General features: G+C 39.3%; 2 protein-coding genes across 3 annotated transcripts; both read left to right on the top strand.

The window, feature by feature from the left end:
- Positions 1 to 28,487: 28,487 nt before the first annotated feature.
- On the top strand, positions 28,488 to 32,732 carry LOC136716141 (pyrokinin-1 receptor-like). Its single transcript, XM_066693637.1, has 2 exons — positions 28,488 to 29,785; positions 31,458 to 32,732. The coding sequence occupies exons 1-2, from the start codon at positions 28,885 to 28,887 to the stop codon at positions 31,931 to 31,933; spliced, it is 1,377 nt and encodes a 458-aa protein (XP_066549734.1). The 5' UTR covers positions 28,488 to 28,884; the 3' UTR covers positions 31,934 to 32,732.
- A 5,159-nt stretch (positions 32,733 to 37,891) lies between these two features.
- On the top strand, positions 37,892 to 99,945 carry arhgap19 (Rho GTPase activating protein 19). Of its 2 annotated transcripts, XM_066692909.1 has the most exons (12): positions 37,892 to 37,967; positions 65,121 to 65,374; positions 65,670 to 65,750; positions 69,957 to 70,166; positions 86,818 to 87,044; positions 87,174 to 87,260; positions 88,091 to 88,156; positions 88,432 to 88,620; positions 89,037 to 89,135; positions 91,972 to 92,091; positions 92,425 to 92,508; positions 97,750 to 99,945. In XM_066692909.1, exons 1-12 carry the CDS (start codon positions 37,924 to 37,926, stop codon positions 97,798 to 97,800), a joined length of 1,512 nt encoding a protein of 503 aa, XP_066549006.1. In that variant the 5' UTR covers positions 37,892 to 37,923; the 3' UTR covers positions 97,801 to 99,945. The 2 variants fall into 2 exon arrangements, with proteins under 2 accessions (XP_066549006.1, XP_066549007.1); XM_066692910.1 differs by lacking the exon at positions 92,425 to 92,508.
- Positions 99,946 to 122,749: the final 22,804 nt, after the last annotated feature.

The following is a 122,749-nucleotide window of genomic DNA, read 5'->3' as shown; positions in this document are numbered from 1 at the left end:
GGAAAAAATGGAAGTATCTTGGAAAACAAGATGTGGCAAATGTTCTAAATGAGTATTTCTCAGAGGTTTTTACAAAAGAAAAAAAAATAACATGCCACAGGTTAACAATCAGTTCAGTCAAATCCTAAGAGAGATCAGGGTAAATGAGGAGGAGGTACTAAATCAGATGGTATATTTCCAACAGTACTTAAAGAAATGAGGGCAGTTATTTATAGGCCGCTAACTAAAATATTCCAAATGACACTTAGAACAGGGGATGTGCCAACTTACTGGAAGACAGCAAATGTCATACCAATCCACAAGAAAGGGGACAAAACTGAGCCAGGAAATTACAGACCAATCAGTCTCACCTGCATCACTTGTAAAATGTTGGAAAAAATTATTAGACACAAAATAGAGGGGCATCTTAATGAAAACCATATTCTTGGAGATGTCTTACTAATTTATTAGAATTTTTTGAACATGCAACTGCAGCTGTAGATCACGTGAAAGCATATGATATGATATACTTAGATTTTCAAAAAGCTTTTGATAAGGTTCCACACCAAAGACTGATCCTCAAATTGGAAGCTGTAGGCATTCAGGGTAATGTAAGTAGATGGATTATGAACTGGTTGATGTATAGGAAACAGAGGGTGTCGATTAGAGGAGTTGTTTCTAACTGGAGTGAGGTTGTTAGTGGAGTTCCACAGGGATCAGTACTAGGGCCTGTGCTTTTTCTAATCTACATTAATGATCTGGACTCTGGGATAGTTAGCAAACTTGTCAAATTTTCAGATGATACTAAAATAGGTGGCTCAGCAGATACAATCTCGGCAGCACAAGCTATTCAAAGGGACTTAGATGATATTCATTTGTGGGCCGACACCTGGCAGATGAAATCAATGTGGACAAGTGCAAGGTATTACATGCAGGTAACAAAAATCTCCACTATAATTACACTATGGGAGGAATAGAACTAGATGAAGTAACACATGAGAAAGACCTAGAAGTCCATGTGGACTCCTCACTTTCTCCATCCAAACAATGTGGGGAAGCAATAAAAAGGCAAACAGAATGCTAGGGTATATTGTCAAAAGTGTAGAATTTAAAACAAGGGAAGTAATGTTAAGACTGTACAATGCACTAGTTAGACCTCATCTGGAATACTGTGTACAGTTCTGGGCACCACACTTCAAGAAGGATATCACTGCTCTAGAGGCAGCTCAGAGGAGAGCAACCAGACTTATTCCAGGTCTGAAGGGAATGTCCTACTTGGAGAGACTGAGGGAACTGAACCTTTTCACCCTGGAACAGAGGAGACTACATGGGGACTTGATCCTAGTCTTCAAAATCATGAAAGGCATTGACCACATCAAACCAGAGGAGCTTTCCTGATCAGCAGGGACACACAGACCCGGGGACAGAAATAGAAATTGGGCTTCAAGGCATTCAAGTCGGAAAACAGGAGACAGAGAGTTGTCACAAGCTGGAACAAACTACCCAGTGATGTTGTTGAAGCTGAAAATTTGGGAACATTTAAAAATAGACTGGATAGTATCCTTGGATCAGTTAGTTATTAATGGACACCAAACGAGCACGATGGGTAAAATGGCCTCCTCTCGTTTGTAAACTTTCTTATGTTCTTATGTTCTAAAACACCTCTCCTTTGCATCCATCTCTACCTTTGCAACAGCTCCTCTTCTATTTCAGCCGAACCAGTACGAGTCCATTTCCATAAAGACGAGTCAAATAATGTCCTGTCTCTCCTACAGCACTCCTCATCTTCTCCGGACACGGACCACAGCACATTGATCTCCCCTACGATCAGCAGCAGCTCCTGGCCATTAATACTGATGGGGCAGTCCCTGAATCGTTAACCACGCCCACTTTTGAAATCATTATTTGAATAATAACATGAAAACTAAATGGAATTCAGGCAAGCGGATAGTCACCTATGACTGTATTTTAGACTATAATAGAATAAACAGTAAATAGCCTATGACCATTGCAGCTCCCATCTTTACCACATAAACGTGTGGACTGACATAAGAGAACTGGAGGACCCCATACCCTGTTGGTTTTTGTTTTTTGCTCAATTACTTAATTGCAACTTAATTGAAGTAATAATCTGTTTAGATTTGATTTTTTTAATTGTGTAATAAAATATTTGGTTCTTTAATAAGTTATTTATACAATTATATATTGAACTTAAAATCCCTACTGTTTAAAATATTGAAAAGCCTCTGGAGATTCAGGAAATTATTAGTTTAATTAAGGGTTCAATTAAGTAACTGAGACCTCAGTTTCAACAAAACCCAGCAGGTCCTCTAGGACCAGGGTTGGGAACAACTGTCTTACAAGAACACGTAGAACTCTACACTGAATAAAACACAGATAGAGGGGAAGGTAGTGCCAGGCACCTTCTGAACCATCCAGGGTGAGATAGACAAAGTGCACACCAGAGGGGTAAGGGACTCACAGGACAACTCAGATAGGTAATAACATCAACTCAACTAAGTACAAGTCCACCATTTTCTCGTAAATGGTTCAAAATGTGAATAGAACCTTTATTTTTTAAAGACACTGACCCTCACTCGGGGGCTAACTGGCAATCGGGAAGTGTGGGAGAATTCCCGGTAGGCCGGTCTGTTTGGACCTGTGTGGGCTGCTGGTCTATGTTTTATATATATATATAATTTTATGTTTTCTGCCCATTACCCTGCTAACACACAATGTTGTTGCAACATAAATTACGTTATATTACATTGCAATAATGTTGTGGCAACATTGTGTGTTAGCAGAGTACATGGTGAGACTTACACAGTTATTAACTATGGAATGCCGTTTGAGTCAATATTAAATAAATAAATAAATAAGGCTATGAAATAAATAAATAAATTAATTAGGCAATACAAATATATATATAAATGAGTCAATATATAAATAAATAGTATTTTATTTTATTTTGTTTTTCATAATGCCACATTTCTGTATTTCATGGCACTATTTCATAATGGCTCATTTCAGAATTTCATGGCACTATTTCATAATGGCACATTTCAGTATTTCATGGCACTATTTCATAATGACACATTTCCATTTGGTATATTCAAATGAATGGGGCGTAGTTTCTCACAGATTCAGACCAAAGCAACAGCACATTGATATTCAACACACAGACGATATACATTACAACATTATTTGTACTTAGAAATTAAAGAGAATTATGCTGTAGTACCGTGATATTTACGGGAGAGTCTAAAAGGCCTAACGCTGAAAAAAGCTTAATGTGCTTTACACATGACCATTACTTTTCTAACTGTGTATGTTTACATTTGGAAACTTCCTAATGCCATCAATAAAGTATGGAGACATTTAAGTAACATTAACAATACGAGTGAAGAATCCCCTTTTAATTGCTCTCAGAAAAACCAAACCGTGGAGTAGATTGAATCAAACAGTCTTTATTCAAGCTGCTTGGAGAAAAGTAATACACACAGACACGCAGGTCTCTGTCCTTACTTCCCTAAAATCATAGAGCTTACATGATGTTATATACATACTGCGATATCCTGGACAGGGTGAGTTTGAACCAATAAGGGGGAGACAACTCCCTATCTTATGATATCCTCAATATCATCCTGATTAAGCTTAAACACAATGTTTTCTATTTTATGCCCAAATATGGAGACATATGTAGCCATTTCGTTATTTATATTCCACACGTATCTAACGCATGTCTAGATAGTCAAAGGGGGGTTGTGTGCCCACTTCCCCATCTTCTTGTGATTTTACTAGAACGTACGTTCTGTACTAAATTTGTATTGTGTGTCTGCAGAGGGAAGCATCTGATACAAACCGGTAGAAGCTTGTCTCATTATGTGCTCTTTGGTAACCTCATGTATGGGTGAGGTATTTGGGGCATCTTCAACGAGTATGACATTAAGCGCTGCATATACGTGAATATCGCTAAATGTGGAAAGGGCTTAAGGTGGTTAACTGTACTTAAAACGTAACCACGTGTTAATCCCTATTGTAACCAAGGTGAATTGTGCGTAATGTTAAATGCGGTGAATGTGGAAATAGCTTAACGTGCTTTACTCTACTAACCAATTGGATCCTAACTTTTCTTATGACAAGACCCACACCAACAGGTCCTGTACAAAAGAGCAGGCACTTAACTGAACACAAGCAATATCAAATGCACGTTAAATACGCATTACGAAGTGCGCAGAACCTCACAGCACCTCGGAAAATCTGGTTTAATTTTCAAACATATCAGCACTTTATATCCAAGCTTTATATTTGATATAACTTCGCAATACCATTCACATCACCTGTGGTGTTTTTTTCTGACATCTGCAATATCAAAATCTGGTCAAACATTGATGAAAGGGCTACAAGTAAAATTGCTTAACGTGTCTCAGTTCATAAGCTACATGAAAGTGGCTTTAGAATTTTCTCTAACACAGTTATCTACTTATATATGTGTGTTTATGGGTTTTTTGTATTTCAAATCATTTGAAAATTTAAATGTATTTAATTGATAAAAGTACCAAAATAAACTATAAAATGTGAATTGACTGGCTGCTGTCTCACAGCGCAGCTAACGCCCGACTGAGGTCGCGGGGCTACATACTCGTGAGAGCGTTACTATAGGGTGCTGTCCTCCAAATGTGTCAATATGTCAGTTTTTATGGAAAGAGATACCGATTTTTACATACCATATCTGTTGTGTCAATGTATTTTAAAAACAAATAATTGTCTAAGCCATCGGTAGATATTTCCAATGTGTTAGCCATGCGTATACTGCTACATTTAGTTTGTCTTTCTCCACATTAAACAAATGTGAATAACAGTTTCATACAAAACATATTGTCTGCAGGCAAATGGGCAGAAAGATTTTTTTACTTAAAAAGCCTTTAAGTTAATGATATTCGAAAACTCGTGTCTGGTGTATAAATTTGGATGTGTGCAGGACGACTTTATTTTTTCAGTATTCAAATGTAATAAACTAATGTAACACTGTTGTTTTGCTGCTGTACAATTAAGACGATACATATGTTATATGTAGACAGGCTTTCTGTGTTTGTTACTACATTTTGAGTTTTACAAATAGCCAGTCATTACAATGTAATGATTTATGTCATTCATTAATACTGACCAATAGTTACCTCGGGAGACTGATTGCCCTACATGTGGAATTCAAATTGTATTGTCTGTTTTCCATCACACATTTTAACATATATTTTAGGAGACGACCATACTTGTGTGTGCAAAGCATCAGGGGTTCGAGAGTTTGGATTGCAAGCAAGGTGTGTGTGTTGTTTTGTAATACCACAGTGAAGACCGTTTCCATCCTGTGTGTAGTTTGTTTTGTTCACTTTTGTTTTGGCCTTCATGCCAGTTTACTTTGTGTTCCTTCAATAAAAGTGTTTTTGTTACCTGTGGTTTTTTGAGTCTTTGAGCCTCAATTCCCGGCCACCCCATCACTCACACTTTTGTGGGGCTTCTTCTATTAATTCAGCATTGAATACTTTTTCAACAGTAGTTGGTACATCTGTTAGCCTTGTATTTATTATGGAGGTGAACTCATTGGTAGAAGTCACAACTGTATTACCACACTTGCCACAAGTATTGACGTGTCTTGCTTGTACCTGTGTACAGAAGTCGGTAGTATTTACCCATTTTTTTAATTGTAAAATTAAATCAGTAGGATCATTCTCTCCGTTAAACTCAGGTGATGAATCTTGTTTAAAAAGTCTTAACCTTAAATCAGACCAAATCAGAATAACAGGAAGAAAGTAACCAAACAACTTCTCCAAAAGTCATGGACCATAATATGCATTAGGCAATGAAGATGTATAAGTGTCAGCAGTTGCCTTTGTTTTTTGTTTATTATTCTCCCCCGTACTGTGGATAAATTTATTTAATTTTGACTTCTATTTCATATTACAATAATTTCCTTATTTTACAGTCAAAAAGTCAGTTTTTACCGTTTTGCCCTGACACCACTGGCTGCCCAACAACAATTGCAATGACATAAATCTGATGCATCTAACCCCTTGAGCTATTCCATTTGGGTGTGTACATTGCATTTCACCACCCATTGTCTGAGTTACAGTCCTTATTTTTTTTCTGGAATTGCACAAATACACCAGCCAGCAGTGAAAACGTGTATTTTCCCCTATATTTATATATTACATATATAATGGAATACAAATATAACTAAACAGAAAAAGTAGATATGTCCAGAGCACCGCAAATTATGGTTAAAAAGCAACTTAATCCTTAAACTTTTATTTTAATGCGCGTTCGCCGTCGTTCATCCCTCTTCAACTCCCAAAGCGCAGGTCGCGTTGTGTCGCCAGCAGCTCCTGCTCACGTCACACAGCGATCCTGCCCCGGCGCCTGCGCAGTGCCTCCACACCGTCACTCCCGGAGCCAAGAGAATCAGCCGAAATCAAATCAAATGGCATCACCCGCCCCACGCTAATCGGTGTTGTGAAACTACCGAAACATACATTATGAAAATAATAACTGAAGAAAACGTAATTAGATGAATGTTATCAAGGGAGTAGTATATACTATGTATTGTGGATCAAGTTTATGTGTAAAGACTTTGACATTAACGTTTTAGCTACTTTAACTGCTGAAAAACTTTGCTATCCACCTGTCTCCTGTCTTATGCCACCCATGCTCCGTTTCTCCCATCTCTTTGTATATCATATTGCTACACCAGATTGCATGAGTGTTTAATGTCAGTCATGTTAAATTGTGTTTACTGGCCCCTCGCGTCTTAGGCGTTTACTTGTATTATACGTGTTTTTGCCACCAGAGCACGGGCCAAAATAGTATCCGCCGATAAACTATGTTGATCAATTTGATGTGCTAAGAACAGCAGGGCGTGTCGAAGCCTCAGCTATCCTCCGTATTGACCGCACAGCAGCGATACAGACTCAATGTGCTGTTGCTTTGGTCTGAATCTGTGAGAAACCACGCCCCGTTCATTTGAATATACCAAATGGGAATGTGTCATTAATAAATAGTGCCATGAAATACTGAAATGTGCCATTATGAAATAGTGCCATGAAATTCTGAAATCTGGCATTATGAAATAGTGCCATGAAATACAGAAATGTGGCATTATGAAAAACATAATTAAAAAAATACTATTTATTTATATATTAACTAATTTATATATTTATTTTTATATTTATACATTTATTGCCTCATTTATTATTTATTTATTTCATAGCCATATTTATTTATTTATTTATTTATTTAATAATGACTCAAACGGCATTCCATAGTCCTGTTGTGGTTCATTGTGGTCAACAATGGACGGGCTTGTTGAACACACGGAGGGAAAGCATTTTGTTTACCGTTATCTCCTGTATCAAATGGAGAAATGGCCACAATCATTCATATTTAACACTCCAACCATTTAAAAACTTAATCAAGTTTGCAAAAGAAAGCTAAATTCTCAAAAATAAACAAATTATGCCTTTGATTTGTAGAGTCCATTTGTGCACATTCTACTCACGGTAGATTGATAACAATGCATTCTTTTTTATTTTTTACATTTTGTAAAATAAATAAAACGGGTAGATTATTATACACTGTGTGGCACTTATGTCTTAAGAAAAAAATGAAAGTGGCATCAATTTACCGTCAGTACAAATGTGCACAAATGTACTCTACAATTCAAAGGCATAATTTATTTTGATAATTTACAGCTTTCTTTTGCCAACTTTGTGAAGTTTTTAAATTGTCGGAGTGTTAAATATGAATGATTGTGGCCATTTCTCCATTTGACACAGGAGATATGGTTAACAAAATGCTTTCCCCCGCTTGTTCAACAAATGGATAAGGGCGTCTGCTATGTGAAATAAATAATAATAAAATATAGTAATGATACAGGTGTCATGGTTCCCTAGCGCTCCCCCTCTATCTTCACTAGAGGCCGCTATCTCCCTGTCTTTCCTTTCCCCTCATTGTTCTTTTCTCACCTGTCAATCGCCTATTCAATTCCGGTCTCCCATGTGCACTTGTTCACTCTTCCTCGTTTTGCATTGGCTCTGCACCTTCTTCCCAGTTCCTGTTCCCTGTCTTAAACACCTCACTGCCCTTACTCGGGGCGAAGTCTCGTCAGCGCAGCTTACGACTCCGAGCATTGCTCGTGACCACGTCTTCGACCAGCCCTTGTTTGACGGTACCCGACCCACGCCTGTCCGACCCAGCAGGCGATCCAGCACTGCATTTGGGTCACCTGTTCCCGAGCCCCCGATGCACACGTGACAATAGGAAGGGCAAGGACTGCTGAAATATACTTTGAATACCCTAATGTCATTTTGTTTCCGAAACACCTTCCTTCTAAATTAGTGAATTGGATTATTTAATATTCCCCTACATTGTGTGAGCAGTAGGCTATATTTGTGGTATGTGGTCATATACAAAAAAAAAAAAAAGTTCGGAACTGAGCGTTTGCCTGATTTGCTAATCTTTATTTAAAAGTAAAAATAATAATAATAAAATAAAATAAATGTAAGCTAAGTATGCAAGGTAAGGCAACGGAACACTTTTTACTGGGGTAACAGAGCAAAGAGGTTGGTTTTGTTCTCTCTTTGACAAGATTTACTCTTACAGATATTTGAAAATGTACTGAAAAAGACAACTCAAATAATGGAAAGTAGTTTTTTGTGTTCCTGACCAAATAATGTTAAAATAAAATGTAGGCTATAACAGTATAATAGTACGGACGAGGCAGTAGTTGCTCCATGGCTGTATTATTGCGACAGGGGGGTGAGAGGAGATAGAGAGAGCTGTATTGCAGCTGTGACAACCTCTCTTTCTGCCATGCCTGAACACAACTCCCCGTCAGTGATGTATGATATATCGAGCCGCATTCCAGTCCGGTTGATATTCATCGCAGCTAAACGCCGAGGAGGGATGGCTGCTGCTTAATCAGGTACTGCTGTTTTCTATTGAAATAGATTTCAGATTTACGGCATTTTGCCTAATTTACAAAAGCGGATAGTGTAGCATTTAAAAATAACACTATCACCGATGTTAGAAGGCTATATATGTAACTGCCACAAGTTTGCATCCGTTTATTATGTCGTTGTTATTTTGCCACGTTATGTTTTTGTAGCATAAACTTATTTATTTCAAGTGTAAAGACTCTCCCTGGAAGTAATGGAAATTCTGCCAGTCTGCTTGTTCAAATGCTCAATAATAAAGCTCAGAGGAAGTGTATGAGATTACTCCTGTGCTATTATATATTACTTAATTAGGAATTTAAGAGCATTATTTTAACTGTTACCAACTGATTTTGTTTATTAATAACCCTCAATTTAGGGCTACGTTTTCTATGGGGATACGTAATGACTAGGGTTTGGTACTGTGTTAATGTTGCAAGAAAGAAGATATTTATTTTACACGTATAATGCTGAATGTAGCTGTTTACGTAATTGTATACATTGCTTTGTTTAACACGTGTAAAGTCCTTCATGGGTAAACAACTGTAAATAACAGACAATCCACACGTTTTCTTTTAACGTTTATTATTATTATTATTATTATTATTATTAATAATAATAATAGTAGGCATACTAATTTTAGGGGAAATAATGTAATCTATTTTAAGCATGAATAAGATTATTCTATACATATACAGTAATTGCATACATGTCTGATGGTGAGTATGATATTAGATACTCAAAAATAATTGAATGTCAGCTTGATGTAGAAAACAAGGAATATAAAAGATATTTGGGCAGTATCCCAGCTAACCAAATAACGTTGTGACAATATTAGTAAGTGTACACAAGTGAATATAACATGTGACCAAAAAATAAATTATAACAAAAAAGGAATTTTGTTAAAACAAAAATAACATTGTATTACATTTATTTAACTACATTCCATGGTCAAAATATTTACAAATGCTTTGTTTAAAACCAATTATTTTTGTTAAATGTATTTTAAATGATGATGGGGGGGCAACAACAATATTATAACGATCCAGGCTTTTTGTTTGCCGTACCGTCGTGGGAATTCACCACCAACGGCAGGAATGACGGAGAGGACGCAGGGTTAACCACGAACAGGAACTGTATTGAACACAGGCAGTCTTCAGACTTGAGCTACCCTCTGTACACGCTACTGCAACTATCACTACGACTGCTAACCACTAAATTACACCGGGCGCTTGTGCAGCGTGTTGCGGCTCCGACGCGGCCGCCGGAGCTGATCTCAGCAACTCCAGTCAATGCCTGCGATTCCACTAGACGCGCCGCGTCCCAGAAGCGGCTATGCGCTCTGCTTCAATAAAGATACGCGTCTTGTCTATTTTTGACGTCGCGTCCAAGCCGCCCAGTTCAAATACAAAATTCCAGTGTTCACAGGCACTGTATGTGAATATATATATATATATATATATATATATATATATATATCAAAATAATTGAGGATTAATGTATTTTTAACGACTAAAACACAGCTACAAATCTTTTATACATGTCGTTCATAACTGGACTTTTATTAACTTTGTAGGCTACAGCACAACAAAGTAGGACATCATAACAATAAACACAATTAAACCGGACAAAAAAAAAATAGCCAATTTACCCATGGTAGAACCCCAAAAAATCAAGGAAAAAATACAAAATCAAAAGGAAGTCAATGTCGGACAGGCAAAGTAGTGTATTGTTGTTTGTTGATGGTGATCTCCCAGCTCCGCGCCTGAACTGCACCCGGTGGGGTCTGACGCCGCACGGAGAACGGAACAAAACCTCGTCGGAGCCGCACAAGCGCCTGGTGTAATCAAGGGGTTACTCTGCTGTCCCGCGCAGGAACTGGGCACCCCAATTTTATCCTACGGCCCCGTGACTGGCTCCTCCAGTCACTGCGCCTCCCGTGTTCCCGCGCGGGGCCAACCCTGAACCCCCGAACTACCCAGCTAAACTAGCTAAAGCACACACCACGCACGTGCACATCCCACGTGACCCACCAAGCATGCACTCATTCCATAAACCACCCATCCCCCAACACACAGAACCCCAAACACACACAAACACGCACCCCCCCATAGTCCCAGATCACTCCACTGCTCCCCCCTCAGTTCCTCGCCCAAGAGGAAAGGCACATCAAAGTTTCGATCTGGGGAATCTCCAACTGGGGGCTGCACCAGGGGCCCGGAGAAGCGGACAGCAAACATGGGGGCAAAGTCCAGCAAAGCATCCGCTAAACTTGGCTGTACTTACCCTCCGCTTCCAGGCCAGTTCAGTGTCCCCCCCCCGGCACGCCCCCCACCAGGATTTGGGCTTCCTTGGGCAGCAGCCCCTGCCCAAATGTCTGGGTTGAGGCTGGCATACTTATGCTGTAGAAGCACTCTTTGGGCGTGCCTCTATCTGGTAGGGCGTCCCTGTAGTAGCTCCAGCTCCGGCGGACCCCTTTAAGCCCACTCGTGGACCTTGGCTGGACGATTCTCCCTCCATGGGCTAGCCTCACACACACCGCTCCACAGCGTCTGGCTCCCCCTTCTCTCAGGCTCTTTGGGGTCTGCAAATGGGCACCCTGCTGCTTCCGATGCCGCCTCTGCGCTGTATCGCATCCTCGGACGCCTCTTGCATTGCGCCGGGGCGGACCCCCAGCGCAGGTGACCCCTATCGACTACTGGGGTGGTGCTGTTAGTCAGCCACCACCCATCCACCCTCTTTTGGGCACGTAGAATCTGTCGCTGGAGTGAGCCCCCCTCTCGGACGCCACTCTTCTTACACTCGGGCAGACCCCGCGCACGGGCGGCCACCCTCTGCCGCTGGAGTGGTGCTTTTAGTTGGCTACCACCCATCCACTGTCTCGCCGTGCCCCTCTTTTGGGCACGTAGAATCTGCTGCTGGAGTGGGCCCCCCTCTCAGACGCCGCTCTTACACTCAGGCGGACCCCGTGCACGGGCGGCCACCCTCTGCTGCTGGAGTGGTGTTTTTAGTCGGCCACCACCCATCTGCTCCCGACACTTCGGCACGCTGTTGGCATCTTCTGGCGAAGTCTCATCATAGTAACCGGGTTGCTGCGAGTGCCTCGGTCACTGCTCCCCCTCTTGAGTGTCCTCTTCATGGGTGGGGAACTGTATCTGGGGCACGCAAGCTCCGGAGGCCATCTTGTTTACATCCCCAACAAGATGGCTGCACTTCCGCTCTCCGTCTTCCGGTGTTGATTCAGTGACGTCGTCCCGCCACTCTCGGTTGCTGTCATTCTCTCTCTCTGGAGGTCCCGTCGGCTTGGGAGAGGCCTCTTCTGGCGGGGCCTCGCCCGTCGTAGCTGGGTTGCTGCGAGTGCCCCTGGCGCTACTCCCCCACTCGAGTGTCCTCTTCGTGGGTAGGGAGCTGTATCTGGGCCACGCACGCCGGCGCTATCTCTGGCAAAGCTCCAGAGGCCATCTTGTTTACATCTCCGACAAGATGGCTGCACTTCCGCTCTCCGTCTTCCGGCGTTGATTCAGTGACGTCGTCCCACCACTCTCGGTTGCTGTCATTCTCTCTCTCCGGAGGTCCCGTCGGCTTGGGAGAGGCCTCTTCTGGCAGGGCCTCGCCTGTCGTAGCTGGGTTGCTGCGAGTGCCCCTGGCGCTACTCCCCCACTCGAGTGTCCTCTTCGTGGGTAGGGAGCTGTATCTGGGCCACGCACGCCGGCGCTATCTCTGGCAAAGCTCCAGAGGCCATCTTGTTTACATCTCCGACAAGATAGCAGCACTTCTGCTCTCTGTCTTCCAGCGTCACTTCGGTGACATCGTCAAGCCGCTCTCAGTTGCTGTCATTATCTTTCTCCAGAGGTCCCATCTGCTCCGGGGAGGCCTCTTCTGGCAGGGCTTGATGCATGTCATCTAAGCACGCCATTACAGTCCCATATGTCACTGCTTATCCACTCACAGCCTGTTCCACCACCTCCCACTCGTCTTCCCTCAAACATGCTACAAGCTGCATCAGCTTCATCTTGTTGCCCAGCCACTTAATTGTGCAATGTGATCAAAGTCCGTATCAAAGTTCTACCAGTCCGACTCATCTGCACCGTGCGGCTTCTGGGCTTCTCTCTCTGGCACCCCAGCTGCTTGTCTCGGGGGCTCATCATGGCCATCCTGTGGCTTCTGGGCCTTTCTCCGCGATGTGGAAGCTGCCTGTCTTGGGGGCTCGTCACCGCCATTCCGTGGTCCCTGGAGCTTGCTCACTGGCTCGTCACCGTCGTTCCGCAGTCCCTGTAGCTCAGCCTCCAGCTCGTTGCCGCCGCTTTGCGGTCCCTGGAGCTCACCCACTGGCTCGTCACCGCTGTCCCGAGGCTTCCGGGCCTTTCTCCCCATAGTGGAAGCTGCCTTTCTCGGGGGTTTGTCATGGCCAATCCGCCATCCCTGGAGCTTGCTCGCTGGCTCGTCAGCATCGCACCACGGTCCCTGGAGCTCAGCCTCCAGCTCGTCGCTGCCGCTTTGCAGTCCCTGGAGCTCACCCACCAGCTCGTCACCACCGTTCCACGGTCCCTGGAGCTCGGTCTTTGGCTGGGGTTCGTCGCTGGCTCCTTTCTCGAACTGCAACCGGACCAGTCTTGCGGTTTGTTCTGCGCTCGCTGTGGGGAAGGCTTATAGCGTGGCTCTCTAGAGCTCCCCGAAGAACTTCCGAGTTGGATTGTCTGGTATTCTGGTTGAGCCCGCTGAACTTCAGCCTGCGACACCCCAATTAGTCTTTGGGGGTCCCCCCACTGGTCGGGCCCCTGCTGTTCTCTCTTCGCTGCACATGGTGAATCCCTATTGCTTTTTTTTGCGGATGGATGGCTGCGGCATAGGTCCCATCCAGTTCAACAGTGTAATGATATGGGCTTTTTGTTTGCCGTATCGTTATGGGAGTTCACCACCAACGGCAGGAATGAGGGAGAGGATGCAGGGTTAACCACAAACAGGAACTTTATTGAACACAAGCAGTGTTCAGGCTGGAGCAACCCTCTCCCGCGTGGGAACCGGGCACCCCTATTTATGCCCTCCGGCCCCATGACTGGCTCCTTCAATCATGGCGCCTTCCATGTTCCCGCTCAGGGCAAACCCTTAACCCCAGAACTACCCCGCTAATCTAGCTAACACACACCACACAAGTGCACATCCAACATGACCCACCAAGTACACTCAGTCCTTATCCACCCATCCCCCAACACACAGAACCCCAAACACACTGTAGCGTTAAGGGGGGGGTATTTTGATTAGAGCATTCAGAGCCCTTAGCTGGAGCGTTGATCTAAAGAAGACCTCTCCCCCAAAGTTATCAGATTTCCTGAGCTCATTGGCCCATGAACTGTTCTACATCAAAGTGGCAGTCTTGGGAGGATGGCACTGAGAATGGGCCAAATGGCTTGGAATCCCTGTTGTGAAATGTCTGGGGAATAAGGCCTCGAGGTAATAAAAACCTTTGAAGTGGACTAGAGCCGAAATCCCGAAACAGAGCTACGAACCCAGGCAAACCGGCATCCAAAAGATGGTATGGATTGGCATCAACACACATGAACATGAACCCCCCCCCCAAGTCCCAGATCACTACAATATGTACTGTATCCATGTAGGCTATATGTTACAGTAATATGAAATGTGAACACAGTAAATGTATAAACCTACCTATACATTTACCAACTAGGCAAAATTTACCTTTTACCACCTAGTTGGTAAATGTGGAAATATGTATTTTTTACAGATAATCTATACATCATCGGTTGATGTGGACAGAGACACACATTTGAACAGCGCTATGTCAGGTGCGATCACTCACAGTTGCTATCGGCTGTGCTATATCGCACGGCTCTGAAATTAGGGTCTTTATGCAGAAAATAGTCATTACAATTAACATAGTTACTCTAACCCAATTCACACATTAGACTATTGGCTAGATATTCGTACGGTTTGCAAAGAGGGGTTTATGCATTGCACATGGCTATCGTGCAAAAAGTGCATTATTTGCCATATTCAAAACCCGTTTTGTGCGGCGCAATCCTTTCTGTGCTGTTCACCCTTTAATTGTATGCAAGTCGCAAACTGGGGGTAGTGGCTGCAATTATGCATGATTCCCGCTTTTTTTGTAGGTGTGCGCCAAATAAAAAAAAAACAAGGTTTGCGATGAGCAAAATAACTCGTTGAAGACCATGGCATTAACGCACAGCATTCTCAAACACAGAGAAGTTCAGATCCAATTATGTAAAATCGTTGTGTGTTAGTATACTGTAAACAGAGATTTCCATTTTGACATCTCTACAAGTGTGTTGCTTCTACCAAAACGTGGATTGTCTTGTTTTAATCAGTAGACTGTCTGCTTCCAGAATATATCATAATTGTCAATATTTTGTAGGATTTTTTTATTTCTACTTAGACCATTTCAGAATGCGGAGGGTGGGTATAAAAATAGTTTTTTTCACATCAGAGAATGCTTCACATCGTTAGAAAGCAAAGAGTCTCAGCTTTCATGGGATACAAAACACTTGGCAAACAACACAACAGTGAAGAGTATACATGGGATTAAACAGAAGCACACGGATTTGGTGCCCTGCTGCTGTTAAGGGGTTAAGGGGTTAGCTTAAGGGGTTACATTTTATTAAACAAAATTGTTCCATGATTTATTTCTTTATCTCCAATTGTTTTATTGTCCAAATGTTGTCATTTGTTCTGTGGTAAATAAAAGGTGGGTAAACTATGATTTTCTCAGGATAATTTTGATACAACAAATTATTCATCAATATAATCAAAAATGTATAAAATTTTTAAGCAGTATCAATTAATTGCATTTGATGCAAGCCTACTAAAAAGGAAGGCCTAGTGTAGGTAGGTAATCAGGTTATTAATCTAAAAAAAAAAAAATCTGGACTGAACACACATTCCACCAAACATATGATTTGCAAATGTTGATATTAAAATATTTTTATTCACATTAATAATTATCTGATATGAGCTACACTGCAAATACAGTAAGTATTTTAAAGTGCTAAAGAGCACTAGTTTGTGGATACAATATGATGATAAACAATGCATTAATGTACAATACATAACTGTTACACATGAAACCAGTGACAACTAATATTTGCAGTTTATCACATTTGCTTGCAAAACTCATTGTCTGAACACTTGCTGGAAAACCAAATAAAACTAATCATTTTGACTAAGTGAAGTCAGTATGTTGGCCTGCATATGTGTGTGTTTTTTTCACAGATTTAAATGGCAATGACAAGAACAAGGATTAGTTCTTCTTTAGGACAACATTGCCTCTTTGTCCACATCCAGAGGTGTTGGCTTACATGTGCATGACCACGTATCAGAGGCTCCCCTGTGTTTTAACAACCAAGACCTGACATACTCTTATCAGAAACTACAGTATTGTATTTACCAATGACACTTCCTTATCCAAGAGCCTGGGATTTTTCGTGGGAGGTGAAGACAAGGAAATCACAGGAGTTAATGGCCTTTTAAAAATTTTCATACGTCTGTCATCTCTGTCTGAGTGAGAGCGATTGTTGTCACCTGTGCTAGCTGGTTAAGCCGAGGTTGGGCAGTTCTACATCGGCAGTGTATAGTGGGATGCGGATGAGCGCAGTTTCCTGTTGGAGAGATGAATCAGTGCACGCATGCGCAGTGCACATAACGAGCATACTTCATTACAATTTACCTACTTAATACCGCGTTCCCAGCATTGCTCAGGCACGCGGTAATAAGTAGGTAAATTGTAATTAACTGAAAATGTGAGTAAACGCTATTTCAGAAATAACAAGGTGTGTAAACGGTGTTTACATGCGTTTACCCTCCACTAAAACCCTGATTGAGACATTAAACTGCTTAAATTTCAATAAAAACTGGAAAAATTGAGGTGTTCTTAAACTTAGTAGTGTATACTGTAACGTACCATGGGGCACAGGAACAGGGGAACCCAGTTGCAGTACTGAGAGGGATGGTCAGAGAGGCATGGGTCAGGTACCGGCAGGACAGGGCAATCAAGGCAAGGCAAAGATGTGGTTGTGGTCACAAGCAAGGGTCAGGCGATCAGGCAAACAGAGTAATGAGGAAAGTCCAAAGTTGTGGTCGGGAGGTCAGGCAAGGAATCCAGCGAACATGGCAATCATTAAGGCACAGGGAGTAGTGGAATACTGACAAACCTTTGCAATGACTCAGTGTTAGTGAGGGGTTTATATAGGGAGTAGAGAACTAGGTGGGAGGTACAGGGCGAATGAGAGCAGAGGGTGATCGCATGAGTGCACAGGAGTTTCAGGAATGTTGATTGAATGATTGAGCTGGGTCAAGTGACTGGTAAGGAAGGGTGCTGGTGACATCTAGTGGGAAAAAGTGGAAGTGCTTGGAACTGTTATATATACCATCTGGCCCAGATGATGTGTTTGTTTTTAATTCCGCTAATCCTTTTAGTACCTCGTCCTCATTTATCCTGATCACTCTTAGGGTTTGACTGGACTGACTGTTAACCTGCATGTTATCGGTTTCTCCTTTTGTAAACACCTCTGTAAAACACTAATTTAGAACATTTGCCACATCTTGTTTGTTTTCTAAGATACTTCCATTTTAAGCCTTTAGCTCTTTGCATTAGTTTTAGCTCCAAGAGCTATGTTTCTTTCCATTTCCCTCTTTGCTTTCCTGATCTCTGTCTTAACATCTCTTTGCAATTCAATATATTATTTGTATTTTGTTTAGTTTCTATCCCTTTTGTAGGCACTATACAACATTTTCTTTCTTTTGATAGCTTTGTGCATACAGTGAGGGGAAAAAAGTATTTGATCCCCTGCTGATTTTGTATGTTTGCCCACTGACAAAGAAATGATCAGTCTATAATTTTAATGGTAGGTGTATTTTAACAGTGAGAGACAGAATAACAACAAAAAAATCCAGAAAAACGCATTTCATAAATTGATTTGCATGTTAATGAGGGAAATAAGTATCTGATCCCCTATCAATCAGCAAGATTTCTGGCTCCCAGGTGTCTTTTATACAGGTAACGAGCTGAGATTAGGAGCACCCTCTTAAAGGGAGTGCTCCTAATCTCAGCTTGTTACCTGTATAAAAGACACCTGTCCACAGAAGCAATCAATCAATCAATCAGATTCCAAACGCTCCACCATGGCCAACACCAAAGAGCTGTCCAAGGATGTCAGGGACAAGATTGTAGACCTACACAAGGCTGGAATGGGCTACAAGACCATCGCCAAGCAGCTTGGTGAAAAGGTGACAACAGTTGGTGTGATTATTTGCAAATGGAAGAAACACAAAATAACTGTCAGTCTCCCTCTGTCTGGGGCTCCATGCAAGATCTCACCTCGTGGAGTTTCAATGATCATGAGAACAGTGAGGAATCAGCCCAGAACTACACAGGAGGATCTTGTTAATGATCCCAAGGCAGTTGGGACCATAGTCACCAAGAAAACAATTGGTAACACACTACGCCGTGAAGGACTGAAATCCTGCAGCACCCACAAGGTCCCCCTGCTCAAGAAAGCACATGCACAGGCCCATCTGAAGTTTGCCAATGAACATCTGAATGATTCAGAGGAGAACTGAGTGAAAGTGTTGTGGTCAGATTAGACCAAAATTGAGCTCTTTGGCATCAACTCGACTCGCCGTGTTTGGAGGAGGAGGAATGCTGCCTATGACCCCAAGAACACCATCCCCACCGTCCAACATGGAGGTGGAAATATTATGCTTTGGGGGTGTTTTATCTGCTAAGGGGACAGGACAACTGCCCCGCATCAAAGGGACGATGGACAGGGCCATGTACCGTCAAATCTTGGGTGAGAACCTCCTTCCCTCAGCCAGGGCATTGAAAATGGGTCGTGGATGGGTATTCCAGCATGACAATGACCCAAAACACACAGCCAAGGCAACAAAGGAGTGGCTCAAGAAGAAGCACATTAAGGTCCTGGAGTGGCCTAGCCAGTCTCCAGACCTTAATCCCAAAGAAAATCTGTGGAGGGAGCTGAAGGTTCAGCCTCGAAACCTTAATGACTTGGAGAGGATCTGCAAAGAGGAGTGGGACAAAATCCCTCCTGATTGGCCAACTACAAGAAACGTCTGACCTCTGTGATTACCAGCAAGGGTTTTGCCACCAAGTACTAAGTCGAAGGGGTCAAATACTTATTTCCCTCATTAACATGCAAATCTATTTATAACTTTTTTGAAATGCGTTTTTCTGGATTTTGTTGTTGTTATTCTGTCTCTCACTGTTAAAATACACCTACCATTACAATTATAGACTGATCATTTCTTTGTCAGTGGGCAAACGTACAAAATCAGCAGGGGATCAAATACTTTTTTCCCTCACTGTAGTTCTATTAAACCATTTTGGCCAATGTTTTTTGGTCCTCAATTTGTTACGTTTTGGTACAAATGTCAGCTGGGCCTCTAGTAGTTTATTCTTGAAATATAACCATCTATTTTCAATGAAATCTGTATCCAGTGTGCACCATTCTAACTCTTCTAAGTGCGGCCTCATACCTTCAAAGGTCTGCTTTTCTAAAATTGTAAACCATTGTTTTAGACTTGGTCCTTGATTTTTGGAAATATGTCTCATAGCTAACCATATTGTGATTGCAGTTTGCCATTGGTTCTCTAGCAGTGTGCCACTTTGAAAATATCAATTCATTGCATGTGCTTTCTCTGGTTGGTTCCCTGACAAATTTAGAGTTAGAAATCTATTTCTATTTCTGCTTCTGTAGTCCCAACTTTGGCTTTCCCAGTATATGTTTGAGAAATTGAAATTATAACCATTAGAACAGCCAAATCCTTGCTATGTGCAGTCCTGATTACATTGTATAATGCAACATCTTTCTGAATATCTGAATTGGGTGGTCTGTAACATACTCCTACAACTAATCCTCCAGATCTTTTACATTGAAGTACAAACCTTTCAGCACTTTCCTACTAGCAGTTTCCCTTTGTTTCCTTTCCTTAGTAGAACATCTCCCATTGTCAGAGCTCACTGCCCCCCTGATCCCTAGTTTAAAATATTATGCACTTACGCTCTCCCATTGCATTAGTCCCCCTTCTGTTTAGATGTAGACCGTCCTGTTTGTACAGGTCCTATCTATCCCAGAAGAAAGACCAATGCCCCATAAATCTAAAGCCTGGGTACCATGGGTCCCATCACCTTTTGAGCTGTCACTGTCCAACTCGGTGTCCAGCAGTTAGAACCTGTTTGGCATTTCTAGCTCTAGGGTTGTGTCTTCTAAAGTGTGTGCTCACCCTTTTCTGCAGTTACGACCTGCTGTAACCGAGCAGTTCTCTACATTTTCCTGCTCTAAGGGCTCAGCATTCCTTGGTTTTGTCGTGCACACCATCTCTCTAATTGGCTGATTGACCAATTCTTCCATTACACGAATACAGCGCTTGTGAGGAGATGTTGAGATGTGGGTGAAGAACCTCACCATGTCACTTGGTAGGTCCGGTCATTGAGGTAGGAGGGGAACCAGGCGAGAGCAGTTCCAGAGATTCCAAGGTCAGCAAGGCAGGAGAGGAGGATGGAATGATTGACAGTGTCAGACGCTGCAGAGAGATCAAGGAGGATTAGTACTGAGGAGAGGGAGACTGCTCGAGCACAATTGAGGAAGTCAGTGACTGGTAGGATTAGCACTTGGGACCTAATTTTGACCGACCCATTGACGGACATCAGCAGAAAGACTTCTTCTGAAATTATCCAAAATGACAGCTTGATGATATCAGCAGGTGTGTATGTCTCGGGGCACAGCCACTTCCTTGTGAGGTGAATCAGGTCATACATTTGGTACCATGGAGGTTGTCCAGTGCAATAGGTCCATTGATGAAAATGCAGGGCTTGTACTGCACTGGTGATGCCAAGCCTCACCAGAATCTCAACCTTAATTAGATCATAATCTTTGGCCTCTTCGGGCTCCAGGTCAAAAAAGGCTTTTTGGGCATCTCCCATTAAGTAGCGTGCTATCAGTCCAGCCCACTGATCATGTGGCCATTCTTCTCTTTCTGCTGTTCTTTCAAATGTGGTCAAATAGGCTTCCACATCATCCTGCTTTGTCATTTTTTACAGGTAATAACTGGTCCTAATTGGCTGAATGTTTGGGGCGTCGCCCCTACCTGTGCAGCAAGTACTGGATATTCTGTTGGACCTCTCGGGTTATTCTACGTTGCTCTTCTCGAAGCATTTGGTTGGTGCCTTGCTGCACCCTGATTGGTTGCTGTTGTACTCATGTTGCCTCCTGCTGTTGAGCAGTGGCATGGAGTAATGCTTTGACAATGTCCTCCATTGCAATCATGATATACACTAAGGCACTCCATTCAGGGGGATCCAAGTGCACACATTCTCCACCATATGTGACAAGGAGGCTCCCTCAGGTGCTTCTGTCACACTCTTGAGCAGGAATGAAATAGTCTACCCAAAGTGGTAACTTGGTTACCAGGCCAATGTCTGTATTTTATTTCATATAATGTACAATTCTTGTAGTCCAATAGTCCAAAGTTCAGAACACAAAAGCAGTTCCTCCTCCAAACAATATAGCACACCAGAAAGTAAATAAAGCAAGGGTCATACACAGAAAGATGTTTTCTTTGTGTCCAAAAAACACACACAAAATCCTCCTCTACTACGACTCCCCTTTTCCAGGAGCAAAGATCACCTTATATAGGCATTGCATTAGCCATCAATGCCTGACAGGTGAGCCTGCTGCCCTACATGGCCATGCACTTGTGTGTGTGTGTGTGTGTGTGTGTGTGTGTGTGTGTGTGTACATATATACACACACACACACACACACACACTTTTGAAAGGCTCTTGGTATGCATTAGCATTCCTTTTGTTTAGTAATTATTAAATCATACATTAAATTATTCCTCCCACCGTCCAAAGACATGCAGGTTAGGTTGATTGGTCTGTCTAAATTGCCCTGTGTGTGTGTTGCCCATTGGTGGACTGGTGTCCTGTACTGGGTGTATTCCTGCCTTGTGCCTTATACCTGCTGGGATCAGTTCCAGCTTCGCCAGGATAAGCGGTTTCAATGATGGATGGAACATCTGAAGTGCATGTCCCTATGATTTACAGATTATGTGTATGTGTTTATGTGTATGCAAAAGCCTACCCTAGCAGAAATAGAGGTAAGGCAGGACACACCCTTTATGGGATGCCTGTTCATCATTCTGCTCAATATCATTTAATCACTATCATAAAATCAAGTCACTGATTAAAATTTCAAAAAACAGCTGATGATTATAATAAATACATTATGTTGCTGGTTATTGGTCACATTGATACAGACTATTATTCACTCATTTTAGTCTGTTTCAACATTGCAAATAACCAGAATCCATCCTTCAGTTTCTACCTGTGTGGGTTATCTCCAGGAGCTTGTTTCCTCCCACATATCAAATACAGGGTATTCTAAAGTGCCCAGTGTGTGTGTGTTAGTGCTGCACTGTGATGGTCCAGGGAGTACCCTGCCTTACACACTGTGTCTATGTGGGTTAGGCTCTGACTCACCATGACCCTGTACTGGATGAAGTTCTTATTGAATAGGGATGGAATGGATTTTGGTGGAGTATTGGGAGAAACACAAGCACTGTGTTGGAATATTTAAACAATATATTACACAGACCATGTACAATTATGTTGTAAGTTGTAAGAACACTTTTGTGTAGAATTAATTTAATTTTAAGAGAGTGCTTTGCAGAACATATCTCTAAATTACACAGGTTATAATGCAAATATATTTTTTTATCATTTAAACTTACAGATTCTATGAAAAATATATTGGGCCAATATATAAGATAAGTTATATAAGTTATAAGCTAATTATAGCTTATAACATTTAATGTACTTTTTTTGCTGGATGCAAGTTTTATTGTTATTTTTTTTTCCCGGTTTTGTTCTTTTTGAGAATAGATTCTCAAAGAAATGGGATAACTAAGGACATACATTTTGACTTCATCTATTCTGAAATTAATGTTGTTTTGTTATAGTTGTCCATGTCTATACCAGATGGTATAGAATTTCCCATAGAAAAATACATTCTAACAAATAATATCTTAGAATTTTATTACACAATTTTCAAATTGAAGCAGATTGTTACTTCAATTAAGATTCAATTAAGTAATTGAGAGTTCAATTGAAACAAAAACCAGAATGGTAGGGTGACCTCCAGGACAAGGGTTGGGAACCTCTGTTGTACAGCATAAAATTCTGTTGAACTTGGTACGTATTACAATATTGAGAGGTATTTCTACAGGGAGGCATAGGGGTTTGGAACATGTCACCCAGCTGTAAAGATCAAGCTGATTATCTGGCTTCCTGGTACAACTCAAAACCAAATCAACAAGATGGGTGAAATTGTCTCATATTTCTTAGTTTTCATTTAATTTTTCATAATTGTATGGTATTTCATGGTTACATCCCTCCTTAGCTTGTATCCACCAAGACTGACTGACAGTGCTGGAGAGAAGCTGAATTTGAGTATGCCATTACCACTAATACTGTGGATCTCTGCTAATGAAGAGACAAATGGAAAATTGTAAGGTATACCTAAATACTGTCAGAATGTGGCATTATGAAAAATCAGGCATCCTGGATTCTGAAAACTCTTTCAAAATCCAAGAAGGTCTGTTCAGGAACAAAAATATTACCATAATAATTTAAGGTTTAAGTACCTCTGGGTTTTGTTCACGAGTGAAGGAAAGGGGTGAGGTTGGCAGGTGGATCGCTGCCGCGTCCACAGTATTGCAGGCGCTGTATCGGTCCGTGTTGGTGAAGTGGGATAATTTAAGTCAATTCAGTACAGATGCTGAGTTTGCTAGAGGAAATAGATTGAAGGAAAGGTGATCTAGTCAAGGAATAGCAGGAATTCTGTGTCTTGTGCCAGGTGGAGCCAGGAACTCATCCAGGAAGATTTCATCTGTGAATGTTGTCGGCATGTTGAGTTCCTAGAGATCAAAGATCTGGAGACTCAGCTTGCTGATCTGCACTGTATTAGTCTTATGGAAGAATTGGTCAATTTGACCATTTAGAGAGATGGTGTGCATGCCAAAACCAAGGAAGGTTGATGCCTTAGAGCAGGAAAGTGTAGAGAAGTACTGGGTTACACTAGGTCGTAACCGCAGAAAAGAGTTTGCCCCTAGAAGAGACGACCCAACAACTAGAAACGCACAACAGGTTCCAACTGCTGGACAGTGACAGTTCCGAGGGTAATGGGAGGGCAGTTTAGCACCTGAGCACCACGGTGCCCCCTCCCCCCAGAACAGCAAGCTAGTTATAGTAGGAGACTCAATAATTAGAGGCGTAGATCACACTTGGTGTTCTAGTGATATGGAGACCTGCAATTGTATTTTGACTGCCTAATGCTCAGGTTGCAGATCTCCCTAAACTAGTAGAGGAGCTACTGGCCAAAGCCATGGGGATCCACTGGTAATAGTCCACATTGTAACCAATGACATAGGAAACGAACTGAACCGCCACCCTGATTAGAACCAATAGCACAGTAAACACAATTAAGGAACTGGCAAAACGGGGAAATGATCAAACTTGTACAGACACGTCCAGAATATCAGTCTGCGTCTCCTCTCTCGAATCCTCATGCTTCTGTAGTGTCTCGTTCCCATGGCTACTGCACTCCTCCCGGCAGTATCTGTTTTCTCTTTGAATGGATCCTTGCCGGCAATTTTACGGCATTTCAGTGTGAATGGGGATTTAGTTTTTCAGGTCATACTAATATTCTGATTACAATACTTCCAAAAAAATACAGTACTGTGCAAAAGTTTTAGACAGGTGTGAAAAAATGTTATAAGTAAAGTAAGTAAGAATGCTTTCAAAAATAGACAGGTTAATAGCTTATATTTATCAATTAACTAAATTAACTTCAAAACAGCATCAGTTCTTCTAGGTACACTTGCACAAAGTCAGGGATTTTGTAGGCATGTAGTCAGGTGTATGATTAAACAATTACACCAAACAGGTGCTAATGATCATCAATACAATATGTAGGTTGAAACACAATCATTAACTGAAACAGAAACAGCTGTGTAGGAGGAATATAACTGGGTGGGGAACAGCCAGACTCAGCTAACAAGGTGAGGATGCTGAAGACAGTTTACTGTCAAAAGTCATACACCATGGCAAGACTGAGCACAGCAACAAGACACAAGGTGGTTATACTGCATCAGCAAGGTCTCTCCCAGGCAGAAATGTCAAGGCAGACAGGGGTTTCCAGATGTGCTGTCCAAGCTCTTTTGAAGAAGCACAAAGAAACGGGCAACGTTGAGGACCTTAGACGCAGTGGTCGGCAAAGGACACTTACTGCAGCAGATGAAAGACACATCATGCTTATTTCCCTTCGCAATTGGAAGATGTCTAGCTGTGCCATCAGCTCAGAATTAGCAGAAAACAGTGGGACCCTGGTAAACCCATCTACTGTCCAGAGAAGTCTGGTCAGAAGTGGCCTTCATGGAAGACTTGTGACAAAAAAGCCATCCTTCCGACATGGAAACAAGGCCAAGCGACTCAACTATGCATGAAGACACAGGAACTGGGTTGCAGAAAAACGGCAGCAGGTGCTCTGAACTGATGAGTCACAATCTGAAATATTTGGCCCTAGCAGAAGGCAGTTTGTTCACCGAAGTAATATAATCTTTTAACGTCTATTTTTGAAAGCATTCTTACTTTACAGCATTTTTTCACACCTGCCTAAAATTTTTGCACAGTACTGTACTTTAAGGATTACTTCTAGATAATTTACATGCAAAGGCACAATACTTGAGTAAGAAAATTTCAACAATCTGTAGGGGTCCACTTGAAGTATTTTATCACATTGTTTTGAATGATATGCATCACTGTTGTGCAAGCAGGAAAAAAATGGAGGCTGTCAGGGACTCCACTTTCATCACATGAGTAGCAATCTAAATACGCTGTGTACTTTACAAACGTGCCTTGTTTTATCGCAAGAAAACTGATCACAAACACTATCTTTGTCTTTTTTAAGTGCAAGATGTTTTTTTCATGGAGTAAAAGAATTTCTACAGATGCCTTTTTCTATCACACAGAAGAAAACATTCGGACAGAAAACTGAATGTGGGGTTTAATAAATGTTGTTATTACTCAGTGGAAAACCATGACTATTGGAGCTAGGCCCTCAGTTGCAGAAAAAGATCTGACGTCAAACATATAGAGAACTTGGATGTCTGTGTATACAGAGCATGACTTGAGACCTTTCTTTTGCAGACCTATGTAGGTGAAGCAATTCTTTGCATCAAAGAATTGCTTCACCTACATAGGTCTGCAAAAGAAAGGAAAAGAAAAAAAGAAAGAATTGCAAAGAAGCAGAGTCCAATGGTCTCAAGTCATTACCTTTGTTTTTACCACACAACCAGTGATCTAAAGTTGAAATTATATTTTACACATTGTATTCAAAATGATATGAACGAGATAGCAACAAAAAGCAAGCTGTAGATGAAAACAAAAAGTCCACTCATCATTATGATTATCATTTAAAAATGAAGTCCATTCTCCTGTCCTTCTTTATGAAATGAGCAATGGCAGGTTCATATAGTTTTTCTTTAGATTTTAAATCCAAAATAAGTTCTTTTTCGATTGAGATCAAAGCCAGGGCTGACAGTCAGGCCTGTCCAGTCGTGTTCCTGGAATATGTCTTGATCCTTACAAGACAATTTGTGATTGGTTGATTCTACTGTTATAACAGTTCCCCACTGTTATAACTTCATGTCCATCACTGCACTGGAACAAAATATGAATAATAGTGGTGACATCAGCACCAAGCAGTGATTTGGAGGAAGAAAGGTTTTCATGTTATAGTTGTACTTTGTTCACATTTGAATCATAACTAAAGCTTCAGGAACATGTTTTCCATTTTGTAATTTAGTGCCAAGCTGGGTGCACAAAGACCTGCTAATTCCCATTTAAATAAATCAGATTTTAAGTTGAGATTTTAAGTTATGTTTACCCTTTTTATAAATCTTCTAATGGTAATTCAGAGTTCTCCTCAGAAAATCTTAATTTCAAGGATGCAAAAAAATTGCCAGGTGTCAGAAATTTTGCAGGAATTTATTACAGTTGGATATTTTTTTGATGTTGTTAAAAATGTTCCCCTAAAAGCTAATGATTTTCCTTATTGCTGCTCTATTACACTAATTTACACTCACATACAGAAAATGATTTGTTATGACTCCTGGGGAGTTAATATTGCTTAAGAAACTATGTGCATCACTAGTTGGATATGTTTTTTTTATGGAAGTTTTTCAGAAAGGTAAGATTTTCTTTTTAAAGAATACTGAAATATTTACTGTACTAAATATTAATAATAAGCAAAATGTCAGTACAAACAAATATCCAAACTTTTCTGCAAGGTTCAAAGAAGTTAAATTAATTTGAAAGGAATAATCCAAAAATGGTATTTGTACATACTATTTCCCAAGCAGCCTGTTTACTGAGTGGAAGTCACAATGTCTTCCTGGACTCTTGCGTGCCTGCATGACTTTAAGAAACTCACTGCAAAAATTTTACAAATGAACAAGTAAAAGAAAAAATCTACTTTAATCCGTCTTCCATAATACAATTGCTTGTACATTAAATATGGTACATGTTATTTTACTTCTTGAATTAAACTTCTGTTTTAAGTATTAAAGTAATCTGATTAAGTTATGGGTTTGCACAACAGGCACACTAAAATATATATATTTAGAATCTTCAGCAAATTTAACCTATATTGAAGATAAAGCTGTTTGTGCATTGTGTCTAACAGCTGTTACTCAAGCCTTCAAACACCGGCATTAAGCAGGCGGAGAGTTAGCTAATCTAACAGTTATAATACCCACTGTATCAGTGCTGATTCACACTGATTTCAAAACTGCTAGATAACATATGTATACAAAATAGGGATTGCATTTCTTTAAGAAGGCTGGATTGAAATAAAATGAGATGGTTGTTGGGCGGCACAGTGGCGCAGCTCCGGGGTCCCTGGTTCGAGTCCCGGCTTAGGGGGGCCTGTCTGTGTGGAGTTTGCATGTTCTCCCCGTGTCTGCGTGGGTTTTCTCTGGGCACACTGGTTTCCTCCCACTGTCCAAAGACATGCAGCTTAGGTTGATTGGTAGGTCTAAATTGCCGTGTGTGTGTTGCCCAGCGATGGTGTCCCATCCTGGGTGTATGCCTGCCTGGATTGGCTCCAGCTTCCCCATAACCCTAAACCAGGATAAGTGGTTTCAAGGATGGATGGATGGAGATGGTTGTTCCCAGTAGAGAAAGTTTTTTGGTTGTTTGTTTTGTTCTTTTTATATCTCCCATTTTATCTCCCAAACCCAATTTTGGAATTAGTTAACTCATCCTATTGCTATGACTGTTTCTTCAGTAGAGATGAAATGCACCTTGTCAAAGCCTACTTATTGCACTGCAAACCCAGACTGGCCATAACTTGCTATTACACTGATCAGAGGTCTTGATGCAGCTGCATTAATAACAACTTGAACTTGCAGGTGCCTGCGGAGCCACAGAATTACACTGCTATGCCTTTAGGATTTCCCAGGACTGAGGATTGCTCCAAACAAATGCTACCCATCTCAACTCAAGCAGTACTTGGCCATATATCTTCACTACCTGCTGGGATCCTGAATTGCGAGAATAGACTGGACTGAAACCAGCTTGGTCCAGGTTAAAGGAATAGATCCTGCATTGCAGATGGAAGCCTTTACCAGATGTACAACTTGGTAGAATGAGTCTCTCTTGTTCAGTAATTCCTCCTGTCATATTTAAGACATGACCACAGCTGTTATGTAACTCTTCATGGCTGCAACCTCCAGTCTCCTCATTAATCTGTTTTCTGATGCATTGTGACATGAAAGGAAAGGTTTGGAATCTCTCCCTTGTGGCAAGACAATGAATCAGTCATACCCCCTTTCCTCTCTTTCCTGCATTCAATACCTCCTGGACTATAATCGCTCCTTGCAGAGTGATGCATCCAATTTCAGCCAGAGTGCTGCACCCCAGCTGCGCATTGGCGTTACACAGCGGGAGCCACCCCACGTGGCAATCCCCATGACAGTGTTCTACAGCCTGCTCTTCACCTTCGGGGTCCTGGCCAATGGGGTGAGTGTTCTCACCCTCCTGACCAACACTCGCATGGCGGTTAGTGCCATGCGCTTCTACCTGCTCAGCCTGGCGCTCTGCGACCTCCTGCAGCTGCTCACCATTCCTGTCACCCTGTACCGCTACTACTGGGAGTACTTCCCCTGGAGGCTGGGTGGCCCTGTCTGCAAGATCTACTTCATGGTGCGGCAGGTTTATTGTGCTACCACCAGCTGGACCATCCTGGCCTTTACCGCCGAGCGCTACGTGGCCATCTGCCATCCCATGAGGTCACTTTCCAGCTTGCAGAGCTCTCATCTGCTTGCTCTCCTGCCCCTGGTGTGGCTCATCTCCCTGGGCACCGCAATACCTTTTGCCCTGGTTTATGGCCAAGCCAGCGCCTGCATCCTGGACTACACCTCCGTCTCCCCAGAGGGGGCCTTCCGGCTGTCCACAGTGTGCGAGCTGACTGAGACAGAACCCTTCCCCATCTACAAGTCTGCCCTTCAAATGCGGGGAGTCCTGTGTTTCCTGGGGCCCCTGCTGGCCATCTTCACCCTCTATGTCTTGATCTTCTGTCACCTGCATCGCAATAGCCGCCAGCGGGAGGCCATGGGGCTGACCAGAACTGTGGCAGCCACCCACATCTCCTCAGCTGCCAAGGTCACTGGGAAGCTGCCATTCTGTGAGAAACGGGCTCTGCAGCTTATGGGTGAAACTTGTTGTTGTCTCTACCATTGCATGTACAGTGATTGTCTTAGAGATTACCATTCACCAGGGTTACTGGAGAATCCCAGACCAACCAGCAGGTTTTATAGGTCCCCCTTAAATCTTAAATCAGCATTATGTCTAAATCAGTTAAACCGCTGTTTAGGTCAATTTTGTGTTTTGGAGACCACCTAGATCAAACAGCTTCATACCATTACCATTTAGACTATTAGGATTAGATATATCCAATGTGAACAAGGCTTCCATACATTTTAAATAACTTGATTGGGATTTTCCAGGACCAGGGTTGGTGACCATTGCTGTAAGGTCTCAAACTGCTCCACACTTTCCTCCCCTAACCACTTTGAGAAAAGACAGTATTTAATGTTGCCCCTAATCTGAAAGAAATAAGCACCAAAACTTAACATGCAACCTTGGCTAAATTTGAATTTACTACCACTGGACCATATTTTACCATATTCATGAGATTTAGTTTAATTATAAAAGCAACGGGTAACTTAGTTACCAGTAGTACAATATCAGGGTGATATTCAAACCTTATTTTCAACTCCCTTTGCACTCAATGTACTGTTCTCGATTGCATTTAAATTATTGGAAAGTGCATCTTATTGCAGAACAGAATTAATGATTTACTAACTGCTAAAGCTATTGAAGTGAAAAAGATTGTGGGTCTCAAAGTTATATACAAATATTAATTTCAATGCAATTTTAATAACAAACACAAATAAGTTGCATTCCACAGTAAAGTTATTGACATCTGATTTTGTGAATCATACACATTTTCTTGTAAAATCTAGCGATGATTTGGAATTGAAAATGAACATATTAGTAATGTAATGTATTTGTTTGTGTATATGTATATGTAAGACATAAAAGTATATATATATATAATTATATGAGTTTTAAAAGTTGCTGGCGCTACAACAGTTTTAATAAACTTTAAATGTGGGGTGTCTTGTCCCAGGGAGTTTATAGGAAACAGATTATCCTCTAATGGAAAACCATTCAAGGAAAAGATGTACTGCAGCTCTCGTCTAAAAACAGTTCACATTCTCCTTTGTCACAAAAAACATTCATAATTTATTAGAGAACAAGCAAATGGCATGATGCTTACGCGTTTTGACTTATCTTCCTCAGACCATCGTAAGAAAAGATTGGGCGAATCTCTTAAATAGATCTGATATAAATTAATCATTAACACCATCCTTATATATTCAATTAACAATTATGCAATCTCACAATTGTTTCAACAAAGTATGAACTTTTCATTATTAGTAAGGCAAGTTCCACATACAATTAATTTTCAATCCATTATAAAATTAAAATAATTGTAAAGATTATAGTACAGACCTTAAAATGAATTAGTTACTCTTTCAATCAAGTATTAGACAATTGGCAATTAATTCAAACATTACCATTATTGTCAGGACCAATACCGTAAAACCATCTCTATAATCAACTTGGAGCTAGTGCAGAGTAACCAGCATAGGAGTGATATACTCATTATTCCTAGTGTTTCCACTTTAGCTGCTGAAACCAAAACACAACAAAATCAATCCCAGAATGCAATACATGCCTTTCAGCATGAGGTTTTGGAACAATATGTGCAATATATCCTCTCTGCTTCTGTTATTTTGCTGTTTCTGTCTTTGCAGGGGCGGTCGTGGTGGCTTTCTTTCTGTGCAACTTCCCTGACCTGGCCTCCTCCCTGATGCACGTGTATATCGAGATCTGGTCCCCGTCGGTGCACACTCTCTACACTGTGCTCAAGACATACCTGTCTCTGCCACTCTGGTACATCAGCAGTGCCCTGGACCCTGTTCTCTTCTGTATCTCTTCTACCACTTTTCGAGGCGCCTGCAAGAAAACGCTGGGGCCTCTGTTGTCCGTCTGCATTAAGCCATCCATAGGGCCAGGGGCTAGGAGGGTCCAGTGCTGGAGCAAGCAGAGGGCAGCCAGAGAGGGCCAGCTGAGTCGCCGCTCATCCCGGACCCTGAGCACCTCAGGAAGAGAGGCCACTTCGTGTGCCAGCCTGCGGACACAAAGCGGAGAACCCCAGTTCCTCTCCCTGCGTAGCCTTTTCCTGCAGGAGTCTACAAACAGTGGCAAGCAACAGTGGACAGCCACATAGTCTTTGAAAGTTCAAAATCTGTCATATCAGACATCCATAAACAGTTGGAAGACATCCCTGAGGATTCTGTAAATCTCCTTATTTGTAGGTTATAGGTTTGTAAATAGGACTTTACTGTACTACTGGCTGGTCTTAAATGGTCTTTGTCCTGTTCAGAACTATAGATCACATTACAGAAAAGATTTAAGGGTGTTCTCTCTGGAACTAGCTGTGTTTTCTTTCTGTATTTTTCTTATGTACTCTGCCAGTTTGAAGATAGCTCATCTCATATGACCCAAATATCCATCCATCCATCTTTGAACCACTTATCCTGGTGAGGGCCACGGGATGACCTAAATATTTATATGTATATTCATTGTTCTTATTGTTTTGTAACTGTGTGAGATAGATTTCACTGGGTTTGTTCCCAGTGAAAATTGATTTGACAGTCATTCAAGCTTTACAACTTCATATTTCCACTACAATGGAAGTTCACTTGTAAATTGTGTAAAATGACAAAATTAAACAAATGTGTCCTGGAATAAAAAAGAAAGCTTTGAATGTCATCTTGTCAATCAATTGTTGTCAAAATGGTTATTTATTACTAAATGTCATTACTATTACTAATATGAAGATACTATATAATGAGAACAATGAGAGCAGTTACAATTATCAGGTGTTGTAGTATTTTAAACCTATTCAGTTTAGTGACTAAGTAAGTAAGTAAGTGTGTGTGTTTTTCTCACATGTGCTACTGTTATGTGCTGTGCATGTGTTGTACTGTCTTAAAAAATGTGCAGCCAGACTAATCATAATATATTAAATTGAAAGATTTTATTAAACCCTAAAATTAAATATATGTAATTGCTTCTACTTTATTTATTTTTTATAATCCTCTGGAATTTTCCTTCTTAAATCAACACACTGCAGTGAATCCCTGTAACTTCTCAAGCTCCTGCCGGTTCAGATTGTTAGCATTTACAAATTGTACATTAGCTGAGTTTAAAAGTTAATTCTATTAATTTGATGACATATTTGTTATAGTTTGCCACAGTTTAAAAAACAAAACATAACAAAACTGTTTGTCAGGTACTTTGCTGTAGACAATTAATGACAATTATCTGCATTTTTAAGTAGAGTATATTATAAGTACTTCTTCACATGTTCCAAGTAAACAGGGTGCTTATTACAATATGTAGATGTAAAATTAATTAGATTAATTTGTATTCAGCATTTGTCTTGCAGGCCCACCTCCGAGAGCCTGGTTCCGCACAGCCTCACAACAAGAGTAACAACTCCACTGATAGAGAAGGTTTGTACACACTACTGCATTAAAAGAGTGATCACGTCACCATAATGAGCTCATACACTATAAGCCCTGTTACACAACAATGTTTTGACACTCACAATGATGTCTAAGTCTGTTGAGCAAAAAGACCTCGGAGCAAATGAGTACCTAACATAACAAAGTCAATTTTAAGAGCAATGTCATGTCATTATAATGGGCACAACAAGAAAAATCTCACTGATCAGCAGTTTGGCTTCTTTTAAAGGATACAATAAGATACTTCATCAAACCATCAATTGAAGAAATTAAGTGATCAAACATTTATTTTGTTATTTTGCTCTAAATACTGAACTGATCAACACAAGCTCTTGGGACAGAGTTCAAATTAAACCTACTAATGGCAAACTACGACATGATATTAATGGCAGTAGCTTTTGCAGTTAATCAATATATTTGTGTTGTCAATAGCAGAAAGGGGAATCAGCCAGATGATTCTTATTAACAATAAAAAATGTGCCTGAAAGCCTTGATTTTTATAAAATGCATTTGTCCTCCTAGAAAATCTCTCTCTACGAGTTGGTTGGCTAAAGAATATTGCAACAGAATTGAAAGCACTACTGTCGAGAACAGTTATATTGTGCTGGCATTTTTACTTCAAATGCTTTGATTTTATTTTTATAGAAATCTATACTCCTCTTCAAAAAATATTTTTGCTTAGGAATGTGAAGATAAATTTGAACAATTTTGAATCAAAAGCACCAAAAACTAACTAACAGATAGCATAAAATGATCTTGACCAAAAACTGACTGTTATGTCCCTGGTACTGGGGTATTGCACTGGTGATTACTCTTTGCAATTCCCCTTGTTAACTTTTTACAATTCAAGAACTCTGTGTATGTATGTATATCAAACTGTATGTGTGAATGCTTAATTTGCTTGATAAAAGTAGATCACTGTTTTTATGTACAAGAAACAAGATGTTTTGTTAAAAACAGCCCTAAAGCAATTGTCCAGTTATGTACTGTATATAATTAAAAGATAAAAAATAAGACAAATATATCATATTATAGACATGCTCTCCCACAGGACCACTCAATTTATAGCCTAAAATATGACCTTATTCTCCATGTGGTCAACAATATGAAAGAAAACATGTAAAAAAAAAAAATCTGAACTGATTGAAATGTGACCCAGAGTATCATATGTGTACTGGAGAATATTTATACTAAACTAAACACTATTGTTCAGTGTGAATTTATTTATTGTTCATCTACATATATAAAACCGGATAAAATCTAAACTTTTAACAATCTGCTAAGTGCTAATAGATACCTACAAGTCTGTACTTAATGGGTATTTTTGTAAAATTATTATTTATTTTTCTCATAAATATAACAACTATAAAATTGAGCTCTAGAGTGAACAACAACTAACTACTTAGTTAAACAGGAAAAAGTTTAAAGAAATCGATTTGCTCAACTGTGCCAAGGTTTGGAATGACATCAACAGCTGTAGTAAATGTGCTCCCCCTAGTGTTATCATCTGGTATAGTGCAAGGCTGTTCAGTCATCAGAACCTGACCAGGCAAGTTTCATAATCATAACACTGCTGCAAAGTACTGTAGAAAAAAAAAAAGAAACAACAACACAATAAAGGCCGATAAGGCACAATGCTATAGAATACATATGTGCATACATGCATGCATATGTAACCCAGGTTATTTTTATACTTTTTAGATAATCCTTTATTAAGAATCCCTTAACACTTTTCGAGGGGAGTTAGAATTTATTGGCGACCACTTGAGGGCGCAGCGTCGTTTTTCTTTGATCAGCCATTTTAGTTTTTTCTCTTCTTGAGTGGTGAATACGTGACTGTCGCTGATTGACTGAGATTATTATTAATAGATTAATTGTAACTAGCTACTAAAGTTTCCACATTTGGAAAAGTGGTATTTTAATTTCGCTCGAATTATATATTTTTTCCCTTTGTTTTTCTACCAAAAATAAGTTATACACTTAAGAATCTCGACTGTTTTTTGTGTACCCCCCTCCTTCTGGAACTATACATTGATGTCTCTAGTCTTCTTGTCCACTAGGTGCTGACTACCTAGTCATTCTCTCATCGCTGGATGGACGATTGCCTGGTTGACCATCACAGCTAATGTGTGATACATTTTTCAGGGACAGTTCAAAGAGATTTTTGTTGCTACTTTATTTACTTTTTACATTAGATCTCATATTATTATTGTTGTTATTATTTCACATACTGGCCAGTAGGTTTATTTATCTGTATATTTGCTTTGAGCAATTTAAATGAAATGAAATGTGAAATGTGAGTTTTAGTAATAGGAAAAAGTAAGTAATGAAATAAGAATTTATTTATTTAATGAAATTATCTCTTTACATAAAGCAACCTACAGAAAAGATATTATAGTCCTCCTTGGGGTGGATGTGGGTTATTTCTGTTGATCAAGCCTACCAGTCTCCTTAGGACCCAGACCTAGACGAATACCTCACCTTGCAGCCTTAAAGCAGTGGTGGGTTACACATACATACATACTGTAATGATACAGGCTTTTTGTTTGCCATATCGTTGTGGGAGTTCACCACCAACAGCAGGAATAACGGAGAGGTCACAGGGTTAACCACAAACAGGAACTTTATTTGAACACAGGCTTCTTCAGGCTGGAGCGACACTCTTTTACACACTCTCCACAAACTGAACTACTCCCAACTCTCTGCACGGGAACCGGGCACGCTTATTTATGCCCTCTGGCCCCATGACTGGCTCCTCCAATCACAGCGCCTCCCGTGTTTCCGCTGAGGGCCAACCCTTAACCCCGGAACTACCCCGCTGTATCAAGCACGCTCACCCACACAAACACAACACGCAGTACGTACACTATTGTAGGAAAATTGAACGTCCTGTAGCAGTGACTGGAACTAAGACAGTTCAGGTTCAATGTGATTTATTACAGAGTCCGGAATATAGATCACGGTATACAAGTATACCAGGTACAGCAAGGCAAAACTAATACCAAGACTTTATGGACAAGTCAGCTTTTATGAGTTGAACCCCTGTCCAACTCCACCTTCCAGAGTGACCACCCCACCCACCAGAGTATCCAATGGCAGCTGCCTATTAGCATTAGTGACAATGGAGCCATCACCCCGCTCTCCCACATTCCAGGGTAACGGCTCACCCGTTCCCCTCACCCATACCTTTCTCAGCAGTGATTAACTCATCCCTCCCAACAGAGACAGACTCTCCTTACTCGTCCTTATCAATAGCTTTTGATACCTTTTTGACACCTTTAAACTGTGGAATTTTATCATGGTGGAATTTACCCAGCTTCAGCAATTGTATTTTTCCTTACACTACAAACTGCCCATCCCCCAACACACAGAACCCCAAACACACATATATACAGGCACATGCACCCCCCCCAGTCCCAGATTGCTACAATACATACACATATACAGGTAGTGGACACAAAAACACCTGGGTAATTGACGGACACCAAGTATAAAGAAAGCAAGGGCTTCCACACAGGTGTGGCTCATGCAATAATTAATCAAATAACATCCCAGTTGGGTCATGTATAAACAAGAGCAAAGGCAATGGACTACTGAACAGTGGACAAATGTAAGATAGTCTGATAAATCACCCTTCACCATATTCTTGACGATGCATGTATGGCACCAACCCAAGAACTCTACGGCCCTGACTGCTTGATACCAACATTGAAGGGTTCTGGTGATTCTGTAAATGTTGTGGGGCACATTTTCCTGGCTTGGTTTGGTTGCACTCATTCCCTTAGAATGCAAGGCCAATGCTAATTACAACTTAATGGTAATGGGTGATCATCTTCACAACATTTTGAAGCATTTATTTCCTGCCCAGAGGGTTGTCTACCTGGATGACAATGCTCCCATCCACAGAGCATCTGTGATCAACTAATGGTTTGCTGAGCATGACACTGATGCTATCCATATGTCATGACCTTCTCAGTAACACGATCAGAACCCAATCAAGAATTTATGGGATATTCTGGAATAATGCCTGGAACAGTTGTTTCCACCTTAATCAACCAGGCATGAGTTGACTGCTCATGGAAGAATGGTGCATATTCATGTGTACAGCTGTGTATAGCAACTATAGTAGAGATATCAGTATAGCAGTACACACAAACTGAATATATCAAAACCTTTTAGTGCATAATTAAATTATTGCATAGATTTAGTAATAATTTTAGTCTTGGGCATGCTGTAAGAGTAAAATTATAGTATTAGGATTTGAATGTTACATTTTGACTAAATGTAGGGATTTGATAATTGAATAACAATGCCCCAAACTTTGTAATGTTATAATATAAAATAACACAACTCAGTGAAGCTCTGAAAGCTAGGTGACTATGCATATTTATTTTATTTTGTTACCATGGGTAGGGGGATTTTCAGTCAGTGAAAAATGTAGTTGCTGTTTTGCTTAATTTTCCCCATTCAGGATACATAACAAAATACAGTACAGTAGGACATGCACGAATCGGGGACGTTGCGTTTTGGAAGAAACGTTTTCTTTTCTAACTGGAATTCAAATTCACCTATCAGAAATAGAAAGGGCGAGTGTGAGCTTTGTGTCACACCCTGTTGAGCTCACGGGCCAATCAGGAGTGCAGGAGGCGGGGCGACAGTGGGAGCAGCGGAAGATTCAAACAAGAAGATGGCGGCTGAGAGAGAAGCAGAAGGAAACAAACACAGTAGAAGGTAACAGTATTTTGACAAATTAATAAAGGTTTATAAAGTTTTTCGATGAAGCACCTGAAACGCAATGTCAAGTGTCTGTTCTTGACAAATGTGCAAATTTGAATATGCATTAGTTTAACTGTTCGTTAAAAATATAAAAATAAAAGGCCTGTTTGGAGTCGAGCAAACTAACACAGTTAACGTCCTGCATAAAGTGTTTTTCGCTGATTGCTATATTTGGATATCTGAAACTAGTAAGACTGGAGATGTTCTTTGCAAATATATGTATTGTTTGCGATATGGACTTTGTTTTGTTGGAGGTATTGAGCGGAGATTACAAACGGGAGAACCTTCCAGTTGATAATGATAGTTTTTAAAAGTAAATTATAAGATGGAAATTGGAAATGTTGCATTCTACAGAAATATGACATTCCGAGTATTATTATTATTGTATAGTTTACTGTATGTTACTGCGAAATATCGTTAACCACACGCCATTTTCTTGTATGTAATTGAGGTTTGCAAGACTCCAGTTACAACACTGGTTGTAACTTGTATACGGAAACAAAAACTACGTTTCTTATATGTGTGTAATTTAGTCTATATACATTTGAGTATAAGGTTACAAAAAATATCTTGTTGGGTTATCTTGGTTAACAAACTATTTTACCACTGGGGTTTTATTATTATGTATCAGTATAACTCTTTCTACATCTTTATCACCAAGGGGAAAATAGTACAAACCATTTAGGCTATGTGGTCTTTTGCGATCACAAAATCTATCATATCATATTATGACGTATCACATGCACAATTTCAATACATTACAAAATACATACTCCTCGCAATAATCATATTATTCTTCTTATTTTATATAAGCGACTGTTAAGTAGCATGTTTAGTAAAACCGTGTCACATCTACAGCGTCCTCCACCGACGCTATGGTACAGCCTGTTTCTGAGCTTTTTATTTCTCAGATAAACAGGTCTCACACTTAAGCCACTGTTCCATTTCTCATTATTTCAGTAGAAGTGAAAACATTGAAAAAAATTGAAATTGCACAACACATACTATTTTTTAATTTTTTTACAGAAAATGATGAAATATAAAATATTGTTTATCCAAAATTAAAATTGTTCAATTGAAAATGGAATTGATAAGCGTTACACGGCGCCAGCTGGCTTCAAGATCTGTGTTTAGTAGAGAGACTTGGAGTGTCTAACTTGTAGGCCTATAGTCTGATATCTTTCCAGATTCAGTCCTGAGGATTTGATGTAGTGAACTAATATTATAATCACTTTGAAAACTCAGCATATCATTTAAGTTGTTTGCATGAAACTACTTTCTATGGGTATTCTGAAAAAAGGTGATGTTAAACTGGTTTGCTACTGCTGTTTATTCTTGTTGTTATTGACCCACAATAGTTGTTTCCGAAATACTTCCGGTACCATGTGCATGGCCAGGGATACAGGCAGAGATTAGAAAGTTTAACACGTGGTTGAAATCTCGGTGTAGGGAAGAGGGTTTTAGATTTTATGGAGCATTGGTCTTTCTTCTGGGATAGATGGGACATGTACAAACCAGACAGTCTACATCTAAACAGAAGGGGGGCTAATGCATTGGGAGAGCATATGTGCAGAGTAATTGAGAATCTTTTAAACTAGGGACCAGGGGGGCAGGGAGCTCTGGGACATGTTCCACTAAGGAAAGAAAACCAAGGGAAACTGCTAGTAGGAAAGTCCTGAAATGTTTGTACCTCAATGCCAGGAGTATAAGGAACAAGATGTTGGACTTAGAAGCCACAGTGCTGGCGTGTGACAATGATGTTATAGGAGTGACGGAAACATGGCTTACAGAAAATGATGGGGATGAATACAAGTTGAAAGGATACATACACTTTAGGAGAGACAGGCAAAATTGAAAATGTGGTGGGGTAGCATTTTATGTCAGAAATGACACTGAGGCAGAAGAACTCAAATTAGATCCTAGTAATGAAACAATCTTTGTGGGTTAAACGAATAAAAGATCTGGAGGATTAGCGTTAGGAGTGTGTTACAGACCACCCAATTCAGATATTCAGAAAGATGTTGCATTGTACAATGTACTCAGGACTGCATGTAGCAAGGATTTGGCTGTTATCATGGGGGATTTCAATTTCCCAAATATAGACGGGAAAAGCCCAGTTGGACCTACATAAGCAGAAATAGAAATGGCTGAGATGGTAAATGACTGCTTTCTCACTCAATTTGTCAGGGAAACAACCAGAGAGAGACCGTGCATTGACTTGATCTTTTCAAATGACCAAGATTTATTTAAAGAACCAATGGCAAACATGTGGTTAGCTTTGAGACATTATTTCAAGAAACAAGGCCCAAGTCTAAAACAATGATCTACAATTTTAGAAAAGCAATCCTTGAAGGTATGAGGCAGCACTTAGAAGAGTTAGGCTGGAGGACACTGGATACAGATTCAGTTGAAAATGCATGGTTATATTTTAAGAATATACTACTTGAGACTCAGGAGAAATCTGTACCAAAACTTAGCAAATTGAAGACATTGGCCAAAATGGTTTAATAGAGGTTTGCAAAAAAATATCCAGAGAAAGAAAATGTTGTATAGCGCATACATAAGGGATAGAGATTAAACAAAATACAAAGAATATGTTGAACTGCAAGGAGATCTTAAGAAAGGGATCAGGAAAGCAAAGAGGGAAATATAAAGAAACATAGCTCTTGTTGATAAAACTAATGCAAAGAGCTTTTTTCAATACTACAACAGTAAGAGGTCAATAAAGGAGGAAGTGAAACAGCTAAAGGGCAAAAATGGAAGTGTCTTGGAAAACGAAGATGTGGCAAATGTTCTAAATGAGTATTTCACAGAGGTTTTTACAAAAGAAAAAACAGATAACATGCCACAGGTTAACAATCAGTCCAGTCAAACCCTAAGAGAGATCAGGATAAATTAGGAGGAGGTACTAAAGGGACGAGCAGAATTAAAAAACAAACAAATCACCTTGGCCAGATGGGATATTTCCAACAGTACTTAAAGAAATGAGGGAAGTTATTTTTAGGCATCTAATTCAAATATTCCAAATGACACTCAGAACAGGGGGTGTGCCAACTGACTGGAAGACAGCAAATGTCATACCAGTCCACAAGAAAGGGGACAGAACTGAGACAGGAAATTACAGACCAATCAGTCTCACCTGTATCACCTGTAAAATGTTGGAAAAAATTATTAGACAGAAAATAGAGGAGCATCTTAATGAAAACCATATTCTTGGAGATAGTCAACATGGTTTTTTAACAAGCAACTGCAGCTATAGATCATGTGAAAGCATATGATGTGATATACTTATGCCCCGTTTCCACTGGCGGACGCGTCTGGCCCCGGATGCTTAAACGGGTGTTTCAACTGGCTAAGCGTCTGGACATTATGTTGGAAGATATAATCTCAAGTGCCGTGTGCGTTCACAAAGAAATTAGTTTTATTAGCAGCATGGAGTGAAATCCACGTACAGAAACAATGACTGCTTACAGTTAATATCAGAGTGTATTAAAAACGTGGATTTCACAGGACCCGGTTCAGTGCCGTGACTAGTTACAAATAAACTGAAGGATAATAATCGGATCGGTTGCAACCGATTTTATTAATATTTTATGAAAAACTGGACGGTATTTCAGTCTGTCATTTTGTGAATGGTGTGCAGGGACAATCCGCAGAGACAATCAGTATTAAGGCGAACACGATTCAGTGAATGTGTGCCTATTTACAAGTTCAATTAATTAATAAATAAATACAGCAGATCTGGGTTTCCCTCTAAAACATTAAGGACTGGTTTAATATGCGTCCATAAGTCCATAAACGCCATGACTGAAACGTGTACACTTTAGTTAAATTATAACCTCCTATATTGTAGCTGGATGATTAATCGTGTAACGTGTGTATTTTGTTTCAACTGTCAAATTTTCTGGTTAAGGACGTAAGTAAATTATAAATAATACAGCATAAAGTATTGTTTGCAAATCTGCACAAAGAGTAATCAATTAAGGGAGTCACGCTTTGCCATTTAAAATACACATATACTAGCAGAAATGATGATGATGATAATAATACTAAATAGCAAATATGTAGTTATTGTTGCACATGGAAACATTCGTATGGGAAGGTGCTTGTCTAAATATAATGTTGTCTATACACGTTTAGCTCTTCCTAATATCTCGTAACAGAAACGTGTATTTATTACGCTGTTTACAATCATGTAATGCAGAAAGAATAAAATAGACACAAAAGTCCTTTCCACGTCAGGCTGTATTGCTCGTAGCGTTGTTCTCTGTCTTTGTTTTTAAAACGAAACACAAACTAAACCCACAATCGCTCTGCTCCTCCCATAAGATGGATGAACTTCACAACAGCCTGGTTTTACAAAAAAAGCTCTGGGACGCGTCCGGCAAGGCATGGCATGGCATGGCATGGCCAGTGGAACCGAGGCATTCGATTTTCTAAGGCCATTCGACCCATCGTGCTTGTTTGGTGTCCATTAATAACTAAGTGATCCAAGGATCCTATCCAGTATATTTTTAATGTTCCCACATTTTCAGCTTCAACCACATCCCTGGGGAGTTTGTTCCAGATTGTAACAACTCTCTGTGTGAAGAAGTGTCCCCTGTTTACTGTCTTGAATGCCAATTTCCATTTGTGTCCCCGGGTCCTTGTGTCCCTGCTGATCTGGAAAAACTCCTCTGGTTTGATGTGGTCGATGCCTTTTTGTAATGATTTTGAAGACTTGAATTGAGTCTCCACATAGTCTCCTGTGTTCCAGGGTGAAAAGGTTCAGTTCCCACATAGCACTTTTCCACCGACCTGGGAACCAGCTGATCTTTTTGTGAACCGGCCCGCTTTTCCATCGGCTTTGGAACCGAACACTGACGTCACTGGATGTCGGCGTTCCCAAGCACGGAGTAGAAGTGGAGAAACGCACTCCAAAAATAATCAGCAAAAATAATCAGGCGTATTTTTACTTTTTATTCTTGTTTAAAAAACAATCACTATAGGCTAGCCTATTGATTATGGATGCGGCTGTTTTGGGGGTATTTGCGGCGCAGTTGTGGGCAGATAAACTGGCGGACGATCTCAGGTGATGTTAATGGTTTGATTGGAAATTGTGCTTATTGATGAAGTCTGAGATGATGGTCCCAAATCAGTGTTGCATTGTCCCTGTTGCCAGACACGCATCAATGCTCTTATGTTCTGAAAGTCACCCTGGATAAGAGCATCTGCTAACAAATACACAATAATAATAATCCATTGTCAGCACTGCTGGCGTGTGATCGCTTGCAAAGCGCATCACTGTAACAGATCTTATTGTGTATTTGATCTTCTCTTACTGTAGAATATGTATGGTTTGTGTAATTCGCCCTGTGCTAAGAAAATGAATTTATTCATAAATTATTAATCATGCGCAAACCAACCCGGGACACATGACTCGTAGGGGCACTGGATTCGGCGTAACACCGGACCAGTTAATGACCAGTTCATTAACAAACAACATTTCTGTCCAATCTATGTCGTCGCATTAACTCTCCATCATCATAATATCGCTGTAACACGTCTTTCCTTTCATGGAAGGTGAGCTCAGTCGTCTTTCATTGCTGCCATATGCCAACTCCCAACAAGTTAGTTGACCTGGTGAGACCATATTGCTACTAAAGTGTCTCTCTCCTCGACAGACCGCTGCTTGCTGCTGATTTCACTCATTTTTAAACGAAACTCTCCTCATGGCTCGCGTCTCTGCGGGCATTTTAAACATGGTGGCTTTTAGGGCTGGGCGATATGACTTAAAAATAATATCTATTTTTAGAAGTTTGGGTGATACACGATATATATCTCTATTTTTTGCTTTTATCCAAGTTTAAAAATAGCTGGCGTTAAAAATATTTTACTAAATCTTAAATGCGGGGTGCCTTATCCCAGGGATTTTATATACAACAATTATTAAGGAATTAAGGAAGGAAGGACAGCAGCTCCCATCTAAAAACAATCCATATTCACCAATGTCTCAAAAATTATTTATTAGAGAAAAAGTGAACATCATAATGCTTACGCGCTTCGACTTATCTTCCTCAGAGCACATACACTCACCTAAAGGATTATTAGGAACACCATACTAATACTGTGTTTGACCCCCTTTCGCCTTCACAACTGCCTTAATTCTACGTGGCATTGATTCAACAAGGTGCTGAAAGCATTCTTTAGAAATGTTGGCCCATATTGATAGGATAGCATCTTGCAGTTGATGGAGATTTGTGGGATGCACATCCAGGGCACGAAGCTCCCGTTCCACCACATCCCAAAGATGCTCTATTGGGTTGAGATCTGGTGACTGTGGGGGCCAGTTTAGTACAGTGAACTCATTGTCATGTTCAAGAAACCAATTTGAAATGATTCGACCTTTGTGACATGGTGCATTATCCTGCTGGAAGTAGCCATCAGAGGATGGGTACATGGTGGTCATAAAGGGATGGACATGGTCAGAAACAATGCTCAGGTAGGCCGTGGCATTTAAACGATGCCCAATTGGCACTAAGGGGCCTAAAGTGTGCCGAGAAAACATCCCCCACACCATTACACCACCACCACCAGCCTGCACAGTGGTAACAAGGCATGATGGATCCATGTTCTCATTCTGTTTACGCCAAATTCTGACTCTACCATCTGAATGTCTCAACAGAAATCGAGACTCATCAGACCAGTCAACATTTTTCCAGTCTTCAACTGTCCAATTTTGGTGAGCTTGTGCAAATTGTAGCCTCTTTTTCCTATTTGTAGTGGAGATGAGTGGTACCCGGTGGGGTCTTCTGCTGTTGTAGCCAATCCGCCACAAGTTTGTACGTGTTGTGGCTTCACAAATGCTTTGCTGCATACCTCGGTTGTAACGAGTGGTTATTTCAGTCAAAGTTGCTCTTCTATCAGCTTGAATCAGTCGGCCCATTCTCCTCTGACCTCTAGCATCAACAAGGCATTTTCGCCCACAGGACTGCCGCATACTGGATGTTTTTCCCTTTTCACACCATTCTTTGTAAACCCTAGAAATGGTTGTGCGTGAAAATCCCAGTAACTGAGCAGATTGTGAAATACTCAGACCGGCCCGTCTGGCACCAACAACCATGCCACGCTCAAAATTGCTTAAATCACCTTTCTTTCCCATTCAGACATTCAGTTTGGAGTTCAGGAGATTGTCTTGACCAGGACCACACCCCTAAATGCATTGAAGCAACTGCCATGTGATTGGTTGGTTAGATAATTGCATTAATGAGAAATTGAACAGGTGTTCCTAATAATCCTTTAGGTGATTGTATATACAGTGAGGGGAAAAAAGAATTTGATCCCCTGCTGATTTTGTACGTTTGCCCACTGACAAAGAAATTATCAGTCTATAATTTTAATGGTAGGTGTATTTTAACAGCGAGAGACAGAATAACAACAAAAAAATCCAGAAAAACGCATTTCAAAATGGCCCCGTCTATCGTCCCTTTGATGCGGTGCAGTTGTCCTGTCCCCTAAGCAGAAAAACACCCCCAAAGCATAATGTTTCCACCTCCATGTTTGAGGGTGGGGATGGTGTTCTTGGTGTCATTCCTCCTCCTCCAATCACGGCGAGTTGAGTTGACACCAAAGAGCTTGATTTTGGTCTCATTCTGACCACAACACTTTCACCCAGTTCTCCTCTGAATCATTCAGATGTTCATTGGCAAACTTCAGACGGGCCTGTACATGTACTTTCTTGAGCAGGGGGACCTTGCGGGCGCTGCAGGATTTCAGTCCTTCACGGCGTAGTGTGTTACCAATTGTTTTCTTGGTGACTATGGTCCCAGCTGTCTTGAGATCATTAACAAGATCCTCCCGTGTAGTTCTGGGCTGATTCCTCACCGTTCTCATGATCATTGAAACTCCATGAGGTGAGATCTTTCATGGAGCACCAGACCGAGGGAGACTGACAGTTATTTTGTGTTTCTTCCATTTGCGAATAATCGCACCAACTGTAGTCACCTTCTCACCAAGCTGCTTGGCGATGGTCTTGTAGCCCATTCCTGCCTTGTGTAGGTCTACAGTCTTGTCCCTGACATCCTTGGACAGCTCTTTGGTCTTGGCCATGGTGGAGAGTTTGGAATCTGATTGATTGATTGCTTCTGTGGACAGGTGTCTTTTATACAGGTAACGAGCTGAGATTAGGAGCACTCCTTTTAAGAGAGTGCTCCTAATCTCAGCTCGTTACCTGTATTAAAGACACCTGGGAGCCAGAAATTTTGCTGATTGATAAGGGATCAAATACTTATTTCACTCATTAACATGCAAATCAATTTATAACTTTTTTGAAATGCATTTTTCTGGATTTTTTTGTTGTTATTCTGTCTCTCGCTGTTAAAATACACCTACCATTAAAATGATAGACTGATAATTTCTTTGTCAGTGGGCAAACGTACAAAATCAGCTGGGGATCAAATACTTTTTTCCCTCACTGTACATATACACAGTATGATTTACTGTCACATAACAACAATAACACAAGTAATAGTAATCACGCAACACATCGCTGTAAAATGGTACATATTCAGGTAGATTTAGGACAGCCGGGTTTATAGTGGTGCATTAACATCTACTAGACGGAGACATTTCTTCTCTGAATGTCGCGTTTCGATTCTACTTACAAATACAGCACGATGTTAATACAAAATAGTTATAATAATAATAATACAACTGTTTAACCACTTCACCATCTTAATAAAAAGAAAATGATACTTTCTGCATGTGTTTGCATTGCTTTCCAATTCATTAAAATGTAAACAAACATTTAGATATCAATCTAAATTAGCGGGGTGTTTGCAGATCGAGTTTAGCCCGGCGACGAGAGCGGGCCGGACCGTGTGTGCTTGTGTACTAAAGTGTCTCTTGATTGTGTTGGTTATTCTGTGTCAGTTGACTCTCCTCCATGTCTGTCTGTGTTTCTGATGCTCATTTCTACCTGCATCCAGCACATGTGGAAGAACCGGGAAGAACTAAAGCGTCCTAATGATGAAAAATACTGCTGTAAAGATTGCAATTTGTGACACCACGATATAAACGATATAGCAGAATATGAAACGATAGACGTTTTTCTATCGTCATATGATATATATCGTCATATCGCACAGTCCTAGCGGCTTTACTCCAGCAGATAACTTTTGGTGGAGAGGTCTTTACCCCACCCCCATGGAGCCAGTTCTTTTGCGGTGGAAAAGCAAGGAACGGTTCCAAATTAGGCAACGGCTCTGAAATGGCACCAGCTCCTTGTCAGTGGAAAAGCGCTATCAGTCTCCCTTCAAACCTATAATAAGTCTGGTTGCTCTCTTCTGAACTGCCTCTAGAGCAGCGATATCCTTCTTGAAGTGTGGAGCCCAGAACTGTACACAGTATTCCAGATGAGGCCTAACTAGTGCATTGTACAGTCTTAACATTTTTTCCTTTGTTTTAAATTCTTCACTTTTGACAGTATACCCTATCATTCTGTTTGCCTTTTTTTTTTTTTTTTTGCTTCCCCACATTGTTTGGATGGGGAGAGTGAGTAGTCCACGTAGACTCCTGTGCAGAACTGTGCGAAAGTTATTGTTTGTAAAAACATGGAAGGAGTGTTCCATTGGCAAAAAACATTTTGGGTTACTGTATACTTGGTAAAATAGAGATTGTTTTTGTTTTAAATTAGTAGATAGCAAATAGAGTTAAAATGCAAGTTATGTAGGATATTGCTATGAGTAGATTTTGGTGATCCAATGTTTGCCAAGGGTGGGGGGAGAAACACTGGGCCACATACAATTTTACCCGGTCCACTAAAATCAATTGGCTCAGTGGCAAGGGGCCAGTACTTAACACTAGAAGCGCCGAGCCTGTCAATTTGACCGATTTGGTTATTCAAATTTGAATTACTCTGTGTTCCTAAATACACTGCGCATACCCGTTCGTGACTTTTCCTAAATATATATATTAAACATGCCTACAGCGTTTTAGCTGCATAAACGCGAAAATAAATAAGTTATAAACACATTTACCTATGTAACCTATGTAACGCCAGGTCCAAATGGCATCGAGTGCTTATACTCCACTGATCAATACACGATTGCTGCTGCAGTACAGAGTGCAATAGCGCAGAACATCCACCAAAATAATGATTCACGGACTTTACCAGCGGAGGAGCATTTATTGCAATGCTATATATTCGTGGAGAAAAAGAGTTGACCTGGAGAGGCTGTCAAAATGCAGTGTGAAGTACGAGCTCCTGCAGGGAAAGTGCAGAAACGTGCCTGTGTGGACTGTACAAGCTGTCAGGTATGCAGGCTAGATATAAATAGTAAATAGTTTATTGAAATACAACACTACAGTGAATAAAAGCCATGTATGTTTACACGGTGTTGAAAATGTTTACTTTAGTGTACAATTATGTTTTGATAAATGCAATAGTTATTATTGAACTATAAAATATTGCTTTTGAGTATTATTCCAATATTCACATTTACACTTGTTTCATTCTCTTATTGTATGCCGTTTGTGAGCTTTTTGCTCATTGTAGGCTACATAGTTATTCATGTTTTGACTGCAGTGTCCGCGTTTAGAAAAAAGTGTTATTTATAGCAATTATATTAATGTTTTATGATCATATTTCAATTTAAATACTACATTTGTGCTATGTAAATGTTGGATTTGATGTTCATGAATTAAACATATGAGTTTTATACAATGGTTTGCCTTTGATTATCATATCACAGCTGTTAAAGAGCTATCGGTTACAATGACCGGCTTTGGCGCTTGTAGGTAGTTCGAAATGTTGGTGCTTCTAGTGTTAAAAACATATATGTAGGACTCTGCAAATTCTGATACCACCCCACACAGATCCCCTTCGATTAAATGAAGAATATTGACGTAATTAAAAAAGTTGCCCCAAAAAGCAGTTTATTCACACAATAGAATACAACTAGATTTAGAAGTTTCTGGAAACTTCAACTGTGTTGTAAAACTGCTGTTTTAAGACCATTTTAATTAGTATCTGATGAATAGCAGTTCAGCATGTTATATTTCTTAAGAAATCGTAGCTTTACAGCAGCTTGATAACTCTTCTGTGGAAGGATTTATTAGAAGATGAAGATGGTCAAAGGCCATCATATAAGGCATTTTCAGATAGATCATACATGGCTTCCTATATGTGTTCCAATGGAAGTATGAGCCTTACTGCACTCTGTAAGGAGTTATGAGTCAGTTCTCAGCTTGACCTGAAGGAGAGGTCAAAGGTCATAATGGAGGACATTTTCAGACAGACCACATAAGAGTTCCTATCTGAGTTCTGTAGCAATCATTAGCCTATCTGCATTATGTAGCAGAATATAAGCAGTTTTAGGCATTGACTAAGGGGAGGTCAAAATTAAGGTGCTTAGAAGTAAACATGATGTTAATTACAAATCTGAAGTCAGACATCAGTTTTGAGCCTTGCATCAAGAAGAAAATATGAGTTCTAACACTCATATTTAATTTAACCTTGAAGAAAAGGTCAAATTCAGGCACATATTTTGAAAGCCCAAATATGGTTTCATGTACATGTTCAATATAACCAACTGCCTATTTCCTCTCTGTGAGGAGTTATAGAGCAAAAAGTTTAAAAAAAAATATTGCATTTGACCTGAAATGAGAGGTCAAAGGTCACAATCATGGACATTTATAAATGGACCACTTGTGGTTTCTTATACATGTCCAATACTAAATGTGACACTATCTTCAATCTGAAAGAAGTTATTAGACAAAAAATACTTTAAATTGACCTTTGAACCATGAAGGAAAGGTCAAAGTTTTTTTTTTTTTTTTTTTCAAAAGAACACATTTGGGCCCGTATGACATGATTCATGATGACTGGTGGAATTTGCACGCTGTAACCCTGAACTGATTTGACCTTGAAGGAGAGGTCAGAGGTCAAGTTGAAGGCCATGCATGGATACAGCCCATATGGTTTCCTATGCATGTTCTATAGTAACCATCATTATATCTGCCACCTGTAAGGAGTTATAAGCCTTCAAAGATCAATAAGTTTTTGGGCGATATCCCATGATTGATAGGATGAAAACTTTTCGTTTTGGAAACTTCATACACAGTTTCCGATCTATGCTCCATAGTAACATTACTCATAACAGCTTACTTAAATGAGTAATGAGATGTTCGATATCTGAGAGCACCTTGCATCAGAGTAAAATAACAGTATCTGGCTCCAGAAAGGTAAAAGGGCATGGTCAGATTGGTTTCCTATAGGTGTTCAATAAGTACCTTGACTGTATTTTCAACCGTTAGAGACGGTTAACTTTTTTGGCAACTAACCACTGTGTCTGGTAGTAGGAAAAACTTACCAGCCACTTGGTATTTTTTCCAGCCAAAGGCAAACATCACCAAAAATGCATGAGGGTGCATGTGTGGTGAACATGTTAAAACATGGCATTTATTCAGGTAATTAATCACAATAACAAAAGCTAATTGCACACCTATATAGACTAGACTGGTGTGTATGAGGGAAATGGATCTGGATAGAAAAAACATACTCCCACACAGTTTCTACTTGTAAGTGTTATAAGTTCTTTGATCAAAACATTGCATTCTATTGAATTATAACACTTGCCTAGAGACTGTGCGGAAGCATCTTTTTCAAATTAATCAATCACATATGCAATAACATGGCAGCTAATGGGGACCTGTATAAACACACTAAATTAACATGAGAAGGGGTGTATGGTGACGCATTATTGCTTTTCACACTCCTCTTCCTCTTCAGTGCTACTCCCTTTATCATTATCACGACTTTTTGTTGTCACAAACTCAAATTAACTATAAAGGTTGTGGCATTGTTTTATAAAGGAATATTTTGTAATTACAGCTGTAATTGACCAACCAATATGTTTTTCTTTATCTTTTTTTATACGTTTTCATTCAATATGCCAGTTTAGCAATGTGAGCTGCAATGAAAATGCCTTAACATTAGCATCCTTGTGGCAATGTTTTCCGGTCACAACAGCGAAATACAAAATGTACAAGACCTATCTATCTAGCTAATTTATACAGTCTACTTGACTAAACGATTGGCTTTTCCTCTCCAAACCACATCGACTGCCACTCTACATTCGGAAACATAACTGTGCATTCGAGTTCCAGCGAATACAGAATAAATAGCAATAGCTGGCTATAATTCTTAAACACTTTGATCCAGGCAATTAAAAAGTCAGTAATTATGAGTGAAAATTAATTAAATGTCATTATTTTTCTACATCCTTAACCGCCTTACTTCTGCTTCATTGTGCCCCATGAAATATGTCCTCCTGGACTGAAGACGGTCCAGATGCCATATATTTTCAAAAAACATGATATTGCGGTTTGCCAAATCAACTAACATACCAACACTACAACGTCAACAAATTCGTATTTTGAAACATACTGACAAATACACTATCAGAAACTAAAAGTTGAGTTCTGGTACACTTGTTGGCTACCCGCCAAAGTGACTGGTAAAATTGATAGAATTACCCGCATCTGGCTAAATCTACCCGCATTTGGGGGGTGGCGGGTGTTAATTTTATTCCCTGGTTAGAGAGTTATAAATTACTTTCACTTTTACAGGAAGTGGTATGGAGATCCGAAGGTAGACCACTGACCTATACCAAAAGTAATAGCATATCAATCGGGACATTGTGCATAGTATTTTTCAGAGTTTGGTAAGGAATAGTTGAAAACTGTAGGAGGAGATGCGTTTAAAAAACAATCAGAAACAAGAATAACTAGAAGTTGCATGCAACTTTTAAGGCTTCCATGTTGCATCAGTAGGTTTCAGATTTGAGCAGGCATTTGTAGTTTAAATGCATGTTTTATTAAATGTGTAATTTTCAATTCTAATCCAATGTAGTATAGATTTGAGGTTTTCAATCTTTTGTAACTTGAAGTGTGTATTTCAATGTCAGTGAAGTATAATATTAATTTATTGATTGCATGCATCAGTTTTGTAAGGTAGCATTGTATTTTTCATTTAATTCTAGCATATATCTGAAGTTTTCATTGTGTCATTCAAGATGCAGAATGCAATTCCCAAGTTTGAGGTAGAGGTCTACATCAGGAATGTTATGATGTGGCTGACATGTGAAGCTTTCATTTTGGTTGGTGTACAGCAGCCAGGTTCTGTGTCCTATCAACTTGGCTTCATCAACTTTGTCAGTGATTAAACTTGTAGAAAGATCTGTCAATTTAAGTTCATTAGGCTATAGTTCTGAATATATTTGCTGTCATAAGTGACATAGTGTAACACAATTTGGTGAGTTTTTGGTTTTTCTGGGGTCAATTTCATGCTTTTGTAAATACGTGTATTTTGCATTTGTGCACAGTCATTTTCTTGTGGCTGCCATGTTTATGCACACAGTCACTTGTCTCTTGCAGATGTGATAGATAGCAGTGTCTATGTAATACATGCAAAGTTTCAGTGCACTGGGCTTTATCGTTTTGGAGTAGTAGCCGTTTTCATATTTGCACGCGGATTCATGTTAAATACAACAGTATGGCTAAACCGTGTACCCCACCAACTTCATTCTCTGGTTTTCTCTTCAAGGCAGAGGCATACACGCATGTGCAGAGTTTCATGTGTGTACTGCATTCCAGTGTGCAGGAAATGTGTAACATGTCTGAAGCGGCGCATATGTTTTTTTTCATTGGCCCACAGCACCCATGTTTTTCACTGGGGCAACTCGCCTTTAACAACCTTGGTAGTACTGTGTACTAGTGTCATGCATACCAATTTGTGGCACAGTGGGTATAAGTGGCATGGAGTAGAAGGCACCAAAGCTTGAATCAGTAAACGCGGCCTGGTGGACCGACGTGTAGTTTTCACTGCATTTGTAGGTATAAGTTGCGTCTACAACGCATGCGAGTTTTGTGAGTTTTAATGCATGTATGAGCGTTTTAGGGGCATTAGAAATTTTGGCGAAAGAAAAAAAAAAACACTTCGTCCATGGAAGCCTAATAATAATAAAAGTCCTAACAGAAACAATAGGCTTCCAGCACTTCGTGCATGGAAGCCTAATAATAACTAGAATGGACGTTTCTGATTAAACTTTGTCCGCGTAGTTTAAACATAGTTTTTCCACTGTGTTAGGCAATAGCTGTTGAATGCCAACATTATAATTTAATAGAATGCCAATACAGTTTAAAAGCTTAACAGTGAACATTTTGTCAGGTTTCGCATCGTAAAAAGCTAGTCAGTTCACCTCCATTTGCGATGCATTTTCTTGGGAGATTCACTGATTGTGCGAGGCATTAAAATATGTTTTTCCAACCAAAAACAAGCATCTAAAATACGTTGTTTTTTTTTTGGGGGGTGGGACGGGGACGGGGGGACTTGCCTATATGGCAGTCTCTGGGGTCCGTCCTTTGCAAATCGTCCCCGGGGGCGGGACAAGCGATCTACATCATATTACTCTAACCCTGTCTCCCATAGGTGCTCAAAGCTGTCACTCCCGAAAACCACAGGTCTGTAGCTTTCCAATGAGCCTAGTTACGCCATTTCCATATAAGCAACGCTGAGCAACCTCCCCTTTTAGAAACGCGTATGTGAGGGGAGAGGGGGCCGCACTCCATGCCCTGTTACCCGAATCCAGTCCCTTATTGGCCAGCGGTTCTGTCATTTTCATACAGGGCAGGGCTGTAGCTTTCCAATGATACCAGACACGCCCATATCCCAGCAGCTGGGCTGCGCTGCTTTATGTGTTCGTGTGTGTGTGTGTGTGTGTGTTTGTGTGAGAGGCACAGAGCGCACATGGGGAAGACAGGGCGCATACAGAATAGACGCGATTCTCAGACAGAGCAGAAAGATGCGATACAGCAAGAAAAACAAATACAAAGTAGAAAAATGGAGTCTGACACAAGAAATAAAACACCTCAGCCTTCAGAAACAAATCATAGATGGCGGAGTCTGTTTACAGCACTATGAAAGCCACTGACAGTGTGTTGTTTGCTAGAATAAAATGCCAGGGCGGTGTGGTGGCTGGGATGAGTTACTGCATCAACATAGACAGGAGCTGTTGTAAAGAATAGCCTGTGTCTATGTAATTACTAAAGTGACAATATTCAAAAGCCCGATGTTTGGAATTCTGTTTCCCTGTTTAGTATTCTTCTTTACTTGTATATAGTTATTCCAGATGTTGGTATTCTAATATAAATGGCTGTAATTTATGTTCTGAAGGTCAGATTTGAGTTTTATTTTTTTACACAAGTTTATAAGACTTTGAAGTCAATATTCAGGGAAAAGCCCCCAGTGGGGCTGGCAGTGCCCAATCTGAATCTGCTTCTGTTTTTCATTGCTGGAAAACAAATGTTTTTTTTAGTTTTTCATACTTTATTGCATATTTTGCACTTATACTAGATAATATACTATAATAATAGAATATATACTGCATTATAAGTACATAATACATGCATAGCTGAAGCTGTTCTGAATCCATAGACATCAAATACTTACCAAAAGCATCTATTATTGTTAAATTATGAGCTGAATAAGAAAAAGACCCTCTCTCTTTCTCTCTCTCTGGCACTCCCCATCCTCCCCTCTCTTTGGCTTTGGCTGGCTCTGTTCTCATCAACAGTGTCTGTAACCCGACTCCCCTTATCAGCTCTTCTAATTCAGTTGGCTGAGACAGGTTTTTTTTGATTGGCAGATCTCCATGGAACATGACACACACAGTAACATCCTCTCCATTGGGCAATTCCAGCCTCATGTGCTGCATTGCGCATTGAATTTCTAAAACCAGTAAGAACGAGATGTAAACAAACCGCACATGGTTCTTTTCAGCAGAATCTCAGCTATGCAGCTAAAACAACCACATGTCTCTATCTCAAATTGTTTCTCCATAAATTAATATTTTGTAATGTATGCCCCCATCTTGGGTGGATCCGCCTAATTCGTCCTCAGAGTTAAAAGTGTATAAATAGTTTTATATTATTATTGCTAGTTGTATTTATTTGTAGTTGTGTAGTTTCTAGCAAAAGTTATACAGTGCTGTGATTAGTTTAGGTATTCATACAGAGATGTTTATAAAACAGTGCTGAATCGAAGGCAATGAAGCAGGCGTTTGCAGCAACGAGATCCATCACTGTAGTGCATTTGTAGCGCAGTTTTCCAAGATTGTTTATTATTTTCATTGTATTGAAAGTTCCAGTGTATTGCGTATTTTTTTGTATGTGTATTTCAGCGTTTTGTTTATTATGTTTATTTGCATTTAACTGTATTTTTTCTATTACAAGTTATTTATTTATTATAAAATATAATTGTAAACTAAAAAGCTATTTATAATGCATTTGCATTGTTGTTCTCTTTGTTCTAACAAAAAAAGTTGTTTTAATCTGCTTACTGAACATTGATATGAAGTACATGGGAACATAACAGTTAATGAAAAACTCATTTTGGTTAATTTCTTGTATTTCTTTAATTACATTACATTTTAAAGCAATTTCATTATTATCATTATTTTCGAAATCTGGTACCTGGGAAGGATTTTAATTTTTTCATCTGGATTTGAAGAGGTTAAGGAAAGGACAAAGTTCAGAACAAATCAGTATAAATACACGGTTGATGAGCTGTGGAAGGCTGTGCAGGTACGGTAAATAGTCCAAGGGATAGGAAATCATTCAATAATCAGGTGCTAATACACAGAAAATCAGGAAAGAATAAGGTGAATGTTGGAACAAGGGTGACATCTAGTGGAAATTAGAGGAACTTCATTGTGTAAATGTTACAATAAAAGATACATTTTGAATGATTTTTAATTAGAGTTCAACAGTGAAGGGCAAGGATATTTAGACATTTCTTTATTAAACAATCAATGCTCTTTCTGAATCCTCAGTCAGATTTGAGCTGTGGAACATGAAAATAGGACTGAAAGTGAGTTTGACCTTGATGGATAGGTCAAAGGTCACAATGAAGGACATTTGTAGATGGTGTATGACTTCCTATATCTGCTCTATATTGACCTAAGGCTTATCCCTTCTCTGTTAGGCGTTATAGAGCAAAAATCGTTCAAAAGGAGAATGTGACCTGAAAAGAGAGATTGAAGCTCAAAACCAAGGACAGTTTTAGATGTGTTCAAATGTGACTGTATCTGTACTCTGTAAGCAGTTATAAGGCAAAATAACATTCAGTTGACCTTTGAACCCTCAATTAAAGGTCATAGTTCAAACTTTTTTATTTCAAAAGAACAAATTTGTGGAATGGTGCCCGTTATGGCTTTTGCAGTGTTTTCACACTAAAATCATGCAATTTCATGTTTGACCTTGAAAGATAGGTCATAGGTCAATTTCAAGGGCATCCATGGATAGATGCTATATGGTTTCCTATACATGTTCAATAGACACCATCATTGTATCTGGCCCTCGAAAGGAGTTATAAGCCATCACTTTTTTTTTTTTTGGCAATATCCCATGATCTATAGCTCTGAGCAGAAAATGGATAGCATTTTTGGAAACTTCATACAGGAGTTCATATTAGTGTTCAATGGTATGTTTGGCCATAATAGCATCCTAGAAGGTGTAATGAGATGTTCAATATCTGATGACACTTGCATCAGATCCTAGATGCTGTATCTCAGTTCAGGAAGGTCACAGGTCATGGCAAGTGGTTTATTCTGATAGAGCACCTAAGGTTTCCTATAAGCATTTAATAAGTACTATGACTTTATTTGCAACCGTTAGAGAGTCATATGCTGCTTTCACTTTTACAGCATGTAGGTCCAAAAGTAGATCACAAAGCCACAATAAAAACAATAGCATAGTATTCGGAACATAGCGCATGCAGACTGCCAAGTTCGGTATGGAACAGTGCAAACTGTAGGAGGAGATGAAGTTGATATTTTGGTGCGCAAACAAGAATAATAATATAGAAATCGAGAGATAACAATGTCTGCATTTTACAACGCAGATAATAAAGAAACTGAGAGAGAACAATGTCTGCGTTTTACAACGCAGATAATAAGAAGACGGAAAAATAATAAAGAAACTGAGTAATAACAAGATCTGCGTTTTTCAATGCAGATAATTAATAAATAGGTCAGATAAAAGAAGCAGACCATAACATAAAAAACAGCTGAACACTAGAACTGCCATATAGCCACTTGACTTTTGTACATAGGCTATTTCTGCATTTGTAAATTTCTCCCTCATATTCGTTCTTATATTGTTAATAAATATTTGAATGAAATACTTATAGGGCGTTTCAACTGTAAATTCCTCAAAATTAATAAGTTATTAATACTTTCTCGTCCAACCGCCAGCCCACAGTTTATGCATAGGCTATACTGAATACAATATAGCCCACAATCTGGGCTTTGTAATAACATTAGTCATTGTTAAAGACTTATAATCATGTTGATTAGTAAAATACACGATTTTCTACACATACAACACATAATTATGATAAAGAATATATTTGATTTGCCTGTATTTCCTGTCCTGATCGGCTCAGCAAGTTACTAACTTTCCTTTGGGACTCAATCATGTTGCAAACCCAGGTCTCAGGATCAATGCTTTGATCAGTGCTTTTGTTGCTTACTTTTTTCATATTTCAGGTTTATGCTATTTTTAAACTATTTATTTTATAACGGTATTTATGTTTTATAATAGTATAAGTCTGCTAAGAAATGTGCATAGCGATTTATACACCAGTTTATTGTGAAAAGTTTATTTCATGATTCGTTTTAATTGAAATAATTGTGTCCTTCAAGCTTTGCTTTCGTCAAAGAGTCCTCCATCTGCAGCAATTATAGCCTTGCAGACCTTTGCCATTCTAGTTGTCAATTTGTTGAGGTAATCTGAAGAGATTTCACCCCATGCTTCCTGGAGCACCTTCCACAAGTTGGATTGGCTTGATGGGCATGTCTTATGTACCATACAGTCAAGCTGCTCCCACAACAGTTCAATAGGGTTGAGATCCGGTGACTGCTGGCCACTCCATTATAGACAGATTACCAGCTGACTGCTTCTTCCCTAAATAGTTCTTGCATAGTTTGGAGCTGTGCTTTGGGTCATTGTCCTGTTGTAGGAGGAAGCTAGTAGCTGTAACACATCTTTCCTTTCATGGAAGGTGAGCTCAGTCGTCTCTCATTGCTGCCATTTGCCAACTCCTAACTAGTTAATTGACGTGGTGAGACCATATTGTTACTGTAGTGTCTCTCTCCTCGACAGACGGCTGTTCACTGCTGATTTCGCTCATTTTTAATCAAAACTCTCCTCACTGCTCGCGTCTCGGTAGGCATTTTAAACATGGGGGCTGAACTCCAGCAAATACATTTTGGTGGAGACGACTTTACCCCGCCCCCGGCTCCTGACGTCACTGGTTCTTAGGTTTCAGACCAGCAAGTTTTTGGTGCCAGAAAAAGCGTCTCAGTACCGGCACGGAGCCAGTTCTTTTGCGATGGAAAAGCAAAAAATGGTTCCAAATTAGGCACCGGCTCCGAACTAGCACCGGCTCCTTGTCGGTGGAAAAGCGCTGTAAGTGTTTCATTATAAATGAAAAAAGTAATGCAAGAATCTAGTCAACAATGCAGCAAGCAATAGGCAAAACCTAGAGTTATACTTATGTAAAAAAACAAAATGTTGCATTCATGTGTCTCGTTAGAAATGAAAAAAAATAAAGATTAATGCAAGAATCTAGGCAATAATGCAGCAATAGCTTTGTGAGTTATTCAGGGCCCTCAGACATGCCACTGAACAAAGCTGGGCCTCTCCACAAAGTGGCAGAGTGGCACCTGGCATGCCAGGGAGTCTTTTCTGCTGACCTTACAGTGCTCACAGTTCCTGCTCAAAGCAGCAGGGCTATATTGAGGGATTGCTGTGGCCAGAGGGGCAATTGGCAAAGGTGTGTGATTGTTCTGCCTGTGATCCAGTGCACTGTGAGTCTTTGTTTTATCCAGTTGCACCCCATGGGGGCTGGCAGTGGTATATATATATATATATTTTAACTTTATTGCACATTTTCCATTTATAATATATAATATAATAATATATACTGTATTATAAGTACATAATACATGCATAGTTGAAGCTGTTCTGAATCCATAGATACCACATATAGCAGTAGCATCTATAAAAGCTGAGATATGAGCTGAATTGTATAAGCCCCTCTCTCTCTCTCCCCCCCCCTCCTCACCCCTCTCTGGCGCTGTTCGGGCTGTAACCCGACACTGATCAGCTGATCCATTCCACTGCCTGAGACAGGTTTTTTTGGATTGGCTACTTTAAAAAAGCAGATCTCCATGGCACATGACACACATAGTAACATACTCTCCATTGGGCAATTCCAGCCCCATGTGCTGCATTATGCATTGAATTTCTAAATCCAGGAAATACACGATGTAAACAAACCGCACATGGCTCTTTTCAGCAGAATCTGAGCTACGCAGCTAAAAACACAGCATGTCTTTATCTCATAATTTCTCAGATAATTAATACTTTGTAATTGATGCCCAGATTTTGGGCGGATCTGCCTAAATCTTCCTTTTTTTTTTTTTTTTTTTTTTTTTCAAATTATGGAAAATTCTGCAGTATTCCACGTTTTATAGTTGATTCAATTTGTATTACCAAATTCCATGATTCCGTCTGCGTTTTCCGCATCGTGGAAATCATAGGGCTCTACATTGCCTCCACCTTGCTTGACAGATGGCGTCAAGCACTCCTGTAGCATCTTTTCATTTGGTCTGCATCTCATAAATGTTCTTCTTTGTGATCTGAACACTTAGATAAACTTAGATTTGTCTGTCCATAATACTTTTTTTCCAATCTTCCTCTGTCTAGTGTCTGTGTTCTTTTGCCCATCTTAATCTTTTCTTTTTATTGGCCAGTCTGAGAAATGGCTTTTTCTTTGCAACTCTGCCTAGATAGCCAACATCCCAGAGTCGCCTCTCCACTGTTGACGTTGGTGTTTTGCAGGTAATATTTAATGAACCTGCCAGTTGAGGATCTCTGTATTTGTCCTCTTGCTCAGTTGTGCACCGGGGCCTCCCACTCCTCTTTCTGTTCAGGTTAGAGCCAGTTTGCGCTGTTCTGTGAAGGGAGTAGTACACAGCGTTGTACGAGATCTTCAGTTTCTTGGCAATTTCTCACAGAATAACCTTCATTTCTCAGAACAAGAATAGACTGATGAGTTTCAGAAGAAAGTTCTCTGTTTCTGGCCATTTTGACCCTGTAATCCAACCCACAATTGCTGATACTCTAACTAACTAGTCTAAAGAAGGCCAGTTTTATTGCTTCTTTAATCAGCACAACTATTTTCAGCTGTGCTAACATAATTGCAAAAGGGTTTTCTAATGATCAATTAGCCTTTTAAAATGATAAACTTGTATTAGCACACAACATGCCATTGGTACACAGGACTGATGGTTGCTGATAATGGGCCTATGGTGATATTTAGGGCTGCAGCTATCGATTAAAATGATAATCGATTATTCTATACATAAAACGATTATTCGAATAATCACAACAACAAAAACATTGTTTTATTACCAATGCATTCTTATGGGGTCCTGGTGCCAACATGGCATCCTATTCTAGAGTTCGCCAAACTCTGTAAATACAGGGCTCTGATTGCCCTGAGGAGGACTAAACATTTTACATTACACTTAATCACTTTAACTCCAGATGAGAAAATTTAGAAAATAATTATAATAATTATTTAAATGCCTGAAATTGCTTTAAAATGTAAATAAATGATGAATGAAATACAAAACAAATACACAAGAAGAAAGTTTACAAACGAGAGGAGGCCATTCAACCCATCGTGCTCGTTTGGTGTTCATTAATATCTAAGTGATCCAAGGATCCTATCCAGTCTATTTTTAAATGTTCCCAAACTTTCATTGTGTTTTTCATTACCCCTTTATGTACTACATATCCAGGTTCAGCAAAGCGATAAGTATAAGGTTTTTTGAACAAAGAAAACAATGCAAATGCATTTTTTTTATTACAATATTATACTTAATAAAAACAGTAAACACACATGAAAATAAAAATATTAAACAATACACTGAAACGATAATAATACACAATCCACTGGAACTCATGAAAATAATAAGCAATACACTTGAAATGCAAATGAAAACACACTTAAACGCTGTAATAATGAACAGTAATTATCAACTAAAACTCAAACTATCAAAACCTGGGCAATCAGTGGCTTGCTCTGTGCAATGTATTAATAAAAACATTTCCCGGCTTTCAATTCACATTCTACAGTATCAACACTGGCTTTGGAAATGACCTGAAACTACATGGTACTGAGGGTTTTCATTTGACGTGCGTACATCATGGTATTGAAGTGGGTAAATACCTCCAAAGCGCCTGGAGCCTACATAAGTTTCAAAAATCTATATCCAAAATTCTATGTAGAATTTGACATGCCTGAAACATGCACATAATCCACGTCTTCCATCGCAGTGCACATATGCGCAATATCCCACATGTCTCCGGCATAACTTAAAAATTACACATAAACCTGAATTTCCCAGCTTAAATCAGTTAATTTGTTCGATGCTGCGACTGTCGGTGGCACAAGCATTGGTCATAAACCAGTTGATTTTAACTAAGAAATTCTAGTGTGCTTGTATTCAAAAGTCAATTTTAAGTTATACTGTACCTTTGGAAAATTGCGTCTGCATGCGTCTAAGACAGATTTCGAATTACGTGCATGTATATGTCAAATTCAATGTTGAATGTTGGATATAAACTTTTGCATAGATTAGCATGAGAGAAAACCTTACAGCAAATACAACACTTTCGTCAGCGCAATTTCATAATTAACACCACAGTTGATCTATTACTAGCAACATTACAAAAACTTACCATGCGTTTCATTTCAAGTGCTCAAGCTTGTCGGATGTGTTCTTTTGGAAAGCTAATTCTGATTTACACAGTCCAAAAAGCACCGTACGGTTATCATTCTCTCTCGCTCTTATAAATGCTCCCAGTTTCGATGCTTTCGCCCGAGTTTTGTTTTGTGCGGTGGCTGGCTGTGACGTGCAGGTTCAGACATTTTTCCAGTAAGGCGCACAGGTGGATGACACACCAAGTGATGCATTACTGCCACCTACTGCTGTTTGGATTGAAACCGTTGTTCTCACACAGAGCTATAATGTGCTCCAAGGATAAAAGGCGAAAGGGCTGAGACAAATTATATTAATAAGAACGGCTTAGAGGCAACGTAGCTAAATGAGTATTCGATGGCTGAAATAGAAGTCAACATATTTTACTAGTTGAATAAGTCAACTAGTCCTAGTGATATTCCATATACAAATTAGCCGTTTCCTGCAGCAATAGTCATACAATATTAACAATGTCTACACTGTATTTCTGATCAATTTGATGTTATTGTAATGGACAAAAAAGGTGCTTTTCTTTCGAAAACAAGGACATTTCTAAGTGACCCCAAACTTTTGAGCAGTAATGTTATACGCACATTTTGATAAACAATTGAAAAATTGCAGGTGATATACAGTGAGGGAAAAAAGTATTTGATCCCCTGCTGATTTTGTACGTTTGCCCACTGACAAGGAAATGATCAGTCTATAATTTTAATGGTAGGTGTATTTTAACAGTGAGAGACAGAATAACAGCAAAAAAATCAAGAAAAACGCATTTCAAAAAAGTTATAAATTGATTTGCATGTTAATGAGGGAAATAAGTATTTGACCCCTTCAACTTAATACTTGGTGGCAAAACCCTTGTTGGCAATCACAGAGGTCAGACGATATCTTGTAGTTGGCCACCAGGTTTGCACACATCTCAGGAGGGATTTTGTCCCACTCCTCTTTGCAGATCCTCTCCAAGTCATTAAGGTTTCGAGGCTGACGTTTGGCAACTCGAACCTTCAGCTCCCTCCACAGATTTCCTATGGGATTAAGGTCTGGAGACTGGCTAGGCCACTCCAGGACCTTAATGTGCTTGTTCTTGAGCCACTCCTTTGTTGCCTTGGCTGTGTGTTTTGGGTCATTGTCATGCTGGAATACTCATCCACGACCCATTTTCAATGCCCTGGCTGAGGGAAGGAGGTTCTCACCCAAGATTTGACGGTACATGGCCCCGTCCATCGTCCCTTTGATGCGGTGCAGTTGTCCTGTCCCCTTAGCAGAAAAACACCCCCAAAGCATACGGTTTCCACCTCCATGTTTGACGGTGGGGATGGTGTTCTTGGGGTCATTCCTCCTCCTCCAATCACGGCGAGTTGAGTTGACACCAAAGAGCTTGATTTTGGTCTCATTCTGACCACAACACTTTCACCCAGTTCTCCTCTGAATCATTCAGATGTTCATTGGCAAACTTCAGACGGGCCTGTACATGTGCTTTCTTGAGCAGGGGGACCTTGCGGGCACTGCAGGATTTCAGTCCTTTACGGCGTAGTGTGTTACCAATTGTTTTCTTGGTGACTATGGTCCCAGCTGTCTTGAGATCATTAACAAGATCCTCCCGTGTAGTTCTGGGCTGATTCCTCACCGTTCTCATGATCATTGAAACTCCATGAGATGAGATCTTGCATGGAGCCCCAGACAGAGGGAGACTGACAGTTATTTTGTGTTTCTTCCATTTGCGAATAATCGCACCAACTGTTGCCACCTTCTCACCAAGCTGCTTGGCGATGGTCTTGTAGCCCATTCCAGCCTTATGTAGGTCTACAATCTTGTCCCTGACATCCTTGGACAGCTCTTTGGTCTTGGCCATGGTGGAGAGTTTGGAATCTGATTGATTGATTGCTTCTGTGGACAGGTGTCTTTTATACAGGTAACGAGCTGAGATTAGGAGCACTCTCTAGGAGTGCTCCTAATCTCAGCCCGTTACCTGTATAAAAGACACCTGGGAGCCAGAAATCTTGCTGATTGATAGGGGATCAAATACTTATTTCGCTCATTAACATGCAAATCAATTTATAACTTTTTTGAAATGCGTTTTTCTGGATTTTTTTGTTGTAATTTTGTCTCTCACTGTTAAAATACACCTACCATTAAAATTATAGACTGATCATTTCTTTGTCAGTAGGCAAACGTACAAAATCAGCAGGGGATCAAATACTTTTTTCCCTCACTGTAGCTCGTCTGCCTGTCCTCTGATAGGTTCAGCAAGTTTCTAACTTTCCTTTTTCAATTCAATCTTTGGTATGTGTAGGGCAGGTTTTCTGGTATTAGCATTTAGATTGCTGCTGGTATTACAATTCAGCATCTATACGGAACTGAAGGTGCCCCTCGCCTTTCAGCCAGCAGTCAAAATAACGCATGTAAGATGTAAGCATAAAATAAACGTGACTGCACCACACATTGTATTACTTTTATTTATAGATTTTCGTGTTGAATTTGAAAGTAATAAAGTCGGCTGCTGTTATTTTACAACCGGATTAGCAAGGAAACATTAGAGAATTCTGGAATCATATAAGGGCGTCACCATGTACACAAACGCCTAATGGTTGTAATCCACGCACTTGTTTTACACAAATAAATACGATTAAAAATGCATAATATAAACTAACAGGTTCACAAAAAAAAATATGAATCTACAAATAAAAGACTTGTGCAAATAACTCTGTAGGAATGACAAAAGATCCAAATTGTATTAATGCGCAGCTGTACGGAGGCATTTCAAAGTGCTTCACATTGTAGTAGTTTTAGTAAATCAGAGGATACACCGATGAAGAAGGTACAAGTTTATTACAGAAAACATAAATACAGCTTAATCCAGAGCTCTCCTCTCACGTGAAATGAAGAAAAGAACTGAGGCTGTGAGTTGGAGAAGCCTTTTTAATATAACGCATCAATATTTGTGCTATAACCCTTATTTTAACACCCCCCTCCTCCCCATCTGTCTCTCTCTTGCCACTAGTTATTAGTATTAATATTATTATTGTGAAAATAAAAAGTGAAAAGTGCGTGATGAAAAGACGTAGATGGCTGAACCACCTTCTGAGGTGGGTTGTGCATGACATGGTCATCCCTCCTTCTACCTGGGTACTTTCACACAATCATCATAATCTGGGTTGGTGTGCTAGTGTGAAAGGGGATTTTGCTTCCCAGGAAAGCAGATACTGAATTCTGTCCATTACTTTGTTTTTCCTAGGGGTACGGTGTGTAATGTTGTGATCAGCCACGACACCTGCCCACGGAGCCAGCCAATCATCTTCAACCCAGATTTCTTTGTCGAGAAACTGCGTCATGAGAGGCCAGATGTGTTCACAGAGCTGGTGCTGAGCAATGTCACACGGCTCATTGACCTCCCAGGGACAGAGTTTGCTCAGCTACAGGGGGAGGTAGATCCTAAAATCACCAGTGCGGCCGGCTTTTTCCGCTCCTTCAACTTCCTCAAACGCAAAGGTCTGTGTTGACTTTCACATTCATCGTACTTTAGATAATTGGATGATTAAGGTGTTTTTCTCTAATTTGTAGCCTAATGAAGCTCATAATCAAACAGAAAATAAATTAGACTCCCATTCTATAGGATATTGATCCATTTCAGATTTTGAGCTTCACTCTTACAGATGCTAGTGCTGGATATTTCACCTTTACCATAGTTTGGGTAAATAGCATACAAAGCTCCTGTATCTCTTTGTTTTGCTTTCCTGAACATAACGTTATTGTAAATTATTTTGTTTATTATAATTATATATAGAAAAGGGAGTTGTGTTTGGAGCCCAGCTGACTGAAGAAGGGATTGCACAGATATATCAGCTCATCGAGTATCTGCAAAAAAGTGAGTTTTGTTGTGTGTGTGTGTGTATGTCTGTATATATGTTTCTGAGACTGCACCATTTCTTGTATACTACATAGAATTAGGGCTGTGCCGGTAACATGTTTTTAGTAACGATAAAAGGTGTAACGATAAAATCAAATATTGATATTTTTACCAATTTCCCTCCTCATTATGACTATCGATAATAAAAGTCGATCATAGATAATGGGAAAAGTTACATTTTTGGGAATAAAGTATACATTCTTAGTTCTTTTGTCAATTAATTTACATGACACTACCAAGATGGCGTTTTGAAATATCTGACTCGAGTATTTCAAATTAAAATACAATTATATATTTTTTGCTAACATCAAATAACAAGCTTTTTAGTATTAATTGTAACAATATTTTATTTATAATACCGGAACTAGGGAAGTGTTGTCTTACCATCTCCACTGGTGCGAAGGCTGTTTGTCTGCCACCTGCCTTACCGCCGCAGTCCAGAGCCGATCAAGGGTTTACACTGCCAGGATCAAATTCTACCGATGAGAAATGGCAATGTAAACATGCCTATTGTAAATAAAAAGTGAACAGCCCTGGATCCAGAGCAAGGCGACTGGCTTGTATTCCTGACAAACAACATTTTAAAATATGCATGTTTGAATGGGACTGAATTGCATGTACAGTTTTTGTTTCTTTTTGGACCGTTAAATTATGCGATAGTTGGACATTTTCCAATGACAGCATGCAGTTATTAACTTATTGTGCATATATGTTTTCATTTGAAAGTTTATATTTTGTGTACCTTAACACTAGAACCGCCGACATTTCGAACTACCTACAAGCGCCATACAATTGCTCAAAAGCAATATTATATAGTTCAAAAATAACTATTGCATTTTTCAAAACATAACTGTATATTAAAGTAAAAATGTTCAACACCGTTTAAACTTTGTTTTCAACATATACTGCTTTTATTCACTGTAGCTTTGTATTTTAATAAACTATTTACTATATATTTAGCCTCCATAACTAACAGCTCAGTACAGTCCACACAGGACACGTTTCTCCACTTTCCCTGCATGAGCACGTACCTCACACCGCATTTTGACAGCCCTCTCCAGGTGAACACTTTTATTCCATGAAAATATAGCATTGCAATAAATGCTCCTCCACTAATAATGTCCATGAATCATTATTTTGTGTGTGATATGCCTGTCCTATTGCACTCTGTACTATGTCCTGTAGCAATCGCGTATCGCGTATCATTAGAGTAAAAGCAAAAGCCATTTGGACCAGGCATTTCACTGTTTTCACAACAATACAAAATAAAGGTAATATTTATGTAAAACATTGTTTTCTTAAATGTTTTAGTTTCTGACTTAAATTCCCAACTTTAAAAGGAGCATTTGAAGCACTTTTTAAGATTTATTAAAATAACTAAATTAATCTGTTTTGTCATTGTTGTTTTTAACTGTTACAAATGTATGCTTTCAGTTATGGTGTGTGTCGAGGTTCAGTGCCACAAATACCAACCTAATACTGCACAGAATCTGTGCAGAATATGACCATTTAGCCAATGAATGCTCAGACTTTCCTGCAGATTCTGTGCAGAATGACTGAAGTCTGCTTTTCTGAAGCTCTCAAGTTTTCAAAATGTCAATATGTGAGATTTGTCAGAAACCGTTCAGCCTGAGCAGGGGTCGGAGGGAAGGTGGGGGCATTGTATGTGGGTAGCATAGTTTGTTCGAAATGCGTAATCCTTTTGTAACAAGGTATGAGGTGGAGCCTCAATGCGTAAGACTCACACCCAATGCGTGTGACTTCAGAGCTATTTATGCAAAAACACACTTCCTATCATAACAATAATGAAACAAAACAAAAATAGCCCACAATGACAAAAAATATATATATAATAGGAAAAAAATGCCCTAAAGTATTTTCTGGTTTAATAGAATGAGATTTTATTCTCGTAGCTCTTGCTCATGGAAGGGCCACAGTGGGATTCGAACCTCAAATGCATCAGCCTTACCATATAACGTCGAGGCTTCAGAATCGCTACATTAAAAAATATATATACAGTATTGTGCAAACGTTTTAGGCAGGTATGAAAAAATGCTGTAAAGTAAGAATGCTTTCAAACATAGACATGTTAATAGATTATATTTATCAATTTAAAAAAAAAATCTAAATCAAATCCATATTTGGTGTGACCACCCTTTGCCTTCAAAATAGCATAAATTCTTCTAGGTACAGTTGCACAAAATCAGGGATTTTGTAGGCATATAGTCAGGTGTATGATTAAACAATTATACCAAACAGGTGCTAATGATCATCAATTCAATATGTAGGTTGAAACACAATCATTAACTGAAACAGAAACAACTGTGTAGGAGGAATAAAACTGGGTGAGGAACAGCCAAACTCAGCTAACAAGGTGAGGTTGCTGAAGACTATGGAGCATTATAAGGGTCAAAATTAAATTGTCAATTCGTAAATTAATTCATAAATTAATTCATCCATTCATAAATTCATTCGTCAGTTCGTAAATTAATAAATTCATAAATCAATTAATTAATTCATTGCGCTGGTTGCCAAGTGATCTTTCAATTTCATTTGCCAAGTGATCTTTCAATTTCATTTGGCAAACAAACTTCTTTTTTATGCTTGTCAATCACCCGAGGCGGTGGCACCAATCGCACACAGGAGGGCGGGTCTGATTGATGGTGCTGTAATTGTGTAGCGGGGCTGCTCTGCTGGTGGGGAGGGACAACTAGTCTGTTTTGACCTGTGATAAGTACTTAAAAGTCTCAGAAGTGCTATATTATGAATGTCCAGAAAGCATATGAAACAGAGTGCTGTAACCCCATTAACACATCTTTTTCTCAATTTATACATGTATTTTAAATTAATTCCAATAATTCAGGCATATAGACTACACCTAATTAGGATAGTGGACTGTGTTTATAGGGCATTTTAGTGTGTATGTGCTGGTGTAGTGGTTTAGAAACACTGCCATGTCCATAGAAGACAGTTTACTGTCAGAAGTCATACACCATGGCAAGACTGAGCACAGCAACAAGACACAAGGTAGTTATACTGCATCAGCAAGGTCTCTCCCAGGCAGCAATATCAAGGCAGACAGGAGATGTGCTGTCCAAGCTCCTTTGAAGAAGCACAAAGAAACGGGCAACATTGAGGGCCGTAGAAGTATATTCAAGTGCTACACATTTTTCCCATTCCACTGCATGTTTCAGTCACAGGTGCTGGAATGGTTTGTCGTGCTACCACTTTTACTTGCAATAGACTTTCTACAAACTTTACAGAGAACAGTGGGTTCCTTGATGTCAGACTTTGCAAAACCGAACCACTTCCATATCACTGAGGTGACATTACTGCCCTTTTTCATATCTATCAAATCTGCGTTGATTGCTGCCATCTTCGTAGTGTTTCTGACTGACTGGCAATAGACAGATAAGCATACTTAGCGGAAGTGGGGTACAAAAGTTGGACTCTACTGTTGACTGCCGTGTGTCTAAAATATGATGCATCATCTGCGCATGTGATAACATAAAATCTTGATTTTGCGATTTAAACATTTCACACATCGTGCAAAAACATAAATTCGAATTAATTTGATTTATCTCCCAGCCCTACTAAAAACCGATGGTTCTTTTGGAAAAATAGGGTGATGGCTGCATTGAACCTACATAAAATTTTAATTTTGAATGATATTCGTAACTTTTCAGATTTCCCCCAATGATTTCCAGCAAAGCAGCTCCAGAGTTAGCACCTGTTTCTACATAGAATAACCTGAGAAACTGTGGAATTTCGGTTCCCCTTTAAATTGCTGCTGTTATGCTGCTTGTTGTATTTTTCCTTGTGGTCTGCATGTTGGAGTTGCTACTGCTGTATTACCTGTTTTATCTTTTTACTGTGTCTGTTTTGACTCTTGCTTGACTTGTAGCGCTCTGTGTATGAGAAGAGCACAATATAATGTATTATTATTTAAATTATCGTAGTTGAGGAGTTGTGCCACAAGAAACAGTGGCGTAGCTTGTGAGACACACACCAGTACAAGAAACAGCTGTGTACTTAACTGTGTGCAGTTTTAACAGATCCAATGTGCAATATCCTTAATGGACCACAAATGACACGTCGGATCCAGCGTGCAACGGCCTTTACTCTGCTTTTAATTTAATATTTTCTTCCTGTTCCATGTTTTAGACTTACATGTGGAGGGTCTGTTCAGAGTACCTGGAAACAGCATCAGACAGCAAGTTCTGAAAGAGAGCTTGAACAATGGGGTTGAGATTGACCTGGATTCGGGGGAGTACCATCCTAATGACATAGCTACTCTCCTGAAAACCTTCCTTGGGGAACTGCCTGAACCACTGATTACTCACAGGCACTACCACGCTCATCTTAAAATAGCAGGTACCGTATCACATGAAAATAGGTACTATAAGTAATACATTTTCTTGTACTTTGGGTGGTATTCTTTTCCAAATAAAGCATAATTTAGGAAATGTTATTGGGTGGTCAGTTGCCATCTATGTATTTCCTAACCTTTGACTGGTAAATTCTTCATGGGTATTTTTTTTTTTTTTTTTTTTAATAGGCTTGTTTGCTCTGTGATCACTTTAAACAAATTTCAGGTCAATGGTTTCAGTAGTTTGTGGGTCTACATGATGTGCTTTTTTTGTGTCCGAAACCATTATTTTCCTAAACATTTTTTAAATAAATACATATAATATTTAAAATTATTCTATGATATCTACTTTATAGGGAACCAATTTAATTTTATTTAAATATAATACATTTTTTGAGTTTTGGTGTTCCAAAGCCCCAAAATGTCAGGTGGTGCAACCGTCCGAACATATATGCAATTTTGTACAGATTTGTAGTAAAAAAAGGTAAAAAGGTTATTTTACTCAGTAAAATTCTTAATCAAATAGTTTGGCATAATTGTATGTTAAATTGCTTATAAATTATTAAATGTTGTGAAACAGTGCTATGTTAAATGTATTCTACTTAAAACATTGTCCGAAAAATGGATTTCTCCAAACTCATAATTTTTTTTTAAATGTAATATCACTTTAAGAAAACTATGAACAGGATATGGCATCACAAAAGAAAACCCCAAATGACCCCTCTGCTGCAGTAACAAGATTAGCAATTCTCTCACAAATATTTGATGATTTGACATTTTTTAGCCATGTTGAGGTTGGGTCAAGTTACCATGTCAGGTGGTATGACCCCTGGAAAACTACAAAACAAAAATGGTTTTGTAGCAATTTGTTTTATTTAATGTATGTATACACTTTACTTCAAGGCCAAAAGTTAATATAGGTGTCCAAGTTGTTAGATTTGAATTGAGTTTGAAAAGTCAGGTAGGGCAACCAATAAGTCAAATGGTGTAACCAGAATTACAGTTACACCAATGGAAAAAAGTAATGTTAATTCATGTTTTTTGAATATATTAAATACATTTGAATGATCATCATAATCTTTCTGTATGATATTAAGTTATTTAAGTGCATCTTTTTTTTTTTCAAAATAAATACCTGAACTAAATAAATTAACCCAGCACCTCATTGTGAACCTCCAGTCCACAGTGACACAGAGTCATACATGAAAGAATGTTTGATAGTTAATGTATGTAATACACTGAATTTATGGTCAAGCTTATAAATTCATACATTTCATGTACAAAAAACGTATTTTTTAAATACGTTCAAAGATGTTTTCACTATTGTATGTGTGTTCAGAAAATAATGGCTTTTGTATTTCATGAAAACAGTAATTTTAATATATATTTTTGCATTTTGTCATACATATTTTCTTGAAACTTTTCCACATAGGTTAGGTTATTTCAATTGCATATTATTCCTTAATTTGTTGTGCTATTTTCATCCAACAACGTCTGCAAATTTCAGTTTGAGTGGTGAAATACCATAACATTTTCATCTCAAAATGTTCCTTACACTTGAATGGAGGAAAAGGTCAAACATTTCAATTTAAAAAATGCATTTCTGTTTTTGTGAAAAAAACTTGGTAGTAGTGTAATATAGTTTGTCTGATCATGATCAACTATGCAGAAAAGTATAGTACAGTTTGTCTATTTTCATTTGATAGGTGTCACATACCTGTATTCCTTATAATGTCCATATTAAAAATGTAATATTAAAAAAAAAAAAAAAAAACTTAGTCTAAGAAGTTTGAAACAGCTGAAAATGGGGGTGAGTTAAAAGCCAAAAGAAACCAGAATAAAAACTTATTTCTTGTTATTTTGTGATAATCCATTTTTATTGAGCATATCAGGTGGCACAACCAGTCATAGTCAGGTGGTGCAACCAGCAAATGTATATTTTAAAACATCAATTTTCATTGCAACTGCAAAGTTAGGTCATAAATATAGCTTTTACAAATAAAACATAAGTGTCCATTTCTAAGAAATGTAATTAAAGCCCCATAAATAAAGAATTTAAAGGGGGATTTAGTATGATTTAGTAGATGTACTTGTATCCAGTTGTGGGAAATGCATTAAAAGTATATATTTTTTTAACTAATATACGGTTACGCCACCTGACATTTCTTGGGTGGTAAAATCAGAAATCAACTGGTTGATGTATAGGAAACAGACGGTGTTGATTAGAGGAGTTGCTTCTAACTGGAGTGAGGTTGTTTGTGGAGTTCCACAGGGATCACAGGGATGTTTTTTTTTAGGAGGTGATGTTTCAACATTTACTGGATACAATATTATGCAATTTGCATACCGTTGAAACAGTATGCAATTTGTCTTTCCCACGGCAGCTCACATATTTATGTTCAGCACTTTGAGTTGAGTTGAGTTTCAGGTTGAAATTGACAATGTGAAAGTACTTGATTTTTGACCTGACTGTGAACGCAAGTTGGGTTGAGATTACCAACCCGGCACAAAGCACTTACCTCGGGTTGAAAAATATTAATGGGAATGTAACAGTTACCCCTTTTCCACTGGCGTATGCGAGTCGTGCCGGAACCGGGCTGGCACGGCTCGACAAAATTGCCAGTGGGTAACGTGCCCACTGGCAATTTTGTCGAGCCAACCTGGAACCGGGCCATGAATTTTCGTTCCTGCTTCTTACCTAGGGCTGGCCCCAGGCTGAGCCCTGCCGAGGGAGGAACTCGTCTTCCCTTAGTGTCAGTCTACCCAAGTACTAGGTCTAAATACATTACATACAGTGCATCCGGAAAGTATTCACAGCGCTTCACTTTTTCCACATTTTGTTATGTTACAGCCTTATTCCAAAATAGATTAAATTATTTAAATTCCTCAAAATTCTACAAACAATACCCCGTAATGACAATGTGAAAGAAGTTCGTTTGAAATCTTTGCAAATTTATTAAAAATAAAAAACAAAAAAGCACATGTACATTAGGGCTGGGCGATATATATAAAATCTTTATTGTCAATTTTTACGATATTCAATGTATATCTCTATGTTTGCATTTGCTTTTAAATAATAAAAGAACATGATTTTATTTTGCCCCCATTAAAAAACAACAAAAACAATTTAGATAGAACAGCTATTGTTGCAAAGTAAATACAAAATGTTTATTGCAAATTTAAGCAGATAAAAAATTATCTAGACCAAGTGATCACTTACTTTTTATTAAATGAACACATGTAACTTAAGTAGTGCAAAACAAGTAAGTGCATTCTTTCAACTTTTTTAGTGCATGCAATTCACAATTTACACTGCTTTTAGCTAAGAACACAAGTCTGTCAACTGTCTCTGGTTTAAGAGAAGCTCTGTGGCATGAAACTATGTTCCCACTGGCTGGAACACATAGGTATTTCTTTGCTAATTATGCAAATTTGGGGAAATGTGCCTCATGGATGCTCCACCACCTTAGTGGATTTGTGTCATTGTCAGCATTTGCAGATTGCAAGTAGCTTTCCAGTTCCTTCTCAATTGCCTCCCTCTGGGACAAAGCCCTAGAAGATGAGGATGTTGCCTGTTTGAAGAAGGTCCCCAATGTCTTATTTTTTCGGGCTTGTGGCTCAGGTGGAACTTCTGCAGTTGCTGTTGAACTGGACTCCACAGTGCCAGACTCAGAGTCCCTACTTGCCACCCACTTTATCTCGTCAACAGCTTGGGATTTCACCTCCTGAATTTTGTTGTGTTCAATATAAGTGGTTTTAAACCTTGGATCAGCAAATGTTCAGCAGCCTGCTGGTCTCAGCATCAGAATATTTGTCATTGATATACTCAAAAATTGAGCTTTTGATTGATTTGGTGAGGTCTGTGTCTTCCTCTTGAGGTGCAAGGATGTCAGTGTTGAACAGAGAAAGCACTGGTTTGATACAGGAAACTGTGACATAGTCCTCACCTGACAATGCGTCAGTGAAATCTAGAAGTGGCCGTAGAGCTTTGTGAACAGACTTCAGGACCTGAAGATCATACCAGGTGGGCACCAAATGTCTTGCCTTTTTATCAGAGGCAAGGACTTTGCTGGCTCTTGCTCCAGGACTCGAGCAATCATTTGTTCCTTGGATCCCCACTTGGTAGGTGACTCGGTAATAAACTGGTGGTTTGGTAGACTGAGATCTCTCTGGACATTGGCAAGTTCTCTTCTCCTTCTCCAGCTGTGTGAGAAGCTGGCCACAATTTTCTTGCACACACCGATACTGCGTTCAATGCGGGAAACCCTCATGCTTCTCTATGTGAAAAAAAATAAAATAAAATAAAATAAAAATAATTAGCATACAATCATTTAACCTAACATTAAGAGTCAAACTATTTCACAAATTATGTCTGAAACCAAAGCATACATGCTCTCTCCCTGGCAAACACACACCTATCATTATGAAGACTTTCCATTGATGTAATGTTTTTCCTGCTGTGCTAAGGATATTTTCTATATCCTATACCCTACCCCTAAAGTTAACCCTCACAGAAAACATTTTTATATTTTTAATAACACATTTAGTGTTTAATTAGCTATTTAAATTATTACACTGTATACAATATTGTGTGTGTGGCACTACGGGGCCTAAAGTGTGCCAAGAAAACATCCCCCACACCATTACACCACCACCACTAGCCTGCACAGTGGTAACAAGGCAGGATGGATCCATGTTCTCATTCTGTTTACGCCAAATTCTGACTCTACCATCTGAATGTCTCAACAGAAATCGAGACTCATCAGACCAGGCAACATTTTTCCAGTCTTCAACTGTCCAATTTTGGTGAACTTGTACAAATTGTAGCCTCTTTTTCCTGTTTGTAGTGGAGATGAGTGGTACCCGGTGGGGTCTTCTGCTATTGTAGCCCATCCGCCTCAAGGTTGTACGTGTTGTGGCTTCACAAATGCTTTGCTGCATACCTCGGTTGTAACGAGTGGTTATTTCAGTCAAAGTTGCTCTTCTATCAGCTTGAATCAGTCGGCCCATTCTCCTCTGACCACTGCCGCATACTGGATGTTTTTCCCTTTTCACACCATTCTTTGTAAACCCTAGAAATGGTTGTGTGTGAAAATCCCAGTAACTGAGCAGATTGTGAAATACTCAGATCGGCCCGTCTGGCACCAACAACCATGCCACGCTCAAAATTGCTTAAATCACCTTTCTTTCCCATTCAGACATTCAGTTTGGAGTTCAGGAGATTGTCTTGACCAGGACCACACCCCTAAATGCATTGAAGCAACTGCCATGTGATTGGTTGGTTAGATAATTGCATTAATGAGAAATTGAACAGGTGTTCCTAATAATCCTTTAGGTGAGTGTGTATATATATATATATATATATATATATATATATATATATATATATATATATATATATATATATATCCATCTCTCTCTCACACACACACACATACTTTGGAAACTGCAGTTTATATTGACATAAAATGTATCATATTAAAACACTTATCAACAGCAAGATGAAGGCGATGCCCGAAACACTGCAGCCTTGTCCACTTATTCAATTCAGCCGCTTTGACAATATTGCTCCCGTTATCAGTTGTGATGCAAACTTGTTGCTCCTCTCTCAAATTCCAAGACACAAGTGTGTCACGTAATCCATCTGCGATGATCTCCCCGGTGTGTTCATTCGGAAAGTAACTGGTTTGCAGACAAGCGGATTTCAGCTCCCAGCCCACAACTGAATGGTAAGACTGATGTAGGGTTCGCAGGTTCAGCTCGTCCATATATCGGAAGTGGTCACGAAATGCGTTATCTGAGAGAGCTTCTGAGACAGCTGTTCTCGAACTTTAAAATTACAGTTTCGGGAGCGCATCCTGAGCAAAATATTTACAGCAAGGCAAATTGTATCGGGGGTCGATTGTGTTTAGCAGCCGTTTGAAGCCAGGTTTTTCCACGGTACTGACAGGTATCATATCTTTGGCCATGTGAAACGTGACCGCCGATGTAATTTCTTCCCACTTTTTACTATTTCTCGCATATGGCACACCACAAGAGAATGAATCGACCAGCTTTATTTGTTTAGGGTCTACCAGATTTTTCGGCAGATGAAGAGGCCGAGGCTAGTGATGATGGCTCACGGAGTTTCATGCATTGCTCGTACTGCACAGGATGCTGCTTGAGGTGTTGAAAGAGATTAGTGGTGCTACCGCCCTTTGTAGCTATTCTCTTCTTGCACACCTTGCAAATGATGGTATTTTGATTGGTATCTGTTATCTGAAAACCAAACCACCCCCATATTACAGATTGTGCGTTCCTTCTGGAGACTAATTCATCATCCTGTGTCTCTTTCCACAACTGTGTTTGTCGTCTCCATTTTGCTAATGTGTAAAAAAATTAAAAAAAGACCCTCCCCCACCTCACGTCTCTTGCACGGTAATACATGACAAGACGAAAAGGGGACATAATATTGGACGTTCAGCGCGTTCTTTGGGAAAGTATGCTTGAATTTGAAATATTCGATATTCACGGTATTTTCAAATTTTACATCGTTGTCAAAATTATTGCGATGTTATCGCTAATATTCGACATATCGCCCAGCCCTAATGTATATAAGTATTCACAGCCTTTGCTCAATAATTTGTTGAAGCACCTTTGGCACCAATTACAGCCTCAAGTCTTTTTGAGTATGATGCTACAAGCTTGGCACACCTATTTTTGGGCAGTTTCTCCCATTCTTCTTTTCAGGACCTCTCAAGCTCCATCAGGTTGGATGGGGAGCGTCGGTGCACAGCCATTTTCAGATCTCTCCAGAGATGTTCAATCAGGTTCAAGTTTGGGCTCTGGCTGGGCCACTCAAGGACATTCACAGAGTTGTCCTGTAGCCACTCTTGTTACAGTGAGGGGGGAAAAAAGTATTTGATCCCCTGCTGATTTTGTACGTTTGCCCACTGACAAAGAAATGATCAGTATATAATTTTAATGGTAGGTGCATTTTAACAGTGAGAGACAGAATAACAACAACAAAATCCAGAAAAACGCATTTCAAAAAAGTTATAAATTGATTTGCATGTTAATGAGGGATATAAGTATTTGACCCCTTCGACTTAGTACTTGGTGGCAAAACCCTTGTTGGCAATCACAGAGGTCAGACGTTTCTTGTAGTTGGCCACCAGGTTTGCACACATCTCAGGAGGGATTTTGTCCCACTCCTCTTTGCAGATCCTCTCCAAGTCATTAAGGTTTTGAGGCTGACGTTTGGCAACTCGAACCTTCAGCTCCCTCCACAGATTTTCTATGGGATTAAGGTCTGGAGACTGGCTAGGCCACTCCAGGACCTTAATGTGCTTCTTCTTGAGCCACTCCTTTGTCACATTGGCTGTGTGTTTTGGGTCATTGCCATGCTGGGATGCGGTGCAGTTGTCCTGTCCCCTTAGCAGAAAAACATCACCAAAGCATAATGTTTCCACCTCCATGTTTGACAGTGGGGATGGTGTTCTTGGGGTCATTCCTCCTCCTCCAAGCACGGCGAGTTGAGTTGATGCCAAAGAGCTCAATTTTGGTCTAATCTGACCACAACACTTTCACCCAGTTCTCCTCTGAATCATTCAGATGTTCACTGGCAAACTTCTGATGGGGCCTATACATGTGCTTTCTTGAGCAGGGGGAGCTTGCGGGCGCTGCAGGATTTCAGTCCTTCACGGCGTAGTGTTACCAATTGTTTTCTTGGTGACTATGTTCCCAGCTGCCTTGAGATCATTAACAAGATCCTCCCGTGTAGTTCTGGGCTGATTCCTCACTGTTCTCATGATCATTGAAACTCCACAAGGCGAGATCTTGCATGGAGCCCCAAACCGAGGGAGACTGACAGTTATTTTGTGTTTCTTCCATTTGCGAATAATCGCACCAACTGTTGTCACCTTCTCACCAAGCTGCTTGGCGATGGTCTTGTAGCCAATTCCAGCCTTGTGTAGGTCTACAGTCTTGTCCCTGACATCCTTGGACAGCTCTTTGGTCTTGGCCATGGTGGAGAGTTTGGAATCTGATTGATTGATTGCTTCTGTGGACAGGTGTCTTTTATACAGGTAACGAGCTCCCTTTAAGAGAGTGCTCCTAATCTCAGCTCGTTACCTGTATAAAAGACACCCGGGAGCCAGAAATCTTGCTGATTGATAGGGGATCAAATACTTATTTCCCTCATTAACATGCAAATCAATTTATAACTTTTTTGAAATGTGTTTTTCTGGATTTTGTTGTTGTTATTCTGTCTCTCACTGTTAAAATACACCTACCATTAAAATTATAGACTGATCATTTCTTTGTCAGTGGGCAAACGTACAAAATCAGCAGGGAATCAAATACTTTTTTCCCTCACTGTATCTTGGCTGTGTGCTTAGGGACGTTGTCCTGTTGGAAGATTTAACCTTCACCCCAGTCTGAGGTCCAGCGTGCTCTGGAGCAGGTTTTCATCAAGGATGTCTCTGTACATTGCTGCATTCATCTTTCCCTCGATCCTGACTAGTCTCCCAGTTCCTGCCACTGAAAAACATCCCCACAGCATGATGCTGCCACCAACATGCTTCACTGTAGGGATGGTATTAGCCAGGTGATGAGCAGTGCCTGGTTTCCTCCAGACATGAGTTCAATCTTTGTTTCATCAGACCAGAGAATTTTGTTTCTCATGGTATGAGAGTCCTTCAGGTGCCTTTTGGCAAACTCCAGGCGGGCTGTCATGTGCCTTTTACTGAGGAGTGGCTTCCGTCTGGTCACTCTACCATACAGGCCTAATTGGTGGAGTGCTGCAGAGATGGTTGTTATTCTGGAAGGTTCTCCTCTCTCCATAGAGACACGCTGGAGCTCTGTCAGAGTGACCATCGGGTTCTTGGTCACCTCCCTGACTAAAGCCCTTGTCCCCCGATCACTCAGTTTGGCCGGGCGGCCAGCTCTAGGAAGAGTCCTGGTGGTTCCAAACTTCTTCCATTTACAGATGATGGAGGCCACTGTGCTCATTGGGACGTTCAATGCTGCAGAAATTTTTCTGTACCATTCCCCAGATCTGTGCCTCGATACAATCCTGTCTCGGAGGTCTACAGACCATTCCTTGGACTTCATGGCTTGGTTTGTGCTCTGACATGCACTGTTAACTGCGGGACCTTATATAGACAGGTGTGTGCCTTTCCAAATCATGTCCAATCAACTGAATTTACCACAGGTGGACTCCAATCAAGTTGTAGAAACATCTCAAGGATGATCAGTGGAAACAGGATGCACCTGAGCTCAATTTTGAGTGTCATGGCAAAGGCTGTGAATACTTATGTACATGTGCTTTTTTTGTTTTTTATTTTTAATACATTTGCAAAGATTTCAAACAAACTTCTTTCACGTCATTATGGGGTATTGTTTGTAGAATTTTGAGGAAAATAGTGAATTTAATCAATTTTGGAATAAGGCTGTAACATGAAAAAGTGAAGCGCTGTGAATACTTTCCCTGTACACTAATGCACTGTACATCAGTACATTAATAAAATATACCACACATATTTAACAAACTACTAATGCTATTTATATACTGGTAAAAGAATTGTAGGATTGATCTACACAACGAGTTTGAATTAACTGTTACCATTTCGAGCGATAGGCCTTCTTCATAAGAACATAAAGTTTTCAAACAAGAGGAGGCCATTTTACCCATCGTGCTCGTTTAGCGTCCATTAGTATCTAAGTGATCGAAGAATCCCATCTAGTCTATTTTTAAATGAGTTCATCTGTAACTTAACCTTAGTCTTGAACCTCCAACATTCGATAACTTTTTAAACTCATTCTCTCGCCTCTATATGTTTATTTATGTATAGCAGTAAACGCTGATAGCTTTTTATTTACGAATTAAACCATAGTAACAGGCAAATCCAAATACTTGCATGTTGCAACACAGCTTTTGAAATAACTAAGCTTAGAAAATGTAGGCTTTAGCCTTCCCTTCCACCCCCAATTTGTTTATGACCAAGTTGTCTCTCAAGCTGTCAATTGTCAAGCTCTCTCTCTCTCTCTCTCTCTCTCTCTCTCTCTGAGAAGATAGTCTCTGCTCTTTTCATTGTCAGTGCATTGTTGGTTAGACCAGTTTTTAAATGGATTATTCAGACACTATTCGTACCTACAAGGGAAGATCAGAATATTTAATTGTAATGAAATATCATTGTCAAAAGAGTACGTGTTACTATTGACAATAGGCTGGGATTTATATAGTTTCCTTATTGTGAGATTTTTGTTTTAACGAGTTTCAACCTGTATTGTATTTTATGTCAAAAGCGAGAGTCTAAAATGCTGATGTATTGCATAACGTACCTTTGTGCTTAAACATAACCATTACTTGTCAAAGTTTGTAATCCTAATGTAACCAATAAAAGATGGAGACAATTAAGTAACATTAACAATATAATATAGATGTGAAGCCCTGCAAATAATCTGTGCTTATATGGTTTATCGTACTTACAAGATAATAGTCATTGTCAATAACCAATTTGACTTAACAATCAATATAAACTTCAAGTCCAATAGAAAACCACATAAGCATGTTCAACCTTAAGCGCATCACATGCATGGCTACACAAGACACTTATGATTTTTATATCACTATAAACATAAATCGTTGATTTATCAGAGCCTTGATGGTGCCACTTGTAATTTGTGAAGTTTGGATATAATGGTTACATTTTATGTACAGTAAGACACGTTAAGCATTTTCTACAATAAGTGTAGACTCTCCCGTTAAAAGCTAATATTTATGTTCACAATGTTATATATAGATTGATATATTTATACATAATTATTAGGGCCTGTATAAATTGACTTTCAGTGCATGCTGGAATACTCCATATTATCAGGGCTCCATTACTACCTAAAAGATACTATAGCCAAATATAAATTAAAATAAATTGTTACGGTCTTTCAAATTTTGTATTTGTCTCATTTGAGAATGTTTTAATGTATGTCTTTGCAGCTTCACTTTTACAGTTTTGTAGCTGTGCCAGTTGGTTTTCTCTTCCATTTAGGTAAAAATAAAAAGCCAAAATTACGAGTACAACTACACTCTCAAGCTCCTGCATTGTTGTCATCTGAAAAACCCAACTATCTTTCAGCTTCAGGCACTTTCGACATCCACAGTGTCTGACGTCATTGACCCAGCTCAGGTATTGCAGTGGATACACACCCAAGCCGTGCCAGGACAGCTCAGCTCAGCTCAGCTCAGCTCAGCTCAGCTCTGGCACAGCTCAGATTGCCAAAGTGGCAAAGGGTTATGCAAAGACAAACATCAAGTGTCAAGGTTCACACATCTTTATGCATTTGTAAATAAAATTTGCAAGGGTGCTATGGTGAGAGAATGAAGTCTGAGAGTTGGTCATGCTGAGGGAAAATTTAAATATCCAGCAACAGATGCACTGAACAAACAGAATTTAAACCTTTTCACACAATTGTCGGCTGCCCTGTCAGAGTATCGCTATTAGAAGTTAAAGATTACTATTGTATTCAAGTGAGCAAACAACTTCTCCCCGCCACTGTGTTTGACCTGGGTGTGAAACAGTTTGTAACCCGTATATTGTAGCTCAAGGTAAATGTGAATGCATGTAGGGCTGACAACCTGGGATTAGATTTAGTGTAAAAACTGTTTTTGAGACGGGTCGAATTTTAAGGTTCCTTTTAAACCAGAAAACCTTAGCATTTTAATCAAGTATTATTTACACTATTGTTAAATTGAGTCCGGTTGCACTGCAATAAATACACAGAATACGAATGTGTTATGAGCTTTTATTCAGTGTATATTGTAGTCATATATTGTAGTCCCATAGGAATGGGACTGATTTTCAGGAATGATTTTATGCTCCTTTACGCGTTGCTAATGAATAATAATTAAGGCAGGGGTAGTCAATAGGCGGACCAAATCTGGACCACCAGAAGCTTTTGAATGGGCCGCAAAAATAATTTGAATTAACTTAATATGATTGTATGTACTGTTATGGGGGGTTGTTGCACTCTTGTTATTATGTGGAACCTATTAGAAGCCCTTCCTTAGCCAATATGATGTTACGTATATGCTGTAATATGGAATGTCCTATATAGAGCTCTGAATTACTTAATTGAACCCTTAATTTAAGTAATTTTATTACATTTGACTTAAAAAAGGATCGACCAATCATTGCATTCGGTCCGAATGTAATGATAGGATGTCCTTCCTGTCTGTCAATATATTTGCATACCGCCGCACAACTTGTTCTCGCAGACAATCACACGTCATCAGCGTGGGAACCTTGACGCTGTGCAGAGCGAGCGCAAGAATGGAAGGTGAGCTGCAGCTACTATTTTTATAAACATAAATAACCGTAAATAAGATGTTTACGTTCGTTATTATTGTAATGTCTAACCTATGAATGAGACATGCGGTAATCTGAAACTGTTGCGATCGATTCCACCCACATGTCTCTCCTCCTGGCGCTGAGACTCTGCTGTGTGTGTGTGTGTGTGCATGTGTGGTAGGGGGGCGTGGCTTTGGAGACGCCTCTGAAGCGAGGGCGGGCTCTATGCTTTCAAAACAAGCTTGCTAACTGCTGGCTTCTCAGGATTGCATACCCTAGCTGTAACTGTTTTTCCTTCAGCCGTGGACACAGCAACACTTCATGATTTCTATGGTAACTATCTTTATCATCAAGGAGTAAAACCATGTAAAGCCAACTCTCGGTTGACTTGATTTTGAAGAAGACAAATCTGGTGCTATGTAGTTTTTCTGTTTTGTTGCTATCCAGGAAGGTATGACATGTCCTGGAATAACACACTTTTGACATCCACCACTATTTTGCGAATTTTAAATTCTAAAGTGTTAAGAGTTGCTTATGATAGAATCACATTTGAAAAATTACATACATCTTAACCATAGCATTTAACCATAATATTAGGAACTGCACTAGTTCCACTTTAAGATGTTAATGTTTCTCTTTAACACTAGAAGTGCCAACATTTCGAGCCAAAACCGGTCATTTTAACCAATAGCTCTCTAACAGCTGTGGTAAGATAATGAAAGGCAAATGACTGTATAAATCTCTGAAGTATTTAAATGAAAACATAAACAAAACATACAAATTATTTGTAAACGCTAAATAACTACATACAATAAGCAACAAAATAATTAGTAAAAATGAATGCTCAAACCGAATATTTTATTGTTCAAAAATAACGATCCCATTATGGCAAGCGCAGCGGGGCAAGCTGTCTGTAGTACCTGAGTGCCCAGGGTAGGGCAGCATTACACAGTCTTCTAGTGAGGTTCCATGAAAAAGAGCCCATGACATAGCCTGTCCCCTTGTGGAGTATGCTGAGATATGTTCAGGCATGGGGACCTTAGCAGTCTTATAGGTGAGTCGGAATGTGTCCGCCACCCAGTGAGCCTGTCGTTGTTTAGAAACGGCCTGCCCTCTGGTGGTAGACCTGTAGCAGACAAAAAGCTGGTCAGACAAGACCTTAGCTAGGAAGGCCGTATTCATCCTTAGATTGACTCTTTAGACATCCTGAGAAGATCAGACAGGCTTTAGACATCGACAAGGCATGCATTCTCTTTAACAACTTGAGATGGCAGTTATAAAACCAATGGAAAACATTTTAGATTTTTTTTTTTTTTTTTTTTTTTTTTTAAGATTTTATTGCATATAGTGCATTAGCAACAGGTGTTTTTACATTGTTCTCAAAACACAAAGCTGTTTTACTCTTCAGTTTGAAAGGTGCTAAACTGTTTTGATAATGAAAAATTAAGAATACGCATTAAATTCAGTGTTTACAGGCTTTTCTACATCAAATAGCTTCAACGGCAGTCCGATATTGGACTATGGAGGTAGAATATTTTTTTCTGAAATGCATACTGGTATTGTCTCTCATAAGTAGCAAAATATTTACATTTATATGCACACTGGATCCGATGATGCATCCAATCTTTACGTGCGTGAAAAGAAAAAACGAATTCCATCTTCCACCTTGCACACTGACTATCAAACGAGTTTAATTCGATCTGATTTTATGTGCGTTACAAATTACATTGACAAATGAAACATGAGAGGAAGACGTGGATTGGTGGAAAAGCTTATGATTTTCATGTTTAACCTTGAATGCTTATACAACAGAGCAAATAAATATAGACTGACAATCAATGTCAAGCTATCGCGGAGGAGCTGGGCATGAATGGCACCTACTGTCTGATGTAGCTAAAATTCTAGAAGGTGGTTATTCACAGATAAACAACAAAGACTTGCACTTTCAAATAAATAGTTTAATGTTGAAACATGCACTCAGCTTTTGTGTCTTTATGGTGAGGTCGGTGTAGTTTGTGTGCAATATATACACTCACCTAAAGGATTATTAGGAACACCATACTAATACTGTGTTTGACCCCCTTTCGCCTTCAGAACTGCCTTAATTCTACGTGGCATTGATTCAACAAGGTGCTGAAAGCATTCTTTAGAAATGTTGGCCCATATTGATAGGATAGCATCTTGCAGTTGATGGAGATTTGTGGGATGCACATCCAGGGCACGAAGCTCCCGTTCCACCACATCCCAAAGATGCTCTATTGGGTTGAGATCTGGTGACTGTGGGGGCCAGTTTAGTACAGTGAACTCATTGTCATGTTCAAGAAACCAATTTGAAATGATTCGACCTTTGTGACATGGTGCATTATCCTGCTGGAAGTAGCCATCAGAGGATGGGTACATGGTGGTCATAAAGGGATGGACATGGTCAGAAACAATGCTCAGGTAGGCCGTGGCATTTAAACGATGCCCAATCGGCACTAAGGGGCCTAAAGTGTGCCAAGAAAACATCCCCCACACCATTACACCACCACCACCAGCCTGCACAGTGGTAACAAGGCATGATGGATCCATGTTCTCATTCTGTTTACGCCAAATTCTGACTCTACCATCTGAATGTCTCAACAGAAATCAAGACTCATCAGACCAGGCAACATTTTTACAGTCTTCAACTGTCCAATTTTGGTGAGCTTGTGCAAATTGTAGCCTCTTTTTCCTATTTGTAGTGGAGATGAGTGGTACCCGGTGGGGTCTTCTGCTGTTGTAGCCCATCCGCCTCAAGGTTGTACGTGTTGTGGCTTCACAAATGCTTTGCTGCATACCTCGGTTGTAACGAGTGGTTATTTCAGTCAAAGTTGCTCTTCTATCAGCTTGAATCAGTCGGCCCATTCTCCTCTGACCTCTAGCATCAACAAGGCATTTTCGCCAACAGGACTGCCGCATACTGGATGTTTTTCCCTTTTCACACCATTCTTTGTAAACCCTAGAAATGGTTGTGCGTGAAAATCCCAGTAACTGAGCAGATTGTGAAATACTCAGACCGGCCTGTCTGGCACCAACAACCATGCCACGCTCAAAATTGCTTAAATCACCTTTCTTTCCCATTCAGACATTCAGTTTGGAGTTCAGGAGATTGTCTTGACCAGGACCACACCCCTAAATGCATTGAAGCAACTGCCATGTGATTGGTTGGTTAGATAATTGCATTAATGAGAAATTGAACAGGTGTTCCTAATAATCCTTTAGGTGAGTGTATACAGTACTGTGTTGATGCTGTTTTGAAGGCAGAGGGTGGTCACACCAAATATTGATTTGATGTAGATTTTTCTTCTGTTCACTCACTTTGCATTTAGTTAATTGATAAATATAATCTATTAATGTGTATTTTTAAAAACATTCTTACTTTAAAGCATTTGTTCACACCTGCCTAAAACTTTCGCACAGTACTGAATATATATATAATTTTTTTATCATCTTTGTAAAAATTATGTAAAAGCTCCTTATATCTTCAGCAGCCCCATTGCAAACTCAAAACGAAACTCAAACACTTTCCATTTGTTTTTCATTTATATATATTTATGGCACTAAGTTGATGCCGTCTGCAGCATTGTGCAATGGCTGTACAGCACACTTCCAGAGGCTCTGAAAAGCGCCCCTACACATGATAGTTTAAAGAAATGTCTTAATCACCTTTTAAAAAAACTTACATGGCTTTCCACGAGTGTAGCTGCAGCCTCTGCCATTTTTTTTTTTTTTTTTTTTTTTTTTTTTGTAGCTGCACACCAGGTAGACCCAACTAATCAACAATGAAATTCATTGCCAACAATTTTTAATAATCAGTTGTGGAAATGAGCTCAAAGGGAGCTCCACTGACCTCCTGTAGAACTAATTCCAAGTCCCAAGCTGGAATTGTCTTTCATTGGTGGTCTCAACCGTCTCGCACCCTTCAGGAATTGGGTCGCCATGTAGTGGGCTCCTGGGGAGACATTATCAATCTTATCATGGCATGTTGAAATAGCAGCCAGATACACTTTCAGAGTTGATGCAGATTTAACCTCCTCCAGCAGCTGCTTTAGGAAGCACTGAATAGTCACCATGGGGAATAACACTGGATCCACGTGTCTGGCTAGGCACCAGTTTTGGAAGGCAGACCACTTATAAGTATATTGATCTCTGGTAGAGGGGGCTCTGGCTGATTGTAGCATCTCCACGATGTTGATTGGCCCTTTAGGGCACTACCCTCACACACCCTCAAACCTCTATCCTGTTCTGCTTTAGAATCACGACTGACTTACAGATTTCATGTTTTTTTTCATGTCTTTTCTTGCAGACTTTACCTTGTTTGATGAAAAGGGCAACAAAACAGCCCTACCAGATAAAGAGCGTCAGATTGAAGCTCTGCAGCTGCTATTCATGCTGCTCCCTCCCACCAACCGCAGCCTCCTCAAACTCCTGCTGGACTTGCTCTACCAGACTGCTCGACAGCAGGACAAAAACAAGATGTCTGCCTATAATCTGGCCCTCATGTTTGCTCCCCACATCCTCTGGCCCAAAAATGTAACCTGGCACTTATTTTAAGAATATGTTTGGCTGAAAGATCTTGATAGAAAACGAAAATCTCATTTTTATTTGTAAATTGAAAGAAATATAAGCAGGACTAACTGTACTTGTTTTTTAACCCTCCAGGTGACACCTAGTGACCTGCAAGAGAATATACATAAGCTGAACAATGGCATGGCATTCCTGGTCAAGCACTCGCAGAAACTATTCCGGGTTAGAACAACAATTTTCAAATTAAATAGAATTCTCTGAGTTACATCAGGATTCAACCAAAAAATAAACAAACAGCAGTTTTGTAGTTTTTTTTTTATGAGAATGAAACCATGTTTGGTATCTATGTTTTTGTATGTGAACTTGACAATCCTTAGGTTTACTTAAAGGGGAATCCCAGTGAAATTCCATAGTTTTTCAGGTTATTCTATAAGTAGAAACATATTGTCTTCCAGCAAAGCAGCTCCAGTGTTAGCACCCATGTGAAGTCTTGGCTTATTTCTTGATCTCTGATTTCTGGTACATAGAATCAGCTGGATATGATAAGCACACCTCACAAAATATTTCTACTTCTAGAATAACCTGAGCAACTATGGAATTTCGCTGGAGTTCCCCTTTAATCTTTAGTTGAATTTGAGTTTACTTTTCTTGGCTGTGCAGAATTTTTTTTTTTTTTTTTTTTTTTTTTTTTTTTTACAAGTTTTAGTATTGTTTTACTTTTCACCAATGTGTTCATGCTAATAATCATACTCCTTTGATCTGATTTATGTTATATGTTATATTCATAGACATTTTTACATCTGACCATGGAGGGCAACAAATACTCAGTACAGAAAATACTGGAATTACAGGATAATCCAATACACTAATGGTTGCCTTTGTCAACAATTCAACACATTTTAAACAGAAATTCCTTTATTGTGGTTTATCACTGACCTTTAGTTTTAGAGTAATACAAAATATGTAACTTTGATCCTAAATGTCTGTAGAGAAAAATGTTTATACAATTAGTTGTTTTTATGATGCAGATATTCTGTTTTTTCTTTCTACAGGCACCAGTGTATATTCGAGAACACGCCAGGTTGCAATTCTTAGGATCAAAGATCCTCCAGTCAAAGGTTTTATTGTTGTTGTTTTTTTGCCTTTATCAATTCAGTGACTGTCATGATATTCTACTTACTTAACATCTATGTATATTTAATTCCTCAAATTTAATCAAATGGAACCTGATTTTGACGTCGTAGTTCTACAACTAGAAATCTCTCCCTCCTTCTGTTCATATTAATTCCAATAGAGAGTAACAGCAGAACCTCATATATTTTTCTCCACTTACGATTATAATGAAAATGCTTTGTTTTATCTGGGACAAATTTTTCTCTCTCTCTATTTCAAGGATGATCTAGACCTCTTGGCTTCACCAGGCACCAATGTACTGGTACCATCTAAAAGGAACTGCCTGGGTCCAGCCTCTTGTTCCCAGACTGATGACAGCCAGTATCACACAGAGGAAGCTCTAAAGGAGCTCTTCCACCACGTCAACAACATGCCAGAGTCAGCCAAGAAGAAGAAGTTGATTAGACAGGTACACGATTGACAGTGCTAAAAAATCATTAAATGCTTTGAAGCTGATACAAATTTAACTTAAATCCTAGTGACATTTGCTGTAATACAGAGATGCATAGACAGTTCGCACATGGCTGCAACTTTGTTGGTTTCAATTTCTTTTGCCAACTTAATTTTTTTGTATTTTTTATTAGTGTACACTCCTCTATACTGAAATACATATACATCAGATTAATGTTGTTACAACCCAATTTCATGTTAAAATGAAAAATGTTTACATAAGAAAAATATGTATACAACATCGGGTTCCACGTGCAGCACTTGGAAACAGTAGTATCTGTATCATGCAGGCCAGGTGTAGAGATTCGTCCAGAAGGGCTCTATTATTTTCCTCAGTCCACGGCTTTTATTAATATATATTCTTTTATATTTTAGTTTAACAAGCAATCCACACCTGGGACTCCTGTGTATGACTCACATACCCCTCCCAGGAAGAAGCATGCCCGATCCCGCTCCTTCGGTGGTCTCATTAAGGTTGTTGCTTTGCTTTGTTTTCCTTGTTTGGGTGTAAATGGGGGAGCATGATAATATATGGAAGCCACAGGCTGAATCATTTAGGGTATAGGGCAGCGGTCCCCAACCCATGGCAACATGTTTTAATGGCAGAACGTGTAGGTCCTACACGACGGAGAGCAATAACGTACACACAAAACTTTAAAGAAGAGTGGAAAGAAGAATTTTACAAGCTACCACTAGGGATGCACCGATAAGAAAATTATTGGCCGATACCTATAGCCGATGTTCATATAACATAATTGGCTGATGCCGATACCGATGTTTTGACATTTCTGTAACTTTCTGTCCTGTCATAAATTAAATTAAAATGTTGCTTCTGATGAGGCTTCTAATTTCAGCTCATTTTAATTATACAAGTTATTTTTCATATATTTAAATAAGAAAATACTTATACCCCATTCAGACATAGGATAAAAGGCCACCTTGACATATGGTGTATTTTTTAGAAATGAAAGGTACGCAAGGGGAAACTCATCTACAAAGCTGATACATTTCTTTCCTTTCTTTCCTATTTTACCTCTGATTTGCATGAATGGGGTACAAGTGTTGGTGGCATTTGGTAATTAATACTGTGGTAATACTTTCAATAATTTCTTTACAGATTAGTGTATTTAATAACGTACAATATAGGCTAACGCAGTAGGCTAATTAAATATGAACGTAAGTGCAGATCTTATTGAAATTCTTAAGATTATTTTTCACTACTATAGTAGCAGGCTTCATGCATTATGCATATGTTATCTGAAATGAGCAGGGAAGGAACATATATATTTCAGACAGATGAGTTCATAACGTAGTTTATTACAGTAATTTGCCAAAAGAACACATTTTTAAAGATTTACTTTTAAACATCCGTTTATTAGCACCGTCTGTATTTTAAAGATTAAAAAAATGTAAATGGAAGAAATGTTTCCTTTTAAAAACAAAGACCGAAAACACTACGAGCAATAGAGCCTGATGTGGGAGGAGTTTTGTGTCTATTTTATTCTTTATGCTTTACGTGATTGGAGACAGTGTAATAAATACACCTTTCTGTTAAGAGATATTAAGAGAGATTAACAGCTAAATGTGTATAGACAACATCAGACAAGCATTGCATTACTGTAAGAAAACGTTTCCAACAATAAAATAAATATTTGCTCTTTATTATTAGCCTATTATTGTAACTAAAGTTTGCACGTTTCAGTCATGTCGTTTATGGACTTATGGATGCATTTATTAAACCAGTTCTTAATATTTTAGAGAGAAACCCAGATCTGCTGTATTTATTTATTCATTCATTCATTTAACTTGTAAATGGACACACGTTAACTAAATCATGTTCGCCTGTCTCTGCGGGGCTGACTGAAGCAATGTCAAAAAATGTCACCTGCATGCTAAAACATGATTTAATGCGCTGCACATTTTTCACTGTTCATTAACAAATCAACAGATGTATGCGACATAGCTCAATAAGTACTGCCCTTGGTGACACTTTATAATAAGGTGGTGTGATTCCTCATTAATTAATATACAAATACCACAGGATTAACATGAATATGTCATGCACTTCATCAAAGTTCTTATGTTAATCACATGTATAACACAATTAGAGTTAGAGTTCATGTGTTCAACATCAGAACTCAGAAGTACATGGCATATTCATGTGTTAATCCTGTGGTATTCAAAAGTTAATTCATGAGGAAGCACACCACTTTATTATAAAGTGTTACCCACCACGGACTGGCAAAACACGCGGTGAAGATCTTCATCTGGCTTTTTTTAGCCTGCTTTACGGGGGATCGGTGCCACTCTGCAAAAACTTGCGTCAATAACATCTGATGGGAAACAATATCGGCTTCATTGCTATGTGTAAAAAACAACCCTGACATTCTGATTTTCGTAACTATTACTGATTGCAAGTTATCGGTCATTTCTGGTCATTTTATTTTTCGTTTTAATATTTGTGCAATACCTACATTGTTATTGTAACAGCAACAAAACTGCAATCTAGTATGGTTGTTTTTCAGTAGATGCAGGCTATTATATCCTATATTTGCCTTTATTAGGACAGAAGATGTTGCCTGCAGTATGATACATTTTTAAAATAATTGCCCATGGGGCAGTAAAGGTTGGAGATCACTGGCCTAGGGTGTATTATGATACAATATTTTGCAAAATAAGGCCATTATGTTTTAGGCTGAAAATCCCAGTGCAGTTCAGCATTTAGATTTTAAATCTGAATCTCAGTAATATATTACCAAAAATCTGAACATTGGTGCATCCTGATATTTTTAAATGTAAATTTGTTACTGAGGCATAAAAAGTCAAGCTACTCATTCCTTGTGGACCATAAACTATTTTACAGTAGACTAGAATAGTTACATCCCAACAGAACAGAATGCAGTTTACAAGACAGGACCAATACAAATTCATCAATCCAAGAATGTAACCAATTTTGTTATTTTTAAATTGTACTGTGTTCCTGACATATGAAATAAAAATAAAGATTAGTGCACCAAGTTCAGTTTTATTAATGAACAAAAAACAATGCATTTCGATACTCCATGAAGTAGTAGCCATGAAGACACAGGAGTGTTGAAATGCATAGTTTTTTCTTTGTTAATAATATTGAACTTTTTTCAAATATAAGAAATAGTCTTGTCCAATACCTTTATCGTGAGATAGCAGCTACAGAAACAATTTTTTAATTATGTATTTTTGCCTTGTCATGGGGGATTGAAGACGCTGGAGTGTATAGATGCTCTTAAATTACATTTACATATATATTTTTTTTATTATTATTATGAAACAGAGAAAGGTTTTGGGGAACCAGCTTGCATTGGAAAAGAAGAGTAAAAATAATTCACCAGAGAGTTCTGTTTCCGTCTTGGGGCCGACTGAAAATCATGGGAAAGAAAACATCCTGATAACGGTAAGTTCTCACATCTTGTGCTATCAATAAAATAATTCAGTTTGGGTTTACTGTTTTCCCATTGCATTTGAAAGTATTCACTTCCTTCATTTGAACAAATGTGTTAAACAGAAGACATTGTAAATATGAATTATTTGTTTATACGTTTTCAAGGAAAGATGTATAATACTGATAGCATTTTGTATTTAATATGTTCCTTATATATTTACGTTTTTAATAAGAAACCAATATTTGGTATGCTTTAGTATTTTTAATCTTTTAAAAATGAAAAGTTTGCCATCATGTACTTTTGTTGTTGTTTATTAAATATCTTAATTGAAATTCTGTTCAAAGTTCCAAAGAGCCCTGGATTCCCCAGTGTTTGTAAACAGCGGAGTGTGTTCAAAGCCTTTAGAGGATTTCCTCGCCAGAGAAAAAGTAATTGCAATTTGAGATTCAAATATTTATTTTATTCAATTTTTTACACTAGCACCATCATAGCTGCTTTTTGCATGACTTTTGGAATTCAGAAGTTAATCTCTCTGCATATGTGAATTTCTGCCCTGTATCTGCGGATTTCCATTTTTATTTTTTTTTCAGTAATAAAAACATTTGTTTTTGCACCCGCAAGGATGAGATGGGTCTACTCATACTCTGCAAGTGTTACAATACTAAACCACACTTCAGATGTCCCACATAGCCTGCAGTATACAAATCTTAAATTAAAACATTTGATTTCTATACTGCACATTACTTAAATAAAAGTTGTTTAATATAACAAAGTTCAAAACCATCATAAAAAGCCCCTCAATTGCAGGCATTGGACCAGATTAAATTTAAACAATGTATTTTGAAAATATACGATCACACTGATCATTATTTTTTTAATTTTTAAAGAGCAGTATCCCTCATCTGCCAGCATGCCTGTGTTATTCAGCTTTATTGTTTATTTATCCACCATCTTTACAGTAAAGTGTTGTGCAATGTAATGGAAACGTAAATCAAAACGTATGCTGTGCTGTTTGGAAGTTTTTGCTAAATGCACAAGGAGATTCCCAAAAAGCTTAATGTAGCCTGTTCAACTGAAAATTTATATATCATGGAGTAACAAGCAATCTCTGGCATCATTTAAACAAGGCAAGTTTACATGATTACGTACTATTTATTAGGCTTAATAATGGGTCAAATGCATAGAACTGAAAGCAGCATACTGGGGATGATCCCTGGTGGCTAATACGCAGCTTCGTAATAACTCTTCAAGTTCGTTGCAATTGAACCATTAATAATAATAATAATAATAATAATAATAATATTTTGAAAAATAGGCTATATAATGTTGACACAAACTCTGAACTGTAGAAGGGAGCCTTTTATTATAATTAACCCAAATGTCAAGGTTACTGTGTTCTGGTGTCTTTAGTATTTACTACTTTCAGTATAGTTATCTTTTTTAATGTTACTGAACACTCTAATATTCATCAAGGGTTTTACACCGATTCACTATTTCTGACACTTTTTTGTATTGAATAAAATACAGATTATAGTTAACATGCATACAGATGTGCTCAAATTTGTTGGTACCCTTACAGCTCATTGAAATATTGCTTCATTCCTCCTGAAAACATATATGTCGCACATGCTATGAAAAAAAACGCTCTGTGCGATGAATTAATTTACCACAGTAGCACCCGTGCGAGTGTGCGAGACAGATCTGCTTGTTTGTGTGTGAGGTGAATCGATGGCACATCACTATTCTACTTGGTGGTTGTAATCTATCGTGCGATTAAAAATCATGTCTGCGTAGAGTCCATGACTGCGTTTACAACACGCATACTTTGCCGAGTCTGCGCAGAATCTGAACATACTCTGGTACAAACCTGTCCAAGCTAGCTGTCTGCGTGAAGGGGGTGTGAATCGCCCTTGAGTCATGTCATGAAGGATCTTTTAATGCTAGATATGGCAAAGCACAAAATAGATATAATATTTTAAAGATTGTCAGTTCAACAATAAAATAATATGCATATTTTAGTGGTGTACGTATACATTTTAACCTAATTTTCACGTATTATGTGCATTTGTAAATTGCACACCTGGCAAGGAAATCCATAATACATACAAAATGTATTTCTTTGAAATCACACATTTAATGTAGATTCGAAACCAGTGTAAATATAATATTGTACGTTGTTGTTGTAATTGATTTGATCAGTATGTTAGTATTTAACCCTTAAGTGTCCCAACAATGAGCAGGGATAAAACATTCTACTAATGAAAGATTATTAAAGGGTCGTAAAGCTACTTAATCTGATATGAACCGATTAAATGGCCCATTTTCTGATTACACTGTAAAGTATGAAGCTGGTGCAGCATGAAGGGAACTTCGATTGCATTAACTTCCATGTCTCCACTGCTGAATACTTATTCTGTATCAGCACAGAAGGTTGCCCATTGGAGCAATTTAACCCTAGCCAGGTAGCAGGCTGTCCTCTTCTAAGAGGGCCAGGAGGCCAAATATGAAAAAGTGGCTAGCAGACATGTTAGATCTGTGACACGTACATGCACACACTCACACATACTGCTTTCCATGTTTGTTTGTTTTTGTTCTCTTATTTGTGATTTACACACATCCTTAATTTAATATAAATAATATTGATATGTATGATGATATACATTTAAATTGAGATTTGCACTGCTAATTTGAAGCGTAATATATTGATGTTTTGTATACAGTTGTTATGTCCCTGCAATTTACCATTATGGGCAAATAAAGAAAATGTTTGTCTGAAAACATTTCTTGTTAAGGTTTGGATTGTGTGTGCCCTGTATGCAACATCCATGTCCTTTGCCAGTCACATACCTGTTTAAGTGATGAACTGCAGTACTTGTGGTTGTTTTTAGAGATGGTAACAAACGTTTTATACTCGTGCTACAATTTTGTGGCCTGTGCTACAAAACGATAAACCTGTAGTACCAGTGCTATGTGCAAAAAAAGTTAACGTACAGCCCTGAAAAGTGATGAAATTAAAAGCTATTGCTTCATGTATACAGCAATAAAGCAAAGAAGCTGTGAAAAAAATATGAATTTTTGCTCATTCTACAAAGATATTCTAAAATGGCCTGGACACATTTGTTGGTATCCCTTAGAAAATATAATAATAATTGGATTATAGTGATATTCCAAACTAATTAGTTTCTTTAATTAGTATCACACATGTCTCCAATCTTGTAATCAGTAATTCAGCCTATTTAAATGGAGAAAAGTAGTCACTGTGCCATTTGGTATCATTGTGTGCACCACACTGAACATGGACCAGAGAAAGCAAAGGAGAGAGTTGTCTGAGGAGATCATAAAGGAAATAATAGACAAACATGGTAAAGATAAAGGCTACAAGACCATCTCCAAGCAGCTTGATGTTCCTGTGACAACAGTTGCAAATATTATTAAAAAGTTCAAGGTCCATGGAACTGTACCCAACCTCCCTGGGCGCAGCCGCAAGAGGAAAATCAACCCGATTGAACAGAAGGATAGTGTGAATGGCAGAAAAAGAACAAAGGATAACTGCCAAAGAGATACAAGCTGAAGTCCAAGGTGAAGGTACCTCAGTTTCTGATCGCACCATCCGTCGCTTATTGAGCGAAAGTGGCCTCCATGGAAGAAGACCCAGGACTCAACTTCTGAAAGAAAAACATAAAAAAGCCAGACTGGAATTTGCTAAAATGCATATTGACAATCCACAATCCTTCTGGGAGAATGTCCTTTGGACAAATGAGTCAAAACTGGAGCTTTTTAGCAAGTCACATCAGCTCTATGTTTGTAGACGAAAACATTAAGCTTTCAAAGAAAAGAACACCATACCTACAGTGAAACATGTAGGAGGTTTAATTTTTTTTTTGGGGCTGCTTTGCTGCACCTGGCACAGGGTGCCTTGAATCTGTGCAGGGCACAATGAAATCTCAAGACTATCAAGGCATTCTGGAGCGAAACATACTGCCCAGTGTCGGAAAGCTCCGTCTCAGTCACAGGTCATGGTTGGTCAACAGGATAATGACCCAAAACACACAGCTAAAAGAACCCAAGAATGGATAAGAACAAATCATTGGACTGTTCTGAAGGGCCTTCTATGAGTCCTGATTTGAATCCTATCGAACACCTATGGAAAGAGCTGAAACTTGCAGTATGGAGAAGGCACCCATCAAACCTGATACAGCTGGAGCAGTTTCCTCAGGAAGAGTGGGCCAAATACCTGTTAATAGTTGCAGAAGTCTCATTGAGAGCTACAGAAAATGTTTGATTGCAGTGATTGCCTCAAAGTTGTGCAACAAAATATTAGGTTGAGGGTCCCATCATTTTTGTCCATGCCATTTTAATTTGTTTTATTATTTACAATATTATGTTGAAAAACAAAATCAAATGCAAGTAAAATCAATACCTATACATAAACCTTGTGCTTGTGAAAATGAATAAAAACATGATTACTTTGAGATAACTTAAATTACAAGGGGGGGGGGGGGGTTTCTTGTTTAAATATGGAAAAAGTAGGATTTTCATTCAAATCGATACACTAGTAGATAATGTGATGTCATCGATAAATTATGCCTGGTCTTTGGATCATTGCCTTGGTCAGTCACCTGTTTGATCATGTATTCTAATTATTATTTTGTATTAGTTGTAGGGTTGACTGGTGCTAGTGTTTAGTAGATTGCTGTTAGCACTACAATTCAGCATCTATACAGGACGGAAACTTCCCCTTCAATCAGCGCTGTCCACTGACACACCTATAAACACACTGGCAGGTTGCTAACTGCAAAGTTTTTATTGTATTATTAGTTTTTTAATGTTTATGTATATGCACACTATTAAGTTTTATCCAAGTCTTTATTTTTCATGTTCGTCACATACATGTTATATAAAGGAACCGCACATTTTGCATGTAGTACGAAATCTCTGCGGTTTTAGTGATAATTGATGTAAAGCCTCTGTGAAAATTGTATTTAAAAGATTATGTAAAAGCATGTTGTTACATGAAGATGTGTCTTGTCTGTCTATGGTAAATGGTATGGTTCACTGTGTTTTTGAGTGAAATGTGAAGAGGTTTTCCAAGCGTGCAGAATTTCAGTAAATGTTTGGCATGAGAGAAATTAAAACTATTAAGAAAGCCTTTACAAAAGAAAACACCTCAAGCTCATGCTTTAATAGTGATAAACAAGTTTTCATTCAGTGTTTTTACATGAGCATGATAATGTTTTTCCAAAAGTGATTTAGATTTTTATGCAGGGTATTCTGTTTATCTTTATAAATCATGTTTACATTTCTCTTCTGAAAACCATGTCTTGTCAAACACTTTTCAGAAAACCTAATTTAATTTAGACTAGTACTGCAAAGGCTCAACAACCCTACACCTACATTTCCTCCAAAAATAAATGTTTATGTGGAATGATGCCAGATCTTTGATTTTATTGTCTTTTATGCAATTTTCTGGTTAATTAATTTCTATGATACTTGATCTCATGTAAGTATTCAGAATGTGAAAAGTAACTTGATTAATACATATATGCAGCGCTGTCATTTTCAGGCATGCGTTTCAACCATAACCACTTTACAGTGTTCTGCATGCCCTTTTTGTAAGTTACCCTTTACAAAATGATCAAATATTATATTTTATCTTCTCTAATTTTCAGGATTCTTCTTCCATTTCAAGGGGCTGTTCAGCACAAGAGTCTTTGGTATAGAAGACAAGTTCATCTCATGCTGTGATTTTATTTGTATTTTATCTCCTTCAGAAAACTGTGATTCGCTGGTACTCCGAATTCCCTTGATTAATCTGCTTTTTCATGTAGACAACAGCCAATTTTTTAAATATCTGTGTATATATGTAAATGTTTGTCATCTTAAACTATATTGTTTGCAACCAACAAGGAGACATTTATTACAATCAATTTTTAAAAATATTTCTGTATTACCAAGACTATCATACAGAATCTTACATAAATCTTTCTGATATCTGTAAAATGCATTACATGCAGTGCCCAATGTATCTGTGAAGATTTTGTACTTGAATTAGTGGTTTTCCATCACCATAGGATTGATGCTGGTTTGGTTTAGCAATGACATGACCAGTAATAATACATTATAACTTGGTTTGCTTCCTAGTAGAGTTGTAATCATGTCAAGATAACTTGTTTAACTCCATTTAGCGTGTTGAATGGATTAAGCTTGTATTGGGTTCTTGACACAGCTACTTCCAGTTATACATCTCACATTATTACTATTATTGGAGTAATTTCCTGTAAAAAGTAATTTGTAACTATCTTTAGATGCAGATATATTTTTAAGCAGGCAATTAAAAAAAAGTTGGGTGAATGTGCTTGTTTTGGGGAATTTTGGGAAGGCGCTGAGTGCTATATTTGTATGACACTAGTCATTTGCATTGCATGGAGATGTGCATAGTTTGACTGAGGAAAAAAAGATTTTTTTATTTTGTTTAATGATTTAGATCTTTCAGAAAAATATTTCACTTAATGGTTTCCCTTAGTGGAAATTATGAAATGCTTTGAGGTTGAAGTGTCAAAGGGTTTTCAATTTATAGGTTTACAAAGATAGTTTCATATGGACAATTAAAGAATGATTTAAAAGAAGTGTATCCAGGTAACTGATAGATGTTGAAGGTTGAAGTAGGTAAACTGGGTTTGTGGTATGTAAAGAACAAGAAAGAATAAGAATGACAGGATCCTGCTGAACAACTAAATGTAAGAGTGAACTTAAGTTAAACAAGCTTGAAATGTGAACATAACCAGTTTTTATTGTTATTTGTGTGCCTTTACTGTTTTTTTTGTTTTTTTTTCTGCCATTGGGAACTTAAATAGGTTGAACTGATCAATAACATGTTTGTTTTATTTATTAATGTTTGTATTTATTACTCACTGGCATAGACCATTACTCTTCATACAAGCTATGCAGGGATTGGGGGCAGGGATTTTTACCAGCCATATAATATCTAAGAGAGTTGCATTTGTGAGAAACATATTCTCATTCAAATTTTGGACAGTGCTTCCTTCATGTTTTTTACGTGTAGTTTTAGGAGTGATTTAGTTTCTGTAAAAGTGACTATTTTTCTATTTTGGGAAGTAAATGTAAAAAATCTCAATCGGAAAAAGCTCCCCACATGCTATGCTCCCTTCAAGAAAAGTGAGTTCATGAAAATGTCTGACCACTCCAGTACCCTTTGGTGAGGTTGTCTGTGAATTTCTCACGACTCCTGCCAGATTCTGAGCTGAAGGCTTGCAACAGTACATGTCTTTGACCACAAAAGCAACTGGTCATTTATTCTAAAATCTCCACTGCTTTAGTGCAAACTTGTATCTCCTCATTTATTATACAAACATCTGGAACATATAAAAACATGCAATGTAAAGCATGTGTAGTTTTTAAATGATTCGTTTAAATGTTCTGTTATGTTACTGTGATAAATATGTATATATTACATTACATTACAAACACTGCAAGGCCTGGTTTGCCATCAGTTTTGTATACATCTGTAATTCTGGCAAAAATAACATGTTGTTTCTCCTGGCTTTACTGGGCATTTTCATTCTTATTATATTGTTGCCTTACTACTTGTTTTTATTCATCCCGATAACTGTTACTGCTCATGTTCATCTCATCCATTGATGTAACACATAGTTTTATGTTTTTTTTTTTTTTTTCAATTTTCTAATGAATTTTATTGGGTTTTATTATTGTCTTTGTTCATTAGCCCTGTTCTTTTTGAAGTCTGTTACTAGGAAATGCATTGAATTATAATTTTATACTACAATATGACTTTTGCATTGTCTTACTTCTGAACGCCGTTTTTAATATATGCATTTTTAATACAACTTGTATGCTTATATTTTACTGATTTTAAGTTGCATTTTAGTTTTCATTACAAAATGTGTGAGGAAGCCTTACATTTTTAAAATTTACTCCCAACAGATATTTTTTGGTGGGAAAAGCAATTTGTTTCAACACTCTTAGGATGATAAGAGAGAGAAATCTCTCAACTACAGTCCCTGTAACATAGATGAGCTTTGAATATTGAATCTAGCATGTAATAAGTGCAACTACACCTTCACAATCAGCCAGGCGCCACCTATTGTTTGAGAACACATCACTCATATTCTAATACAGATGCCAGCATGGACTGTGGCAGTACCTATTGATACTAATAGTAATGAAATCAGTTGGAGCATGATTTAATATCTCTGAAGGGTAGTTTTAAGTGAAATGTCATAGTGCATTTTCATATTTGTTTCCCTTCCCCCTAAGGGGGTTAGGCAGCTAACAACAGAAATTAGCATGAGAAATTTAACTTTACTTCTCCACTGCTTTGGAAAAACTAAACTGTGAGTGAGTAAATGGTTACTTCTGCTCATGTGGTATTTTGTACTGAAGCGCTGTTGCATGAACCTATATTTGAACTTGAAACTACTGGTATGTGTGTTATAAATAAACACAAACCTTAAGCAAGTATAACCTTACAGTGTATTGCTCTTGCTAACTTGCAAGTCTTAACATTGTTTGACAATTATTTACCAAGTGGGAGATAAAAATCATGGTCTAATGCCTCTTATGACAATGTAGTTTGCCTAATTTGGAGTCAATTCAGTTCAGCTGCTGCATTGGTGAAAGTAAACAGGTTGTAGAAGGGAGATTTTGTCTAGGACTAGCAAGGAATTCTGTTGCAGGAGGAGCCAGGATTGGCCAGTTAGGTGTGAATTGGGGGTAGGTAGACAAAAGCTACTTAAAGCAGCTGTTGAGAAAGAGCTACGCTGTTTCTCACTCACAAAAGTTAAGCAGTTGACTAGGCAAAAAACAACTAACATTTAGAAGCATGGCCACTACAGTGTCAGGTTTGCAGAATGATTGCCTTCCTGGATGAACTCATCCAAGGTTTAATTTGTGAACGTTGTCGACAGGTTGAAATCCTAGAGATCAAGGTTTGTGATCTTGAGGCTCAGCTAGTTGATCTGTGCTGTATTAGGGATATAGAAGAATTGATCAATCAGCCCATGAGAGAGATAGTGTGCACACAAAAACCTAGGAGAGTTGAGACCTCAGAGCAGGACAGCGTAGAGAACTGCTGGGTTACAGTAGGTCGTAACCGCAGAACGGGGTGTGCACAACCCCTAGAGACACCCCAAGAGCTAGAATTGCCCAACAGGTTCCAACTGCTGGACACCGAGTTGGACAATGACAGCTCAGAGGGTGATGGGGGGGCAGTTGAGCACCATGGTGCCTACTCCCCCCCAGAACAGGGAGGTAGTTACAGTAGGAGACTCAATTCTTAGAGGTGTAGATCACACAGTGTGCTCTAGTGACAAGGAGACCCGCATGGTATCTTGCCTGCCTGGTGCTCAGGTTGCAGATGTCCCTAAACTAGTAGACCAGCTACAGGGCAAAGCCGGGGGGAATCCACTGGTCATGGTCCACATTGGAACCAATGACATAGGAAAAGGTAGGACAGAGGTTCTGCAAGACTAATTTAAAGAGTTAGGAACAAAACTAAAGAGCAGAACCTCCATGGTAGTTTTCTCCGAAATACTTGTGGTACCACGTGCCAGGCCAGGGAGACAGGCAGAGATTAGAAAGTTTAACACGTGGTTGAAATCTCCATGTAGGGAAGAGGGGTTTAGGTTTATGGAGCATTGGTCTTTCTTCTGGGATAGATGGGACCTGTACAAACCGGACAGTCTACATCTAAACAGAAGGGGGGCTAATGCATTGGGAGAGCATATGGGCAATGAAATTGAGAATCATTTAAACTAGGGACCAGGGGGGCAGGGAGCTCTGACAATGGGTGATGTTCCTCTAAGGAAAGAAAACAAAGGGAACCCGCTAGTAGGAATGTCCTGAAATGTTTGTACCTCAATGCCAGGAGTATAAGGAACAAGATGTTGGACTTAGAAGCCACAGTGCTGGCGTGTGACTATGATGTTGTAGGAGTGACGGAAACATGGCTTACAGAAAATGATGGGGATGAATACAAGTTGGAAGGATACACACAGTTTAGGAGCAGGTACAGTGTAATCAGGACTGCATGTTGCAAGGATGTGGCTGTTAAAATGGGGGATTTCAATTTCCCAAACAGACTGGGAAAGCCCAGTTGGGACTACAGAAGCAGAAATAGAAATGGTTGAGATGGTAAATGACTGCTTTCTAACTCAATTTGTCAGGGAGCCAACCAGGGAGAGAGCATGCATTGACTTGATCTTTTCAAATGACCAATATAGAATTAGAGGGACACTAGTTAGAGAACCAATGGCAAATTGTGATCACAATATGGTTAGCTTTGAGGCATTCTTAAAAAAACAAAAAAAACAAGGCCCAAGTCTAAAACAATGGTCTACAATTTCAGAAAAGCAAACCTTGAAGGTAGACTTAGAGGTAGACTGGAGCACACTGGATACAGATTCAGTTGAAAATGGATGGTTATATTTTAAGAATATACCACTTGAGGCTCAGGAGAAATTTGTACCAAAACTTAGCAAATTGAGGACCAAAAAACAGTGGCCATACCACCCCCCCCCCCCCCCCCAATAATGTATGCCTGGCTCCATAGGCATAGGGGATGCATAACCCCCAACAGGGCCGGCCCTAGCCTTTTGGAGGCTATAGGCGAGATTTGATTATGGAGCCCGCTGAGAAACATGGTGCCCATCTTTATGGCGGACAGAAAATGTTTAGGTAAAACTAAAAGACACACAAACATTTAAATAGTGCACATCACTGAACATGTATTGCACTTTAACATACACTGTACATGTTGAAAAAATAAATTTAGAAATAAATACAAATGTAAGTAGTGCACTGTGCACATTGAAATAACAGCAATAACTAATAAACAGTTTGTCAAATAACATCCACACCAAAAATACTCAGTACTGAAAATACTATAGTACATATTAAAAAACAAAATTAAATAATACAATACTATCAAAAATCATTAGCTTACAACTGGTAAACTACTGTAGTAGTTAACTACTAATCATTATCATCATTTGGATGGCAACAATGTCAGCATGGCTAGCTATCAAAGTGATGTGACCCTCCACCACAAAAACATTCAAAAATTAGATTATTACTTCATCTGATTGAGCTGGATTAATATTTTATAATGATATATAATTTGTTAAGATATGTTAATTCCTCTCAAAGTTATGACTTAAAGTCCCACTGCTTGGAATATACAAAACACAGAACATCGCTGTTAAAGCCCAGGTAACTTTAGGGAATGTTTTATTTAGGTCCCAGAAGTAACGTTCTGTCTGGAACGTTTTTAAAATGTTCTGCAAACATACTAAATGTTATAAACAGATCCGCTTTAGGCCCTTATTTGACATTAACAAAACAGACCGGCACAGGACAGAGACGTTCCCTTGTGGTCGCCCAGTGGCCAGAGCATGACTTTCTGATTACATGACATTGAGAAACATCCCGGTTTGGTCCCATTTTGGTTTCTGACATTACAATCCTGACATTGACAGGACTTTATGAAATGTCCCCTTTTGGTTTCTTATTGGTTATGTCAGGATGTTATACTCAGGACATAAAACCCCATTCACACTGAAACAATTGCCGGCAATTTTGTGGCATTTTGTTGCCGGCAAGGTCTGTGTGAATGGGTTAAAATTTCCAGCAAGGTCCCTAGTCTTATAACAGGTGTAACGTGTCTGTCTGAATGGAGCATGAAAATGACTGCTGGCAAATGACACGTCACATCCTTGCGTGGTCGATGCAGTGCTCAGCTAACAGATGTAACCAATCAGAATATGGGCACATTTTTGCGACGACAACAAAACAAGGTTAAGCCACCTTTGAACAAGAACTTGTGACTGTAACGAGAAACGGAATAGGTCGTTAGAAATGGGAGGTTGAAAATAATTCTGAGTGTTATTGATGAACCAACAGGTTGGCGTATTTAATGCTAACTATTGTCACACATGTCGGATGTTATATACCAATAAATCATGCAAAATATAATATCTTTATACAGGCACATGTGTTACCCCCTCACACTGGGTTCGTTTCATACGAAATCAGGTAGGTTCGTTGCTTTGAAACAGTGTATCGTTGTGCTGGCTGTTCACACTTGTGTACAAACTTCACTTCCGTGTTTTTTCAGGACTCTGATCACTTGTGTTCATATTGCAATAATCAAGTGAGCGTGGTTCATTTTGTATTGTAATGACCCCTCACTGCAGACTGATTTGCATACGTGTGCTAATGTGGAGAACCAGGCTCGGGCTCTGTGTGGATACAGGTGTAGTCAAGCCTTAGTTAAAAAGCCTGAGAGAGCAGGCCGAGGGATTTTTTTGAGGAGGAACAGGGTTGAGAGTGAGTTTGACCGGACAATAATGTAGAGACCAGAAAGGGATCGGGCTGGGAGACTGAAAGCAGAGACTGGAGAACCTGAGCTTGGCTGCCGTCCTGACAAACGGTTAAGACTGACCTTATTGCGCATTGCTGTCCCTTGGCTGGAGCCAGACTGCGAAGATTGCGCAGTTTGAGTCGGTTATTGCTGTGCGGACACGGGAGCACCTGAGCTTAATCATCCTTGATGGCCGTGCTCAGGCTGACCTGACTCTGTATTGCAGTCTCTTGTCTGGAGCCAAACAGCGAAGACCGGATTAAAGGGAAGTAGACTACTTGCCCGTGAGTCTGCGAACTTACCAATACACGCATACATACACACACTCACATACAGTACTGTGCAAAAGTTTTAGGCAGCTGTGAAAAAATGCTGTAAAGTAAGAATGCTTTCAAAAATAGACGTTGATAGATTTATATGTATCAATTAATTAAATGCAAAGTGAGTGAACAGCAGAAAAATCTACATCAAATCCATATTTGGTGTGACCACCCTTCGCCTTCAATTCAACAGCATCAATTCTTCTAGGTACACTTGCACAAACTCAGGGATTTTGTAGGCATATAGTCAGGTGTATGATTAAACAGTTATACCAAACAGGTGCTAATGATCATCAGTTCAATATGTAGGTTGAAACACAATCATCAACTGAAACAAACAGCTGTGTAGGAGGAATAAAACTGGGTGAGGAACAGCCAAACTCAGCTAACAAGGTGAGGTTGCTGAAGACAGTTTACTGTCAAAAGTCATACACCATGACAAGACTGAGCACAGCAACAAGACACAAGGTAGTTATACTGCATCAGCAAGGTCTCTCCCAGGCAGAAATTTCAAGGCAGACAGGGGTTTCCAGATGTGCTGTCCAAGCTCTTTTGAAGAAGCACAAAGAAATGTAGATGCAGTGGTCGGCCATGGAAACTTACTGCAGCAGATGAAAGACGCATCATGCTTACTTCCCTTCGCAATCGTAAGCTGTCCAGCAGTGCCATTAGCTCAGACTTGGCAGAAAACAGTGGGACCCTGGTACACCCATCTACTGTCTGGAGAAGTCTGGTCAGAAGTGGCCTTCATGGAAGATTTGCGGCCAAAAAGCCATACCTCTGACGTGGAAACAAGGCCAAGCGACTCAACTATGCATGAAAACACAGGAACTGGAGTGCAGAAAAATGGCAGCAGACCTGTGCTCTGGACTGATGAGTCAAAATTTAAAATATTTGGCTGTAGCAGAAGGCAGATTGTTCACCAAAGGCCTGGAAAGCGGTACACGAATGAGTGTCTGCAGGCAACAGTGAAGCATGGTGGAGGTTCCTTGCAAGTTTGGGGCTGCATTTCTGCAAATGGAGGTGGGGATTTGGTCAGAATTAATGTTCTCCTCAATGCTGAGAAGTATAGGCAGATACTTATCCAAATTTATTGTGCAGCATGACAAAAACTCCAAACATACAACAAAAGCCATTAAGAATCTTGAGCGTAAAGAAGAACAATGAGTCCTGGAAGTGATGGTATGGCCCCCACAAGAGCCCTGTTCTCAAGGTCATCGAGTCTGTCTGGGATTACATGAAGAGAGACTGTGGTTAGTTCTCCAAGATGTTTGGGCCAACCTACCTGCCAAGTTCCTTCAAAAACTGTGTGCAAGTGTACCTAGAAGAATTGATTTAAACGATGCCCAATTGGCACTAAGGGGCCTAAAGTGTGCCAAGAAAACATCCCCCACACCATTACACCACCACCACCAGCCTGCACAGTGGTAACAAGGCATGATGGATCCATGTTCTCATTCTGTTTACGCCAAATTCTGACTCTACCATCTGAATGTCTCAACAGAAATCGAGACTCATCAGACCAGGCAACATTTTTCCAGTCTTCAACTGTCCAATTTTGGTGAGCTTGTGCAAATTGTAGCCTCTTTTTCCTATTTGTAGTGGAGATGAGTGGTACCCGGTGGGGTCTTCTGCTGTTGTAGCCCATCCGTCTCAAGGTTGTACATGTTGTGTTGTGTTCCTAATAATCCTTTAGGTGAGATATATATATATATATATATATATATATATGTGGTTTAATGAGCGGGTGGAAAGGAAACAGGTGGAGATGATTAAAGAGGACAGCTGGGATGATAATTGAATAATGGATTCTATCAAGGTCCTGGAACAGTGTCTGGGGAAAATGTGGCTCAGGTGATCTCTAGCAGAGAAACCGGGAACAGTAACGCTGTAGGAGTTACACTTATTTTGTATAATAAACTTGTTACTTCTTCATTGGTGTATCCTGAGATTAACTGAAACCACTACACCGGTAAGAACATATTTATGTACAAAATAAGAATGAGAGCTGTATCTATTTTATTAACTGCTTCTTTTTATTGATGATAACATACATCATGTGGAACAGAACCACTGTATAGAAAATGTATCTGAACTGCACTGGGCCTGTACTGCTCACATTTAAAAGATAATCAGTAAACTATTGAAAGGGTGAATACGAATCTGCAATGCAATTTTAAATCCTAGTCCTAGTTTTTGTTCAGGGTGATGCTGTGTCTGTCAGCACTTTCGCTATATTCGCTATAACTGCATACAGTTAAAAAGGGAGACCAAATGGCTAAACATGGCTCTTGAAACAGAGAAGGGCATTAAGAGGCTTCTGGAGATGCCTGAGCTCAGACCCCAACCCATACAAGAGCCACTTAAACTGCTCTTGAGGAAACCTATGAGTAATAAATTGATTCCGATATATGCAATAAGCCCACAAAGCATTTTACACAATTAATTAAGGATTGTGAAATATTAATATAATGTAGACCCTATTTCTGTTTGCTGTGTATGTTTTGTTACAACTGGAATTGACTTGTATATAGAAAATACATTTTATAAAGCATTTCCCAAATTTAAACATTTGTAGTGAAATAGTCAAATCTATCACATCGATATGCCATGCATTTCAGTGCACTGTGTATGTTTCAACACAATTGTAAATTACTTAGATATTAGACAATAAGTCTTATAAAGCAGTTTGCAAAACTAAGCATTTGAAGTGAAGTACAGCTGGTGTCTCGCATATCTTTACAATATCACCCCTATTCCTGTTAACTGGGCATGATTAATGAAGACTGTTGCATTTTTTACTGTTTATTTGAAGGTCTGAAAAGGGTCTTTTGAAGAAATGGAAAATCAGAAGTTTCACACACTTGTACTACAAGAGTCACTTATTTGAATAAATGGCGTAAAACCGTAAAAAGGAAGACTTAAAGTCAGACACCCAGTTAAGAACTTCATAGAATTTATACAGAATATATTTTAGAGCGGTTACTGAATTATGTTACTCAGACAGGGTAGAAGTGCCTGACCACTGGATTTGTACAGGATTTTGGTGATAAAGTTTAAATCATTAGGGGGTCTAGTTTTGTGTTGCTTGATAGAACTGTACAGCTCTCTGCAAAAACCTCACCGCGGTGCTGAGAGCAGGACGTGCTGCTTCTAAAGTCCCTCTACTGCCGGTGTGATCGTGTCAGGGGCCTCATGACTGTTGTCTTTTGCAATAACTTTGTTTGTTTTGGGTTGAAAAACAGCAACAGTGTGTAACCCTATCTCACTAAACACCTGCTTGATTTACACATGATCTGGTGTAACTCTAGTGTAACTGTGTCTCCCTCTGTGCTTATCTTTTGCTTTTGCCTCTATGGTTGCTGCTCCTTCTTGCCTCTGTCTGTACTCTGGGTGTGTCTGCTGCTAGGTAGGTCTCACTCCCTGAGATGCTGAGACTGGAGATTTAACTAGAAAAGGTATACATCTACTTGTTTAATAGACATATACTTAATTATTTAAACTTTTTTTAGTTACTATTTTATTTACCTTTTCTTTAAATAATATGTTTGATATATTCTGCAATGCAGGAAAATATTTGTCTTGGGTAGGAGTAGTATTTACTGAGATTATGTTGATTACTGAAATTTACATTTTCTGTATTACATTTTACATAAAAATGTTGTACATATTCAGGATTTTCTAAAGTTAAGACCATTTGGACCATTACATTTCATTCTTTTTCTCTAAGTAAAAGTTGCAATCTAGTAAAAAGCTGTGTAATGTGGAGGAAGGGCTGAAACTTAATAGGATCTGAAAAAGAAAAAAAAGAAAAAAACCTGGGGCAGTGATCTCCAGCCTGCACGTCGCAAAACCACTCTACCACATGGACACTGACAGTCACGTATACAAACATAAAAACAGCTGAAGAACCCGCCAACCTGTACATTCCTAGTGCCCCAAAACTCAACCTTCCAGTATGCTAATTATTAGGGGCCCAAAAACCACACCCATTGGTATGCAAATTCCTCAGGAACAGAACACACCCATCTAGGAAGGGGCCTCGAGTTCAACTCAAGTTCAAGGTCAAAGGTAAAATCCCCCACTGCTCCCCCTTCTGAAAATGTGCCGTATATTACTACTGCTAATGTATAAGGAAGAACTACTAAAAACATTTTCCGCCAAAAGATAATTAAATTGGGTGCATAAGATACTGAATAATCCCCTTTTAATTACTTGTAACATAAATCAGACTGTAGAGTAGATTGAATCAAACAGTCTTTATTCAAGAGGCTTGGAGGAAAGTAACACTCAGACATGCAAGTCTTTGTCTCAACTTCCCTAAAATCATAGAGCTTACATGATGTTATATACATATTGCGATATCCTGTACAGGGTGAGTTTGAACCAATAAGGGGGAGACAACTCCCTATCTTATGAGATCCTCACAATCTTCCTGATTAAGCTTAAACACAATGTTTACTATTTTATGCCCAAATATGGAGACATATGTAGCCATTTCGTTATTTATATTCCACACGTATCTAACGCATGTCTAGATAGTCAAAGGGGGGTTGTGTGCCCACTTCCTCATCTTCTTGTGGTTTTACTAGAACGTACGTTCTATACTAAATTTGTATTGTGTGTCTGCAGAGGGATGCATCTGGTACGAACCGGTAGAAGCTGGCCTCATTATGTGCTCTTTGGTAACCTCATGTACAGGTGAGGAATTTGGGGCCTCTTCAATACTAAATCATACCCAAAAGATATTTAGTCTGGACCTTTCACGGGCTCTGTACGAAACCACTGCATTATTCCTACAAGATAAGAATAATCTTCATGATCATTGACATTTGCAGTTAAGTCAAGAATTGTATTGAGTTTTATGTTTGAGAGCACCTCACTTGTGAAGGGAACTTTATTTTGTTGCTGCTGTCTTTCCCAGACGCTAGGAAATATATATTTTTTTACATTCACAAAGCAGCCTACAGAGCTGTGTTTGAATGAGTCTCAACCCTTCATTTGAAAGAGTGCTGGTGAGTTACGATCATGTACAAAAAGCTTAAATATTTATATATGTATATATATTATATATAAAATCAGTTTTAATTGTATTCAAAAAACACCCTCTGGCATTTCAAAGCTCACAGTACATTAAATCAAAACAATATTTTGTAGGTCAGATGTTTAAATCCAGGTGTGTAAGAGAACTACTGTCCTCATCTTTTCACAGTGTAGATTCTACAAAAATTAACACAGCAAAGTTTTACACTGACAGATGTACAATATTTAGAAAAATAATCTCCACAAGCATTTAGAATGGTTATCCCTATATATGGATAAAATCATTACTTAGTTTCAATCACCTTGTTTCCCCATTTTCTACACTATATTTTTTTATGCAATTATTATACTTTCAGCTGGTATTACAGACCTTGGACAGCACTAGTTTTGGACTACTACACTTACACTATCATCGGGTTGTCCAAGACCAGTGCTAATCTGGGGTCTGAGGAACCAACCCTTCAAGTTCATATTGTTTTAGGAAACACAGAAAAGCAAATGAACAAAAAAACTTTAGACCTATATCTTAAGAATTGTTGCATATTGATACTAGGCAATTATTTGTGCCCCTGATAGATGGTATCATATAAATATTTACAGAACATTGTATCAGTTTCATTTATAAAGCCCATTGTTACACAGTTCTGCCAAGGTCAGGATGTCATCGGGGATCCCATATGTAGCATTTTGCTGGTAGTCCCATTCTTTTATTAATAACAAAGGGTCAGTCTGGGTTTTTATCATGACCTGGAGTGACCTGATCATCGCTGTGTGGTTTTTCTCCTATGTGAATTCTTTGGTGTAACTTAAGACTCCCTGACAGGCGGAAACTTTTGTCACACTGAGAACAGCTGTATGGTTTTGCTCCTGTGTGGATGAGCATGTGATCATTAAGCTTTGAGGAACTAAGGAAACACTTCCCACACTGACTACAGTTATATGGCTTCTCTCCTGTGTGAATTCTATAATGAACTTTCAGGTGTTCTAATCTAGTGAAATTCTTACCACACCGATCACAACTGTGAGGTTTCTCTCCTGTGTGAATTTTCTGGTGTGAATGAAGATGTGCATACTGAATAAAACTGTTTCCACACCGTGCACAGCTGTATGGTTTCTCTCCTGTGTGAATGCGGAGGTGTGATTTAAGGAGAGATGATCGGATGAAACCCTTCCCACACTGACTACACTTATATGGCCTCTCTCCTGTGTGAATTCTGTAATGAACTTTCATGTGGTCTAATCTAGTGAAACCCTTCCCACATTGATCACAGGTATGGGATCTCTCACCCATGTGAATTTTCTGATGTGACTTCAGGCTGTCTGACATGCAGAATCTTTTCCCACACTGAGTACAGCAGTATGGTCTTTCTGTGTCGATGCGCTGGTGTATTTTCAGATCCAAAGCTGTGTGGAAGTTCTTTCCACGTTGTAAACAGTAATTGCCCTCAGGATTTGTAGTGAACTTTGCGGTGTATTTATTCACTTTCAATTGGCTAATGGTATTGAATGTTTTATTTTTGTGTAATGATAGTCTCTCCACTCTGACTGAGCAAGGCTTCATTAACGCCTGTTGACCTCTGCTTCCCAAATCCTTTCTGTATTTTTCTAACTGGGGGAAATCTAGCTCAGTCTTTGTGTTCTCATCTTTAATGGACTGTAGATCAGTCTCTCTCTTATAAGTGATACATTTCAAAAGAGTATCTTGCATATTAATGTGAAGAGAGCCTATAGAAGGTCCATGCAGTTCATGAAAGCATTCAGGTTTAATGTGAAGAATCTGTGGGTCAGTGTGTTGTTCTGAAACATTAAGGGTAGGTAGTTCACTTAGCTCCACTTCTGTTTGCTCCTGTTTAATGAGCAATCCAATTGCATTGAGATTTTCTGCAATTTGCCCTGGATGTAGGCTCTCTCTTCTGTAATCAGATCCTGGTGGACTGTTTCTTTGTGTGCCATACTCAGGTCCTGGCTCTGCCATGTCGACAGGAACCCTCCACACACTGACTGGTGTCCCACTACTCCTTGCAGTGCTGATGGCCAGTGTGAATTGTTTCCCCACCTTCACAGAGAGCACTGGACCTTACAGCTGCTGGAAGAGATGGAATACAAGATGTGGTTAGCAGCTCCACATAGTGTGGTCCAACAATAGTGCTAAAATCATAGGTGCCAACTCATAAGGCCCTACTCTGAATAACTGAATGCAATGGTGATGCAACAGATGCAGTGGTTAAAGTTCAATATCTGCCTAGTAGAGCATAGCTTTTGTGGAAGAACAATCAGTCTTCAATCAGGTTGGAACGTTAGTTGCAATGCCTTTATTACACGCAGCGTGGAGAGGAACAGTGAATCAAGAAGATCCCAAAGCTGCTCTGCTTCCATGTTATAAGTCAGAACTTTTCATAGACAGAAAACAAAGATCTGGTTAGTATTAATAAGTCATTACTATGTTATCTTAAGCTTGCTAAGCAGAATATATTATTAGAGGACAGAGTCCATGGGTCAATACAAGGATTAAGGAGCAGACACTGAAATCATACTGTTTGTCATCTTTTCCAAGATGCTCATCGAAAATAACAAACAGGGGTCAAACTACCTTCTGGCCTGGCTGTTGACTTGACCTTATCTTTCTTAAGTATACATGAAGTAAACCATTTGTGAGGGGAATTTCTAACTTTACTTCCACACTCCCCCCATTTTGTACTATGAAGGACAATCATTCATATATACAGAGCCTCCATGAGACCCTGGCATTGTAAACCTTAACTTCAGGAGGAATAGTGGACATCATTCAGTGTTATTAGGTTATATTCATAAGATCCATTGTATCACTGCGTTCTTTTTGCATTTCCTCATACATTATTTTAAGACTCCTTTATTTCAAAAGGAGTAAGGCTTTTCTGCATTTCTTTAGCAGTGCAAGCACAGCAACACTTGATCAGTACAAAACAAATATAGAGAAGAATGAGTATGCCAAGGATAAAAAGCAGACTCTGGGCTATAGTAGCACCAATTCTTCCTAGGGAGCCTCTTATCCAGCTCTCCAGAGACCACTCCGAGGTCTGGTGAATTTTTGTAACTTCTTTACGAATGTGATCCGTGAGATCATGAATCTGTTCAGTGTTGTCAGGAATGTAGGTACAACATTCTTTACCAATGAGAGCACACACCCCCCCTTTTACCGCCAGAGAGAAATCTAGGGCTAAGCGATTCTGCAGGACTGTGGTGCATATAGAAGCCATCACCATTGTTATGTCATCTATAGATTCTGCAGTTTTATTACTAATCTCTTCTAGGATTGAGGCCAGTATCTTAACCTCCTGTATAGAGCACCCAACACCATATGGGGAGATCAATATGTAAAAGAAATGCTCAGTTTCAGAGATATCTCTTAGATTACGCCAATAGCCTTTAGGGAATTCTGAAAGAGATCTTATGGCGGGGGTGATGTAGCCAATATAGCAGGAACCTGACCAATTGTCAGGGAGCCAAGGATAAGCACGATTTCCACAGATCAGATATGTACCTTCAAGTGTGGCAATTCCCGCATTTGAAACCCCCCATCCCACCATATCCCACGAGCTACTGCAGGAGCTCTTTCCTACAAATACATTTCCTTTACCATACTGACAGGCTAGTCCATAGACAGAGTCTGCCAAGAGGCAGCCTCTGGGAGGTATTATATGGGCGGAAATAGGGCATTTGTTCAGTCAACTTTGAGGCAGATGCATTAACAGTATTGCAAATATTCATATCTATTCTATAATGTTTCCATATGGCACAGTTATCTTCTGCAATCAAGGGGACTGGGATCATGGGAATGCCTCCCTCAGTGTTATGGGGCACATGAGAACACACCCAGCACCTTGACAGATTCAAGTCTTTTGAAACTGATAAGACATTTGGAGCGTTTTCTCTGGTCAAGTGGCTGTCTCGTCGCTGTCGAATCCTCAGTTGTATTTTATCAGAGTACATGTTAGTGTTTGTGATGTCAATATGCGAAAGGGGAGAGGTTACTAGCACATCACCCAATATTTGTGGACCCGTGCGTCCTGTTGCTCCTTTTGGGCCACTGCTCCGGCCCTGTGCTGTTAGCTGGAGGGCGATGCCAATGTCAGCTTCTTCTGGACTGGTTTCCCCAGTCAGCGATGATCCTGTCAGCTTGGAGTCGAAGGCGCCCTCTTCCCAGATTACTATGGTGCAGACGATTGTCCCGCAGGTGATGAGGAAGAGGATCCAGGCAAAGGCGGAGCATCCCTCTGGTCTCCAACAGGGTTGTGCTGATCGCTTCGATGGGCAAGTTTGCAGTGGGAGGAGTGGATCCATGTCGTATTTCCTTGGCATTTCACAGCGGTGTGCGTGCTCAGGAGCACTTGGTAGGGCCCCGTCCACCTGGGCTGTAGGGAGGATTTTCTTTTGTGTACTTTGATATACATGTAATCACCTGGCTGGTAGGGGTGACAATCCTGCTGTGCTGGTTCAGTCTGGGCAGCTTTCACCTGTGAATGGACAGCTTTGATAAGAACATAAGAAAGTTTACAAACGAGAGGAGGCCATTCGACCCATCATTCTTGTTTGGTGTCCATTAATATCTAAGTGATCCAAGGATCCTATCCAGTCTATTTTTAAATGTTCCCAAACTTTCAGCTTCTACCACACCGCTGGGGAGTTTGTTCCAGATTGTGACTACTATCTTTGTGAAGAATTGTCTCCTGTTTTCGCCTTGAAGCCCAATTTCCATTTGTGTCCCCAGGTGCGTGTGTCCCTGCTGATCTGGAAAAGCTCCTCTGGTTTGACGTGGTCGATGCCTTTCATGATTTTGAAGACTTGGATCAAGTCCCCATGTAGTCTCCTCTGTTCCAGGGTGAAAAGGTTCAGTTCCCTCAGTCTGTCCGAGTAGGACTTTCCCTTCAGACCTAGAATAAGTCTGGTTGCTCTCCTCTGAACTGCCTCTAGAGCAGCGATATCCTTCTTGAAGTGTGGTGCCCAGAACTGCACACAGTATTCCAGATGAGGTCTAACTAGTGTATTGTACAGTCTTAACATTACTTCCCTTGTTTTAAATTCTACACTTTTGACAATATACCCTAGCATTCTGTTTGCCTTTTTTATTGCTTCCTCACATTGTTTGGATGGAGAAAGTGAGGAGTCAACATGGACTCCTAGGTCTTTCTCATGTGTTACTTCATCTAGTTCTATTCCTCCCATAGTGTAATTATAGTGGACATTTTTGTTACCTGCATGTATTACCTTGCACTTGTCCACATTGAATTGCATTTGCTAGGTGTCTGCCCACAACTGAATATTATCTAAGTCCCTCTGAATAGCCTATGCTGCCAAGATTGTATCTGCTGAGCCACCTATTTTAGTATCATCTGTAAATTTGACAAGTTTGCTAACTATCCCAAATCATTAATATAGTTTAGAAAAAGCAAAGGCCCTAGTACTGATCCCTGTGGAACTCCACTAACAACCTCACTCCAGTTAGAAGCAACTCCTCTAATCGACACCCTCTGTTTCCTATACATCAACCAGTTCATAATCCATCTACTTACATTACCCTGAATACCTACAGCTTCCAATTTGAGGTCTTTGGTGTGGAACCTTATCAAAAGCTTTTTGGAAATCTAAGTATATCCTACCATATGCTTTCACCTGATCTACAGCTGCGGTTGCATGTTCAAAAAATTCAAATAAATTAGTAAGACATGATCTGCCACGTCTAAACCCATGTTGACAATCTCCAAGAATATGGTTTTCATTAAGATGCGCCACTATTTTCTGTCTAATCATTTTTTCCAACATTTTACAAGTAATGCAGGTGAGACTGATTGATCTGTAAATTCCTGGCTCAGTTTTGTCCCCTTTCTTGTGGATTGGTAAGACATTTACCGTCTTCCAGTCAGTTGGCACATCCCCTGTTATAAGTGTCATTTGGAATATTTGAGTTAGCGGCCTATTTCTAGGCCCTCATTTCTTTAAGTACTGTTGGAAATATCCCATCTGGCCCAGGTGATTTGTTGGTTTTTAATTCTGCTAGTCCCTTTAGTACTTCCTGCTCATTTATCCTGATCTCTCTTAGGATTTGACTGGACTGATTGTTAACCTGTGGCATGTCATCTGTTCTTTCTTTTGTAAAAACCTCTGTGAAATACTCATTTAGAACATTTGCCACATCTTGTTCGTTTTCCAAGATACCTCAATTTATGCCCTTTATCGGTTTCACTTCCTCCTTTATTGACCGCTTGCTGTTGTAATATTGAAAAAAGCTCTTTGCATTAGTTTTAGCTCCAAGAGCTATGTTTCTTTCTATTTCCCTCTTTGCTTTCCTGATCCCTTTCTTAAGATCTCTTTGCAGCTCAACATATTCTATGTATTTTGTTTAGTCTCCATCCCTTTTGTATGCGCTATACAACATTTTCTTCCTCTTGATATTTTTTTGCATACCTCTATTAAACCATTTTGGCCAGTGTTTTTTGGTCCTCAATTTGCTAAGTTTTGGTACAAATTGCTCCTGAGCCTCAAGTAGCATATTCTTAAAATATACCCATCCATTTTCAACTGACTCTGTATCCAGTGTGCTCCAGTCTACCTCTTCTAAGTGCCGCCTCATACCTTCAAGGTTTGCTTTTCTAAAACTGTATACCATTGTTTTAGACTTTTTGCCATTGGTTCTCTAACTACTGTCCCCCTGACTCTGTCTTGGTCATTTGAAAAGATCAAATCAATACATGCACTCTCCAGGGTTGGTTCCCTGACAAATTGAATTAGAACGCAGTCATTTATCATCTCAACCATTTCTATTTCTGCTTCTGTAATCCCCACTGGGCTTTCCCAGTCTAAGTTTGGGAAATTGAAATCCCCTATTATAACAGCCACATCCTTGCTACATGCAGTCCTGATTACATTGTACAATGCAACATCTTGCTGAATATCTGAGTTGGGTGGCCTGTAACACACTCCTACCACTAATCCTCCACATCTCTTGTTCAAAAGTTTCACCCACAAAGATTCTGTTCCATTACTGGGATCTAATACGAGTTCTTCTGCCTCAATGTCATTTTTCACATATAATGCTACCCCACCCCCTCTTTGATTTTGCCTGCCTCTCCTAAACTGTGTGTATCCTTCCAACTTGTATTCATCCCTATCATTTTCTGTAAGCCATGTTTCTGTCACATCATAGTCACATGCCAGCACTGTGGCTTCCAAGTCTAACATCTTGTTCCTTATACTCCTGGCATTGAGGTACACACATTTCAGGACTTTCCTACTAGCAGTTTCCCTTGGTTTTCTTTCCTTAGAGGAACATCTCCCATTGTCAGAGCTCCCTGCCCCCCTGGTTCCTAGTTTAAATGATTCTCAATTTCACTGCACATACGCTCTCCCAATGCATTAGCCCCCCTTCTGTTTAGATATAGACCGTCCGGTTTGTACAGGTCCCATCTATCCCAGAAGAAAGACCAATGCTCCATAAACCTAAACCCCTCTTCCCTACACCAAGCTTTCAACCACGTGTTAAACTTTCTAATCTCTGCCTGGCCATGCACGTGGTACCGGAAGTATTTCAGAGAAAACTACCGTGGAGGTTCTGCTCTTTAGTTTTGTTCCTAACTCTTTAAATTTGTCTTGCAGAACCTCTGTCCTACCTTTCCTATGTCATTGGTTCCAATGTGGACCATGACCAGTGGATTCCCCCCGGCTTTGGCCAATAGCCCGTCTACTAGTTTAGGGAGATCTGTAACCTGAGCACCAGGCAGGCAAGATACCATGCGGGTCTGCTTGTCACTAGAACACACTGTGTCATCTACACCTGTAAGAATTGAGTCTCCTACTATAACTACCTCCCTGTTCTGGGGGGGAGTGGGCACCATGGTGCTCTGGTGATCAACTGCCCCCCATCACCCTCTGAGCTGTCACTGTCCAACTCGGTGTCCAGCAGTTGGAACCTGTTGGGCAATTCTAGCTCTTGGGGTGTCTCTAGGGGTTGTGCACGCCCTTTTCTGCGGTTACAACCTACTGTAACCCAGCAGTTCTCTACACTGTCCTGCTCTAAGGTCTCAACTCTCCTAGGTTTTGGCGTGCACACCATCTCTGTCATGGGCTGATTGATCAATTCTTCCATATCACTAATACAGTGCAGTTCAGCAAGCTGAGCCTCAAGATCACGGACTTTGAGGACTCTAGGACTTCAAAATATCAACAATGGTCACAGATGAAATCTTCCTGGAGGAGTTCAGCCAGGAAGGCAATCATTCTGCAAACCTGACACTGTAGTGGCCACATGTTTCTAAATTTAGTAAGTTGTTGGTCCCCTAATTCAACTGTCTCACTTATTTTGTTGTTTCTCAGCAGCAGCTTAAATACATGTGATGAGCTTCTTTCCACCAATTGACACCTCTCTGACTCACATACTCCACCATAAATGTCCTAAACTAGGTTAATTTTCCTTCAATCTTGTTACTCTAACCAACACAGCAGCTGGACTGGATTCAGTTCATTTAAGGCAAACTAGGAATAAGATTGGGAATGCTAAGACTGTCTCACAGTAAAAATCCAACAAAAGAGGTCTCTCTCTCTCACCTGTCCTATGTCTGACTACTTGGGGCTCCAGGGCTTCAGCCTCCGCCGAACAGTAAACAGTGGGGCTCAGCCCACCCCGGAATTTTGATGAGTTACTTAATCATTCATGGAAGAAAATAAAACAAAAAACGCGATTGCAACTACATTGTCTTTCATACTGCAGTAATTACAATAGTCCCCATTAGTTGCGTTGATAAATTTTCCTGCATGGAACTATATAGTGCGTTTTGTTGCACCGTCAGCCCCCCCCCCCGCTCTTACTTACCGGAGAAAACAGCGCCTGCTAATTATATTCTGGCCGGTTGACAAACCCTGGCCTAGAATGTAGCTATAAAATAAAAGCAGCGGTTTTTATATCAGTGATTTTATCTGACAATCTGAATTAGCAGGGAGAGGTTGCTTAAATGCCACGGGGAGCAGGGTTTGCACTGCACTCTGTTTTCTCCTTGTACCAGTGATATTCACATGTGGATGATGCCGTCTCAAATGAGTGATCATGTCTGACGTACGCCAGCGACATACCCGATTTCAGTATAACAATGCCGGCACCCTGGAAACTGGAAATCCAGAGACCTGAAGGATACGGGAGGGTCCTCAAGCTCTGGCGTGTCGTTTGCGTTTACCTTATTTATTTATGAGGCTGCATCACGTGCTAGGCTACTTCAATTGCTAAGTTACGCCTCCAAGATCCGTCTCTGGGGGAAACTCGGAATTTACAATTTTAGTTCCGCACACAAAACAGTAACATGCGTGGTTAAAACTACACAATATTCATTCGGATCACAACGCATACCGAACCGAACGGTACGGTACGGTACGGATACGTGTACCGTTACACCCCTAAGATGGAAGCATCAAAAAGTTAGTTGAACATAAACCTAGATCATTGTTTCTTCAGATGCAAACTGTCCTACAGGTCTCCCAAAGTGCAACACGGCAAATAATTGAGGAGTTAAATGCCATTCTATCATTTTCTACACTTAATACCCAGAAAACAATAGAATGGATTCTACAGCAGAACAACTGTAATGTTGACCCATCAGTCATTACAGACATAATACAAGCGATCCAGAAAACGGACCCTATTGTCTCAGCAACTTCTAAGAATGGACTATTTTCCACTGACCACTAAAGGAATACATACTACAAAAAGAACTTCAATGTAGTTGAACCAGTGGAGAATGTGGAGAACAGAGCTCAGAAAAAGTAATTTGTTTATATTCCTATATTGAAACTAGGGGTGGGCGATCTTCCCAAAAAATCATATCACGATCCACGATCTGAATCACGATCTTCCCAATCTTGAGATAATATCCAGACTGGAACAAGCCTATGGATTTATCTATTTATATAATGTAAAACACAACATTGAATTAAAGAATCCCTTGTCAAAATGGTCATTAAATGGCCTGAGTTTAACTATTTAAAATATTAAAGTTATCAATAGATAAACATTAAATAAGCCAAGATCTTAAAGTACTCAGAAATTGCAGTAATAAAATATAAACAACACAAAGGTGTGCACTTCTGCACAAATTCTGAGTGGCAATCAGCAGCCAATAGATAATATGATATAAATGATACAAGTAGAATGTGACCGCCTCCGTCACCTCTTTCCATCGTTTGCTGCTTTTGTCATATTTTTTCGACTGCTCTAATGTGTCGGTCAGTGATAACTGTTTATGTTTCGGGACCTCGTGAGATACAGATGAGTGGGGTTGTACCGAATTGAGTGAAACGCTCTCGGCATGTTCCTTCGGATGCTTCCTTTTCAGGTGGTTGAAAAGATTTGTCGTATTAGCTCCGGAAGAGCCGACCGTTATCCGACGAAGTTTACAGATAACTTTTCTCTGAGAAATGTCTGACTGTGCATAGCCAAACCACTGCCACACAACTGATGTTGAGTCTTTTTTCAGCACCAGCTCCTCATCCGCCATGCTGCTAGTTCATGTTGAATTTTTTTTTCTAATATGTCACCACGCATGAAAGACCAATTTGGCCAATCAGCACAGCCATCTAGTAGGCAGTCATTGTTATAGTTTTAACATTATTATGTGGACATAAAAGATTGAGATCTCTACGATTCGCTTGAAAAGTAGATCATGGACGTCTTCAAGATCGATCACGGTATAAAATCGTCAGATTGCCCACCCCTAATTGACTGAATTGTTAAATTGGGATGATGTCTTGGACAAGATATTAGATACAGAAGTTGGTGAACCAGGACAGTACAAAATCTTTTCAATACTACAAGGGGAACAAACTTCTAGGTGGAGGTGGCTTAAAGATTGCTCTTGGATTGTACACAGATGAATTTGAAATTGTGAATCCTTTAGGTACATCAAGAAAGAAACACAAAGTAACTGTATTGGGTTAGTTCACATTTGCATGTGAAATTTCACTCTTCCCTACAATCAATCCAACTGGCTGTGTTTTGTAAGAGCAACAATTTAAGTCAATTTGGGTATGTAAAGGTTTTTAAACCATTGCTCAACAATTTAAGCATTTTTGAACAGATGGGATTATTCATCCCACCTCTAGGAGAATGAATTAAGCAAACTGTACAATACATCTCAGGTGATAATCTTGGAGCACATGCACTTGCTGGTTTTCAAGAAAGTTTCAGTGTTGAATATTGTGGTAGACTTGGTGCGGTGAGACAAGGAAAGTTTGTTGCAAACCCCTGAATTTTATGATGTTAATTTTTGTATGTGAAGTTCAAAATGATGACCATTTGCAGAGTTCGCATGGTGTGAAAAGCACATCTCCTATTTCCACTCAATTACAGGATTCCCTTCCGATGTCCTACAATACTTTTTTTAAAGTATTGTCCCTATAAGTTAACTTTACACTTACAGACATTGATTTCCAAAAAATATTTCACCCTTAACAGTCTGAATGCTGTTATACAATCTTTTCCATATGAAGGCTTAAACCGACCACAAACAATTGTATGGAGCACCGTTTCTGCCAAAAGTGTTCATTCATCAATTTGGTAGTTCATTGGGAAATTAGTCAATTTGGCCATTCAGCCATCAGTTTGGTCATATAGTAGTAAATCCATCCAGGAATCTGTCAAGTAATTTGTTAATTTGTCTGATTCGTGTCAATTAATCCATAATTACATTGATCAAACGTGTAATTAATGTGGCTGTTAATTAATATAAACAGACAAACTTCCAGACAACCAGACCAACTTACAAACAAACTTACAAACCAATGAACTTCCAGATGAACAAACCAACTGTCAATCATGCACTGTGCCAAACCCACTTGAGAGTCTTTCTAGCCAATAGGAGGAGACACACCTATTTTAACCAATAAAACTCCAGGCTCACATAAAACGGCTTTAACCAGTAATGGTCAGTTTATTAGAAAGGGCGTTTCTCTGGCGGCGTCCCAAATCGCACACTTGTTCCCTTCCCTTGCGGGGCGGAAGTACTCCTGTGGCCATCTTAAGGGGTGTCCCAGACCCTTAGGGAATGAGTGAAGGGAGCCTAATCGTGCCATTTGTGCCCTTCGACGGAGTGTACAAAAGAGCACACTTATGCAGAAGTGTTTTAGGGCTGAAGTCCCAGAACTCTTTGCGTTAAAGGCAGAGACACGTCAGTCAGGTAAAATATGGCAGTGGCAGGTGTATATAAATGTAATGTTAGCTAGACAGTTGTAGAAATTGTTAAATTATGTATCAAGGAAATAATACATAGATAGATAATATAAAAATGATTATATAATCATGATTTAAATAACAATTAATTAATTACTGAAGTTGTAGCCTATAAAACTAGGAGGTGATATTAACGAGCAATGTATTTCACAATTATTATTTTGATTAAATACAGAGACAGATGACAAGAAAAGACTGCGTAGGTACTATTTTGGTGAAAGGCAAAGGCGCTGAATGCTGATGCTGAAGTGTGTCCCATTGAGCGCTTTTAGCTTCACCCTACACCCTCGCTCACTGAAGTGCACACTCTGTGACGTCAGTACAACGTCACAACACTTGTTGAAGGGTGTAGGGAGCAAGTGTGCGATTTGGGACGCAGCCTCTGTCTCCCACCTTGATCCGCGTTTTTTTTGCCTCCTATGAATCCAAATTACTCATCAGAAATCCATCGGGCTATAAAATCATACTTGCAGTCTTTACTCCGTGAGATAGAAAGACAAGCATCAATAGATTATATTTATTTTAAAATGGATTGGATCCTCGATCGAAGTGGCTGTGCCAGCCTCTTCTCAGTGGGGGGCTGAGGTGGGCTTGACATTATATTGGGGGGGCTTCTCTTTACACCTTGTTGGCACACATACGTATTTATTTATTTAACTCTACGC

The sequence above is a fragment of the Amia ocellicauda genome, chromosome 20, assembly GCF_036373705.1.
Source record: "Amia ocellicauda isolate fAmiCal2 chromosome 20, fAmiCal2.hap1, whole genome shotgun sequence".
NCBI classification, from domain to species: domain Eukaryota; kingdom Metazoa; phylum Chordata; class Actinopteri; order Amiiformes; family Amiidae; genus Amia; species Amia ocellicauda.
The sequence above is the reverse complement of the archived record's forward strand: the minus strand, read 5'-3'. Positions and strand labels throughout refer to the sequence as shown.

Excerpts from the sequence above, each read along its gene's own strand:
- arhgap19 (XM_066692909.1), top strand. The coding sequence starts at position 37,924 with ATGGCGGCTGAGAGAGAAGCAGAAGGAAACAAACACAGTAGAAG. Across the intron at positions 65,375-65,669 it reads CAACTTCCTCAAACGCAAAG|AAAAGGGAGTTGTGTTTGGA; the intron begins GTCTGTGTTGAC and ends AATTATATATAG. Across the intron at positions 92,092-92,424 it reads AAGAAAACATCCTGATAACG|TTCCAAAGAGCCCTGGATTC; the intron begins GTAAGTTCTCAC and ends TTCTGTTCAAAG.
- LOC136716141 (XM_066693637.1), top strand. The coding sequence starts at position 28,885 with ATGAATCAGTCATACCCCCTTTCCTCTCTTTCCTGCATTCAATACCTC. Across the intron at positions 29,786-31,457 it reads ACGGGCTCTGCAGCTTATGG|GGGCGGTCGTGGTGGCTTTC; the intron begins GTGAAACTTGTT and ends CTGTCTTTGCAG.